Genomic DNA, 143,342 nt, shown 5'->3' with positions numbered 1-143,342 from the left:
AACCGGTTATACAATATATACCATATATTAGCAAGTCAATCACGACCCGCTCCGTAGCCTAGCGGTCTGGGGCGCTCGAAATTCGCCGTAAATGTTTTGCGAGTCACGAGTTCGAATCCCCGCGGGTACGTGCTTTTTTTTTTTGTAAGTTAACTTTTTTGTTTTCCGCCGATGTTTTCTATATTGAGTTCACCTTTTTTGGGGCCGCAACGTTCATGGCTACACGAACTAGTTCACAAAACGCGCGCAGGCTGGCACTGGCGCGCTAGCGAGTTCTCGTTGGCGTGCTGTTGCCATAAGCACCGACTGCTTGCAGGCAGTGGGCACAGGCCAGAATGAACAGACCCTTGGCCTGGTGCGAACACGCTTTTTACGATACAGGCATGAGGGAGGCAAGCTCCAAATATGGGGGAAAAGCGCATGGCATTTGGGCGTCTGCGGGTACGCGGAGGGCGTTCATGCACTGCGTAGGTCTCGGCTAGTGAATGCTACGACTACAAGCCGTCCTGGGAGGCTTATCTTGTGCATTTTACAGCCGACAACATGGCAGAAGCGCGGTACGATGATTACTGAGATATTGAGAATGCCCATCCAACAAAGCCATTGGTTATGTTTTACAGAACCGAAACCGAAACTTGTGTGATTGCTAACCTTGGCCATCGTCCAATCACGGCGCCCCTCCTCTCAACGTCACAGCCTTAGTTGGTGCGGCCGCCGCAAACCGCGCATGGTAGTTTTTCTTCTTTCGCGCTTTGTAAAATAATTACCGATTTGTCAACCGGATAAACGATGAAAAGTGTGCTAATTTGAGCCAGTCTACGCAGTGCAAGCAAAAACGGGAGCTTGACAAATTCACTTCAGTGTCCCTTTAAGTGGATTCAATGTTTGACCCCTGCTAAAGACCGAACGTAAGGAGACGAGACAGGATGCCGTCCTGCATCGTGTTCCTGGGTCTTGTTGCAAAGACTAGACTTTGCCTGTTACATAGAATATGAAGTCGCCTTGGCGATACTATGACGTCGATTCTTTCTTGCTATGAAGTAGATTTGTTAGCCCTTTGGAAACAAAGATCTTGCTGCTTCTTCTTTGCGCCAGCAAAATGGCAGCCTGCCTGGCGCCGGAAGGGTCAACAGTTTGTTGCAGGATTGTCCGCCCTAAAGGACGGCCCCATATTGCACGGAATGAAGGCATGTTGTGATGTCTCCGCCTTCTGCACGTGGAGCGATTCGGAGGTATGCCCTCCCGGCGTCCAGAACCGCTGTAAAGCTTGTGCACAGAATCTGCGCAATGGCAGCGCATGCGACCTCGTTACAGGCGTTGGTTTCTCGGAGAGCTTTTAACGATCTCTTGCGTTCTCACTAAAGGACTTTGCTTGGAGAGTTGGTTCGCGGATACAAGAACAGCAACAAGAAATGCGCGCCAGAAAAGGAGAAGAGAAGGAGTCAAGACAAACGTGTCCAGCTTTCCATAGTTGCAGTTTAGCATGTACAGTTGCTATTCTGGGCTGCCATCGAATTGCTATCTCATCGTTCACGTTTAAGTGTTCATCTTGATTGCTAAACGTATGGCTAGTCCAGTTTACCCAAAAGAAGCGGCTCGGCTTGAAACTCCACTTAACTAGCTATGGCAGACTGACTCGCCTCGACTTGGACAGTCCCGCTCGTGAGTAGAGCTAGAACTGGTTCTCTTGCCAGGTGGCCTCGCCTACTCGTTATGCGCCTGCGCGGACGAAGGCAACGTGCTCTGCGTAGGTTCGGAACTCCACTCCTCTGGCCAGGTGCCCGCCCGAGTTCGAGCTCCGAGAAGAGGTCAAGGTGGCTGGCAAGCGAAATGGTGTCGCCAACTTATGATGCTTCGGTACATACAAAGCTTCATCGTTAGCGTAGATCACCGGTGTTCCGACTGGCTCATTACAAGGGTTCTGGTAGCCCTCGACAGCAGTTCCATTCTGACCATTCTGCGCAGCGGCTCGTAAAGTGTGAACAAGCGGGGTGACACTGGACAGCCTTGGCGCCCAGACCTGTGCACTGCTGTGTTTATTATGAAGATGGTCGCACGATGCCTAAGCTTCAGGACTCGATGCACAGTGGCGGAGCAGGCTTAAAGGGCAAGTTTGGGTATACGTTGACGGAATGGTTTTTCTGCGTGGCGAGCCGCAAATCATGACGTAGTGGTTAGGATATCCGCTTCGAAAACCCGGGCACGTGAGTTGGAATCCTAGTGCTGGCAGCTAGCGAATATTGCTTTTGACATCCGCCCTGAACACGCGGGTGCACATAGATCTGAAAATGTATTGCATTCCAGTAAAAAAAAAAATCGCAAATTCCTCCATGGCGACAGGCAACGCGGATGATGAGCGATGAACCACATCTGTCAAAGTCTTCGCAACCCGGCACTTATACGAGTGTCATTCGCTTGACTAGCATTCTTTTGCGAAATTTCGCCATGCGGCGTGATAAGCGTGCATTCCGTTGCGAGGAGAGTATCCTAAAGTGAAAACCGAACGAATATGTAACTAACCACACCTGTTGCACTGTAAAGGGATCTCGTTAGTTGAATTGTGGATTAACGCCATTAATGTACTTAGGGAATTGGCAATGGTTGCGAGAGAGAGAGAGACAAAACATTTTAATGAGCTCAAATCTGAGAGTGGAACCCTAGTCCGGGAATCCATGCGTTGCCCTCGCCGTCTTGGCCCGTGTCACCAGGAGAGTCTGGTCCTCCCGTTGACAGCTGGTCAACAGTGTTTCCCACAGCTCAGGAAAGGAACAGGTGGAGAGGGGTGGTAGGGCTGGGTTGTGAGCGCATTCCACAATTGCGAAACTCGACTGCATGGTGCTTCGCCAAGAACGCTGCTCACCATGTTTCTTATCGCGGCTTCTACAAGGATTGCATTGTTTAGGTAGCAAAGGGCTCTTCGACTGTTTTGCTGCACGCGGGTTCCCCGGGGCCGGCAGGCCCACAGCCTGGGTCGCTTGTCGGCTTCCCACCTGGGTCTACTTCTGGCGCTCTAGGCTTGACAGCCTGCAGCTGCCAGCAGCCTTGCGGAAGCCTGTGCGACCTCACGTTACTTTTTCTGGAGCTGTTTCTGGTGGGCTGGTCCTTTCGACCACTACCAATCTCGTAATAGGTTACGCGCACAACTACATGTTGGCGCACCGGCTGTAGGCGCCGGATTGCAGACACGGTTCACAATTAACACGGAAAGCTGGGCGAGTTGGTAAAGCTGTATGATGAAACAAAGCGCGAAAGAAACGACGAAACGCGCTGTCCTGTCGCATTTGTTCCTCTTCGTTCTCGTCATTTCTTTCGCGCTTTGTTTCCTCACACATCCCACAGGTGTTCATGACGTCGCATTCAGCGTAGATCCAATGAATGACTCACAGTCGTCTTGCTCTGGCACTTCTGGCAACGTCACTTATTCGCACTCTGACGGCGACACAATGGATACTGGACGGCGATGCCGCAACTTCACTCCCGGAAAGTTAAATGACGTCGGTGGAAATCGGAGCGGTCTCCGATGGGCACAGATACCGGGCCTTGACGCAGTCTCACTGTTGTACTCAAACGCGAAGGTCCTGCAAAGACTGTCGCTTGAACCGACCCGTTCAAGTTGGCTAGCTTCGAACGGCGCAGCCCTTGACGGCGTGTTTTAGCTGCGCTGCTGCGGTCGAACTATAGGCTGAATCTCCTGGCGGTTGACACTAGAAATGTCCACGCTTGCATGTTTGCAGAAGATAGTCTTATAGGCGCGCTTATCGAACCCTATATGAACCGCAACAGGACCATCGCACCGCTGAAGTCACCCGAGGTGCGCTCAGATTTCTGAAGCTATAATAACAACACGTGCTGCAGAAGACGCTGGTTGGGGTGGTGTAAACATTTATTGAGCGGTTTTGCGAGTGTCCCTTTCGTTCAGGGGTCCATACGGGTATCGGGCCGTTTTCACTGGACGCCAAGAAAGCTATCAGTTGACCTCTTGTCGTAAGGTTCTTGTCGACAAGAGAAATTGTGGAGGCTGCGGAAATCGGAAGGCTAGGCGAAGATTGTGTCAGCGCTCCTTCCATAGCCTTGTCCCCAAAGGAACTTGATTATCTACACGTGTCAAACGACGCAACATATCTAACCATCTCAATGCACACGCACGTGCTTAGTGCGAGGCGGGTGGAAATCATTTTTGGGGCTTGTTTTGCATCTCCTCTTATCGGCACAGTTGATATAGATCACTTATCGGGTCGAATGTTTTATCCTAGGTGTGTGCATGCGTGTTTACAAATATGACATGTTTCTGTAATAAAAGTTCAGTTGGAAGTTAGCGCCTGTCCTGTGTGCCTCAGCTTAAAGGGTCCATGAAGAGAAAATACAACTTTGTTTAACTTTAAAGAGTTAGACTTCAGTACCTCACTCAGCTTCATTCTGTCCACGAAAGACGTTTTTTAACCGATGAAAACGCAAGAAATACTTAAAGACTTTCAAATTTCGCGCCACAGTGACGTGTTATCGGCGCGAGTGACGTCATATGGGCCAGCACTAAAAGCATAATTTTCAGTGGGTTAGGTGCACGTTAGCTTTCAAGTGATTCGATCAAACGGAACTAGCGGCCCCTCTACAATCGTCCAGTCATGTGTCCTGGCGATTGATTAGTTCGACCGCCGTCAATCGCCCAAACAAGATTATGTGACGTCATAGAAAAGTTGCCGAAAACTGGCTAGCGAGTCGCCACAGCTCCACACGTTTTCTTTAACAATTCCGTTATGTTTTTGGAAGTTTGCGATGAAATCGGTATCATTTTTACCAGGGCAAAGCAGCCTTTCTAATGAACCAAACTTGTATTTTGTCTTCATGGCTCCTTTAAGTCTTCGTTTCTGTGGCGCTGTATTGTTATGACGTCAGGTTCTCCCACAGCTTAGACAGAGCGAAGGAAAAGAAAGGAGAGGGAAAGTTTGGGTTTTGTGCACACTCTGGGATGACGTGAGGTCGGGCTCCTGGTTGGTAGCTATATTGTCATTCTGCAGAGCATTGCTCAGGCTACATAAAATGGAGCCCAGTTGGATGATAGAAAGTGTTGGTTTGAAGCAGGCGGAGCGTTGTTTCGTCTTTCTTTGTAAGTTTTGGATGTATAGTGGGATCATTTTGCCGTGTCAATCTATAACACTGCGTGATTTCTTGAAAAGTGACCAATGAGGAGAACGCCGGTAAATACTGTGTGGCCTGGGAGCTAAGAGTGCAAGCTTGCTGATGGGCAAACGTGTTGCCCGTCTATGAAGTGGGGGCCGGTGTCCAATCAAGGTTAACAACTTTTTCGGGTTGGTGTAGCACGAGGAGCTTTTGAGTAGAGAGAGCCACCTTTCCCACCATAAGGTTCGACATGCAGCTGGGAAAGTCAGCACGTTGTTCGGGAAAAACACCGAAGACCATGCTTGTGGTTTTGGACACCAACACAAAGCCTGAGCACGTAATTCTGGGCCATACTCTGCACACAGTTTGTGACCATACGGAGGAGCTAAAGAATATTCTAAGTACCAGAGGTTCGGGCCCATAGCTGGCGCATACAATCTGAAAGCCAGCTGAGTAAAAAGAAAGAAGAACTGAAAAGGGAAAAGAAGTGACTGGATGAAAAGCTTCCAAAATTTTCTAACTTTCCTTGAATCATCCACCTAGGCAGCAATCTCATTCGAATTAGCAACTGATGTTTGGCCGATCCCCTGATTGGGTATGTGCCATTTTGTGAAGGAACAACAACAACAACAACAACAACAACAGGCGGGCTCAAGCACTGCTGTGTAGGCCAATCTCAGCAACGAAGTACAAACTCTGCTTGTACAGGGGACCATGCGTGCACCGGTGAATATCGGGGGGACGGCCCGGGCCGGGAGATGTCCTGTGGCTACCATGCTCAGGTTGGGGCTAGTTGGAGTCCTGTCGCCAGGATGTGGTCCAATGCCGCTTCCGCAACGGAATATAGGTGCAGGTTGAAGCTGTTATTGGCGCTTTCATTTTATCCGCTACGCAAACATACATCGCCGTCTTTTTTAGACGTACTGATTGAGTGAGATATACGCCCCAACTGGAGGGAAGACGAGAAATAACTTTATTGAGCTTTTAACTGGTTTAGGGAAGCAATGTGGCAGCCGACTACGGGGACGACTACCCAACTGAGCGTTCGTTTGCAATGCCATCCAATTCGCTGCCATTGCCCACCAGGCTGTCATAGGCCGGCGTTACAGCGGGCCATCCATCCATCCGCCTGGCTTTTCTGGCGTGCTCGACGCGGGTTAATCTCGATCGCCAGTGAAGCGAATAACCGCTCATTTTCCACGGGTCAACAGTCGCTGATGCGTGCAGCCCTCTACCGCATCTTTCCGTTGTTGGTCACATGTTTATTTCAGGTCATATCCCAGGGGCGTATGGACTGCTCTATGGGCCGGGTAAGAGTACAAACATCACCGGCCGTGGGGAAAAATAGAGAGGACACTGTTAATTCATTCGTTTAGAGGGCCCTTGGGACGTTTCAATCAAATCGTATGGCCCCTCGAAGCAGCCTGGGTCGTTGCCTTCTTACCTGTCACTTCATCTACTCGATGTAGTTCACGTGCTTCAATGACGTCACGTGCAAGCTTTGACGTATGTTAGTGGGAAGAGTAGCATTAAGTTATATTTATTTCTGGTTCGGAAATGTTTCTAGTGTTTTACGCCGTGCCCTCTTTTTTCCGTGTCGCACTGTACAAATTTGCTGAGATAGGTTGAAGAGAGTAATGTGACCTGCGGTATTGTTTGTGGGCATAATTCAGTTATCTGTGTTATTGTAGTCGTAACCATTTCCTCCGGTTTCTGAGAGTTCATTGGTTGGGATTATGACATGGTAGGCTGAAACTGTGCAAGGCAGGAGGGAGACCCTGTGAGGTCTCTTTGCCGCTTGAGTTCATACCTGATTTTATTTTTAGGAATTCCATCAAATTTTTCTTTAATACCGACGTTGAAGAACAACAGACTGCAGTGTGGAACTTCGTGCGTTTATTTAATTAAATGCTGCTTTGTATCGATTGACATGAACCCTCGCAGCATGCAGCAACGCTGAAATGACCTTGCTTGTTCCAGCGCACATCAAGTGAAGTCAAAACTGCCGTCCACAAATGGCCTCTCCTGAGAGAGAGAGAGAGAGAGAGAGAGAGAGAGAGAGAGAGAGAGAGAGAGAGAGAGCTCTTTAATGTTGATTGTTGACTGGAGAGGCCAGCTCTGCTAGCGGCAGTTCTTGCTACGCCAAATGGGGATTATTAAAGTGCAGGGAAGTGGATGTGGGAGATTGGGAAGACAACAATAAAAGAGGAAACAAAAATTAAATATGAAGGGGTAGACAGATATAAAGTGATAAGATATGAAGTGGAAGATAAATTAGGTATAAAGTGGAAGATAAATTAGGTATAAAGTGGAAGATAAATTAGATATAAAGTGAAAGATAAAAAAAAAGCTAGCGGAGGAGTTTTGTGCGTAGCCTGTTTGCAAAAGACGGCTTATAAAGATTCCTCTGGAACTTAAGTCTGCTTGGGCGCTTTCAGGGCGAAAGCCTAGGGATCATCAAAGACGTCTCTAGTGCTACATCGCGTTTGCGTCTGTTTTTCTTTTTTTTTCGCTTTGGTTTCTTCGTATTTCGGTGCGAATTACTCCTACAGGCAAACTGGCCGCAATTCACGTGCGGCTTACCAACAGTCTGAGCGTGTTGGGCACCTGTTCTACTCACGAGCCGTCGCGTTCACTGTCATGCGGCACACACCAGGCTACATCTTGTTCCCCCTACTGGCAGGGTGCCAAGTTATCGCAGTGGTAACGCACTTGACTTCTGCCGCTGTAGGAACCCGGGTTCAAATCTCACACTAAAGCAGATATGTCTTTATTTATTGATTTCCTCTTTACAGCGGCGGCCATTTTGGTACCATTCGTGTTGACACTGCCGACCATTCGTGTTGACATTGCCTTGGGGGGCACGGCTATAGGCAAACCAGTTGCATGACGGAGGCCATGCAACCTTTAGCAGCAGGCGGTTGCGGCAGAACAATGCAAGCACAAGGGAAGAAGAAGAAGCAATACGAAGTTTATTCAAGTGCGCTAGAAAAGTACATAAGTAAAAACACTACAGAAAACGGTCCCAAATTCAGTGTCTGTACAATGATAACACAAGGAAGAAAAGCATACGCATTTGTAAACCCTCATGCGCCAAGTCATGATTACAATTTTCCGCGAAGCTGTTTACAATCATAAGACAAAATGAAAACAAAAACTGCGAAGAGAGAGATAAATTCAAATTACAAACATTTTAGCAGCGCGTTCTATTACAACAAAGTAACAGATTTGTGTGTTTTAACAGTTTTAACAAAATGTTGACATCAAGCCGACTGAAAATTGGAGATATTTCGACTGCGTTCTTCCACAAATTAAAATTCCTAATACCACGGGGTGTTCGTTCAATACATCAGGTATTTTTTAGGGTAATTTTTGATCAGCGTAAGTTTTTCGGAATCTTAGCTCGGTAAATTTGTTTCGTAACTATATGGGCTCCCTTTTGTTCGGTTCTTAAACAGAAATAACCTGTCGTGAGAACAGTCTGCCCAGCGTTCGTGGCGTGATCTCTCGCGTGCTGTTTTCCTCGCCAATTTACGTGCGTTCGCGCCTGATGTCGGAAGCACAGACACCGAGTGCATTGCATCGTCTCAAATTTTCAAGGAATAATTGATACGACTGGGATATTTTTATATTAAGAATTCGGAATTCCGTGTAGTACGGTGTAATGTCCGCATTACCCCTACACGCATCGCTATTTTAGCAGATGAACCCATGTTTCCCACGAATCGATTTTTAACTTACATTCAAGCCTTATTGGATTTTTAAAACTTATTACCTACCGCACCTAATTCCAAGATGGTATACGCCAGGATATTTACAATTTTGGATATCGTCTTAGACTGAGGGCCTTTTGCACCCCCATACCAATGATTTATTTTTAGCTTCCTCGCATCCTTTCCTATTGTATTTTACTGACTGAAAGACCACTTACTCTGACATGGCGCTCTTTGGCCTCGATGCCCTTGTGCCTCAAACACATACATACGTACGTACGTACATACATGCGTACATGCATACGTACATGCGTACATGCATATGTACATACATACATACATGCATACATACACATATACATACATGCATACATGCATGCATACATGCATACACATACACACACATAAATACATACATACATTCGCACATACGTACATACGTACGTACGTACATACATACACACATACATACATACATACATACATACATACATACATACATGCATACATGCATGCATGCATGCATACATACGTACGTACATACATACATACATACATATACATGCATGCATACATACGTACATACATGCGTACATACATACATGCATACATACATACATACATACATACATACATACATACATACATACATACATACATACATACATACATACATACATATATTGAATTTAATGTTTCCTGTAGCACGATTTTGAAGTGCCTCTATGGAATCTAGATTTGTTTATGTTGTAGTTAACCACACTAGTGAACAGTAATTAAGACGGGAGTGTATGAGAGCGTGATGTGTAAGAAATACTAATACCCAAGTCTATTTTGGCACGAGAAATGTCTATTTTAAGAGCATCAGTATGTGTTGACCGGTATAGGTTTTCCTGAAGTATAACCCCCAGATATGTAATTTTTGATGTACGTTGTATCTGGGGGGACAAACATAAGCGAGGCCGATGTAGCTTTCTATCACTGGTTCGAAACGCTGTCAGAGAAATCCATATATGGCGTCCCGCACTGAGCTACTATCCGAGGTTGAGGAGCTATGAAAGCAGAAGCGAGAGACAAGTCAAGGGCGTGTAACATTTGATGTGTACAGTCAGTTGGACGGTTGACTCGACCTAAAGCAGCTGTTATCTGTGTCATTTGTTTTATACATTGCCCTCCGGCCCATGAGTCACGCATTTGTTCTCGCGATGACCGATCATCCTGATGTCCAGCTTTCTCTAGGGTGTTGGTGTGCAAAGAGATTTTCGAAGTTCCAGGTCGGATTTTTCTGCGTTAGCGGAAACGGTATCAACAGTGTTGGGTAGCAGTGTGATCTGACAAACCGTGCGCTGACTGGCTGCGTGCAAACTTTCCTCGGTTTAGAAATTGTCCTTTGTTGTGTTAATGTAAATAAGCTGGAGTTTTTGTAATGATGGTGATTGAAACATCAAGGTGCGAAAAAATAACTTGTCATTCCACGAATCGGAACAGTTACGCGAGTCACATAGTTTTAAAAACGTAATTACTCAACTCACCCACAGTAACTTACAATCTGAGACGCTTTTATGAGTGCAGTCAGGTCTTGTGAACATTTTAAGTACCCGTTTATATTAGAGTATACATATGGCCTAACATAATTAGGATTGAGTTGAACGAAGACAGAAAGAGAAGCTGGCAGTCAAGAACGCGAAGGAGCTGTAGGCATCGGGGAAGTAGCCCTACATTTTGTTTCAGTTGGAAATGGAAATTTTCGAGCTGTTCAAAAGCGGAGAAAAACATGCGTACAGAGTTGAGACAGAACAGCCATGAACCCATGACCTTCGGAGTACGCGTCCGACGCGTCATAGTCATGCGTTAGCAGCTCAGCTGTGTGGTATCTGGTATATATATATATATATATATATATATATATATATATATATATATATATATATATATATATATATATATATATATATATATATATATATATATATATATATATATATATATATATGCGTGCGCTATTACGTCCATACATATGAACACACACACGAGAACTTCTCCTGAACCAATGGTATGACGTAAACTATCCGCTCATTTTTTTTTCGACACGTCATCCACCAGCTCATTCTCTCAACGTTCATACTCAAGGTTCCTTCAAGGCTAAAAACGGCGCGCCCACCGTGTAGGCCGGGGCTACGTGTAAAGAGGCGGTGACGCACAGGTTCTCTGAAGTGCATACCAAATAGTTGCTTTAGATTATTAGTTCCCAAATAGAAACACGTTGCACGAAGTTGCTTTTCATTCATTCTCATATAAATAGTCACAAATGTAACTGGTGTAGCCCTTTATACGATTCGTTTGTGCATACACAAGTTGGACGGCAATCTGCTGCTCTTGAAGGGCCTAGACATTCGAGTCACGAGCGCAGGGAAACAGGACCCTTCAGACCGAAGTTGTCGAAGCCCCGCCTCCCTTCCCCGGGCAGTGGAAGGAGTGGATTTAAATACGCTGCTGCAGCTGATGATGATGATGAGGAGGAGAGCGGAGGAGGAATACAAAGTAAATCATTGATCCTTTCAGTGATATGGTACGTAGGTTAACTTGTTCAGATTCAGTGGAGAGGTTGCAAGCCAGTAGGCCCTCGTCGGCTCCATTGCAATTAATGAAGGATCATGAACCCATTGAAAAGTCAAAATTCCACAACAAAAATGTTTCTTGCTAAACCTGTGTTTCTGTTTGCTTAGGAATTACAGGAGGTCCCCACTTCAGTCTTTGACTGAGAGACTTCTTTCTAAGATCTTGTGTACTGTAAACATTTTTGGCTAACACCAAAGGAAACAAATTCAAAATGAAATCACTGGAATTTTTTATTCGAGCAAAACATTTTTTGTGTTTTGTTATATTTTGGAACCCGATGAGCTTAAAAACGAAGAATTCAGCTTTTAGTTCGAATATTTTACATTTACACACATGGCGTCTATAGTTGCTTTTTCGAGCGGAAAAAACGTTTTTATGCGTGTTCGCCTAAATTTTAAGAAAGCATAGAGCTGCAAACTCAAAATAGAACCAGTTGTGCAACAATCGGCCGATTCACAGACATTTCGTCAAACGAGGACCCCGGTGTTTTTACCCGTCCAGTTGTCAGCCGTGTCTTCACTGGAGCTGCTACTGCTTCCTTGCATCGAACTCCGCGCAAACGCAATAATCGCGATGTCTAACGCCAGAGGCGTGCTTGAAGAACTGTTCGCCGGAAGCGAGATTCCGTTCCCTAGTGTGTACAACCCCGGCGCTTCCTCTGCGCATCAGCGCCATCTACTGGTTCGTTTGGACAACTATTTATGTTGTTTTGCTCCTGATAATCTTTTATGAAAGTACTGAAAAAGCTCCGCTGTTCTGCCTGAGTAGCCTAGAGGTAAAATCGTGGGTTATAGAACGAACGCCCTCTGCTCTAGCCGTAACAACGCCAGTATTTTTCCCCAAGACCTTCTACAGTCGAACCTCCTTATAATAAAGTACTATCGGGGCAGTAAATTAGTTCGTTATATCTGATATTCGTTGTAACTTAGAGGTAAAAATCGGCTCTAATAAATCGGCAGTCTGGTTTGAGCAAGAATTCTAGATGAAAAAGCGCATTGTTCTAGCGAACCCGCTATTAATGAGGTAACCCTGATCCGTCTCGTTGTGGCATTTCACACTAAACAGACAGGACCGGGAGAACGAGAAATTACAACAGAACAACGTTCGTTCGCCAAAACAGGTCTGCATTCTTATTTACTTGAAGGAGGATGAGGCCTTCGCCTTGTGGCTTTTCACAGCGTGAGCGGAATGAAGTTTTTTACAGTGTCCGCGCAATAAAGGGCCTTTTCTGCTTCTGCAGTTTTTCAAGGTACGAAAAAATGGTTGTTTTGTCCCACCTTTTTTTTTAATTTTGCTTTCATTATGCTAGCAGTCGAGCTTTGAGCCTCGCAAGAACCAAATATTCTTCGTTATAGGCGATATCGTTCGGCTCTCGAGGTTTCGGTTTCGTTAGAAAAAGAATAAGAGTCATTTAAAAGAAGCGTGACCAAACAAACTTCGTATTTATTCCACTATATCCGGTGATTCGCTATATCAGTGTTCACTATAATGAGGTTCGACTGTATTTTGTTTATTGCAAAATGCCGTCTTAGCTCAATTCTGGGCATTATTTTCATTAATAGAAGTGGGTTGGCATCTTTAAAGACAGTTTAGAGACGAGGTGCACCATATCAACACGTTTAATTAACGTTTAATTAACGGTAGTGTCGGTCTTGTACCTATCTTGAAACGGAATATCTCTCCCCAGAAAACTGGCAGTTTTGGTTTCGCTCTTAAGGCGCTATAGCGGAAATATAGTGCGGTGTCTTCAATCGGGGACGCGAGGGTCCTGTTGGTTCAGACCCAGTTCAATAGCCGTGCTCTGCGCCAAAAGGCATGTTTCCAGCAGAAATATTGGCCGCGCATCTGCTCCTTTTGTTGCAAATCTCGACAAAAGAGAATAATCTTTCGTCGACCTTTGCCAAGTAAATGCCTCCTTTCGCTTTCCCGTTCACTTCTCTTTCTATCCCTCTCGCGTTGCGTTCCTACCGAATAAACACGCTAGAGGTTTGCTCAAATCAATTTTAATTTACCGCGTTCCACTCCTCCAGGAAGGAAGGAAGGAAGGAAGGAAGGGAGAACGTTATTTATATTTTTTAGTGGTTGGGCGGCACTCCACCGTGGGCTCGTGCCACGTGCAGGGCCGGGTGCCTCGATGCCAGCGCTGTAGTACGGCGGAAACGCGTGTGAATCGAGGCACCCTACTTCAACGTTTTTAGAACCACGTTGCCCTTCTCCACATGCGTTCCAAGCGGAACGTGGAACCAGTAGAACCTTTCGTAAGTGCTGCAGTTTGAAGTCTTAAAATGCCGCCAGAAGCTATAGTGGCTCTGGCGACAGGAGGCAAGAGTGATTTTTCTGCAGTGGATGTAGTATTTCATTTCATCAAGTATACATAAATTTTTATAAAGGAATACTGCAAATATCACTTATGTATTAATCTGCTGCCTCATATTTGCGTAAGGTCTTGTTCTTGTTCAACAGTGTTGGCAAGTATGAACATTGCCACCAGACTTAGACGTTTAGACTTGGCTGTGGGTATATAAACCTATTGTGCAGCTTGTTTCACTTTGGCCGGGGGACTGAATCGAGTTACAGACAGAACAAAATTTTCTCGTTTAAATAGCCCAAGGAAGACCATCGTCGTTAATAAGCAGTCGCTTATATGTAATATGTACGGTAGGGGCAACGAAAAACACCGTCTGTATTGCTACGACCGCCGAGGTCAGGCCATGAAAGATTGAGTCACGGTCTATAGGCGACAGCGACCATTCATTGAGCGGGCCTGTCACGTCGGCTGTCAGTAGACCAAGCCATGGCCGAGTTCGTCGCACCCATGGCACAGCGGGTCACCGAGAGCTGACCTGGCAAACCACATCTGTGACCCATTGTCATTTCGAGCGAGCCAAATATTAACCTTTATTTGGTTGCTGCATTGCATCTTTCAAAAGCGGTGCCTGCACTCGTGACACCAGAATTAATGTGTTATGTTGTATTCGGCGAAAATCTGCGTACAATAAATGGGTTTTACGGGGTTTAGGCGTTCCCCTACTACGTGTAGAATAAACGTATGAATAGTACATGAACTGAAGACGAAAAATGTGCACGTAAATGGTCTCCTGGAATGAGGGACCATTTCTCGCATTACCAGACTCAAATTCCTTTTTTCAACTTAGGACAGGACATGAATTCAGGAGAGTGTAACGCTACTTTAATGCGCAGAGAACGACAAACACTGCGCACAAAACAAGTGTTGCCACAAAACAAGTGTTGCCAGTGGCCCGCCGGCATGCCTTCCACAAACCGCACACTGAGGGACCATCAGGATGTCGTGCCAAGTAGCTGGCGCCTCAAGTCCGTTAGGTTCATGCTCGGGCAATAACAATAATAAAACAACAAAAATAAAGGTGTTGCAGCAGGAGAATGAAAGTTCAAAAAAGGCACTCGTCGCGTAACACGGGACGGGAACTTTGGACAGTTCACCAGATCGTGCATTTACGAGTGGGGTTCATGCTAGTGCCCGGCGCGCAGCTGAAAGCATCGGAGAACTTGGCGAAGTTCATGAGCGGGATGTTGACCCTGAGCCTTCCGGGAATCTCGCCAAAATTCAGTTTCCGTATCCACGCGTCGCGGTTCGGGTTGTCGCACAGTCCGACGGCGTACAGAATGAAGAACAGCTGTCGCATGTTCAGCTGGCTCTCGTCCACGGACACCGTAAGTCGGTCGGCGCCGTCCTGAGACCTGAGCGTCTTCATGTACATGTCGTACAGCGGGCCTAGGATTGCGTTGTCCGCCAAGTTCTCCTCAAGCCTCATTCGCGCCTCGAAGTTGTCGCCGATGAGGTCGCGTATCTCGACGTAGTACTGGTCCTGGAAGCAGAGTTCCAGCTGCGAGTACTTGCTCATCTCCTCCGTGTTCCACCAGGTGGCGACGGCGAGGTTGTGATCTACGGAGGCGCCGCGCTTGTCGATGGCCCCAAACATGCCTCGAAGGACCTCAGCCAGGATCAGCGGGTAGAGGACCGGGTCGATGGTCTTGGTGATGTCGTTGAGGAAGGCGATGTTCGAATGAGGCAGGAAAAGCACGTTCCGGCCAAAGAAGTACTCGTGGCCAGGCGTCAAAGCCGTGTGATCAAACCTCGCGTCAAAGTCGTCCCTCGGGGGCTTTGTCTCCCAGTACAGGTTCATCGTTGCCGCTTGGAGCTCGCGGAAGCTCTCGACCAGGTGGCTCGGGTCTAGTGGCTGGGAGTTGAAGTTGTAGTAGTTGGCGACGACGTTGATGTCGTCGGTGCTTCCCAGGAAGACGAAACGCATGTTCTCCAGCTTGTCGACGCCGATCCCGATCGCCGAGCGGTCAAGCCACGACTTCGACGAGAGGAGGCGATCAGTCATGGCGCTTTTGAGCTGTACCTCCAGGCTGGACATGCTGTAGTCGTAGTGCTTGAGCAGCAGCGTGGAGTTGCTTTTGCTGAACGTCATCCTGCCGAAGAAGCGCATACCGTGCTTGTAGAGGCGTTCCAGCATGTGCATGCAAGCTTGCAGTCGGTCTGGGACATGCTCAAGGTAATGGTCGTGGCTGAGAGGGAGCAACGGACTGGCGACTTTGGCGAGCAGTGGCGACATGTGCACTACGAGGCGATAGCCCACGTAATTTATCAAGGTAACGGTGTCCGTCTCATCTAGAATGGCGGACAATTTGCTGACGTAGCCCTGGTCCATAATTGCCACAGGCTTGTCGTTGCCGAATGTCTCAATGTCTTGAAAGAGAATGCTCAGGTATCCTTTCCAGTCCCACTTTCCTTTGCGGTCCAGGTGTCCTACTCTCTTGATCCTGTCCGGGAACTCAACGAAATTAGGCACGGCCATGGCGCTGTGCAGCTTCTTTTCGAGAAGTACGATCGTCTGCGCTTGCTCATGCGCGTCCTGCTTGCTGTCTAAGAGCGACAACGCGAGCATCACTTTCTGCGTGAAGTTCTCCGGGGATTCGTCGAGGTAGGCCAAGTTGTACCTTTTCATGGTCAAACTCGGCGCATCGATGTGGACAGTGTAGCCTCGATCGTCTTCGAAAGGCTTCCGGAGAAACACCCTCGCGAAAGAGAACACGCCCAGGTCTCGGTCCACGAAGGCTGACACGCTGACGATGCTGGTTCCCGCCGGAGCCTTCACGTAGGGCCAGCCGCCGAAGCCGTACTCTTCGAGCAGGGCGCGCACAGCCGCGAGGTCCTTGTCGTTCTTTTCCTCGGACTGACACTTGGGCAGGAGGGAGATAGCCTGGTGCAAGAACACTCCTGGGTATTTGTGGTAGCGTTCCTCGTTCTCCTTCAGGTAGTCGCGGAAGAACTTCTCCACGTCCATCATCATCATTCCGGAGGCGCGCTCCTGGTACGCCCTCGAGCGCACGTCCAGGTCGCGAGCCGTCCAGTGCCGCGAGCAGACGTGGCCGTAGAAGTCGCTGCACGGATTCACGGTCGAGTTGAGCCGCCCGCGCAGGTAGGTCTCGCTCCAGGAGCACACGTCAGTGTAGCACCTCGAGTCGGTGCGGGGCGGCTTGACCTGCCGGCTCAGGTAGCGGCTGTCCGCTCGGTCGTCGACGGGCGAGCCGTTGGCCTGTCGCAGCAGCGCCATGGAGCTGTTGAAGAGCGTCATGATGGCCCCGCCCGTGTGCAGCTTGTAGGCGGTGACGACGGCGCCGACGATGACCATCAGGGCGCCCACGCTGCACACGGCGAGGTACGGCAGCCGGCTGGGCATGCGCGCCACCACGACCTGCGACCGAGGACGTGGCTGGACCGTGGTGCACTGGAGGTTTTCCGGCGACGAGGCGGACCTCCGGCGGCAGACGCCGATCTCGTTGTTGGACCGAGACGCGGCCGCGGGGCTGTCCTCGCGGTAGTCCTCCTCGATGTCGGCACTTCGGGACATTCCGGCGGAGCTATGGCGGCACCCTGCAGGGGCTGGTGGTTCGATTCTTCTTCTGGCACGGACGGGGCCTCGCGCTTGTCTCGAGCCGCGCGTGGGAACTGCAAATGATGATTAGTTATATGCGCACGTTTCTGAAAGAAGAAAAAAAAAATTAAATGTTGAGGGTTTAACGCTCCGAAGCTGCACTTGGGATGTATGAGGCACGCCATAGTGGAGGGCATCGGGTCAAAGTTGACAACCTAGGTATCTTCAACGTATTTAGACAAAAAAGGGCGTTTTCTCTCTCGCCGGCATCTGAAAAGAAGCGAGCACGTTTCTGAGAGAAGTACAAAAGATAGCACTTGCAGCCACTTATCGAAAAATGGAATTAAGTAATACTTACAGATTAATGTCTTTCCTAAATTTTAAATGGACAATTACCTGGAAGTAATCGGTTGTTTTCGCTATTTCCCTCTTTTTTTTTTCCTAACAGGGGAATTGTGCATACAAGGTGCTGCTATCCTGTTTTTATATTAAATGCCTTCGTCTCTGTCACACTGTAAATGTTCCACAGCCGTCAATTGTCGAATTTGAAGCTGCTCTTAATGCGTGAGAATTTCTCGCCGGGAGATTCGACGACGATGACGACAACGGCAATGAGGATGATGATGATGACAACATCGATGATATATTTTTGCCGTAAATGTCGACTCCGGCTTTTAGAACTATTTTTTTTAAATCATACGACATTTATTTTAATTAAGCAACAGCTATTTTTCTATCCCCTTCAATCATCCTACATAATGTAATTCTTCTTCTTCTTCTTCTTCTTCTTCTTCTTCTTCTTCTTCTTATTATTATTATTATTATTACATTTATATTTATAATGAAATAGTAATTATAATCAATAATAGTTCTTTAATTACCGAAGAAGACCAGTGACAATAGAACTGCACTTGCACGCGTCCACGTGTGATACAATCGACATCGTGAGTAAAATTAAAGAAATGATATAAGTTCTTCATTCTTACACGAACGGCAGAACTCCATTGAATGTAATGTGTCAGTATGAAATTATAAAAGAGAGAACAAGGAAAATTGGTAATCTAGTTGCGAGTAGAGAGAGAGAGAGTAAATGTTTATTGAAAAGGAGAAGAGGTCGGCCTGAGAAATCGATCTTGGGCCTGCTACTTCCCTCTGGGGGGAGGGTACTGAGGACAAGAAAGAGAAATGAATGAATATGGAAGGTATGGGAAATGACACTGAAAGCAAAAAATGAACTATGTATAAGCAGTAAAACCAATAAACGTCTCACGTACAACGGGGCGCTGAATCAGATGACTACAGTTCACTTTTTAGCACATGACTATCATCCATGAAAAAAAAAAAAAAAAGAACTGCTCAGACATTATTTCGCAGTCTGTTCAATTTTGTCGCAACCTAGAGGCGAGAATCCAAAAAATAGTCACCAAGAAATGTAAGTTGCGAGTAGCCTTAGCGGATGGGTGTATGTTCTGGCTTATTCGCATTGAGGCTCCCTCTTTGGACCAGTTCAGCCAGTTTTTTTTAGAGTCATAATTTGTCTAGTTGTGTAAAACGAGAGGGGGGGGGGGGGAGGGGGCTCGGGCCCCCTCCTCCCGACCCTCCTGCTTATACAATCGGAATGTATAATTGGCACAAAATACATATTGGCGAATTTAAGCCATTCATTCGCTGTAGTAATGTATCATTGAAGGGAACGAAAAAATGTAACCAAACGAAAGACGAAGTTTCCCAGTATAACCCAATGCGCGAACTAAAAAGATAAAAAGTAGCCCAAGTTGCGCACACATGGCCAAACCCGTGGTATAGAAGAAAAAAACAATCAAAGTCACGATAAAGTGAGGCGGCGTATACGCTTACGCAATAGTATACACGATTCTCTGAAATGCTGCGCAATCTTGTATTTCGCATTTGTGCGCAGTGGTGGCGCTGCATAGCCAATGCTGCGCAAAAAATACTATCCTGCAACTTTTGCATAATCACCGTCGTACGTCATGTGTGACGCTAGTACTGACACATCGCCCGATCAGGACTGCGCGAAATAAACCCCGTGTCACAGGGTTGATGTGACCGTTCGGCTTTCCTACGGTTTCAACCTGTCGACAGTTTCTTATAATTGAGGATAAAATTAAGAAACTAAAAGTACTTAGTTATCACTACTGACGTACGGAAAGATGCGTGGGAACGCACAAAAATAAATGATATAAGCAAATCAATCAATCAATCAATCAATCAATCAATCAATCAATCAATCAATCAATCAATCAATCAATCAATCAATCAATCAATCAATCAATCAATCAATCAATCAATTGATACTGGAAGGGTCAGGCTTCTCATAAGGAGATCGAGGGTCTTTAGGGTGAGAAAGTGAGGGTTATAGTTTTAATTAGAATGTCACTTCCCGTCTTCGTGTGGGCTGGTCTCTCTCGCGCATCGTTTGGTTGAGCAATTCTTTTCTTTTCAATTTTTATTCTTTTCTTCTTGTCTCCTACTCTTCTTCTTCCATCTACTTCCTTTGTTTCCTTCTCCCCCCTTCCCCGCAGAGTAGCATGTTGGCGAATTCATGCTGGCAAACCTTTCTGCTTTCTCTGTAATAAAGAGTCTCTCTCTCTCTCTATCTCTCTCTCTATCTCTCTCTATCTCTATCTCTCTCTCTCTCTCTCTCTCTTCTGTGTTCCGCACACGATGGATCAATGGTCGCTTTGGCTCAAGCTGTAGTGCGAACCACTTCTGTCTCACCCGTGACAACGTGCCTTGTTTCGCAATCCTGTCTGCATCGGGGTACAAGTAATTGAGACGAGTATACAGGCTAATCACAATGAAAACAAGACGCCAAAGGATGGGCCCCGCCGTGTGAAACTTACACGCACCCGGTTTGTACGAGACACGAGAGTAGCGTTTTGTAAGATGACTTTTTTTCAGTATCGAAACTGCCGTCGTTATCAGCAGGGGATGATGGAACAGCGACCGGGAGAGCAATCTATTACAGCTGGACACTGCTTAGAACAGTGTGTGCAAAACAGGAAGTGGCACGTCTGAAGCGAACACCCGAAAGGTATAAGATGACTCTGCTGCTTCAAAGTCACCTACATGTAATGGAACGTCGTACTGAAGGCAGACCACAAGGCGGTATTTACGCCCTACTGTTCACCCGAACGCTGTAGTTTTTACTAACTTTCTCTGGGGCACCCAAACATTCACTGTCCAATGTGATTCTCTAAGGGATTCTTTTTTCCGTATATATTCGTTTTTGACACTATATAGTCAAAGATGTTAACGCTTTAACTTTCTTAGAGAAAGCACATGTACTGAGAGCAAACGTGAATTCGACAACATCGACAAGTTCACTGTGAACTGTATACCTGTTTATGCAAAGTAAATGAAACTTGCCGTAATTATAAAGTCGTCTTGCCAGCCAACTGTCATATCACTGTTTTTGAAAAAGGTTCTGATAAGACAAGAGTTGCAGTCGTTTTCTTCTGAGGGTTCTCGACAAAGTTGGCTCTTCCGTAAGGCGTTTTTTGCATGCGCCGAACAAAAATGCGCGCAACTCTAAACTATGTCCGCTCCGAACTTGGGCCACTTCATCAAGTGTTAGTTAAGTAGTATCACTGAAACAAATGCTTTCTCGACACGTTCTTGAGATTCCTGTATGCGCTAGTGCGATAAACCGCTCTCGCCACTATCAGTAGAGAGAGAGAGAGAGAGAGAGAGAGAGAGAGAGAGAGAGAGAGAGAGAGAGAGAGAGAGAGAGAGAGAGAGAGAGAGAGAGAGAGAGAGATAGAGAGAGAGAGAGAGAGAGAGAGAGAGAGAAATAACATTTATTCAAAAAACTTTATGGGGCAGGGGCGGTTGCCCACAGGGCCGCCGCGACCTGGAGGCATCGGGAGGCGTGCGCCCCGATTGAGCCAAAGTCTTGAGCTTCTAACACCGTGGTCTTGAGCTCCTCCCGTAAGGAAAACGAACATACCGGTGCGTGCTGCAACTGCGTGGTCATCATTGAAATCACGCCGTTTAGAAGATGATACGGAGCCCCGAAATCCGGAGCCCTCCACTACGACGCGCCTCCTCCCCTGCGTTGCGTCGGCGCATTAAACTAAACCCTGCAACCAGGCAATCAATCCATTTCACACAAGCGCGGTTTTTTTGACGCGTTCGCGAAAAGAGCGGCGCATGGTGCAGGCGGCACTCAAATTGAGATTTTTTTTACCGCGATAAATTTGCATTGTTCTATTTGCAAACGACCGCCAATCCCGGACAAGCGTTTGCGAAACGGAGCCTGCACGTTTGTTTGTAAGCTTGCGCCTGCACTGTCGAGAGAACGAGCAGATTGAGACGCACAAAGAACGGAAGACAGCTACTAGGGAGCACGCAATCTACCTCTCCTTTCATTGCATCTCACGAAGTTCGCGCGTTGCGTGACGAAAGAAAGAAAACTACGCAGTCGATTTCACCAGGGCTCGCAAGCTTGGACGTTCCCTGTCTTCCCTATAGGCGGCGTAAAAATCGACGCCCCACGTGACCAACCTTGACCAACCTAAAGCGCTGTTTTCGACCATCAAGCCCACCAGACGGCGCAGGCAAAATGTTACTTTTGGTATAGAATACAAAACATTCATTCCGTGACTCAAAGAGCCCACACAGTTCGCTTACAATGTGTTATTTAAAAATACTATTAACAAGTTCCGCATCAAACATCCGTTGAGCAAAAATGTACGCAACTTTTTACGAACAGCCGACTGGTGCACCACCTTGTTTCTGAATTCGCAACCACAAAGCCGCCAATTCAAATTGAAACCGCTGCAACGGCCGACCGTTTCAATGTGCGCGGAGCACCGGTTTCGTGACTGTTATTGCTGTTATGTGCTTTTGCGTCCATCAGTTGTTGAGAGGACTGGCAAAACACGAGAATTGAGTGCTTGTGGAATGACAAATGTGGGAAATTCCGCATCGGAAGGCAGCTGTCGAGGCCAGAATATTCGATTCTTCAAACAGAAGGTGAGTGTTATGCACTCCGCTAGAAAGACGGTGCAAAGGAAACCGTTGTCGCCGTCAATACTTCATTTGTGCCCTTCGTTCGAAATCTTAGTGCAAGTGAACGAGTTGTTATGGCAAAAAAAAAAAAATGTTGTCACGAAAGCGACGTACAATTGCAGCGATCGAAATGAAATGATGTCCTGGCCTCTGTAAACTTGCGGATGTCAATAAACGATTTGTTCTCACTTGCTGCTCACTGTGGTCTGTGCCAGTCGAGGCCATCTGGTCACCTGGCGTAACATCACTTCACTAGCGCGGCGCAAGTAAACACGCGACCAGCGTGCCAGCCAGGAGCCAGCAGGAGCAGCCACGGCCGGACTCGACGCCCCTTTCGCGCGCGGGAGGAGGAGAGTCGAGTCCGGCCGTGGAGCAGCGAGCCGGCGGCCGCCGTGCGAGGGCAGCCATGTTATTAAGGAGCTCAAGCGGCCTGTGCAAAAAGCATCCGCCATGTTTACAAAGCCGTGTTTACAGCGCCATCAAGCGGGCGTACTGGGTAGTTCACGACGCCGCCACTACGCTTTTTCTGGCACTACAGGCAAAGCTAGACCTTTGCTTCTCTAAAATCCTCCCTGTTCTGTGATTTCACCGAGCAAGAGCGCGCGTACGCGTAATATCAGATTGCATGTCACATTTCGCAGGCCTCGGTGTTGTTTGAGGCCACTTCTCGCTGTGAATGTGCCAAAATAATTCCATACAGCACGCGTCACCATGCCATAGTGGCACATCCTGGGGACCCTTTGTCTCATCGCCTAAAACGATATCGAAATCCTTGTTAGTGCTAAAGAAATGAAAACCTTGGAACTGGTCTAGCGAATGTAGTTTAAAAAAATGGTTTACTACATCTTCCCGCACAAATAATCCAACCTAGCGATTAGCCCGAACAACGGCCATGGCTACTGTTAAATGCAGAGGAGAGTCTGTGATGCCACGAGGACGCGTTCTGTAAGATTGTAAACGTGCCTGTCGAAACGCAAACATCTATTGCTGTTGTGCCCTACATTTCGAGGGTGGCTTGTCTGTTCCAAGCAGTATTTTGATGCAGATATAATACCATGAACGATGACCATTTTTATTAGCATAGCACCAATTATTGTGACCATTAATTAGGCCAGTAGGACTTTAATTAATGCCCAATTGACGTAAAGAAAATCAGCTCGCAACGCACGCCGTATTTTTTTATCTCCGCGAACATACTCGAACGTAAAATCAAACAACAAAGAAGAAAAAATAAAGTGCCTAGCTCTTTTTCCCGTCCCCGTTGTTTCAATAAACGTTTTCTCTCTCTCACTCTCTCGCGGTGAAATATTGCGTTACACCAGACGGACCAGCCGGTTAGAATCCCCTGCAGTCCAATATTAAGGTCATGACGACGCAGTTGTTCCGCGTCTGCATCGATCGCCGTCCGCCCAGCGACAAATTTCGTCACGGCGCCCTCGAAACAGGCTGGCTGCCAAAATGCGCCCGCATCAGTACAGCGGTTTGAGTACAGCCGCTCGAGTACAGCGGTACAGCGAGCGTGGGGGGCAAAATTTCGCCCCGTACCACGCGCCAGACCAAACTCGACTCTCTGATTGGTCCATTCGGAGACATCACGTGATCGTTACGCCGCGCCACTTTCCGCTAGAGTTGGGAGAGGGCGTGCTTTTTCTTCCTCCCTCGAGCAGACGAGTCGGTTGTTATGGTGGCGTGCGTGTAGTGAGCGGCTGCAGCTGGCCGAACCACGAGCGTGCTCGCGCCGGCGACGGCGTTACGGATATGGCAGCGGTCACCAGCCGCCGGGTGCGAACGCTAAAGGCCGTGGGCTACGTGTTCTACCCGGTGTTTGTGGTGTTTTGCATGCTTCGATGGCTCCTCTCCAAGGTGGTGCTCGTGTTGTGGTTTGTGTTCCGCGGCGTCTGGCGAAGCCACACCGAGAGCCATCTGACGGCGGCGCAGGACACCAGTATCATGGCGGCCGCCAGTGGTGAGCCCGACGCCAACTTGCTCATCCGCCAAAAGCAACACCACAAGAAGGCCTTCGACTTCATTTCCAAGGCCCTCAAGTACGACGAAGAGAATGACGGTGAGTGTGGCGACCTCTAAAGCAGGCCTTAATGGGCGTGGGGCTTCAATCGGGGGGCGGGACGGGGTCCGTCTGCTCACGGACGCCTAGGGTTAAAAGGCCCCCCCCGTCAAGCATCGACGTGTTGCCGTGCACGTCTTGTTAATTCTGCAGAGCGTCAACCCGTCGGCGAACGCGCGTGGCTTCAAACGAGTGCACGTCAGAGCAAAGCGCTGAAGTACAAGCCCGGCTGGGTCGAGTTTGATAACTTTGACGGGGGCTGGCTGCGCCGACCGCGCTGAATCGTGCGGACGCCGTTGACGTCTGTCGCCAGTTCAAAGTTCCCCGTTACGTCCGTCCGTTTCGGAAACTTGCCACTCCTTTGCTCGTCAAAGCGGAACGTTGCGTCTGAGAGGGGAAAAAAAAGAAAGGAAAGGGGAATGGGAAAGTAATGCAGCTGGGAGAGCGACTTGAATAAAAAAAACAACAAAATAAGGTACGACGGAGACAGTCTCTTCTGTCGGGGACGTTTTTTTCACTGCGTCCGCCCTGTCGTTGCAGTGAATGCCCGCTGCCGGGACAAGTTTCCTGCCTCCTTTTGTTCTTTTTTCGGTCCCTCACGTCTCGCTTCTTCACTCTGGGCGTCCTTCAGGGTAGCCCGTGCGAGTGCATGGGCTACCCCGACAGGCTACTCCGGAGGACGCGTTCTAATGGTTCTTCTGCTCTCGGCCTTTTTTCATTCGTACGAGTAGTTCGAAATCACTTTGGCGTCAGGCGTGTTCAGCCTTTTGTGCCGACGCCCCAGCTTTCTTCGTTTTTCTACGCGCTCGGATATAGACGGACGCGCGCCCAGCTCGCGAACGGGTTCAGACGATTCTTCAAACCCCGTTTGTTTCATCCCATCCATGGCGTTGCTGTTTTCTGATAGAACAATTCCCGATGTATAAACAAACGGACATTTATATTGTCCACCGCGGCGACTCCTACATGAAATCTGTGCCAACGACCTTGTAGTAAACACGAGGATTGATTGTTTCTCCTCTCTCGCGCCGCGAGCTCGTCGTAGCAGACTAGCAGACGACTTTTGTTTCTTTCGTACACGTGGTCCCATCTGTCGGCGCCCCCATAAACGGTTCGTGGCGGTGTTTTTGTTGTTGGATTGGAATCGGGCGCGAGATCTTCGATTTAGTCGCGTGTCTACAACGTTACGTGTACTTCGTGTCTTGCCTTATTTTTAGTTTATTGTCCCCGCCTCCTCCGCCAGACTCCGTTGTTGGTCGCGCCTGTTTGAGGGTCGTTCACGGCGAAGCGCATTTGCCGCACGAAGTTTCACTGTCTGGCGGCTGCGTTGGGGGGATTGTGAGCTTCGTGCGTCGATCTCGACGTCGTGACCGTCCCGTTGGCCACACGCTACGCGCAACTTTTCCTCGCCCTTTTCTTCAGGGTCGTCGTGGGAGATGGGAGCTGCGTACGTTGTAGTGTCCGCGCGCTCCTTTCGGTTTGGCAGCCTTTGTGGTGCATAAACATCGTGCTTGTGGGTTGTTTTGGGGGTTCTTATCGGTCCTGTGAGTGGCTTCAGTAATCCTTCGAAGGGCCGCAGACTGTAGTGGATGGAGGGGCGATACAGGTGAAACGAAGTTTACCTCATTAAAAAGAAACAACAAATACAGGTGTGGTAAAGTAGCCCTCTCCAATTGTATGTCCGGTGTCAATAGATCACTAGATTGCGTGCTCGTGATTATAACGGCTGTATTCGACCCCTCTCGTCCTAAGCTCCGGAAGGCAGTTATGAGTGTGTGGCCATGGTTGTGCGATGTCGATAGTTTGTATTAAAGAAGAATGCGTGCAGTGGTGTGGTTGAACGACGGGTTGTCACTATTATGCTGCGTGGCTGGTGCATCCAACAAGTGGGCGTTCTCATTTTTTTCATTTCAATGTGGTGAGTGCAGGGTTAAAGCTCGAAGTCATGTCATTTTGCTTTGACGGTAGTTTGTGTTGCGTGTGGTGGTGACTTTACGTTCGTAGTTCTGTTATGTTGTTGTATGTCCACACAGTTGTCGACCTGCCCACCGCATTCCTTTAACCAAAGGAACCCATCCTGGCCTTGCTACTCAGTTGTGTGTGGGAACAGTTTTTGATTGCACTGCCCGCACCGTGGAATGTGTCAATCCAACAGGGCTTCCGAACTTCTCTCTAAATTCTTCATACCCCGAAACACGGTTCTGGCATCTTGTGCGGGACGTTTGTTCATGCGGTATCTCTAGCATTTTTATTACTGGAGTATGTTTAATGCTACCCTGCGATGTTCTAATCCAAAATCAGGTAGGATACAAAACGTAAAGCGTCATACAGAAGGGCATTGCTAGTGCCGTCACTATTTGAGCCTATCCACTTGTTTCACTTCACAGTGACAGCAGAGTGCATTGGTTGTCTTGCCCATGAGAGTGGAAATGAACTGCAAATCAACCACCACCAGTGATACCCCACGGAGTCACTTTATTTTACGCAAGGCAAATCAGCGATTCCCCTCAGAAAACTTTATCCGGTTAAGTGATTGCCTGCTTTGCATTCTTCAAAAAACCCTGAGAGGAGTCTCTTGAGAATTCTTTTTGTACAAGCATACCTGAAGCTACTGGGGAAGGTGGGAGGCATAGACAGTTTTTCTCCCCTCTGGCGTTGCTAAAAGGTAGAGAAAGAGTTTGTTGTAGCTGCGTCTGTCAGTGGTTAGTGAAACTGCAGGGGCAATGTTAGGGCAACACTTTTGTTGTGCACTAGGTTGCTGGTAGCTCTGAGTGTGGTAAAGTAGTACAGGCGGGCCCGCTTATAAGGAACACAACGGGAAACCGAAATCACTTCGTTATATCCGCTTTTCGCTATATCTGGACAGAAAATCTATGTATACCAATGGTAACGGGAAACGAACGTTTGTTCGTTATAGCCACTATATCGTTAAAACCGGGCTCGCTATAAGTGGGCTATACTGTAGTCGTTAGAGGGAATGCAGTGGTTAAGTTTAAAGGCAGTGACAACTGGAATTGTTGCCTGTGTTTGTACGGAGGGCACTGGTCGAATTTTCCCAGTGGTTACGATATGCCCTTTGGCGGACCTCTCCTAGCACTGACAACAACCCGAAATGTTGTGCACACGGTGTGGGGAGGCTGTTCTAAACTTCTGGCTGACCAGAGTATCGCCAATTCTATTGGCATCAAAATTTTACGAGGCGCGGGGAGGCAACCAGAAAAGTTTTTCTGCGTTACACGTCAAGCCAGCAGTGTTCGCCTCAAATGCGCACAAAGGATGCCTCACTTGCCGCATCAATTAAAGTGAAGGTGATGTAGCAGTGTCAAGAATCTGGTTACAGAGTTGCTGGTCAGAGTTGATTTTCAGCCTCATTCTCTGTGTTAGTTAAAAAGTGCTGGAGATTTGCTTTGGCTATGTGTAAGCTTCTGTGTTCATTTTTCATTAACTTGAGGGGCGTTTCTTTGTGTGTGTTTTCTCCTGCTTATATTAGGTGCTTTTTGGTGTGTGAAAGAAATCAATGTGGGCTAGTGTTTTATGGCTACTGCTTTCCCATAAGGCTGTGAATCGTGTAACTTGCCTCTCAATCCTAAGCTTTCCAAACACGTTCAACACCACATTACGTGTAAAAGATTAAAGAACAGCCCTCTTTTGAAAGCATGCAAATATGGATTGAACTGAATAATAAAAAAAAACAATGTAAAGGGCATATGCTTTAAGCGTTTTGTCTGTCATTGTAGGTATGCGCTTCGCACAGCCAGTAAATCAGGAAAAGCTTTCGACCAGACTGGTCATTCCTAGTGCTTAGAAAGTGCTCTCCAAGCTGCGAAAGCCAAACTTCAGTGGAAGTACCTTCATATAGTTAGTGTTCTCATATTTTTTTTTTTTAACAATAAGTCTGCCGAGCTTGTGATTGGTGAAAAGTACTACTGAATTTTTTTTCGCTTTTGTTCAGGTTTTGCGGCAAAATGTCCTCAGTAAAATGGGTCTTTTTTTGTGTATGTGTGAAGCTCTGGGTTTTGCTTTGCAAGGACGGCTCAGAGTTCCTTGGTTTTTACTGATTCCTAGGAAACTGCCTCAGGGGCTACTTTTTAGTGCTAGTAGTAAAACACCAAAAATACGGAACCCCCAACTAGGTGGGCTTTAGGGGGAGGGTTATTTATAAGTGTATCTAGCCATGGTGTAATCCAAAACCTCGTGCGAGACATCTATATGTACGTACATACATCCCTCAAGTCCCTTCAGCAGAATTCTATTGTTCGATGTATTCCGTGGGAAATGCATTGCAGCCAGGACTTGAAGAGCATTAAAGGCTGTTTCGGCATTTGCTGCTATTGACATGTCGAATGATCATTGCTGGTGTAGTATACAGTCGGGAAGAGAGGCTTTTACATTAGTCTCATCTCCGGTGAGACGATCAACTTTGGTGGTTGAGGGCTGGTATTATTGGCTTTCGTGCCACGAACTGGTGGGGTAGTAGCAGAGCGTTCGTGCTTGTTGAGACTGAGCGGTGGTGTCGTCCTCCGAACTTCAGTTGATAACGGTTGCTGAGGATGATCTGATGATGATAATCAAGAGCTGAGCTCCATAGCAGCTGGTAGTGGTGGTTGACGATTCGCAGAGTGCCGCCGTGAATACTACAATGTGTGCGGTAATATATGATGACGTGGCTTCATTGGAAGACTTTTGCGTTCAAATTTACAGTCGTGCATTGTCGTGGCCATTGTTACCGCTTTTTGTCACTTCTGTCACTGTGTGAAATAAGCGGAATCAAGATTGCGCTGAGAATTGGCAGTGGTCAAGCTGCTCCTCATTAGCAGTTCAAATCTACCCGTCATGGGTGATTTCCACTTCTCAGCACAAATGGCATCATCCTACACCTCAGAGACGTGAAAACGACCAGAGCATCATCTGGCTTACAGTAACAGCCAATGCGACGCGTGCAGACAGACACCGAACATCCTTTTAGAAGTGCCGCAACACTTAGCAGTTTTAAAACACCCAAACAACACTGACATACTGTGATCTACAGCAGTCCTCGCAACAGAAAAGACGAACTGTTTGCTGTTTTTGCTCGAGAAAAATAGCTGCCATGGCTTGAAGTTTAATGCACAGGCTTGTGTGCAGTGATGCAGTGCCTTGTACACCTGCAGGGTGTTTGGCTGAATGCTGAAGACGTTTTCTGTCACCTGTTCAAGAAAATGTTGAAGCTGCTGCTCGTTTTACTTCAGGTCTCAAAGGTGACAAAGTGGTCTCAAAAAGCCAGCCTGTCGAAAACTGGACGTTTGCCTTTCTTTCTATGACGGCACCTTTAACAATGCAGAAAATTTAGAGCAGAAAAGCTTAATGCGGAACTGGTAGTTGTGCTAGGCCAGTGGTGGTCCTGGAAACCTTCCTCAAACTCTTGCCCCCTCTCCACAAGTCTTTTCTCCTTTTTGCCAAACCTTGGTGCCAATGCAAAATTGAGCCTTCGGTGCATGACACCGACGGTTATTTTTTTTCTGTGCGTTGCACATCCTTTACCGTCTCCTTTTTGCACAACACTCCAGCCATGCGGAATAGCCAGACAAACAAAAAGAAGCGTAAATGTGTTTGGGTGATTTAGCTGCAGGAGCAAAACTTTTCACAATATGATATGTGTTAGCATAAGTCAGCTCAATAGGGGGTTGTTGAACATATGCGGGCGGCTTCAGCTGCATGTGCAAATCGCTTGGTGTTATTACATAGATGATTATCGTAACGTCGTCAGTCTCGTTTGCAAGGGCAAAACGGGTCCCCTGGCACACTATGTTGAGACCACCGTGCTAGGTCGCTGTGCCGGCCACTGGACAGCAATACATGGGGAAAGGGTTTTCTCTTCGTTTTTTCTGTATATTAAAATAGAAATCTTGAAATGGTATGAAGTAAATTGGCGACAAATATGCACCGTGACTGGAGTTAGGACCAGCATCCACATGACGTAGCTGCTCAAGTAAACGCCACGGAGCGTAAAAAAGGTCCCCTTCAACCAAAGTTTTGTCGGATTTGAACGGTGTGTACCACGCTTAAAAGCAAAATGCATCTACATGTGCATAAATAATCCAGAAAATCGAACTAAACGCAGCTGCCCTTGAAGCTAGGTTGGCAGAGCGTCGGACGCACCATCTGAGGGTTGGGCTTTCGAGTCCCGCCTGGGGGCCAGAGTGGCGTAGCCAGGAATATTTTTCAAGTGGTGTTTAACGACCCCGGTAGAAAAGGGAGAGAGATCGTGGTCCCCAACAAAATTTTAGTCATTTTTCGGTTTTAATAAACCAACATCCTTCTTACTCTTGTTTTTGCATTATAGTACATCGATTCGGTGTGTAAATACCATAGCCAAAAGAATTGGCGAACGGAAGTGGGAGGGAGGAATGCAGCCCTCAGAAAATTTCAGGGGGGGAGGGGTTCTGACCCCTTGGCTACATCCCTGCCCGGGGGCCACATATCCCCCTTGCCGACTGGCTGTAAATCCTCCCCCCCCCCCTTCTTTTTTTCTTTTTTTGCACAAAAATGACAATAGCAACTTCCCCTGAACTGTTCTTGGCGCTCCTGACTGTTGGAATTTTTTCTGTTAATTCAACGACCACCTCGTTCCAGTTAAAAAGTATAAATATATCCGGCGCTTTTTAAAATTTGAACCCGGAATTTGGGGCATCTGGGCCGTGAAGTGCGCCGTAGCTGTAGGTTACCGATAAATATTGACCACTTTGAGATGCTTAGTTCGCTGCCAAACCTGTGTAAACGGGCATTTTTTTGTTTGTTGCATCCAACTGCCTTCGCGACCATGATTTGAACCTGCGACCGTGCGAGGGGACGACCTGAAGAAGCGGGTGCCAGTGTGATGTGCGTGCACCCGTCATGTATTTCTACATCTTGCGTTTTTGCCAATTTCTTCCAGGGAGGAATGACAACCGCGGAAATTAGAAACTGAAGTCACGCGACGGCAACGGCCGGTTTCTCGCAGTACGGGCGCGACTGGTAAAACGGCGCGGGGCTTATCGCCAGCCGAGATATCACCGCAATCGGGCCCCAGCGAAAGTGCCTAACGGCCTGAATGTTTGACGACAGAGGCAGTGTCGTCTGCAGAGTCAAAGTTCGCGTTTTCGGGGAGGCTCAGCTGACACCTCATATCTATGGTCCTGTAGACATGTCCAGACTGCGGCGCTGTGGCCTATGACCGTGGCATCGCGAGTGAAAATGTGTTGAAACCGTTTCTTTCGGAAGCTAGGCTAACCACCATTGCACCATACCGGAATATGTGTATAGTAACAAAGAAAGCTGGGCGAGTTGGTTTGTATTTGTTTCTCCTATTTGTTCTTCGCGCTTCCGTTCACCGGAATATGCGTGTTCATGTCTCTCTCGCTGTCTGTGTCCCTCTGCCTGCCTGTCTGTGCTTCGCCTGCAGCGTTTGACAGCATGCACTGCACGGCTCGTAGCAGTTAAAAGAGGCCGTGAAGACAAAATGCGGCTTTGTTCAGTTTGAAAGAACCAGCCTTTGGTAACTCACTCAGCGTCATTCCAGCCACGAAAGACGCGTTTTAGAGACGAAGCACCTTAGGACCTCGCTCTGTCCGGGGCCAAATCCTTTCCACCCACCCACGCAAGCGCGACAAGCCCGTCTTCATCGACGCCAGACTGTGCAACAGTTAATCAGGGATAGGCAGACTCTTCCGTCTCCCTCTCACCTGTTACCCCGGGCAGATGCTTGTCTTATCCGGCAAGCGCAAACGGACAGCCTTCCAACTCCGCACATACTGCATCGACTACAAGGCCATCGCAGCCCTGCGCGGTGCTCCAAGTGCTCTGGCTTTCCCAATACGCCGCATGTTCTTTGGGACTGTTCTGGTTCGCAACCATCACTCGCAATTCATCTTAAATCCCTTACACATCCTCCCTCTTCTCTCCAAGACTGGCTCGCGCCACCGGAGGGAACAGACCGAGTGGCCTGGTGGCAAGCTTTGGTGGCTCACGTTCGTCAGGTTCTCCCGTCTGTATAGATAATTTTGTTCCTTTCAGAACCCCGGACTTTGGGGGTCTTTTTCTTTGTTTTTTTGTGTGTCAGTAAAGTTTACCTACAACAACTGTCCGGGGCTGTAGCTTGGCGTCCGTGTACAGTGTTGCGCATGCGCGAGGAGCATTGGATTGAAGTGGATTGAATTGGAACTGTATATACTGTACACACGCGTTGTCGTTCATTTACATGCGCGAGTAGGAAATGTCACGGGTGATTTACGGTACGAACGATACCCAGTGCTTCGTCCACTCGTCATGATTCACTTCGTGGAGATGCGTGAATTTTTTTAACCATATATACATAAGAAACTTTATTTGCACCAGTCAAAAGCACAGAGTAACGCTGGTTCGATCCCAGCCACGGAAGCCGCTTTTCTTATGGAGGCGAAAAGCAGAAGCGCCCCGGCGCCCGTGTGTCGAGATGTGGGCGCACGATTCCGGGGTGGTGAAAATTAATCGGGACCCCTCCACTATCGCGAGCCCCAATAGTACTCCAGGCGTAGCTTCGGCGCATTAAACATCGATTCGAAGAGACCGCTCCGCGCGATAATGTTGAAAGTAGCAACGGAGGTTTTTTTAGATGCGACTGCATCTCATTCACTCGCCTTGTCCCTGCATCCGGCGTCGTCGCCGTCCGCCCCTCCCCCATTCTCCTCGCCGCGCGAGCTGCGCTCTCCGCCGCTCACCCCCTCTCCTCTCCGATAGCGAACACTCTCTCGCGAGGGGCATTGGATTGGATTCGATTGGCTTGGCTTGGATTTGGATTGGATTAAAGTGGATTGTGTTTCGTCATAGCCGCGGCAGGCGCACTGACGCCGGCGCGTCCCCTCACCGTTATGCGCGCTATAAAACGCGGTGCCTGCGCCGCTCTGCTCCATCGTTCCAGCGCTGTTGCTCCGCTGTCCAACGCTGCAACGTGAACCCCCTATGCGTCGCATCTACACAGGGGTTCCCGCGAGGGTAGGTGGGAGTTTTACTTTATTGTAGAGTCAGCTACACTGGCCGAGGTTGAGCAGTTTCGCGTGGCTCCTGGAGAGGCGTGCTGCGCATGCGCGGCACGTGGCGGCCCGGTCCACTTGATCATGCGAGGGGTGGCCGGGTGTGGAACCGATGGCTCGTGCGTCGCAGCAACACGGGCGTGCGCCTGTGGAACCAGCTTAGCTCTGGGCCGATTGGTGACGCTGCGCCGGAGCCTCTTGATAAATATACACGCGTCACATAATGCGCATACCTTGTGTGTGTCATTGAAGCAGCAGTAAGCATGATAATCAAGCTAATCCTAGACAACCAGTGCGCTCCAGTTGTAATTCGTCGTCCTTGTCCCGCCTAGCGCCAGCAATGTTCCGAGTAAAAAACCAACTAGCCCCATTTCAAGCTATGGTTAACCAGGAAAGCTAAGAATAACCAGCTGAACCTTAGCTCACGCTGCGTATATCCTGGCATATCCGAGCTAAGCCACTGCTGATTTTTTTTCTGACTACAGGGAGCAGAGATAACGCGTAGTTTTTCTTTTTCGTTTCAAAGGCTTTCCCGCGTTTATCATCGCGACGTGTTGTTCGGGCTGACCTCGTTGAGGACGGTTGGTATTAGCGTCAATAAATAAAGCTTAGCTTACTTAGTGACGCTTGTTGGTATTTATGACAGACGCGCTGCCCCTTCGCGTTAGTGCGCCTAATCGGAGCGTTCCAGCCGAAAATTGAAACAGTGCTTACGTGGGATCGCCAGGAGCACCAAGCGAGCTTGTTCTCCACGCTCACTTGTCTTTTCGAGGTCGCTTGTTCATTGGTCTCCGATTGGGGGCAAAGATGCGTGAAAAGTGGTGCCTCTCCGATGTCATTTTTCACCGATATAGGACGCGGTGCTTACTTGACACGCGATCCTGTTCTCCCCATTTCTGATTGCACGTGTCCTCTTACAGGGTCTTGTTTTGTTCGGATAAACTGTACTGCGAAATACTCATTAATCAGTAAAAAAAAAAAAAAAAATACTCCGAGATGCCAACCCCTGGAAACTTTTTTTTTTCGTGCTGCAGTTTCGCAGCGCGTGGACATTAACAATTCTCATCCATGCGGACGAGGATGAGATGTATACCACTCGTTAACCCGCCGCGGTGACTCAGTGCCTAAGGCGTTGTGCTGCTGCGCCTAAGGACGCGGGTTCGATTCGCGGCCGTGGCCGCTGCTTTTCAAGATGGATGGCGCGCCTCATAGTGTAGCTTTCGGCGCGTAAATCCCCAAAATTTTAGTTTTTGTTCCGCTAGTTTGGTCATGGGTATACAACGCAGCATCGGGCCTTTTGCCAGCAAAGCGCGAACTTGGTCATCTTTCTCTGTTTCGCAATTAGTTCGTAAAATTGTGCGATTTCTTTTAAAAGTTTTAACGCATCAACATACGAACATTATCAAACTGCTATGTCTTTGACAGTGACCTCCGTTTCGTCGTAGCAAACGTATATATAGTTTTTCATATTTATTGCATGACCAATTTAGAATGTGTAACCAGTCAGAATTAGAATGTGGGCAGTTTCTGGTATCTATAACTGATACTGTAGTATATATAGATACTATAGTATCTATAGCTGATACTGTTCAATCCCATCGCAACCGCACGCAGAAAAACTCAGTTAAGCAAATTGTGCGCTCCATGAAAGGCAAATATCTTGCGTATCGTTTGACTTGCGTACCGTAGTAAACTTAGTGTTGATAAAGCTCACGATATGAAGGCCCCTGTTGCTCTACGCTTAAGGCTGGTTGAACGCCATTTGCTCTAGACAGTGTATGCGACCCTATACAGGTGCATTGGATGCGCCGGACGTCCTCGTGTACGCTACGCTGCACTTAGAGTGACATACCGGGCGTACAGTAACGAGAGAAGTCCGGCAGTGCTTGTACGCGGGTTTGGGCATGACAGGTCCCTTAATTGTGTGTCACTTTGCTGCTCTAGTTATATCTACCGCGCGTCGTTGTCCGGGCAACGACACCTCGACGACACAGGTGTGCGCTTGCAGTCACGGCGACCACTTAATTGGTTCGAGCGCGTATGCACGCTATACGCTGCATCGTTTCGGCGGGATCTGTATTTTTTAGTCTCGTTTTTTTTTATTTTTTTAAATCTGGGCTAGAGTGCCTCAATGCGAGCACGCGAGCATCAATTCACCCTAATCTGGGCTAGGGTGCCTTGATGCTCGCGCGCTCCGCTGAGGGTGAGGACAGCCGCGTCGTCTGCTATACGGCATCCGCCATTACACCTCCCGCCGCAGCTGGGTAGCATGCGAAGTGCGCCACCATTTGCGGTGCACGAAAACGTTTTTCCAATCCAATACGTTCAGGAACAAGAGCTCGCGTTCGCAAGCTTTTCTATTTTGCGAAGCTTAGCCAACACTTAGTGCTGTTGTTGCCTAAATGCTGATCAAAGGAACGAAGTATGCCTTTCAAAGTATGCTTGTGCTTATCAAAGGATCGAAGTATCGAGGCACCCTAATCTGGGCTGCCTCTCCCTGTTTTCCGCCTGAGTTTCGCTCGTTTGTAGCGATTAACCTGTTCGCCGAGTGATCGGCCGACGGGTGGCGACAGCGTCTGACTGATGCGTACCAGAGGATGAGGCGTGTGTATGGTGTGGGGGAGATACGGAAGCAACAGGAAACATACTAATGCAACGCCAAAGTGTTCATCCACCTCGAAATGGAGGGGCAAAGTCCACTTTCCTGAAGCACTGGGCTTCACTGTTGTGGTAAGCACCAGAGGGCTACGGCAGAGCGTGGAACCGGATCAGGTACGGTACCCGGTAGGCGACCGACGCTACTGCAAAACACGTGACCGGCGCTACAAAACACGTTTGGCGAGCTGATCCGCGCTTTACGCTTTAAAGGGACACTGAAGTGATTTGTAAACATTGAGGGATTACGAGCGCAAATTGTAGTCTGGAGTCAGTGGGCCATGTTTCCACCACTCTCGCCGCGTTTACGCGACTTTATTAAGTAGAAAAATCAATTTAAAAATGCTCTCCTCCTCTCTGCATTCTCGCCCATTTTCTGTGGCGTTTCGTATCTATGACGTCACAAAAAGGTGGCTTGGCTTGACTGCGCTACTGCACGGCTCGCCGGCCTTTCGACCGCGGCCCCGCGTCCGCCAGCAGCAGACGGGTCGTCTCGTCGCAATTCGTTCGCTCATTTGAAACGAAGCCACGACACGTTTGGGAATGGAAGAATGTGCCTTTCTTTAGTATGTTAGTTTGTACACTGTATCAAGCTCCACGTCCAGGTCGCTCCACACAAGCGCCGCACAAGCGCACATGCGACGCTTCGCTGTCTGGTACGCTAGTAGGAAAATATAAGGCCAATTGAAGGCCGGAAAAGAGTCAGTGAAGTTAATGTAGGTATTACGGAAATAACATCAACTGGTACTTTTACCGTACAGCGTTTAGCTAGGGTGCAGGAAGCACTTTTTTTTGCGCTAGGTGAACAAGCGCACAGCGGTCAGCAGCACGACTACGCATCTGCGAACGCTTTTCCGTCTAAGAAATGCAGTCGCTAGACATGATATTGTGGCAATTTGGGGAACAAATAGTAATATAAGCAGCTTGAAATGCTAAAAATAAAAATGTAAACTGGCTATACATTGTATACTTTACTTCCGGCACTGTTGGCTCGTGGCCGAGTGGTTTGGAGTGCTAGTTACGTTGTTTTTCAAGTCGCAAGTTTGAATACCCGAGAGTGAATGTTTTTTTTTTCTTTTGAAGTTGATTTCTTTGTTTTTGGCCGATGTTTTTTTATACTGCATTCACCATTTTAGCGCTGCAACGTTCACTGCTCCACGACCGAGTTTGCAGAACGCGCGCAGACTGACACTGACGCCCTAGCGAGTACACGTTGGCGTGCTGTTCCCATAAGCACCGGCTGCTTGCGGGCAGTGGGCACAGGCCAGAATCAGCAGACCCTTGGCTTGGTGCGAACACGCTTTTTACGATACAGGCATGAGTGAAGCAAGATCCAAATATGGGGGCAAAGCGCATGGCATTTGAGCGTCTGCGGGGACGCGGAGTGCGTTCATGCACTGCCTCGGCTAGTGATTGCTACTATTCCAAGGCATGTTGGTAGGCTTATCTGGGGCATTTTACAGCCGACAACATGGTAGAAGCGCGGTATGCCGATTACTGAGATATCGAGAATGCCCATCCAACAATAACGTCGGATGTCAAGCATGTTGTTTCACAGAACCGAAACCGAAACTTGTTTGAATGTTAAAGGAGCCATGAAGAGAAAATACAACTTTGTTTCATTTGAAAGAACTAGGATTCAGTATCTCACTCAGCTCCATTACAGCCACAAAAGATGTTTTTTTAGCGAACAAAAAAAGCAAGAAGTATTTAAAAACTTTCAAATTTTGCGCCACAGTGACGTATTCTGAGCCAGAATGACGGGCCAACAATAAAACATGATTTTCAGTGCGTTAACTGCACGTTAGCATTCAAGTGATGCGGTCAAATGGAACTAGAGGCCCCATTACAGACGTCCAGTCATGTTTCGTCGCGACAGGTCAGCTAAGCGGCCGCCAATCGCACAAACAAGGTTACGTGACGTCATAGAAAAGTTGCGGGAAATTGGCTAGGGGGTCGCGACTGCTTCACACGTTTTCTTCAATATATCCGTTATTTGTCGCGAAGATTGCGATGATATTGGTATCATTGTTATCGGGACTAAGCAGTCTTTCCAATAAACCCAACTTGTATTTTGTCTTCATGGCTCCTTTAATCTTGGACATCGGCCATCACGTAGCACCTTTACCTGACGTCACTTCGGTTAGTTGGTGCGGCCGCCGCAAACCGCGCATGGTAGTTTTTTCTTCTTTGAGGAGTTACAAAATAAACGGATAAACGATGAAAGTGTGTTCATTTGAGCCAGTCTACGCAGTGCAAGAAAAAACAAGAGCTTGACAAATTCACTTCGGTGTCCGTTTAATTATACGTTCTACGTAAAAACGGAACAAGAGCACGAGGTGGACGTGTGCTCACAACCGCTTAGTAACTGCAGCAGATGCGTCCGAAGGCGTTAGAGCTGTAAAAAAAAGACGGAATAGTGAAACTTAGAAGCATCGCACAGTTATCAAGGGGCTTCTCCGAAAACGGCATTCATTTTTGCGTCTAACACGCGTCCGTGATTTTACGGTGCACTGCTGCCGTGCGAGTTAATTGCTCAAGAACAACTATCACGCACGGGAGCAGTGCAACACATTAATACTTAATTATTGAGTGCGAACTGGTCCCGTCGTCTGTCTTGCCCATTTTCGTGTAGCCTACATTTGTTCTTCAGTAACTATTATACTCCCCGTTCAACGAATAACCCTGCGTCGTTCCGAACGTAACGGGTGATTGCACTAAAAATACGGTGGGTCTCTTTTTTTTTCTGCCTGCTTAGAGCTGTCCTGAGCAGGTCCAAGCAGCTCCGTATTTTATTGCTCCGAGCAGGCAAAAAAAAAAAAAAAAAGAGACCATGTGTTCACGTGGCAAGCAATGACCCTCGCCACTCCGTTTCCCTGTATAAACCGAGCGCGTTATCCCGTAACTGCCGCTGACTATTATTTGTCTCGACAAAACCCGCGAGGAAAACGTAAGCAGGTCATTGCTTTCCCCCAGACGGGCAGAGTCTTTTCCAGTTTTTGTTTGCTTTATTGTGCTCCGCGTGCGACCTGCTCCGTGCCAACGCGAAGCCATGGCATCGGCATTTACGATGGTTCGTCACTCCGTCGCCAGGGCCCGACTGTGCTCGATGATCTCGGAGCGACTATGAAATGTGTGTGGAGTTTGGGCTTAGCGGTTTTTATCCTGGAAATGCGGCGCTCTGCTGTTGGTAAATTAGTTTTAAAAGTTTCCCGTGAATAGCTTATTTCAGGTATAAGCTTACCTGCCGTTCTCAGGTTGTGCGTTGTATAATACGCACGCACACACACGCATAAACACTCGCACGCGCACGTACATATGCGTACATACACAACGTAAACGCAAGTACTTATATAGAACGAAAGAAAAAAAGGAAATATTTAGTCTTTTCATCCACTCATGCAGATTACGTTAGACTAGCGTGTCTTCACGTCCAGACTAAAGTCGGGATTCAAGGTCTTGTTGCTGAGATTGCTGAATACGGTTCCCGGTATAGTAGCTGCTGCACTATCCTTTTTTTTTTTTTTCATTTCCGCGGTAAATGAAAGAAACAAACATGCGGCTTGTTAATTTCGTTGGGAGATTTCGAAGCTCATCACTTATGCGCCATGACGTCAGAGTTCCCTGCACGGCCAACGCTTGTTTATCTTGCGGTGCGCTTAGCTTTGCTAGTTAACAGAAAGAGAAAACAGCCCACGGTATACTTTTAACTGAGAACTATGACACGCGAAGCTCACGAAAACAGTGTGTGATACAGGGCGTATACGAGGTTTTGTGCATGCTTATTCACGCCGTGACAAGATAACACACCTGCCCCAGAACGTAAGTCGTCCCGGAGAGAGGTTGGCCTCAAATACGAAAGGTTTTGCAGTTGCAACAGAATCTTAAAAATGAGGCATGTCTTCGTTTGTTATTCCCCTTCCTATTTGACTGCTAAAGCCTAACCCCAGCTGTATCGCACGCCGGTGGCGTGTCGTACGACTGATCTGGGCTTGATCCAGCTGGCTGCCCGCCCGTTTTGATGCGTTTCAGATAAGTGTTAAAAATTATGCTTTGTATACGGCGGAGCCAGGCTGAGGCACTGTAGTCGGAATTCCGTTTGCCTGCTCACTCCTGAAAGCGTAGAAATTGCGTGTTTGTCTGACATTCGAGGTCGCCTAACAGCCGAGTTTAGAAAACTTGAATTGTGTGCAGTTCTCCATCCTGTCACCCGCGAGCTTAAAGGGACAGACAACCGATTTTTGTCGCGTATATGTTCTCTAGCTCATATGAAAGCCAGCGTTTTATATAGCCCGATAACCACAAGCAATTTCTAAACAAACTGGCGGAAATAATTTTAATTTGGCAGCAAACTTCCTGAAATCGGAAGGGTGGCGGTTCGTAGTGTCGAAACTTGCCACTACAATATGTGTCCCTGTCACGTGACCTGCAAACCTTGCAGCTACTGAAACGTTTATTTACGTACTGAAAACCTTTTAACACAAGTATTTGTACAAGGTTAAATTGCATATGTATTTCTAAACATTATTCTGAAGGTTAAGTCTCCTGCCACGCGCGTGGCACGAGCTGCGCCCCCCTGGCAACAGCTGCTGCCACGCAGAAGTGACGTCAAGCTAAAGTAATCACGTGACTTCCTGTGACGTCACAAAACAAACGTCATATTTACGTCATTTGACCATGACTCTTTTTTGTGTTAACGACGACGGCAGCCGGGTGTTCGCGTCTTGTGTCCCGATGTTCTCCGCCCGTGGTTCGAATGGCAGGCCTGACGCATCGTTACGTCCTTATCTCCCCGTACAGCGGCTGCCTCGCGGCGCTTTTTTCTTGTTGGGAGGTGTGCTTGTAATTATTTAGATTGGGTATTTTTGCTGTTGCACGTCTTGGTAAGCCTAACGCATTGTTTTCTGCACGCTGCTTTGCCCCGCTTTTTACATGCTCCTAGAACTGTACTGTTGTCGTTTAATATTTTGTAAGCTTCACGTTGTTTTGCAGTTCGCATGCTATCGGCTTTATGCGCCTGCATTTGTTGTCTACTTGTGCCTCGCTTCTTCCATGCCAAGCCTTGTGTTCTGATTCTGGAGTGGTGGCTCAATTATAAAACGTAGGGATCAGTATTTTCCATCGCGTCGCGCCGTGGCTAGCGACGTAGTGTCAGCGTGTGCACGATTCGAGTATCGTCAGGTAGCGCACGGCATCATCGAACGCAATCCGATCTCGCATGTAGCTTCTGCAATTTTTCCCTCGGGGCAGAAGTACTGTCGCCGAGAAATGTATCCTGACTATTCCACAGAAACGATCTGTGCACGTGGCGCTGCAGAATCCGTGCAGGGAGCGCAGTTTCACTTCCGTGGGTGGAGCCCAACTGCCCGTCCAAAGATATATCTATTCAAGATACCACTGAAACCATTCGCACTGGCTGGCTTCTTGTGCAAGGAGGCTCAAGCTCCAACTGTGCAAGCAGGGGAGAAGTGCAGCCGATAAGATCGCCGTGTGAGCCAAGTTTTTGAACTTCTGCTAATAGTCCTTTAAAAGTCTGGTGTGCATAAGGTTAACAAGTGATAATTCAGTTATTGTTCATCTATGCTCAAATTTGTTGCTTAGTACCATTGTGCTTTCAACTTAGTAAGTCTTAATGAAATGATAAGCAAGGCTTAAAATTACTGCTTGGCTTTTATTTCCCTTTCCTTCGCTCCAGTACCTTTCGCCTCCTCTAACCTGGTTAGGCAACAGAACTTCCTCCTGCATCTGCTTTGAGTATGTATTTTGATAGGCTCGTTCCTTCTTTACTCTTGTGTTTGGCTTGGTTGGAATTGAACATAACCAGCCACAATACTTTCATTCACTCTCAGCAGGATGGGCTAATGATGATGAGAGCTTATCTCGGAGGCTTGCAGTCTATGCACAAATTCCAAGTGGCCCATCCCAAGCACTCTGCGGAGTTCAACTTGACACTAATGCTTGTATTCGCAACTGGTGAAGCGTGCTTAAGCGTCTACTGTCAAAGCCTTTGGGGTAGTGAACAGGAAGAGTTTCCAATTGTGAGGGGACGTTTCACATTCTATTGCTTTTTAACTCCGCACTGTGCAAGCTGTTTTGGAAAATTGCTCAAGTGAATTTACTTAGTGGTAAGGGGCATTATAAAATGTCCCACATTTCGTTCACAATGATGCAAGTCTCGTCAGAAGCCAGCTGCTAGAAAACACATTCACGGGTTGTGTGTTGTGTGCCATTCACAAAACGGGCACTTAAGCAATCCTTTAAGCCAACAGGCTTAAAAAATAGTTCATCAAGTACAACTTCGGGGTAATGGTTGGTGTCGAGCGTGACATTGCCCACTACCGAGAGTACTTCTTAATACCTTGTGCAAGAACTGGAGCCAAGGCCACGTGCGTGGATGTGAATGCCTGTCGGTGGTTGTGAAAGTTGCAGTACAGCTGGAAGGTGTATGGATCATGGGTGGCTTTAACAATAAAATGACTGCTGAACGTACTTTTGCTCTGGTATCAATGAGCAACATGTGAGCATTGATAAGTGCTTCACTGTTGACATTTTTGTTACACAAAAGCAGGCCATGTTAAGGCCCCCTGGCAAATATTCATGAAAAACACTGGATGGACCAAAAAGCTGCCAACACATGGAAACCATGTTGATCACGGCACCTTTCCTAGTACTTCAGTACCGTTTATCAGTGCTGTGTTTTTTCCCCCCAACTAGTAAACTATCCCAGCGTTGCACCTTAAGCCAGAAATCAAACACTTGCTTGTCAATGACAAGTGATCTGCCAAACTTCCGTGTCTATGCAAAAAGTGAGTAGCTCTACTTTCTGTGCACTGTTTGTGGTGTGAAGCTCCGTTTCTAAACAAAATGCCAGGGTTCTTCTGGAAGATGCACAGCATTAAAACCTCAACAAAAAAGGAATAAGCAAGCGATACTCTCTTGCACTACACTAGAGTCCTGCGGGAAAGCCAAACCAGCAAGTGATCTTTTTCTACAAAGTGCTGCAGACGAGCCAAGAAAAAGATTCCTTTTTGCGGACACCAAAGCTACGCTGGAAAGCCAAAATGTGTGGTGTCTGTTACTGCAGATTAGCTGCAAGACAAACATGTTCACGCAAAGATTTATGAACCAGGCTGGCGGGGTAACAAAATCATTGAATGAGGTTACAACAAAATGTGTTATGAAAAATGATATAATACTGTTTGCTATAAATAGCAAGTAAAGGTATAAAATGATTTTGACACTAGTTAAGTGGCCTGTTGGAAATCATTGGCAAAACCTAAAGAGCAACATTTCATGCAGCTGCAAAAGTGAAATAGCAAAGCGTGGTTGGGGCCTGAATTCAGCAGACATGCTCCAGCTGAGAATGTATAATTGCAGAGCAAAATAATTATAAAGGCCTAGGGTAAAGGTGAGCTTAGTTGAGTTACCACCACGGTATTTGGTAGAGAGAATAGTTACAAAAATAAAGAAGCAACATGGGAAGCTTTATTTTCCCTGATTAAAGTTTATCAGCACTGAGCTTCATGTTCTGCATGTCCCATTGAAGAATGTTACACCTGCATGCACTCGGCACATCACATTTTACGGTATAACACAGTTTACTTCGAACATAGGTCAATAAGAGAATATTGCATAAACAGTTCATTTATACGTGAAATAGAAACAGCAGGGTTTTTAAAACGAAGCCCGTAAGTGTGCTGAATGAAAGGGGCCAATGATGAGTTTATGTTGTTACTAATAACAAATTTCAACGACCTTGTCTGAAACAAACCCCTTCTATGGAGAGACTGTGTGTAATCATAAGATTTTTTTTTTATAAAAGGTTGTAAATGCCCTGTAAATGTATTTCAAAAGGTATTTTAACGCCCTAGTCGTGGCCTGTGAGTCATCGGCGCTTTTTTATGTGTTTAGATGATCAAGGGCTGTTGTACGGGATCCACCTTCTCTTCTCACTTGGTCACCATCTTTCTTAGTCACTGTATTCATGTGCTTGGTCAGGGAGCTAGCAAGCGAGGACGACAGTCGGCACCAACTATCAGCCGAGTTCCTTCAGGCTGGGACAATTGCTGGAGAGGCTAAACAATGTTTTTAAAATCCCTAACTGAGAGCTTTCACTTTTTGTTTTGTTAAAGAACATTTAGGCAACCCTTCAAGAACTGTCCGAAATAACAAAAATGACTATTGTGCCCATTAAATAGTTAATCTACGCACAGTGAACGATGGCATAAAATCTATCAATGCGAACCTACCCTTTGAACCTGCTTAATATTTAGCAGAGACTCACTCCATTCATTAGCTGTTTTATGGCACTGTGGGTGGGCTACTGGTTTCCACTTATGGAGCGTGTGGGCCGCGCTAGTTTCCAGTCGTCCTGTCTAATGTTTTTGGAGACTAGCACTACCCTGCAGTGTACGAGCCATGGATTCCTTGGGTTGGCCATGTGAAATTCTAGTGAATCGTTACAAGCCACCGAAGAAAGTGAGCATTTGTTTATCGACCACTGTTTTGTGGTCACGAAAAGTTTCGTTCATTAATTAAAAAGACTAACAAATGACATCAATTTTATTGCAAACTTCAAACAAATAACTGGTATTACAGAAAATGTTTAAAGCAGCTAGAACTCCATAGCCACTTTCCAGCTATTTCTCCATGCCATCAGAGAATCTTGTTTGTGCGACTAACAGATACCGACCTATTCCACTGCAAAGAAACATAACTGGGCGATTGTAGTGGGGCCTCTAGTTCCGTTTGATCATATCACTTGAGTGTTTACGTACAGTTAACACACTGATGACTGTGTTTATAGTGCATGCACATATAACATCAATGTAGTTTGAAATTGGGATCTTTTTCACCGTTTCTTTTTGTTAAATTCGCCCCATGACAGCCTTGACGTTTGCCTATCAATTACATTTGCAGCATGCTCGCTGCTTATACCTGTTTACACAAACAATCCGTAGATGCTTTCACGTTCCAGGCACATCTTAAGATTCTCTTTGACGTTGCTTATTGAGCCTGTGCAGAACCCATAGGTTTTCATATGCTGGAGTGCATGTAGGTGTATTAGACATGATGGCCGGCCAAGCGTACAATCTTCCTATTACCGTCTGTACAGCCTCTTCTCTGACCCTATTGTCTGGGTGTGTGTCCTGAATTAACTTCCTTTGCATGAGGGACTCAGTCAAGTCTGGCCAACATAGCGTACACCACGGTACAGTGCGACGTGAAAGTTATACCAGTGCAGTGGCTATGAGATGAAGCGTCTAGCTAGTCTACCTTTTGAAGGTCGCAGGTCCTAAACTGTCGTAGAATCATGTATTCTACTACGAAATCTTTGGTTTCTACTAGGAAATCTTTTTAAGCGCTGAATATCACGCAATATGATCCTTGTGGCGCATGCTCACAAGACTTTTCTGCTCATAAAACGTATCGTGGGTGTAAAACAAATTTTAAGCTACAATTTCGCCCACTAGAAAATAAGAACTTCCCGATTTTCGGAAGTTTTCCTTGCTAATATTTCAGAAGAGGAGATCTACTGTAGTGGTACGTACGTGGTACATGTGTGGGGACACCAAACATTACCTTTCCTATTCTTGGTGCAATTGTCTGTAATTGTAATGCGCACATGTGCCTAGTAAAAAACAGTTGCCGCCACTACCCTTCGTCCTCGGCACTGTACATTCTGATTATCTTTTGGCGCTGCTAAGTTGTCTTCATTTCGAGAACACACACCGCCATTTCAGGTCGCCCATTTAAGCATTCTGGACTTGCCGTGGTGCAAACTGTTGATAGCAGATGCCGCCGCGCCGACATCTGTTGGAAGGTTCACAGAATTACGCTCGGACGGTGTCTTTTCTTGTGTGGAACGTAGCTTGTTCGAACGGGGCCAGTCGGCTGTGCGATGTCGTCTCACGTACGCTGAAACTACGCAGGTAGTACCATCGGCGTACACCAAGCATAACCAAGCGGTCACAGGTCAGCATTACTCGAGAGCGGCTATTTTGCTGCGGTCTGGAAAGGCTGGCTGGGTCCCCACGCAATACATAATCACAAGCAACTTTCTCACGTTTTCAGATAGTGCTTCTAACAATATGAACTCCGGTTTATCTACGTTGTCGGCCCGAGAAAATCGGAGCTTCGTCACGCGTTCGGATACGCGACTCCATTTACGCGATCAGCTGGCAGCAGCAGCAGCATCGCCGGCTGCTCCCGCAAGAACAAAAATTGTTTGTTTAGAAAAGTTTTAGCAGTTCAGTGGTGCGTTATTTTGTACTGCAAATAAAAAAAATGTGTATTTCGGACTACACTACACAAAATAATGACAATTAATAATGTTATGACGTCATTATGACGTCACGCGTGGCAGCAGCCGTTGCCAGGGGGGCGTGGCTGGTGCCACGTGCCTGGCAAAGACACGCCGCCTACCGTCGCTGGGTGCTTCTCAGCATGCCTCTCAGTGTGGCTAACTGAGCCTCCATGCCTGGAATCAACGGCAGCGTTCAATAAACAGACCCAGCGAAGGAGCTTTGACGATTCTGCCTGAGTCAGGGACGTTTGTTGTGCCAAAATATTTGATTTCAGTTTCCAAATACGCCAACGGCAGCTTAAAAAAAAAAAGAAACGTCGCGCCCGGGGAAAATCGAACTTCCCGCCTCCACAACGTCAAGCCAGATTCTACCTATCGTCTATCCCAACAGATGGCGCATTCGTGAAAAATAGACCGTTGCATTAAAAAAAAACACATAAAGGAACAGGGAAGCCTGCGATTCAAACTTTTTTAGCTGGGAACAAGTTTTTAAATATCGTTTTTTATTTCGCATACTGACAAAAGTAGGTTGCCGAGCTCTCCATGTCATGGTTGCCAGCATTAGTTTTGGGAGGGACACATACGACTCGTAGATCAAAAATTCGATTTAAAAAGTTCTAGGGCGTTATCAGCAAAACCGTTTCTCGTCAAGGTGCTTTAAGTGATGCCCTTTCATTTGGGATAGAGAATATATACTTGACAAAAATCGGTTTTCTGTCCCTTTAAATGGGCTCTGCAACACTGCCGATAAGCGATTTCCCTCTTTCCTTGGAGCTTGAAAGCCCCGTGAAAGCTGTAGTCAACGCAAGCGCGGAGCGGCACTGCGCGTTTTTTTCCCTCGCGGCAGATCCCCCTTCTCTTTCTGCTGTTCTTCTGCGGAGATTTTTAAGGCAAAGCTTTCTAGCTCTACCAGCCAACGGTTCTTTCGTGGCGTGCGGGACCACAAACTCCCAACAAAATCCCAACGGAGCACACTAGCGATGGCGCGACGAATTTACCCAGCGTTCCCCGCGCGGAAGTGCCTGCTCGCCGGCGGCGGCGTCGGCGGTACGGCTTTGTCGCCTGCTTTAGCGACGGTTGTTTTGGGCCTGTTTTGGTGCGGCTTCGCGTCCATTGCGCGGCGCCTTCGCACGGCTTGATTAACTTGTTCGACAGCACCTCCAGAGTAACCCGCACCCGACGGAATTAAGTGGTCGTACGGCAAACATACGTTAAGGATTGGTTTGCAGGGCGGGAAAACAAAATGTACTAACCACATACGGACATCTGGCCGCTAGTGAAACGCCACCTTTCGCGCACTGCTTGCCACGAACGGTACTCCGTTTTCTAAAGTGGTGATTACCAATTTGGTTGTGTTCTCAGAGGTATAACAAAAGGCGAAAGGAGCAACTGGTTCTGATAAATAGCGATTATAAAAGTTCCTTCAGCTTTCTCACAATTCTCAAACTTACCAAACTAACTTGGTTTAAATTTTTGTTAATTGGAATCGCTAAGCTCACATGCCGAATCTTTGCGGTGTTTGCGCTTCTATCGCGCTGTGGTTAGCCCCAAGCTAGCACATCAGGATGGCTAGGTTCCGCTGTCTCACCCTTCGAAAGACGCTCCTCCCCGTTTTCTTTCTCCTCGACTCACGGCCGGGCTACACCGGCGGCGTGCGCCGCTCTAGCCTGGCCGTGGCCGACACTGCTGCTGCGTTCTGGACGCCGCCCCCGCGAATTCCAGTTAACGGCTGGCATAATCATTGGTTTCACTCTTTGTAGAGCCACGTGTGTGAATTCAAGTGACGTCTCAGGAGCAATTGTTGTGGGTGTCGTTTACAGCTTTGCTTTCAAAGAACCTTCACAGCGTGGATTGGAGCAACCTTCACAGCGTGGATTGGAGCCAATTTTTTTTCTAAAAGTGGCCATAGAATGTGTGCATTGCTACAACTGAAAGGAATCCGGCCAATGGCCGCTACATTGCATAAAGACGTAATTCGAGCGCTCGAAGAACGCCAGGATTGGGAAATAGCAAGCGTCTAAGTTGTATGATGTGCATAGAGAAGTACTTTTGGACTGAGGTATTTTGCGACCCCCTATTCCGAGGACTAGATGTGTTTGTTGACTACGTTCTGAAAGTATTTAACATTTAGGAAAAAGTGTTGCAGGGTCCCTTTAAATATCCTCCCTTCCCGCCACACTGCATAATCTCATCTGGTGCCGATTAACAGCGCGCAATAAAGACGGAAAAAATTGAGAGTGGGTGGGTAGCAAAACCAGGAGGTTAATTCTTTTCGCAAAAAAAAGGGGGGGGGGAGGCGCAGAACCGATGAAACACAGAAGGGACGTATACGGTACTAGCGCTTTTGCAACTGATTTCATTTCAGCCATATCTTTGTGTGTATCGTTGCATGCGAAAAATATTTCCTAACGTACAATTCACAGAAAAGTCATCCTCAACAAAAATTCGGAGCTTCTTATCGACCGTGCGCTTGGTCTTTTTGATCCCTTGCCTAGGCAGGGGCACGAAAGATGCGACAGAAGCCAACGCGAATACCTAAATTTGTGTCCCCTGCACCTGTCTTTTCGCGACAAATCAAGGCAAAACGAAACGAAAAATTGTGGTTGATTCCTCTGTCATAGTAATCGGTAAAACACGAGAGTGACATGTGCAGCGAAATCTGCAGCTGAGCATGATTTGCGGGTGGCGAGCGACGTCCTGCTGCCGGATCGCTTCTGCAAAGGGGTACTGGCGTCATTTCCGTGACGGATATGACGTCAGTGAAATCTTGGGGTATCGCGGCATAAAACACGTTCGTGTTAAAATTTAAAAACCGAAAACGAACAGCTCTAAGTATAACGTACTCTTTAGTGCTAAAGGTTGCTTCCCCGCAAGAAGACCCTGTTTGCAGGGGTGCACCCTTTACAGGCCGCTTGCTTCGTTTGTACTGGCGTCACTTCCGTGACGGATATGACGTCGGTGAAATCTTCCTGTATCCAGGAATAAAACCTTTTTGTGTTAAAATGAATCGTGCTAGAGCTTGAGGCGCTCGAGCCCCGAGCCCAACAGTAACAAAAGGTACCGACAGATGGCCCGCCAACAGTTCGAACTCGGGAAAATTGAAGTGAATTGAGTGAAATTGCATTGCGTTTATCGTTGGGAACAGTGAGACGGGATGTGATGGGGCAGGGGGGGGGGGGGGGAGGGGGCTGTTCTCACACGTGTCGCTGAGGTGAGGGAGCTTGGTAACATAGGCACCGGCTGAGGGCGAGAGCTGAGACTCCAACGCCTTGGCTGCTGTGCCTCCCGCAAGGGGCTCGACAGAATAAGTTTTTCTCTCTCTCTCTCTCTCTTTCTCGGACAACGTCGTCAGCGTGGTGAAGGCAGGTCCCTCCTTTCTCGAAGGCGGCCCTCTCCGTTCGATTGTTCTGTGCACTTCTGTCGCTCGCTTTGTTGGCACCCCGACGCGGATGGACGCGAAAAATTGGCCGACGTTCCCCATCTACAATTGTTCGCAGAATGAATGATTGAATTTATTATAGAAGGTTTGTGCTCTGGCCTGTTGGGGAAATAGGCGAAGAAATTTTTTTTTGAAGTGGATGAAGTTCAAGTTCTATTGACGAGATAAGCCCGCCCACAGCCACGGAATACAAATCGTTTGGCGGACTGTGATGTCTAAACGTGCAGGAGCATTTAGCGGCGGCATTCCGGTCCCCTCCGGGTACAAGCGGGACACTTGATGATGGTTGATGATGTCTGATGGAGGTTAAAAGCGACAACGCCTATGTGTTCGAGATTTCGGCGCACGTTGAAGATCACCAGGTGGTCGAAATTAATCTCGAGCCCTCGGCTGCGGGGCGCCTCGTGGCTTGTGTAGCGTCGGCGCGTGAAAATTCCCACAATCAACGATAGACAATGATTTCCAATGGTTTCCCCTTTGTAGCGGGGTGATGACGTGTCATCTTACCAAAAAACTAATATATCCACGTTTTATACTCTTCGTTTAATACTAGCGCTGCTTTTAGGGCAGGCACAAAATACTTTTTTTCTTCCCTGTTACATCGAGTAAATGGAGCTTTCAATAGCTCCCCGGTACCACACGAAGTACAACCGGTTATACCCAATTGCAACAGTACAAAAACAGGCCAACCGGCAAAGAGAATTTTGTCCACACGAAGGTGGAGAGAAATTAACGGGAAAGACTTTCTTGCGACCCACCGCCAGGGGGACGAGCCCGGGGGGACCCCTCCTGTCCCCCCTAGGAAAAAGCCCTGTTACGGTGGCAGCTGTCCTATAGGCAATATTCCCTTCTCTACTTTTCGTCCACCAGTATTCTAATCTGAACAAATTATCTAGTACCAGCTAGTACTCACGCGGTGATGTGTGCAAGAATGTTTCGAGGACCTAGCTTAAAAGAGATGCGTGTACGATGTAGCGCGAGTCTCAACTGACCTGCCGCCAGCAAATGCGCACTGGCCCAGTTGCGTTGGCGCTGGCATCAGTGCAAACGTCTGACGCTGTTATAGCGCTTAAAAATTTTTGAATTCTACCGAGAAATTACTGTTACTTCGATGCTTTTTAATCGAAAAAACTTCCAATTAATGGACGTAACGGGTTTTAGCTTTGAATTATGGAGAAATTTCGTTAATTCGATTGCACGTTAATTGCTGGGACCGGCACAGCACTTCTCATCAACCAAAAATTTTAATTAAAAGATTTCCAATTGTCGAGAGTCGACTGTATCTGCATTGAGAGGGTCACCGTCGAGGGTCACGTGGTTTGTAATTGAGGCGTGACTAGAAGATCTTGCGATGCAGCGTATTCGCGTGTCCCGGTAGCCCTTCGGTCCAGATCTTGCGACCGGTGTGCCAAGCTCCATTCTTACGACCCGGCGGGCCATCGCGGCAAGACGCTGTCAGCAGCAGCGAGGGGACTTGTTTTTGGCACGACGCGTCGTGTCGGTGTCACGGCCACCGCTCCGGCGTGCCCAGCCGAGAACGCGTCGAGCGCGGCAACTCCGTGCAGCAGGGGTCCTTCTGAAGAGGGGGTGCTCCGGGAGGGACTGCACACGTCTTCGCCTTGCCGTGTTTGCCACGCGTGCGTGGTGGTGTGTTTGACGAAACGGCGTTCGCTCGCGTACGGGGCGTATGCCCGGTAGTATAGCCGCTTTGCCGGCTGTGTCGTCAAGTCCGACGACGACGCCCGTGTCGGTGCGTGACGATGTATCAAGGCGCCGTTTGACAACGCGGGTCTTGTTTTGTTGACGGCCGGCTTGTCGACCAATTTTATTTGTTTGCAGGTCGGTAAGGTGCTCGTTCCCGCCTTTTATCCGGTGTAATTCTGGCGCTTTGTTCGGCCGTTACGTCACCGTATAGTACACACTGCAAAAAAATTCCGTATTTTTACGGACAAAGGCTACATATACGTAGGCTTTGTCCGTATAAATGTATACATACATAAGAGGGGACACGCGGCCATATATATATATATATATATATATATATATATATATATATATATATATATATATTTACCGTTAGTGAACTTATATATTTTTTAATAATTTATGTAGAAAGAAAGAAAGAAAAACACGCGCCCATAGTAACCCACGCCTTTCGATTAGATCTCGAATGCCTTTCGAAGGCATTCGAGATCTAATCGAAAGGCGTGGGTTCGGTCCCCACTCTGGGCGCGTGTTTTTCTTTCTTTCTTTCTTTCTTTCTACGTAAATTAATAAAAAAATATAACTTCACTAACGGCAAAAAAATAGTCTAACCATTCCCCTATGCCTCCTTTGGCGTTGTAGACTGCCGGCATTTCTTTTTGTGTATATATATATAATGTTTGTGTGTGTGTAAACGGTATACCCTGAGTTATCACCCTTTAGTATTAGTGGAGCCGCGGCATGCCTCTTTGTTGGTATAGGTAGGGCGGGTAAAATATTCGAGAATAACAGCAGAGCGGGGAACCGGTACCTGCACGGTACCCGGTACACCTGCCCATGCCCACAACCAGCTTTTTTCGCCTCCGCGCACGCGCAGTAGGGTTCTCCGCTCTGCCGTAACTCTGTTCTCGCCGTTCGCGGCTCAGAACGGGTTACTGTTCTCACGGTCCAGTAAACACTGACGCCCGGAGCGGCCGAGAGACAGTAATATGCTCTGCATACCCGAAGGCGTGCGTGCTTAGAATGGACAAAGCAAAACAAAAATAACCCTTTGCACCGTGCCAGAGTTATTCCTTTAAGCGAAACTGATTTCATTTTGGTTGAAAGTCCGTGCCGGGGTTATCGCGTCGACCCGGCCGCCGCCGCCGCCGAATGCCGCTCCACACTCGTTGGCCGTGGCAATTCATTCCCGAACCAGAAACGCAGCTCCTATAAGGTACGCTCCTCTCCGGCAGGTCGCGTCCGTTCACCAGCTGGCCATCGAAATCGCTCTGTCGGCCCGCGTGTGTGTGTGCATACACGCGAGAGAGAGAGATCGAGCTCTACTGACCGCGTTTACGTGCTTCGTCGTGTTTTCTCGCACGAGGAAAGGCCGCCAGTCGTTGGCCTCTCTCCGTGCGTGCGTGCGTGCATTTGTACGGGGGAGAAAGGATTGAGCTGGTTATATACGTTCGGACGTTCGCAAACCTCAGTGTCCGCGCGCCTAATATTGCACCCGTTTTTCGTGCGGCCCCCTGTCGTAAACTCTGCTTAGTGCGTGCTGGATTCTATCTGGCGTGGGCATTACTATCGCAGAGGTTAAAAAAACTGCGTTGTTTTTTTTTTTTTTTTTGGAGAAGTCAGTTGCTTCGCGATCTCTTCTTTGTTCTTTTTTTTTCGCTTTATTTTTCTCGGCTGGGGGGGAGGAACTATTTATACGTTTTTCCTGGTACATTTATAACTGGTCTTGTGTGGACCAAAAAAAAAAAAAAAAAACCCCTCTGTGCTCCTTTGGGCACGTGGAGCGAATCTAAATGTGAGGGTGTATAATGCGTGAAACGTTTCGCGCGTTTGTTTTGTGGCGGAACGAGCCTCCTGCGGAGTTTCAGTTAAGGCTGCGGTGAATTGTACTGATCGAAGTGCGTTCGTGGCGAACTCCCTCGGTACGCGGCGGGCGATTAAGTGCGAAGCACTTTTACCCACCGCGGTACCGCAGATCGTGCCGTTGTGGCAGTTGAACCCCGGAAAATTGTACTTTTCTTTGCATTGGCGGGAAACACAAATTAACACGAGGACAGACAAGAGAACAACAACATAGACAAGACGAAGCGCCTTTCTCTTTCAGGAGCAATCACTGTACAGTCGAATTAACACACACACACACACACAAATCCCTTTCTGCAGGGACAGTGACAGGAGACTAGAGTTCTTTGAAATTTTATAGTCGGGACCCAGATAATTTTTAGTTGGTGTGTGGATCTCAAGTGGGCGCGGCGCGGCGGCACCAGCCAGTGAGACCAGCGGATGCACCGACAATCATGTTCCTCCGCGGAAACCGCGCATCAGATAGGAGCAAACGACGCGCCTTGGAGAATTGTCTGCGCACACTTCGCAGCTTGTACAGCGCTGCACGAAAGTTAGTGAAACAATTACCTTCTCAGAGCCCCCAGCTCAATTTTCCAGGGAAGGTTTTTTTTTTTTTTTTTTGTGTGTTCTTAGGCGCGTCTTGGAAGGGGCGTCATTGGCCGAAAGTTTAAAAATGTAGCGTATTCTTGTTTTCGTGGCGTGGTTTTTGTTATGCGGCCGATGATTTGTAGCCAATAACCGGCCCCTCCCCTATATCGTCCAAAGAAAAAAAAAAAAAAGATAGCATGGCTATCTAGCTTAACCCTCCGCTAAAACGGCAGGTGAATAAATGATAAAAGGGGCAGTCACGGCCCAAGCCGGTTTAGTCGTTACTGAGGAACCGGTAGAGTTTCAGGAACTGCATCTGCCCGCCGCACTTCCCGGAAGATGCGTGGGCCCACACGTTCGGAATCGTGCGTTCGGGTTGGGCGTGTGCGCCGTTCGGCCGTTGGCCTCCTTTTGGGGCGGGGTCAAGTCATCCCTTCTGGCGATAGTTCGGTTGCGGTACTATAATTCTTCTCTTGTTAGGCCGTCGCGAAGCGACTTGACCTTGAAGCGGAGTCGGAATGGGCGTTTAATTCCGCCGCCGCTTCTTGTGGCAGACGTTCATAACGGATCGAAATGCATACTTATCGTATGCTTACTTACCGACAATACTTATCGTATTGTCTACTTGATAAGTAGAACGGTCTTGTATGCCATCTTTAAGTATGCACCGACTGTTCAGTGTTTGTATGTAATCAACGCCATTTTTTTCAAAATGTACCTATTGAATTTTGTAAAGGCTTCGAGTCCCCCTTAAGGCATTTCTGCCTTCAGCCTGTGTCCTCTTGGACATTGTCTGACAAATATGCCGCTGTACAAATGTGAAACTGAAAACTGTGTGTTGTGTGTCCAAGAACTGATGCCCTTCTGCTTTGGTCTCGCATGAGACTGGCAGTATTGAAAATAAAATAAAAAAATAAATAAACGCCCGCCAGAAAGAGTTACGACTGCGACCCGCTGACCGCATCGCTGAGGCGTATTGACCCTGGTGTGGGTGCAGCGTAAGGGTGGGGAGATGTGGCCGTAGTACAGGTCATGGCACCGTCTTGAACGCTGAAGCCTTGCTCGCGGTTGTACCAGTGGGACGACGTGGCGGTGTTTGGGACCCTGGAATGCTCTCTGCCGCGAATCTGCAGCACCTCAGGTGTACACGCACAACCACCCAGCAAAGGCAGGAAAAAATCATTGTTGTAGATCTTGCTAAATCACTTTAAATATTACGTCGATGTTGATCGCAAACTTTGCGACGTGACTGCGACAGCGGTAGATCAAATTAACAAAGCAACGTATAATAATGAACGATTCTTCGTTTGAGCGGTCCTGTGATTTTGTATGGGGCTTTGTGAGGGGAAAAAACGTTAAATCTATCGGTACTGTGGAGTCTCTATCGATTTTTTTTTTTTTACTGCAAGAATGTGTCACTCTCTTTTCGGGGGCTTTATATGTACCCATGAGCTACGTTTGCTGTTTTTGAATTGCCGGGTGTGCGAACGGTTGTATGCGCATTTCACTACCCAGTAGAAAAACGTAGAACGGTTTGTGTGCCGGATACAGCTATTTTTGGTGAACGTCTTACCAACTTGGCCTCTAAGTACGAGATTTGGAGCGTCCGTTTCCTAGAGAGCGATGATAGGGGTACATGTAGTGGTCCTAAACGCGCGCTAAAGAGATTTCGTGCGATGCCTTGAAGCGCTGCGAAGTGGTTGATGAGGGCACCGAGCAGCATGCCCCCCTTTTTTTCGCAGGCAAGATTCCAGTTTGGGTGAGCTCTGAAAAAAATAAGTTCGACCGTGTCAGGTTAGCGGATCAGCCTTGCGTGCATACTTCTCGAGGATAACCTCCTCGTGACACTGAATTGTGTCGTGTTCGTTGGTGGTGGTTAGGCGACCCCTGTGGATGTAATTTATACTGCCATGTTTGACACACGTGGAAACACAAGTCAACGGCTGGAAGTGACAGTGACGCTGGGGGGCTGACAACTCTCTCCGTAACTCGAGTGAGCCCTCATTCCGAATGCAGTGCTCGGAGAAAATAGACGGTGCGCATACATTGGCCTTCATGACCCGTCCGTGCATACGTCCTTCGTTTGCGTCGTAACCTATGCGCCGAGGCAAGGGGTGGCGTAAGAGCTCGAGACCGAGATGTGCCCTGGTTTTTAAGATGCTGCGCCAGATTTAAAACGCTCGAACGAAAACGAAATCAGAGCGTCGAACTTGAGAACACCGGCTGGAGATGGTGGCCGTTACTAATAACAGTAGGACAAGATTCCTTATCAAAAAGACAGCGAGGAGCGGTTTTAGGAAGCCCAGATAAGCAAAGTCTCGATGTAGCCAAAGAGGTTGAACGGACCCGCCGCGATGGCTCAGTGGCTAAGACGTTGCGCTGCTGAGCAGGAGGACGCGGGTTCGATTCCCGGCCGCGGCGGCCCCTTTTCTGATGGAGGCGAAAAGCAAAAACGCCCGTGTGTACGAGATTTCGGCGTACGTTGAAGATCCCCAGGTGGTCACAATTATTCCGGAGCCCTCCACTACGGCGCGCCTCATTGCCTGCGTTGCGTCGGCGCGTTAAACCTTACAATCAAAGAGGTAGAACGGGACGTAGCGTTTACTTGAAGGATTTTCTTTTTTTTGACAGTGTTTATCTTCTACCTTGCTCGAGCTATGGCGCACCCAAAGTTGTGGCTTTTTTTGTTGTTGTTGTTCAAATCGGTGCGTAACCGGATTGTGGATGTCGGTGATTTGCGGTCGGAACACACCACCGCGAAAAGCAGCCTAACGGTTTGGAGTTTCTTTTGTATATTTCGGTAAACACACCTTCTCTGCAAAGCAAAAGTATTGTCTACGCCAGCGGCTCACCATTTCTGCCCACACTGACAGCGTGAATCGTCCGGTGCGAGCCCCAGTTCTCTCTCTCTCTCTCTCTCTCTCTCTCTCTCTCTCTCTCTCTCTCTCTCTCTCTCTCTCTCTCTCTCTCTCTCTCTCTCTCTCTCTCTCTCTCTCTCTCTCTCTCTCTCTCTCTCTCTCTCTTTCCGCTCAGCAGGTCGTTGTCACACCTACGCCCTTGTCATGATGACGGATGTTCGGGTGTTGCTTGCTGACCCGCTTTCTTCTGCTGGGAAGTTTCGCGAATTCGACTTCAGGTCAATCAATCGCTCTTGGGAGAGCCGCATTATGAAAGCGCTTTGGCAGTATCTTAGGAAATGACGCCTTGAGAAAGTAGCATTGCCTTCGGATGCGTCAAAACTGATTGGTTACTGCCTTCCGAAATTCTCAGACCTAAAAGGGTTGATTTTTATAATTCTGGGGATGTTAGAGTTCCCTAGGTTCCCTAGGATCATGTCGAAGAGGTCTAGACACTAGCGGGTGGGTGAAGCAATGTCACCTCAATTTGGTGGAGCGCTCTTGCCTCCCCTTCTGTGGTTCACCCTTCGCCAAGGTCCCATCCGCAGCTCCCCCCGCTCGACCAATTTCCTTGGCCCCGTAAAGATCGCGGCGAAGAAAGCGAGCCGTGTGACGGCCGCTGCTTGAAAGCCACTTGAGCTTCCGTTCGCGAGCGCAAGTGGTCCGCATGTCTTCGGGCCGCCGTTTCTTCAGGGCGAGGCGCTTATTAGGCGGTGCGCATGTAGTGGTAAGTAGTCGGCGCGCCCGCAATGTCCACACTTCATGCCACGGCAAGAATCTCATACGTACATCCAAGGACAGACATTTCCCCCCCTTTTTTTTTTTATTGATGCTCTCGCTTTTCACCCGAGCCTTTCGGCACCCACGCTGGAAAAACGTCGGTGGTGAGACGTCGGGAGACCTTTTGATGTGGCGTACGCGAGATGGTGTCGCAATTATATTGTTCGCTCCCCCGACCCGAAACGTCGTTTGGCGCGCGTCGGCTGTGCCGCGAGGGAACGAGAGCGACGCTTGAGCGGGTGCTCGTTTCGCCTTTTGTGCGTGTGGGTAGATAGCGCGGCCGCATCGCCCGTGGACACGCGTGTAGTGTACGGGAAGGTGCCAGGCGAGGGGCAGACTGCGTGGGAGAGCCGGACTTGAAGGATGAGGACTTACTTTCCCTTCTCCGTCTCTTCCGCGAAATCCGTGGCGGCCAAGGCGCGAGGCGGCGCGATCACGGGCCGCGGATATTTTATTCGCGGCCGCCGAAGGCCGAGGTCTTTGCTTCTGTGGTCAAGGTTGGAACTCCGTTTGTGGTAGACAGCGGGGCTGCCTCCGGCGCGCGATGTATGTATTTATTGTACTTAGGAAAAGGAAAAGCCACCAACAGGCGTAAATTGTCTCGCCTAGGGGGCGGACACCGGAACGTCTGCTGGTGTAGGGGGGGAGGGGGAGGATAGGGAGAAAAGAATACATAGGAATAGGAGGATAGGGGAGAAGGTTGACATTACAATGTATGTAACACGCACAAGGGTAAATATAAAACACAAAAGAGAAAAAAGTAAAAAGGGGAATAAGGGTAAATATAAAACACAGAAGAGAAAAAAAAAGGGTTACACACTGGGAAAATTAACATTTCAGAGAAACACTACAGATATAGACAACACATGAATCTACAAAGGACAAAGCACACATGTAAAAGGGGTCACACACGCACACACAAAGTACAGAAGCTGCTTCAGCAGCAGCACTCCACCACAATCTGGGCAGCTAGGCAGAGTTGTAGTGGAGTGCGCTGTGCAGCCCCGTTTTGCCTTCATTGTTCTTGCGTCTTCGCGGGTTTGGTTCTAGAGGTGGTCCACTGTTTGTCGTAACGGTAGCCGTACGGTTGTTTGTGCACTGTTCCTGCTCATGCTATCGCGGAGCCGACCGCCTAACCGAAAATGTAACTATGGTTAAGAGTAGAGCGTGAAAGTGGCCCAGTTTGACGGTCAGGTATTAGAATTTTAGCTGACCGTTTTCGACGGGCCGCTCCGGTACCGGCGGCTCGCTCAGCGCAACCGGAGCCAATGCCGTTCGCCGCCAATTTAAGCGCGCCACGCATGCGCAATGTCGCTCCGGTAGCGGACCGTCAAAAACGGTCTGCTAAAACTCGCTATTAGGCAGTTTTAGCATAATGTTACCGCGTTTACGTTACCATTTACCGTGTTTGCGGGAGTAGACTGCGCAGCACGAGAGTTACCGCGAACGGTAACTTACCGGCACAGGCTTCACCGTCACCAGCGCTTCCGGTAACACGGTAAACGGTAACGCAAACACGGTAACGATATGCTAAAACTGCTATTGACGGTGATGTGCTGGATACGGGGAGGAGAGAGAGAGGGGGGGGGGGGGGGCGTGCAAGCATTTGTTGATTCATCAGGGCTACAGTCCCTTCATACTTTTCTTAGTGCGTTCAAATTAGGCTGTTTCAGGTAAAGTCCCTCCATACTGCTCTCGGCCCTGACCGTGATGGAGGGGCTTTAGTTTCAGGAGCGGCTACTCAACACCCGGTTCTGGTTTTTGTTGGGGTTGCCGTTGGTTTCGGGATGATTTGAAGCCACGTATTAACACGTGAAGTGTAATTTAATTGCGATAAAAGATGTGTAAACAGCTGTGCTCAAAATTCTCATTACAAACAGTAATTTCTTTTCGGCATCACCTTACAGTGCGGGTATTGGCACTGGCCACTCGCCAACTTTGTGGCGTTTATAGAAAAAGTTGGTGTGCCGCACAGTTGGACATTCACACCCTTTTAAGAGGAAATACTTTCAAATAGCTACAACCAGTCAGCTGTTGTCAACAGTAACTTCATGTGACACTGAAATTGGCAGCACGTCTTGTTGCAGTCCCTCAATTTCTTTCCACCAGCAGAGCTGTTTAAGGTTACCAGAAAAAAAAATCACAAGAAAAAATACCGAGCGCACGTGTGCGTGTGCCTCGTGAGGAGCGCCCGGCGTCGGCCAGCGCGACTGTTGAGAACGCTGCCCAGCGTTCGTGGCGCGATCTCTCGCGTGCTCTTCTACTCGCCGCTTCACGTGCATTCGTGCCTGAAGCGGCAAGCACACACCCCGATTTCGCGCTACAGGCGCCGTGTTCGCGAAGCCGGTTGCCGTGGGTTCTAGCGCGTGCTAACGCAGTTTACTTCGGGAGAGATGTGAAAGCCTGCGGACAAAGCGATCTGGGCCTTCCAGCCATGGAGAACTTTCAGCGGCAAGTTCGGAAATCGATGTGCGGTGCAACGGCCTTGTCTCCGACGGAGGGAGAGGTGCCACCAGCTCTCTTGTTTCTCCAGCCTTTCACCAGTAGTGCTAGGTGCGCCGTTTTTTTTCAGATGCGAAGCATCTCATGGTCGCGGCTATGTCCCTCCCTCCGCCGTGCGGCGTCCACACCCCCACTGCGCATGCTCGGTTTGCTGAACGCCCGGTGGTGTCTTACCCTTTAAGGGCTCCTGGAGCGACAGTGTTGCCGGTGTCTTTCTGGGCCGGCACGAGACGAGCACGCTTCACGCGCCGTCGACGTTTCATCGTCGTCGGCGGCAGAGTGCGTCGGCGAGTCTCGGCGGGCCGTGATTACAAGCACCTCACAACCATCCGGGGAACGTGCATCGACCTCATCTTCAGGAACTTTAGGGTCATCCACTACAACAGCCCTTGACTTTACATTTCACAGACCATAAGTCGGTCATAATCAAAGTGGAACGCCAACCACAGCTCGACGTCACCTACGTTGAACATGATGATGATAATGCCTAAATAAAGACAAACTCATACCACGTAAGGTGGCTAGCCGCCTTAACCACGTACGTCTCTCTCTCTCTCTCTCTCTCTCTCTCTCTCTCTCTCTCTCTCTCTCTCTCTCTCTCTCTAATGCCTCTCCACTCTAACACCCCCACCCCCTTCCAATAAAACTACACCAGCTTCCCGTAGGGGAACCCTGGGTATGCGAAGCAGCCATGGGGTCAACGCAATTTCCCATTTCGTAGTTCCGGTAAGTGAAAAGTTTGGTAGTTACCATGGAAACCAAACGGTAAATATAACGGTAGCTACGCACCTCAACCTAACGGAAACTACGAACTGAAAACTAATGGGCACTTGAATCGACCCCATGGCTGCTTCGCATACTACTCAGGGTTCCCCTACGGAAAGATGGTGTAATTTTTTGTATTTTCAGAGTTCTATTATTACTTCTTGTTTTCGAGTTTCTCGTGTGGCTGTGTTGTAACAGCTCCAATCCAGAGTATAAGCAGAGAAAAACTAAATTTGAGTAGCCAAGGGAAGAGAGAGATAGATAGATAGAGATGGGTCAAATGTTGCAGCATAAAAGTCTAATCGTACAAACTGATCTTGAAAATTTATGGGTGCTTTGCCCCCTCTGTTTTCTATTACGAGAGGGACTAGGCAAAGAGGGTAAGAACGTTTTCGCGGTACACATGTACTCACGCATGTAAACATTTAAGGTTCATTTTCGACCTTTCAAAATGTCCATCAGTGGGCCGTGCAGGGTATTTTTTCTCTCTATCAACGTGTTCAAAGTTGACGTCTCCAGTATCTGGACCTACCTTCGAACTCTAGGGTGCTTTGACTCGCTGGTAATTTCGAACAGCTGGCTAAAGCCATACTCGCTGTTTTTCCAGCTTTCCTTCTTTCCAGCTTTCCAGGTTATCCTTCTCCGTGTTTTTCTCCACAACCAGACAGTCGCTGTGTCCTCTTCTTTTTTTATATCGTCTATGATTGCGCTGACATCGCATCGTTACCTCGTCCCCATCCCCCCGACCTTTTTCTTCTGGCGACGTATAATTGCTCCGCTAAATTGCTGTCGTTTCGGTCTGGCCTGGTCGGATCGTTGCATCCCTCATTACCAGCTGTTTTTGCTGCGTGCGTGTAGCGCCAAATGATTCTCGAAGTGGGCGTGCCCCTGTCTCGCTTTCTTGTTAAGCCTTTTTTGCGTGTACACACGTGTAATCGGAATGTGGCATGTTTGGTCTAGGCCTTCGTGCTTATGTCTAATGTCTCTGTGCTACCGTCTCCGCTGCTCGTTTTCCTCTTCAACCCACGCCTCGATTTTCGTTGCTTCGTTTAACGAGTAATGCGTAAGAGTGATTGCGGGCCATTTGTTGTTTTTCTGGACGAATGGTGCGCAACAGTAGTAAAGACTGCTCTTGCTTGCGAGGTCAGATGGGCAGGGGTGTGGAATTGAGTGTAGTTCCACCCCCTATTTTTTAATGGTTTTCTGTTAGCAGCATTATTTCTGAAGTGGTTTTATTGTGTGGTTTTACTCTTCGCTGTTAGTCTGCACTTATGATGTCTCTTGAGGAGGTAGTCTCAGTCACTTGTTCGTCTTCCTCCAGTGAGCAACCGTCACTTCTACGACATCTTCAAAGATGATATTCGCGTTAACGCTCTTGTCTTTCTGGAAGCTACTCGTAAACAAGGCAGTCATTTCTTTTTCTTCTAGGGTGGTGTTGCATATGGGTCCTTTTTTGTGAATTTTGCACGATGAGCGGCTCATCTTCGGTTATCCGTATTTAGTAAAGTCCGCTTCAAATGCCTTACGCCTTGCATTGCACTTATATCGCCAAAGCTTAATTGTACGCGTAGGATCATATCAGCGTTTTTGTTTCTTCTAATTTTGGTGTCCGTAGTTCACACAGACAACTGCAAGTCGCCCTTGGTGAAAGTTTGAATTTGGTTATCCGAGAGCAGTGCGTAGCCAGAAATAAATTACGAGGGGGTGTATACCCCACAAAAAAAAAAAAAAAAAAGAGACCGCGCCGAACGCCCAGGCAATGTCATTTTTCTGGATGCATAAATTTTGGGGGGGAGGGGGCGTCAAAGCAACCCCCCCCCCTCCCTTGCTACGCCCATGTCCGAGAGATGGGGACAAGGCAAGGTTCGCAAATGGATCTTCTTGTATACCCACAGATAAGTTCTAGAATATAGAAACCGGTGTGCTTGTGCTTTGCCAAGCTCGAAGGTGAATCCATTTCGAAAAATTTATTCCCGCATTTGTTTATCATCTGCTTGCGACATTGACCTTTGGGATGAAAGCTCTTACCACAAGTCTAAGGTGTCCTCGTTCAGAATGCAGGGCTTGCGGAGGAATTTTATATGCGCATACCTTGACTTCTGTGATCCCCCCATGAATACCACCTCGTCTCGTCCATCAGCAATGTAAGAAGTGGCATAAGAGCTGGTTGCTGCGATGTGCGCGGTGCTCTGCTGTGCTTTGCCAGATCTGAGAATTTCAGTGCGTTGAACCTAAAACCCGCCTCCCGCGATCTCCATCTCGTTTGTACTCACTTCACCGTTTTCAAGGACGAAAATAAAAAGGGCATCCAAGTCCCCCGACGTTTCTCAAGTTCAGCCACAAGGGCTTCAATATCAAATGAAGGCCCATTGATCGGCTGGAGAAGCGAACGGGGAGGTAAGAAGGTCAACTGCCAGCCCACGCCCACGGCGACCCACATTCGAGGGAGCGGGAGCGCTCTCAAAGACCCTTCTGCTCTCCTTTTCTGTGTTCGCTGCCTCGATTTCGTCTCGACCCCCGCCGTGTTGTCGGTGGTGGTGTCTTGTCTCGGAGGTCGTACGTGGGACGTTCCGTATGCGCTATTGCCGCTTCCTAGGTCAGGGTTGCGCGCTTTCGCCCGATGGAACGATACAGATGTGCAGAAAAGCGGGGTTGGCGGTCGTGGAAAGAGTTGCGTCGCTTGATTCTACCTTTCGGGTGTCCGCATATTTTTACCCTTGATGTATCGCGTGTGTGCTTGAGAGCATGGGGAAAGGTGGTCCACTTTCGCCTAAATTTATTTTTTGTGGGCCTTTTGATTCGGAGAAAGCTGAGTGGCCACTTTTGGGTCGTTTGTGCTTTCGACGGCGAGTTTGCGCTGGATAAATTTTTTGAAGGCGGCTTGCCCCTCACTGTAGAGAATGGGTCAGGGGCAAATTTCGGGCCGATTTTGTTCTTAAAACAGCCATGAAGAGAAAATACAACTTTGTTTAATTTGAAAGAACTAGGATTCAGTATCTCACTCGGCTCCATTAGAACCCCAAAAGATGTTTTTTTTAACGAAAAAAAGCAAAAAAGTATTCAAAAACATTTCAAATTTTGCGCCACAGTGACGTGTTATGAGCAAGAATGACGTCATACGGGCCAACAATAAAACATGAGTTTCAGTGCGTTAACTGCACGTCAGCATTCAAGTGATGCGGTCAAATGGAACTAGAGGCCCAATTACAGACGTCCAGTTATGTGTCGTTGCGACAGGTCAGTTAGGCGGCCGCCAATCGCACAAACAAGGTTCCGTGACGTCATAGAAAAGTTGCGGGAAATTGGCTACGGGGTCGCGACTGCTTCACACGTTTTCTTTAATATCTCCGTTATTTGTTCAAAGATTGCGATGAAATTGGTATCATTGCTATCGGGACTAAGCAGTCTTTCTAATAACCCGAACTTGTATTTTGTCTTCGTGGCTCCTTTAAGTCAGCTTTTCTGAGTAGCTGGATTTTTTTTTTTTTTTGGTACCATGTTTGCTTGTGATTGCAAGCCTTTCGCGGTCGCAATAGCCTTTGTTTAGTAATGCTTACGGTGGACTTTGCACATATTCTCTAAAGATGAATATGTCTGCACATGTGAGAGATGTGTAAACATTGTACACTCGTTTTATTGGGCAGTGTTTTGAATGCGTAGTCTGTGTTTAGTTTTTTTTTTTCCAGCCACTTCTTTTTTGCTATTTTTTTATTGAGAAAACTAAGTTTGAAAACAGCGTTCACTCCAAGTTTTTGTGCCACTTTGCTAATGACTCTTTAAAAAAAAGCCTTAGTTATTTTAGCGTCGCCGTAAAAAACCTTCAATATTACTGCAGCATCCGTGTAATAAACTGCTATTTTTAACTTAATTACTTCAGTGAGAAGGAAGACTTGCTGGTGGTATCACTCAATATTTCCCTATGAATCTCGAGACATTTTTTCCGCAGCTGAGCAAGGTTGAGTTATAGTTCATTTTGTCACATTTTTTTGTATTGCCCTCGTCTGTTCATACGTTTTTTTATTAATGAGTTAATAATAATTAATTAATAATTAATTAATACTTAATAATTAAACAGTAAGTAAACGGAGCACGGGTTGGAAATTTTGAGGGGATTTCTCTGCCATGTGTGTCTAGCCAGCAACCTCAGTAATTTTTCAAGAAAGTCATTCTAAAATAGAATCCGACTCCACGTACTCTATTTATGCTGTCAGCTGCATAAAATAGAAATTATTCTAATACCACTGTCACACGGGCACTTTCAGTCGCGATTGAAGTGAATCGCGATCGAGTTTTCGAGCGCGCTCGACGCACTGCCGCTGCTACACGGCCCGTTTCAATCGCGATCGAGAAGTTGCACCGGTTGCACTCGTGTGCGCCAGATGGCGCTAACAATGTACTTGCGGCCGTCGTCTGGTAACTTCGCGTGGTCTATGTGATACGTAACTATGTAAATGTTACCGCACTCTTATTTGGGTCAAGTTATTTGGCACAATTTGTGGAGTTAGTTGAAGTTGTCACCTTCTGTGTCATTACTGAGCGGGGACGAGAGTATCGCCGCTTTCGTTTGATCGCGCTTGGAAGCCTCGATCGCGCTTGAGAAACCAGGATTGAGTTCGAGTGGGATCGAGCTCGATCGCGATTGAAACTGCCGTGTAGCATGCGCCCGATCCGGATTGAGCTCGATCCGGATCGACTCAATCTCTGAGAGAGCAATTGTGGCCGACTTTATTTTACTTTGCAATGTGCTAGCGGCTCGGAGCCTTGACTTGGTGTGCTTTGTAGGTTTTGAAGTTGTTCAACTATTCAGACTAAGCGAAAGAAGTTGGGTGGAGCAGGTCATGTAATGTGAGAGTGAGGAGCAACTTTATACGGAATGGTTGCGAGCGAATGGTAAACAAAACAGGGGAAAACCAAGAAATCGATAGAGGGATTGACTGAAAGTTTGGGGAAGGAGAGTAGACTTGGTGGTCTTGGGATATAGAATGGGCTGGAAATCTTTGGGAGAGGCATTTGTGATACAGTGGGCAGAAACTGTCTGATGATGATGATGATAAATTGTTAACCACGTGGCTTCCGATACTCTTTCAAATTCTGCAAGTGTGAACTAGAGCTCATTTAAAACGGCTGCAGTTTTTGAAACTAACTGTCTAAACTAACTCTTGTTGGAATGCTGTTGCCGGTTCCACCGTAGACATCAACTTGTTCTAATAGGATTCTCACATGTTGTAGTTTGTAGTCCAGTGAGCTCGTACAGTAGATCTGGGTTGCTTCTTAGGTGGATCATAATTAGTGTTGTGCGTGACGCACATTTTGCTGAATGCTCTTTAGTTGCTAAAACATTGCTATGAGTGTTGACGAGCCTAACTCGATCGCGATTCACTTCAATCGCGATTGAGTCGATCCGGATCGAGCTCAATCCGGATCGGGCCGCTGCTACACGGCAGTTTGAATCGCGATCGAGCTCGATCCCGCTCGAACTCAATCCTTGTTTCTCAAGCGCGATCGAGGCTACCAAGCGCGATCGAACCAAATTTAAGCGGCGATACTCTCGTCCCCGCTGAGTAATGGCACATAATGTGACAACTTCATCTAACGCCACAAATTGTGTCAAATCACTTGACCCAAAAAAGCGCGAGGTAATATTTACATAGTTACGTATACCTACGACCGCGCGAAGTTACCAGACGCCGGCCGCAAGTACATTGTTAGCGCCATCTGCCGTACATAAGTGCAACCGGTGCAACTTCTCGATCGTGATTGAAACGGGCCGTGTAGCAGCGGCAGTATGCCGAGCGCGCTTGAAAACTCGATCGCGATTCACTTCAATCGCGATTGAGTCGATCCGGATCGAGCTTAACCTGGATCGGGCGCATTCTACACGGCAGTTTCAATCGCGATCGAGCTCGATCCCGCTCGAACTCAATCCTGGTTTCCCTGTCACACGGGCACTTTCAATCGCGATTGAAGTGAATCGCGATCGAGTTTTCGAGCGCGCTCGGCGTACTGCCGCTGCTACACGGCACGTTTCAATCGCGATTGAGAAGTTGCACGGGTTGCGCTCGTGTTCGCCAGATGGCGCTAACCAAGTACTTGCGGCCGGTGTCTGGTAACTTCGCGCGGCCGTAGGTATACGTAACTATGTAAATATTACCTCACGCTTATTTGGGTCAAGTTATTTGACACAGTTTGGGGCGTTAGTTGAAGTTTTCACATTCGGTGCCATTACTGAGCGGGGACGAGAGTATCGCCGCTTTCGTTCGATCGCGCTTGGAAGCCTCGATCGCGCTTGAGAAACCAGGATTGAGTTCGAGCGGGATCGAACACGATCGCGATTGAAACTGCCGTGTAGCAGGTGCCCGATCCGGATTGAGGTCGATCCGGATCGACTCAATCGCGATTGAAAGTGCCCGTGTGACAGGGGTATAAAGCGCGATCAAGGCTTCCAAGCGCGATCGAACGAAAGCGGCGATACTCTCGTCCCGCTCAGTAATGACACAGAAGGTGAAAACTTCAACTAATGCCACAAATTGTGTCAAATAACTTGACCCAAACAAGCGTGCGGTAACATTTCCATAGTTAGTATACCTACGACCGCGCGAAGTTACCCGACGCCGGCCGCAAGTACATTGTTAGCGCCATCTGGCGTACACAAGTGCAACCGGTGCAACTTTTCGATCGTGATTGAAACGGGCCGTGCAGCAGCGGCAGTATGTTGAGCGCGCTCGAAAAGTCGATTGCGATTCAGTTCAATCGCGATTGAAAGTGCCCGTGTGACAGGGGTATTAGTGCGCAGAACTTTAGCCGCCACTACTGCGGTTTGACGTCGGCATCAGCGTCGTAACCGAGCGAGCGAAGACAAAGAAAACGGCGGAGGAAGGTGTGGCGGAAGTGTGAAGGGGAGAGCACTATGCTGGGCCCGCACGAGAAGCTGCTTGGCGAAGATGCGCGGCAAAAGTGTAAGGTTGAGATGGTGAGACATGTTGGGCGGTGACGACGCGCTGCGAGATGACGCCATAGCAGCGCGAGCTGTCGTGCACTCTAAAGGAGCACTGACACGAAAATTTTATGTTCCACCTTTATTGCTTTTATCGATGCCTAATGGTCTGGCAAACCCGAAACAGCACTTTAAATACTTCAGCGTCTGATAATTAATTACATTGAACGGCCTGAAAAATCGCTTGGTTCAAACTCGCGCTTTCATCCCGAAAGGCGCATATGAGAGAATCCCAGCGTGACCTCACTGCTTTTTGCGGACATCAAAACACTGGGGAGGTCAATGGGGGTGCTGTTTCGACCCCGCCGTTGCCGGAGTTGAACGGGTGAGCTGCCTGAAGGTGCTAGGCCTACCATTGCGGCGGAAATTCGATGACCGCCTTCAATAAAAGTCATGATGGCGACTTCTATTGTGATTCTGGGCTATATTATCGCTTCCTTTCCCGTGTGTGGAACTTCATTTTTGCCAGCAGTGCCTTTCTGGGCAGCGGTTACGCCTGTAGCTCTGGCTACGTGCACCCGTTTGTGAATGCACCGGCGCCCCTTCGCCGCTCACGGGCTGCCCGCGTGAAGTGACGTCACAAGTTTTTGGCGAGCGCTGTCCGCATCACTTCTTTTGGCTACCACGGGATGATGTCACGCTGATGTCCATTTGCTGAGTGCCGCTCCGCGTGCAGTTCCGTCGGCGCGGTAAATGAGATGCAATTGAAGTAATGTTCTTCGCGTCACAGGCCGCTGATATTTCAGCCAGGGTATTCTGTTGCGTAAAGGAAGCGAACTGTGCAATAAAATTAACGCCGAAAATTGGGGTCAGTACTCTTTTAAGATGACGCGTTCACTTCCTGAGACGCACTTCGCGTTGCCAATGGTTACCAGAGGCTTACCAACGATGACATTTGCACAGGAGGTTCAAACACTCTTTACAGAAACATGCTCAGAGGTGGCGAGGCACTGCGAGTTAACGGCAGAGTAGCACACACCGCCGTGCGTTCTCTGATCACGTGATCACTTCCCGAGTAGCAGCAGCTATGCACCGTGATTGAGAAGACTGAAGTTCACGCTGCACACAAATTTTGCATTAGGGAGCATAGTAATCATCAGCCATTTTTTTTGTGCTACTCTTGCCCCTTGGCACCGTAAATTTTCTGCACTTTCGGTGAAGAAATGCTTGTGCGCTTGAGAACCTGTTGGGGATGTCACTGGCCAAGGGTGTGTTTTGAATAGTGCCTTTCAAGTGTGCTGCCGCTTAACTGATCAGTTTCCAGGTAATGAGCATTTGTGGTACTAATTGTTGCGCTTTCCCTGCAGACTTTAAGGAGCTCGCCATCGACCTTTACAAGAAGGGCATTGAGGAGCTGCAGAAAGGCATCGCCATTGACTTCTCCAAGGGCAAGGGTGAGCCCCTCACCACTAGAAAAATGGAAAAGCTTTTTGGTGGGGTATGTGTGATGGCCTGGTACGATTTGAGGTGCAGTTGAGAGCAGCGAACTGAACAAATCGGCCAAGGCTTATACTTGGGCTATTTGGTGCAAAAAAAAACATGCCCGCAAGTGAGGATAAAGATATAATAGTAGATAAAGCACACTGGAGAGGGGCCCGTGGGCTTCTTTAAGCTCATCTCTTTAATGAGAAGTGGTTGACTAATAACATTAGGTTGAAAGTCTGGCACCGTGGCCGAAAAAGGGCACACAAGCAGCAGACTGCTGAAAGAAAAATAAGAAACACGTCAAGAACGCCGGGATCGACGCCAAACTTCTCAGGGAAGCTCCTGCAGATAGACTTAAAGGAGCCATGAAGACAAAATACAAGTTGGATTTATTAGAAAGACTGCTTAGTCCTGATAACAATGATACCAATATCATCGCAATCTTTGAACAAATAACGGAGATATTAAAGAAATGTGTGAAGCAGTCGTTACCCCCTATCCAATTTCCCGCAACTTTTCTATGACGTCATGGAACCTTGTTTGTGCGATTGGCGGCCGTCTAACTGACCTGTCGCGACGACGCATGACTGGACGTCTGTAATGGGGCCTCTAGTTCCATTTGACCGCATCACTTGAATGCTAACGTGCAGTTAACGCACTGAAAATTATGTTCTATTGTTGGCCCGTGTGACGTCATTGTTGCTCATGACACGTCACTGTGGCGCAAAATTTGAAACTTTTTTAATGCTTCTTGCTTTTTTTCGTTTAAAAAGAAATCTTTCGTGGCTGTAATCTGGAGCTGAGTGAGATACTGAATACTAGTTCTTTCAAATTAAACGACGTTGTATTTTCTCTTCATGGCTCCTTTAAGCAATTGAGTTGAAAAAGGAAATTGGGTGGATATGTATCTTTGCTAGGACTCAAAACCTGGGGCCCCTAAAATTCAAAATGAACATGCATCCGTTACGCAACCTTACAGGTGGGCTTAGTGAACATGTTGTGATCTTCAACTGGGACATGTGTATGCAGGCTTACAGGAGTAATCTGAGAATGCCAACAACAGAAGTAGCAGTTATGCGAGGAGCGAAGTACATTCCCGCCAGATGTCCTCTATTCTTGGCCGCACAAATGCGGGTATGCGCTGAGTCGTGGCAATGGGGAGAATTAAAAAGTGCAAAGGATGGTAATGATGAGGCATGTTTGGCCATTTTTATGCTAATCCTTTCACAATAACTACATCATAAAGGCTGCTTAGGTGTCCCCATACTTCTCTTTTGCCACTTGTAGCCACATTTTCGTGGAAACTATTGTGTGGAAACTTTTGTGACGTCACTTTCGAAGATTGTGGAGGCGCAAAGATTAGTTTGGCCACCATTGCTCAGGCAGCATTGCATTCTGGAATCAACTGCAGCGAAAAATGTTGTGTCAGCCCGCTAAAGTGTGATTGAAGTTGCCCTGAAGTTTCCCGCAGAAATTGACACAGAATTCTAGCTGACCTAATGCATAACCCCCAATACCACCGCAGTCGCACTTCTTGTGTTGCAACAGTGAGGTTGCAGCATCATTTACCTGTTTAAAGGAGCCATGAAGACAAAATACAAGGTGGGTTTATTAGAAAGACTGCTTAGTCCCGATAACAATGATACCAATATCATCGCAATCGTTGAACAAATAACGGAGATATCAAAGAAAACGTTCGAAGCAGTCACGACCCCCCAGCCAATTTCCCGCAACTTCTCTATGATGTCGTGGAACGTTGCTTGTGCGATTGGTGGCTGCCTACCTGACCTGACGCGACGACACGTGACTGGACGTCTGTATTGGGGCCTCTAGTTCCATTTGACCGCATCACTTGAATGCTAACGTGCAGTTAACGCACTAAAAATTGTTTTATTGTTGGCCCGTATGACGTCACTCTTGCTCATAACACGTCACTGTGGGGCAAAATTTGAAAGTTTTTAAATACTTCTGGCTTTTTTTTTCGGTAAAAAAACATCTGGGGCTGTAATGGAGCTGAGTGAGATACTGAATCCTAGTTCTTTCAAATTACTCGAAGTTGTATTTTCTCTTCATGGCTCCTTTAAGGTTGTTTTTTCAAAGGTGATATGTGCTCATATCACGTTGTTTGCACTGCACTTTTCTTAACTGTTTGGTTGTATTTTACCCACCCACCTCATCCATGCGGTTACCTCGAGGGTATTAAAAATAAACAAATAAACTAAACAAATCTGCCTTCCCCTTCCCCCTCTCCCCCTCTTCCTCCTCTTCTGAAGGACCGACGTGGGAGCGGGCACACAGGCTGACAGACAAGATGAAAGGGAACCTGGACATGGCCAGGGACCGGCTGGACTACCTCGGTTGGTCACCAGAACCGGCTCTTTTCTTCCTTCCCTTCGATTCCTTAATTGCCACTTCTTCGGCGGGGCTTCGTTCGGGTGAAGTAGTGGGATGTGTGTCGCTGCATGCTTTTCTTCCGTTGAGGCTTGTATCCTACATCTTCACTGGTTCTCATATGAAGGTCTGACAGGGCATTTTCAGTGTTTCGCGAAGACCTTCCCGAAATTGTTTCTGGCTATTTTTTGCTGCCTTTTGCCAAACCTTGCCGGCAGTGCAAAAATGTGGCTTTGCTGCATGACTCATACGTTTAACTTGTGCACACAGTCCACGTTCTAATGTGGGCTTTTTGCACAACACGACAGCTGCGCGGGAAAGCCAGACACACAAAAGGCAGGCATACAAGTCGGTGCTTGAATGTAAAAACAGGTAAAAAAAGCGCAATTAGAAACATGACACACATGGAGGAAAGACACAGGACGAGCACTGGACAGTTTTCGTAACTGCTGTGTTTTATTAACCCAGTGTTTTATTAACCCTATGTCTTCTTTTCTTTTGCGTCCTGTCGCTAGCTGCGCTGTTTTTGCCATGTTTCAGGCGTATAAGGCATAAAACCATTGTTACGGCGACTTTTAGGAGCAAGAGGGAATTTTTGCTTGGCAATACAGCACATCAGCATAACGGTCAGGCAGTAATGGCAGGCATGGGCAATATTAGTTGCTAGTTGCAAGTGCAAATTGGTTGGCATAACATGGTTCAAAAATATTCATTGTGGGATCCCACATCACTTTTGCAAGCATAAAACAGGTGCCCCACCCACTCATGGTTGAGAAGCACGGCTGTATTTCATTTCGTTTCATTTATTTTACCCTCGGAGTAGGATACGTTATAGAGGGGATGGGCTACAGCAACGAACAGAACGACTACAGGTGTGGTGCTTAGTAAAAACACTCTTGGAAGAAGAATATAGGAATATAATTCAGGCACACAGTGGCAATTATGCCCTTGGTAATTTGGTGTTATCATTTTGTTAGTTGTCAGGGGGGGGGGAAAGCTTTTGCCCTGTAGTTGCCAACTGCAACAGCCGATGAACTGTGCAATTTGACCTGGTTTACAACTCTCCCACAGTAACTTTCAGTCGGTTTTTGTTGGTTTTTGTGACAGCATGCTGGCTGCAGGAAAAAGTGGTCCAACGGTATGTGTGCATGTCACAGTAGATGTTGCAGCAATGTTGGCACCATTAGTAGTTTCTTGGGACTTGCATCCTTCCTGAAGTGCGCATGTGGTTTGAAGCCACAAGCTAAGGGCAATTTTGACAAGTAACAGCGCAACAGTGGGGAGAAAAGGAGCCGGGGAAAAAAGAGCTGAAGTAGCGTGCATGGCTCACTCAATAGTGTAGTAATGTCAGGTTGCTGCGGTGTTGTCGTCATAAACTGTGAGTAAAGCTGCACACCTTCTCCTCCTATTCTGAGTTTGGAAGGGGCTTTTATTGCACTGCAGCCATCAAAGAACATAAAGCTACAGTGTATGTACATTTGAACGACATAGGCAGTGCTTTTTTTGGTTGTGACTATTTCGTAAAGAGCGACTCGTGTCTCAAACATAAAGGGACGGTTCTGCATCAGTCGGGTTAAAGAATCGGGCTGCTTGGTTTTGCATTATATTGTAAACTTTAGTTCGGCTTACGCGGTATACAAAATTAGGAAAGACACATGAGTAAATTGGGCCCGTTTTGTGTGTGTGTCCTCTATAATTTTGTGTAGTGTGCAGTCTGCAATAACTGCGCAACGGACAGGACATGAGAAAAGCTGACAAGGATATGGGCGCTGACTGAGGACTAAATTTCGTTGAAAGAAACAGCTAAATGTCAGCTTTTCTTGTGTCCTCCTGTCCCTTGCTCTGTTTTAATTGATGATCCTTACCGGCTCGCCCAGCTTTGCACTCTTGTTTGCTACAAGAACTGTTCCGTGTGCGTTCGTCGCACGCTTGTTGTCAACATTGCCAATGTATCTCGGTTATCAAGCTTCTTATCTCTTCAAACCCACCCTCCGCTCACATGTCCGCACTTCCTTTGAAAGAAAGGATATGCATGGTGTGGCACTTTTCGTTGGTGTTTGCCATGTGATAGAAAATGTCAGAATCCATGGCACGTGCTGTTGTTACTGCCTGCCCGTGCCCTGCATTGTGCGCCCCGCTTTCCTCCCTCCCACCCCCTCGCATGGAGCGTGCCTGCAGAATGCATGGTGAAGATAGACCACCTGGGAGATGAGCTTCCTTGGCATGAGGGCGTGGCACGACCGCAGAGGCGGCGTGCCTGGCAGAAGGCGGCGCCCGACGCGACCGCCACCAATCGGGACGGCCCCTCGTGGCTCAAGATGGCCGAGAGCAATGGGGGCGGACCCCCACGGTCGGGCGGCAGCGGAGCGAAGCGCTGCACCTCACCCACCCCGCTTGTGCCAAGGGCGGCCCCTGGGGGTCAGTGCTGTGCCCTTTTCTTTTCATTTTGATTTTGCATTCAGAGTGCCGCATTGGCTGATGCTGCCTGTGATCTCTTAGTTTAAGCCATGTTTGGTGCATGGCCACCGAGAAAGGGGTGGGGGGTCCTTGTGAATGTGGAAGGAGCCCGTCAAGACAAAATACAAGCTTGGTTTATTGCAAATACTGCATTGGCTCAGGAAGGCGGATGATGTAGTCGCCCACCCCCGCTTGCACCAGGGGCGTCCCCCAGGGGTCAGTGCTGTGTTCTTTTGTATTCGTTTTTCTTTTGTTTTTACATTCAAAGTGTTTGCGCGGCTGAGTCTTCCCGTGATCTTTTACTTCGCCCATGTTGTGTGTGGGCATGCTGAGGAAAGGGTTCCTGTAATGTCACTAGATAAGATGCAGAGTACCGTCACTGAGGCACGCAAGTGTGCAACGGCGGCCATTTTGGTGTTTAATTCAGTGTTGCCAGATTGCTGGTTCTGCGGCATCACCGCTGACTTGGACGAGGTCATTTGTAAACAACACTGCCGAAGATGCAGCAACACGGCATCTTCGGATGCACTTCTGCAGCTGAAATGCTGCGAAGCACGTTCCTTGATTCCTTGATATCCTTGATTCCTTGATATCCTTGATTCACGTTTGGAATGTCACGCAGAGCAGCAGAGCAGGGTGGGCAAGCTGAGACTACCACAGCTGACCGACAGAAAACGCATAAACAACAACAAAATGGTGGCGCCCATGAACCGCCGCAGTGTAAACAAGTGTCGCGTAATGTGAACTGGCCAATGATCACGGCGGCGGCCTGGAACAATAGGAGAAAAGAGTGCCGATACTCTGTAACCTTATGTAGTGAGACTAGGTTCCTGTATGGGCCCATACTGTACTTGGGTACAACCTAAGAGCGATCCATGGAACTTGCCTCTCTCCCTCATCACCAGAGTGTGTTACTGCGAGTGTTTTCAATAGGACAGGAGTCATTTCCGTGATTTTTTGAACTTGTTTATAAACTTGTAGATGCGGTCACACATTAAAGTGCAATCTTCTTTCGAAACGTGCCCGCGCAAGGTTTCTCGCTTCGGCAGAGTGATACACTACGTGAACTACTATTACTCTTGTACCCGAATATAGAGGGAAATCTGGCGTGCTGTCGTGGGAGCTGCCGTAGCGGCCGGCAACATTCCTTTCTTTCTAAGCCTGGCTTGCAACGTTCTTTTTTGTGGCCGCTGCTGAAGGCAAAAACAACAGGAGCAACATTTTTCCTCTTGTTCAGGTTGCATTAGTCCTTTAAAAAGTTCGGACAGTGTTGCTTATTAGTTGTACTTTTATACTGATGAAAAACCTTTAGTCTTTTGAGAAGAACAATTGCAATTTGTGCCTCCACAGACAGCTTTCAAGCTTCTAAGTAAGCCATGCCAAGTAAACATGGAATGGTTATCTAGGGTAGACCATGGCGTGCTAATGCGTAGTTTACCGAGACACGGGCGCCAAATTTCACTCTACCATATGTTAGTAGGAAACCCTTGAGGTCCTTGTAGCTGTGAAGGGAGTTTAGGAACCATTTTTAGGGAAAGTCATCGAAGTGTTGGGTCAGGCATCAACTTTCTTCCCATTGGAGGAGTCGCTGCATTCGGGAATGCATTGTGCTTTCCAGGCAATCAGCGCTTTGACTTTTCTTTGTGTTGTTCTGCTTGCAGTGCTCTGTCAAGCTGCATGTGGTCTGTATTTTGTTCTTGAGCTTGCACCGTGTTGCAGCGCTAGCATTGTTTGTTCGCTTTTATGCGTCGCGCAGTTAACGCTGACCCAGAATTGAGAAACGTTGGGCGCAGCAGAGGTGGTGCCGCCACCATTCTGATTGAGAATTGCGTACCGGAATATGTATTATCAGGTGTTTGGTTGCAGGTTGAATCAACTTCGTGTGTAGCTTTCACTGTGTTAGTGATGCAGTGCAATCAGATAAGATAGGGAGGGGGAAAGAGAAAAAGGTAAGTGGTCTTTTGATGTGCGATAGCTGTTTCATTACTCATTTCTTGAACAAAGCTCTCGTTGAAGGCGCTGCGGAGCCCAAGGACCTTGGTTCAATCTCAGCCGCAGTGGCTGCTTTTGCGGCGATGAACGCGAAAAGCGAGAACATCCGTGTGTTTGAGAGATTTCGGCGCACGTTTAGGATCCCCAAATGGTGAAAATTAATCCGGAGCTCTCCTCTTCATATAACATTATAGTCCAGGTGTATCTTGGCACGTGAAACCCCCGAAACTGGAAAAAATTTGAGAAGGTGCAACCAACTTTGTGCATTGCATGTCCACCTTGTTTATACTCTATACAAGAAAGATTGGAAGAGTGGTGGCATTTGACGACACAAAAAGCTTCAAAAAGGAGACAATAACGGTGCTACCTTCTCTTTTTGGCTCTGTTTGGCAGTGCTGCTGGGTTCGCTTGGTCACTGTGTCTCGATATGCGTTGTAGCGGTCACCGCTTGAGAGACAAGTCTGGCACTCCAGTGCCTGTTAGTTTTGCAAAGTGTGCTCTCACGAGAGATGTTTGTTTGTTAGTCCTGAGAGAGGCCCAGTGAAAACTCTTGTCGATGGAGAACTACCGTATTTTCGTGCATATAATCTGCACCTCCCCTTTCAGCCCTTCAGAAGAGAAAAAAAAACTCGTATTTCCCGCTCATTTGATACAGGAAAGGCTGCAGCAAAGCTACTGCTCAAGCAACACATCACATACCTACTATGTAGACATAAAAAGCGTACCTATATTTAGCAAGTAGAATACACTGACTGCAAGGCAAAAGTCACAATTCACTCAGTGTCACTGCTCTCACTAGAGCATTCACTTGAGCCGCAGTCCTCACTGTTGTACACAAGGTCATCTTCACGGCACGACGCACATTGCTGTGAAGCTGCACTAAAGGAAAAATCTTGTGTATTATCCCTACCCATACTTCGGCGCTGAAATTTTCATATTTTTGGTGCGGGTTATACGTGCGAAAATACGGTATTGTCTGCGAGACACTACACACTTCATGGGCCTGGCTGATGCTCCTAAAGGCTGCAATTTTTTTTTGCATGAAGGTACCAGACGAGTGTTGTCACCCCGTTGTGGTTACAACCTGCAGTGACCCTGAGGAGTCAGGGGAACACCACGTGTGCGCGGGGTGGTCCCGCATCGCAAACGGGTGTGGCCGCACGAGCTCAGACGCTGCCACGCAACACGACCGTCGCCAGGACGACCGCCAAGTCTCCGTCCAGGGTGCCGCCCACATCCAGACCGGCGGCAGGCTCCAGCAACGCCCCCAATCCGACTCCGACGGCACGGCGGAGGGCCACGCAGCAACCACCGCAGCAGCCGCCCCGAGTGAGCGTTCCGTCCACTCGTGGTAGTGAAACAACAATTTTGAACTTGTGGAAGTACTGTATCTGCACAATTCGAACGCGCACCTTTTTGCGCTAAATGTAGGTCTAAAATTTGTGTGCGCGTTACGATCGCACACAAAAGTGAAATCGGATTCACAGCGAAATCTAACTCAATCTAATCGCAAACAATCCGCCAATATCACGCGCATGGATTTTGGCATACTTATTAAAACGCCTTCTACCAGGTACATGGCTTAACGTGGTGTCATGTTTTACGTCTGTGTGGTAAAATAAGCGGCAAGCTATATTTTTGAATTTCCCCAATGTAAACTAACCTGCGCATTATAATCAAGGGGGCGCGTTAAAATCTTGCAAATACAGTGCTGTATTGTCCTCTAGCCAAGGAGAGCGCAGGTTTTCTTTAAGGAACAGAAGTTTATTGGAGTGAACTTGTGGTTCAGAAAAGCTCAAAGAAAATACAAGCTGCATGGAAGTAGTCAACGAAGTGATGTGTGCAGGCTGGTGTCAACAAATCGAATGCTGCCGTGCTTGCCTTGTGAGCATTTACCTTTCGGTGTTAATCCTTCCAGAACCATTCAATCAAGCCTAGAACATTAGTGACCAAAGAACATTCAATTCCAAGGACGGCATGGTCATACTCTTTCTATCAAATAAAATAGCCGGTGTGGCATGCAAAGGAGGAGACTGAAACGCACACTTCACGTTTAACTTGGATAAGACAGCTGGTTGTGGCCAGATGTCTGTCTGTCTGTCTCTGTCCGTCTGTCTGTGCCTTGGCTTTCTCCAAGTGAGGAAAAATACTTTTTTGATTAGTTTCCGCACATCCTTGAAGTTTGTCATAGGCTGAAAGTGGTTTTGTTGGGTTCACTTGAGTTTTCATTGTGGTCGTCTCCTAGTAACCGTTAATAATGGAAAAAAAAAGGGAGTTTACGATTGTTTAAATGAGTTGAAGGGACATTGTGTGCTTTCAGTGATTGGCCACTACCTAGCAACTGTGTGAAGAACAGTGCCAACTTTCTTGCGGTGACTTTAACCCTCTCACTGCCACGCCTGAGATAACTCTGGCAACCACACACACTCACTCCGTGCTTCTCCCGAGCCAACTCTTATAAAAAGAAATATTGGGGACTGGTCATGACATCTGTTGAAAAGTCGCGTAAATGCATAGAGTGTGTCAGGTAAATTTGATCCCACAGATAGAGCTCATGCTTCTTCAACCGCACCACTCCAGCTTATCTCAGCAGCACGGCTCTGTTGGTTATGGCGAGTCAGATGTGACCAAAGCAGCAAAGGAGGTCTCGCGGTCTGTGTCTTAGCTGCAAGATGTCACCTTGTGGGGGCCATATTGTTTTGAAGAGTATGATACCAGAAAGTTTTTCAAACATTTAGACATCCTTTTCAGTAGGTAACTTTTTGTGTAAATATTTGTGTTATTTTTTTTGTTGTTGTATATTAAAATTGGGAATAAGGTGTTGCACGTCATAGTGCATTATGAGACTGAAATTTCGACCGAATGTTGCTGGAAAAATAAAAGTTCAGGGAGTGAGGATCAGTTGTTAAAAAAAAACAAAAACAAAAAAAACGGCCACCTTTGCAATGGAGATGTGAAGACTACGGAAACAGTGGAGGTGGTGGTCTTCACTATAGCTTTAACTTGGCTTTTCTTAGTCCTGCCCCTTTTTTAAAAGACGAAGAAGATGTTTAAACAGCGAAGCTTTGTCTCTTTGCAAACTGAGTCAAATCATAGTCCACAATCCACGCTTGTAAAGTCCAAAATCCAAACTGCCAGAGTGCAAAGTCCACTTCAACCACGACAAACTCCTAAACCAACACCCGTGCTATGCATTCCAAAATGCTGTACTTCCCGAATGCAATGATAGTGCAGTCGGATAGACGCTGGTTTCATAGCGCGAGGGACCAAGGTCCGATTCCGGCTGTGGGAAGCGTTTTTTTTTCTTCTTGAGGCGTGCGCTCCCAACATCTGCGCGTGGGGTACTTTCCCGTACACTTCTAGGCCTAGCATTTTCCTCCTCTCCACTTTGTTAAGCAGAGTTTTCTGTTTACAGAGTTTTCTGTTGAGAGAGTTCCGCTGTTAGAACTCAGCAGTGAAAGGGCTAATCAATAGTGATCTTCATACGGCTAGTGGATATTGGTGGTTGAGCAGTTCAGTCGTTTGATGGGTGCCTTATCGTCCATAATGCGGTTTCAATGCTTGTTTTGTGGTTTCTTTAAACAAATTTTGAAGTCCAAGCTGTATGCCTTATTAGCCCGACGCATGCGCTTGGCGTCTTTGGCCTTGGTGCCTTGGAGTTCTTGCCTACAAAGATATGGTTTTTGCCCACGGAGACCGTTTTTGCCCACAGCGGTGAAACTGCTGGGGGGTAGAGGTATACAGCTTTGCTGTAAAACAGAGCTTTGTCTCCTGTTTTTCTATGTCCCCATCTTTTTTGTGCTCTGTTGTGATTTCTTTCTTCTTACCGGCCTCTTCTTCCTTTTTGTGTTTCCCTCGCCAGGGTCGGCAGCCTCCGGCATCCGCACAGCGGCCAAACCACGGCCGTGGTGGCGGCGGCCAACAGCAGCAGCAGCGCAGTAGCCGGTCAGTGGTGTCTTGCCTGAAGGGGGTGGAGCCGCGGCTGGCGCACATGATCCTGGATGAGGTGGTGGACGGTGGCCCCATGGTGCTGTTCAGCGACATTGCCGGCCAAGATGTGGCCAAGCAGGCCCTCTCCGAGATGGTCATCCTGCCCACCGACCGGCCAGAGGTGGGTGGGTGGGGTTTGGCCATAGGGCGGAAGGCGGTTGGGAAGAACAGGCGGGGCATGGTGCTGTGGGCTCTTCTCAGCCACTCATCGTTGTACGTTTGAGCTGACCTTACTAATTCAAGCGACAGCAACGCTGTGAAGAGCAGGCTTAGCGCTATGTGGACTAACATTTGCTGTGGTCCTTTGCAGCTCAACATCAGCAACACCATTGTCCCTACAGAAGTCTTGTGGCAGCATTGTGGCAGGCTGCCGTGATGTTTGATGTAGACGTGTTGTTGGATGAGTGTGCTCTTTTTCCACCACTATTTCTTTAAGGGGGCACATGGGTCTTTGATCAGAAAGTTTGTCTTTACAGTGATGGTAAAAATTGAGGGACGTATGTAGTTTTTAATTTTGATTGTAGATGTAAAATTTGTTTTTGTGTAACATGACCATAGTCAAATTTATTACCACTTTTATATTTGATTGTTTGACAGGTTTTGTAAAAAAACTGCTGGAGGGATGCAGCTGAACAAGGTACCAGTGAACTGTGCACAAATCAAGGAGTCCAATAAGACTAACAGTATCATTTTATCTGGTCTGTAGCATAAGTTACGACCGTTTGTTTGAGCTTCAAAGGTGGGAACCAGAAAACCGGTTTTGCCTTCCAGGCCAAAACTTGAGGTTCACTGATGGCGTCATTCGTTTTAGGAAAACTCGCTGCAGGAAAGCTAACTTTGCACGATTGGAGGACATATGATGATAATGATGATGAAACAAGAAAAAATGCTTCCCGGTTGCAGCAGTTTGGATTTCGGACTTTGGTTTAGACCCATCTTTGTCGTTAGACGAACGGGTGTTTGAATGCATTTCCTTTCCCCGTTCATTCCACCGCAGCTGTTCACTGGCCTGCGGGCTCCCCCCAAGGGCCTGTTGCTCTTTGGTCCCCCCGGTAATGGCAAGACCATGCTGGCCAAGGCAGTCGCCCATGAGTCCAACTCCACTTTCCTCAACATCAGCGCCGCCTCGCTCACCTCCAAATACGTACGTGCCCACCTCTCTTTCTCTCTGATCTCCAAGCATGCGGCTCTTTTGAGTGGAGGAGGAGAGGGGTTATTGTGGATGAGGTCTAGATTTTCGATTATGTCTGGTTTATGTCTGGGTGAGGTCTGGATTATGTGAATATGAGTTGTTCACAATCTCTTTATCTTTATCTGTTGCGATGAAATAAACCTTGTTGTTGCTAGTCAGCGCCTTGTCTTGGCAATCTTGCGTCCCGTTTAAGCGCTGTTATTGTCTGTCAAGTTCGGGATACTGTTTCTCTGAGCTTTAAATGCCTGTCAGTTTTGAAGGGGCTTACTTAGTTTGTATCAGTTGGGGAGGAGTTGAAAGTTTTTTGTGACAACCTTTGTCAGAAGTGTATAGGCCATGCCAAAAGGTTATGCTCCTTAGAGAATTCAAAATGCAGGCATTCTTCTTCTGCTTCTTTTTGTTTTTTTAATTGCGATAGTATGCCCGTTGACATAAATAAGCGTTCTTCTTAAGTGATACTTTGTGCCAAAAGGCTGGCGAAAGAACTTTGTTTTATGGATGTTACAGACTAATTTGTCACACCTGGACATTAAGCTCTTGCTTTGAATGCTTTGCTGCCGAGATATACTTTTGGCATGGCCTAGAAACTTTTGACACAGGCTGACACTTTTGACACCTTGTAAATGCTGAAGAACATTCACAGATTCTGTAACTACGAATTCAGCGGATACTAAAGATAAATTTTGGAACTTGTTGTGTGGCCAGTCAGAAAACATTTGGCCATCCGGCCGGACTGGGGTTGAGATAACGAGTCGAACCAGCGTCACAGTCTAGTTCTATCTGAGGCTCAATTTTGAGCTCTGCCCATTTCAAAGAGTCTGTTTCCAGTGAGCCCTGAGACTTGAGGGCGGAAGACACGGCTGTGATGCGAGATGAGCATGCCGGGGATTGGTTTCTTTGTAGTGGTGGTGGTGGCCAAAGGCCTCCCAACCAAAATTTCACCATGTCAAGAGATAGATGTGAAATGGGCATGAGTGAAATGTACACAGCTCTCAGTTCAGCCCCTTGTGCTGTTTTACCAGGAGTTGCGTTTAAATTGCAAAGCAGCCAGCTAGGGGTCGCTGATGCTGACGTTAGTGTTGAGCAACACAGGCTGAAATGTTTCTTGTTTGAGCTGGAGACTCTGCCTTTGCATTTAGGGGGGACACTGCTCTTAAAATAGCTTCCTCTAATTGTTAAGTAAACTCTGTGAAACTTGTCAGTCTTGCTGCTTTCGTTCCACTGATTTCAAATATGGCACTATTTTTTGAGGGGGTCAATCAGTTCCCACGATAATTAGAGGTAATTAGCCACTTTTGGAGGAACAATAGAGAAGCCTGTGCTAGTCACATAACTGTGGTCTTTATATTTTCCGATACTATGAACCCTGGTGAAGGCAATAAGAGAATTTGTTTTCTGATGCACTGCTTGGAACTAATTTTACAGCTCATTAAACTTTGGCGTTTGAAATGGGCACTCAAAATGGTTCCCTGCCACTGGTGCCACCAAAGTTTTAATGAGCTGTAAAATTGCTCCTATGAGGTTCGTCAAAAAAAACAATTCTCTTGTTGCATTCACCAGGGTTCATAGTATTAGAAAATATAAATATTACAGTTATGTGTCTAGCACTGCTTTGTCTATTGTTCCTCCAAAAATGGCTAATTACCTCTAATTATCTCGGGAACTAGTTGACCAACTGAAAAAAAATAGTCGCATATTTGAAACCAGCGGAAAAAGCAGCAACATTGACAAGTTTCACAGAGTTTACTCAACAATTAGAGGAAGCTATTTTAAGAGCAGTGTCTCCCCTTAAGTTCGTCCCAGTCTTGCGCTAAAATTGCATTTCAGAGTGCAACAAAGTGGTACATCGTGCTATGTGTGCCTCGCTACGTGAAGCCACAATTGAGGCATCATGTGTTCTAAAGCAGACCATTTCCTGCTGCTCTTACCTGCCGCAATGGCTCGGTAGCTACGGCCTTACCACCAGTGAGCACGAGACGCAAGATTCAATTCCTGGCCACAGCTGCTGTTTTAAATGCAGAGCATTTCTTTAACTCGCGATGTCACCCGTTCTAGGCGTCCGTAGTAGTCCGCATTGCTCGCCTCGACATGCCCGGCTCACACGTTTCGCTATCGGCGCGATCAACATTCGATAGCGCGCCCAGGCACGTTTCAAGGACACTCTCTCCCCTCTCTCGGACGTAACGTGCGCCGAGGCTGCCAATTTTACTGCTGACGAGCGTTCTCTCGTCAGCAGTTGCCACAAGTGCAACAACATTAACGTAACGCAAACTACTTAACGTCGTGCGCCCCCGGAAATGCTCTGCATTTGATCGTGCCCCTCGCGAGGGGGATGTTTCACTGCGTCGCCATGCGAACAGTTTGCCACGCTTTAGTTTCAGTTCCGTATCTTCCCGCCGCGGCCGTGGAGAGAAGGCGGCCGGCCGCGACTCTCGCCACCGCGGCGCTGCGGTTGCGAGTTGCGCTAGGAAAGCGAGTGTCGTCTGCTAGCGGGGAGCGGAACGCGTTCCGCTCGGCATCTCTGGTCTTCGCCACTTCTGGCTGCGCACTGCAAAATAATTTTTTTCTTTCAGCAGATGTGACACAACCGTCCGTGCGTATGCGATAGGTCCCCAGACGATCCCAGTCTGTCTGCAGTCAACTCCACTATGGGGTACCTTGTAGGCCAGCTGCAGCGTGGGCATGTCAAACGCCATTGTTCTTGTTTTAATGTGCTGCTGTTTTCTTCCTCTCTCTCCCGTGGACCAAGGTGGGCGAGGGAGAGAAACTGGTGCGAGCCTTGTTTGCTGTCGCACGGGAACTCCAGCCGAGCATCATTTTCATTGGTGAGTGTCATGGTTCGCACAGGTCCTTGAAAACCTTGAAAACCCTTGAATTTAGAAGTGTCAATTTCAAGGCCTGGAAAGTTCTGGAATTTTTAAAGGGTCCTTGAATACCCTTGAATTTTCTGGAGATAACCAATGGTCTTTTCACAAGAATTTAAAGTGTTTGTCGTGTATTTTGGGCGCTAACAAATGTAAAGAAACATTGTAACAATCAAGATTAAGTGTATTGCGTGAAATGACAAGTTTGGGGAATTGTTTTTTGTTACAAGGCAACATTGAGAGCAGGCACTTGTCAATCCATTCCATGTCACTATACAATCCAGTGAAAGCCAGCTTCTGTTCTCTATCTTGCATCTTCCATCTAGTCTGTGGACGCTCGCTCCTTGCATGTTTGCTGTGCCTCATACGCTCCATCTGCATTTGCTTTTACGTGCAAATCGTGGACGTGCACATTGTTCATCCTGCCTTGCAGCAACACTTGCGGGTTTAATTTCAACTGATACTTTGCTGACAAAGCAGGAGATGCAGGCAACCTTAACGAAGTTTTGAAATCAAACAGCCTGAGCAAAACAAGGGGAAAAGGAAAAACCTCTAAATACCAACCGTGAAATAAAAAATACAGCTGGGGGAGCATTCACGAACCCGTTTGCGCCTATCTAAATTTTCACTAATGTGCTTAGGTATTGTGCAATAAAAAACTTTTGCATTGTGTTGAAAAAGTTATAAAATAATCCCGGGGACCTTGACAATTTGTTTTCTGGTCCTTGAAAGTACTTGAAAACCCTTGAATTTTTGCTTTTGAAGCCTGTACGAACCCTGAGCACGTGCGCTGCATTTTTAGAGTGGAAACTGCATGCATTTAGATCATTTGTAGAGATGCCTTTACTCGGGGCTGGAAAAGCTGTCGCATGGGTTCATTCTTTGTTCACTATTTAGGTTTTTGAAGGTTTTATGATTTATTGGGTGCACTTTCAGTGAAGGTTGTGGACGCACTTTCGGCTTCCACGCTTCGCTCAACTTTTTTTTAGGAAGGGGGTGGTAAATTTTTAGGGGAGAAACCATTTAGGGGCTGGGGCTGTTGGCATCTCCTGTTGTCGTCGTCGTAATCGTCGTTTGTCTCGTGTAGTCGCGCTACTAAAACAGTGGGAAAGTTGCTAAGGCCTCGCGCTGGAACGTAACGCATACTAAAAAAACCCCGGGACACTCGTTTATGCCTTGCGCTGGAGTGCTTCGTAACACATTCTAAAAAAACACCCGAGACACTAGTTAACGCCTCGCAGTAGAGTCCTTACTTTCCCACCAATGCCCTTACTGACTTATTAGTGTTCAAAACTGATTCGTTACAAGTCCAAACAGCTGCCACTGCTGCTTCTTCCCCTTCCTCTTCTTGTCTTTTTTTTTTAATTAACCAAGGGATCACCTAATACAGTCGAACCCGGCAATAACGAAACCGCCGGGAAAGCCAAAAAATTTGCTTTTGCGGGAACTTCGTTGCTGCGAGAATGAAACATAAATGACAGGAAAATTGGCCACAAGCCGAAAATTTATTTCCGGAAGTCCGTTTTAATTACTTTACGAGCCTTACCTTGCAGCAACTTCACAGCCCAGCTCTCACAACAAGTGCTTCATTGCTAGTCGTCGCGCGTGTCTAAGAACGACGGGATCGTGTCAAACGCATCCAAAACAACCCGCAGGTTCGCCTTCTCTGCACGTTTTTCTCCTTGGCCCTGAGCACCGCGCATGGCTGGGCTCGCAAACTAAGATTGACAGTTGGGCTAGTTGGTTTTGATTCATCGTAAGTAGTGCTCGTGGTGTGTGTCTTCTCTTCTGTGTCCCGTTTAAGCGCTACTTACGATGTCGCAAGCAAAGTCCAGCTTCTTCTGTTGACGAACTTTTTCAGAGTGTGCACCTCGTTACAGTGCTGTTCACAGAACTAAGTGAGCACCGTTTTGTTGACGTCCAGAAAGGCCGCAGCCGTCAATGTTTTTTTTTTTTTTGCACGCGTGCGCCTTCAGAAAGTGGCAGCCTTGCTTTTCAAAATGGTAGAGCTAGGTTCCGGCAGTTCTAAACTCGCCGGCGCTATCCTGCCTTCCTCCACTTGAGCCACTGACTTGAGCCTTCTCTAGTGGCGATAAAAGCTTCCGCTTTTGGGCTAGCGGAGGCATCTTACTGAGAGTAAACCGGCCGATCGCCGCACACACATCAAACGTGCATGAGCTGCTCAGCGGTAGCAAGCTAGCGTAGCCCAAGCCAAAGCTGTGCCATGAGTCACCATGTGTCGCCCCCTGGTGGTGTTGCGGCGAGGTTGCCTCCACGACTGCCTGCTGCACAGCCTTTAGTAAACAAACATGGCGGGGGCCATGCAAGTGTGCTTTGGCAAAAGTTTATGCACTTTGAGTCCGAGGAGAAGGAATTGTACCACTTTTTGGTCAATGTTACCCTCAAATAGGTAGGTAAAATGCCGACGAACTTGCAGCGAATTTCGTTAACGCGGGATTGCTTTCCAGAAACATTTCGTTGCCGTGAGATATGAAATACGTGGGCGTCTATGGACGTTCGCCGGGGATCCGAAAATATTTCGTTGCCGCGGGAATTTCATACTCGTGAGATTTCGTCATCGCGGGGTTTGACTGTAGGGCTTTGTTAGATTTGTGGCAAATTAGGCTCTCGCGAAGTGAATCTGCTGCACTGTGTTGCGCCCAAGCACTAAATATTTTGGCTGTTGTTTCATGAGCTGCATTAAAATTCGCATATTTTTTTTCCTTCTGTTTTTTTTACGTCTTTCTACTGTATTGTCACATTTTTAACGACTTGTCATAATGTACCTACTTTTTGGCATTTGCTTCTGTCCTTGGCTGATTTTGAAAAGCATTAGAGCACGGTAGTTGCGAGTTGCGAGCTCGTTTTGCTGTCTTTGCATTTCGTGAGGTTAGCTCACTTTATTCATATGAGGTAGGGAGTGTTCGCTGTATTTTAGCCTGACCAATATGCAAATAGGAAAAAGCCCGAAGAAAGTGTTCGCATTACACTTAAGTGTTATACTGCTCTCTTTAAGCCTGTTCAACGGGAAAGGAAATGTAAAAGAACAAACTTACACCACAGAAAAAAAAACCTTAAAGTACCGTATTTACCCGATTCTAACGCGCCCCCGATTCTAACGCGCACCCGATTTTCCTGGCAAAAAAAAACGAAAAAACTTGCACCCGTGATTGTAACGCGCACGGGACTTTGTGACCCAGACAAATGAATGCGAGAGAAACGGGCGATTTATTTCCCGAAGTAATCTCACTTGTCTCACTCCTCGTCGCTCTCTGCTGACCACAACATCTCGGCCTCGGTGCCTTCAAGCGCGTTTGTGATGCCACACTTCTGAACCAACTGTCAACCATGGTCGATCTGATTATGGCCCACGCCTCGCACGCCCATCCCGAGAGCTTCTCCAGATGTACATGCTTCATCCGACCGCTCGTTTTGAACGCGTGGAAGCCGCTGCTGCCATTGCTGTCTTCAAACGCGCAAGTGAAACGATTTCACGATTTGTGTGAACGCCGATTGAAAAACCTAGGCGCCTGAACTTGCTGCTATAGAATACTTGCTGCGTCCGAAAAATCGTTACTGAAAGCTTTGGCGCCATTTGAAATGGCGATGGCGATGGGTGGGACGAAATTTCCGCTGTTTTGGCAGTTTCGGTTTTGTATCCGATTCTAACGCGCATGCGATTTTTCGGCCTATTTTTTCGGAAAAAAAGTGCGCGTTAGAATCGGGTAAATACGGTATAAGTTTTTAAGTACAGTTGCCTAAGCACTACAGGTGGTTGCCAACTGAACACTAGAACTTGAAATTGTAATTTGAACTCGTAGGAGTTCCTTTTCTCCGTCAATATGAAAAGTATGCAAAGAGGCGTTTTCCCTCCTCCTGTTAAAAATTGGGGGTCATGAGAGTGCTTTGATAACCTTAAAACATTTTGTGCTGCGGCAGGGATCGGGAGATCATAGAGCATATTGTCATAGACTGCACAGAGATTTGACCACGGCAAGACGATGGGGAAGCGCCATTGACAGAGGCTTTGGGGTTTGGTGTGGGGGGGAGCCTCAACTTCAGGGCCATAGAGGGGATGAAGAGGCGGCTGAAGTGGTGGATTGGATTGGATTGGAAAAATCTTTTATTGGGCCAGCGGTTGTGGAGAGAAAGTAGGGAGGAGAGTGAGATGTAGGAAGAGTACTATACCGAAGTAGAATGTAGGACAGAAGGGTGGGGGGGGGGGGGGGGGGGGAGGTAAACAGGTGTGCAAGGGCAGGAAAGGGGGAAGTGATGGGAGTTTAAAACCAGGGGGGAGTAGGGGAGCTAACCCATTAGGTTACTCAAGGGTAGGGCGAATAAGCAGAATAATGCAGGCAAGTCGGTGTCCCGATACAAAGGGAGGGCCTCAAATCATCATCATCAAACCCTTGTTTTTGAGAAGCTTGTTTTCAGGGTTTTGAATGTCCTGAAATTTTTAGACACTTCAAAATCTTTGAATGTCTAGAGCTTTCTTAACAAAGAATGATGGTAAGTTGTCGAAGGAGCAATTGTCGGTGGAGCCGTCGTTTTGAGAAGGAGACCGGTCTGAGATGAGTGCCCTTTCCGAAAGATTGGCTTCCAGCCACATTGCCATTTTTTTACCATTCCTGACCATTTGAAGCCTCCATCTCCCCCTGGCCATCGGTCATATTTGGATTTTTAACTACATGGTCCCTGAAAATCGGCAGAGCAAGCCTTGAACGTCCTTGGAAGGCTATTAAATCTTCATCATGTAAATGAGCCCGAACTGCCAAAAATATTTTCTCTTGTAATTTGAAACTCAATCAAGTGTTAATCAGCCAGATTTAGGGGAAATCCCCAAGGTGGAGTAAATTTCTGTAAAAAAATGTTTGACATCCACTTCAATGCAGCTGTATGGCTACAAAGGAAAGCTGTACAGCTTTCTCAGAAACTTCGCAGTTGAAGAAACAAAATGGCAGCGTCTCCACTCCATGGATGATGGCGAGGGTGCGGAGTACGGGGACTCGAAATGACATCCAAGTTGCGCCCCTAGTGACATCCCGACCGTCGTTCGATTTTAGTCGTTTTGCCTCCGCTTGCCGCGCTTTTGTATTTGAGGAAGCTTTGTTTACGTTGAGCAGCAGCGTGACGCTTCTTACGTTCGTTTCCCTCCACGGCGGGGAGAGGGTGTGTGATTTCTGGAACCCGTTTATATACGCGGTGCACCGCGGCACCATCTCGTGTTTATGCGTAGCACCATTCAGCGTAGTTCGATGCAGTCACTGTGTATTATAACTTGATCACAAACACACTACACCGGTGTTTTTGCACATTTTCTCATTGCTGCGTTGTGTTTGTGCCTGTTTTCGGGTGTTTCGGAGTGTTTTTGCACCGTTTTAGATAGTTTCCGCATCAATTTTCGCTTGATGGCGGTGTGTGCACGGATGGACGCGGCCAGACATTGGGAGGTCCTAAGGTACTCCGCACCGTTACAGACGAGGGAGTAAGCCGGTTGACTCTCGGGTACTAACTCACGGTTGTAGCCCAGTGGGTAAGACGACTGGCACTAACTCTGTCTACTCTACCAGACACAGGCTCGAATTTTGCCGGTGCATGTGTGAGTTTTTGCGGTTGTAAATGCTATGTGCACGGACGTGGACGGACAAAGTGAGGTCCTAAGGTGCTCTGCACCCAAAATTCGTCCTGGTCCAGGATTCCAGAAAAACTCACCCTGGTGCTTCACTTGAACTCAGTCGTAACTTCGTTCCCGGTGTTCACTGTCCCTGCTGTCCAGATGAGGTGGACTCTCTGCTGAGCGAGAGGAAGGACAACGAGCACGAGGCCACGCGCAGGCTCAAGACCGAGTTCCTCGTCGAGTTCGACGGGGTGAGTGGGCACTGCGCAGGGAGCCCCGGCACCCGCTGTACTTCTTTGCATAGCACCGACTGCGCAAAGCAACGTTGCATTGAGAATGTGTGGCAGAGGGTGCTAAGGTAGAGAAGGGACGCAAAGATGCGACGCGTGATGCTTAGCCTGGTGCTGTCACCAGTTACGTTTATCGTGTCGCAGTACGAGTGAATTTGCAACTCTTGCATGTTTTCAAATGTATTGTTGTACTTAGGAACACTGCCATATTTAAGGGGGGGATGTGGCAAGTAAAACGACGTATTTATTTTATTTATGGACCTCAATGAATCAAATTATGAGCTTTTATGTAACTAACCATTCTAACCAACAAAACTGAAGTTGGTTTAAGGCTACCTTCTATACTTTTGTAAGTTAGAAGACCGATTACTTGAAAGCTGCATTTAGCATAACTAATTAGGCAAGAAGTTGACAAGATTTTGATGTCGGCATAATCAGAAAGGCCTATTCTATGCAAGGAAGCTATCAGATTATTGCATTATATCCTTTAGGCATAACGAAAGAACAAGAAAAGTTTTGCTTTCCTTTCGAAATCACAAAAAGTTTCATGTAGAACAACTGAAACTTCTTTCTTTTTGGACACCTAAAGGAAATAAAGCAAGAATCTAATAGCTTCCTTGCACAGAGCAGACCTTCCTGATCCCACTGATGTAAAAATCTTGCTTAGTTCTAGCCTAATTAGTTAATTAATCTTGGGGAGACTCTGTGAAGGTGATTAGCCTGGTAACTCAAGAAGTATAGGAGATATTTTTAAACTGATTTGAGTTTTGTAATCAGGTTAGTCAACTACATAAATTTTCCTAATTTGACTAAATTGGGCCCATAAATAATGAAAATTTTACTTGTCACGTTCCTGCTCAAGTTGGAAACGTGGCTTCTGGAAGAGGTCATAATATTCCGAGTGGTGCAGCCAGTGCCTCAGAGGCACAGCACTTGCAAAGCTGTGTTGGCATAGAACCTGCATTGTCTGTGAAACTTAGCGAATGCTTCATCTCAATGTGCGTGCTTATGTCATCACACAAATTCTGCATGAAAGAAGAAAGGCTGCCCAGGTGACTACACTCATTTGGTGTCTGGAGAGGTCACACCGCCAAGCACAGCTGGTTTAGGATGACCTTATATGGCATGACTAGTGTAAAGTAGTTCCGAACGTAAGGGTGGTTCCAGTATTGCCACAAACTGTCTCCTTCGATTTGTTTACTTGTGTTTTGTTATGTCGGCACTTGTCTAGATCATCCTCTTTTTAGAGCTGAGCATGCATCGGCTCTTTTTGTTGCGGGCCAGGCCTAGCAATTTTTGTTTGATAGGGAGAGGTTTTCGCCCTGTTTGACAGCAGCCTAGACTGTTTTTGATTGATCGACAATGTTCTCCATCCTGTTCAGCTGTTCCGGAAAGAATAGTACTGAGAGATAAGTGCTTGCAGGGAAAACGCCACAGCATTCGTTTCAGCGACGATCGTCTGTGCACGTCACTTCATTAACTGCTTCAAGACAATTGTGTTTTTTCAATTTAACGAGGGGCACAAGTTTGCTCTGGTAAACTTCATTTTCCTTCACCAACCTGGCATCATCTTTGGGTATGGGACAGTGTGTCACCAAAATGGTCTTGTTCCCAGCTGTAACATGCATCTTTTCTTTTTTTCTCTTCACTGTTTTTTTCTTGTGCACAAGGCATGCCAGTTTGAGTGGGGCATTATTTGTGAGACAGTGTTTTGTCTTTAAAGCTGCGGTGGTGGGATCTTGTGTGGCCCAGGCTTGATTTTGTTTTCTTCCGACGCCTTCCCCTCAAACGCAGCTCCACTCGGGCAGTGAAGAGAGGGTGCTCGTCATGGGGGCAACCAACAGGCCTCAGGAGCTCGATGACGCTGCACTCAGGTGGGCACTCGGTGTACACTGAGGGCGATTCTGAGGCTCTCTGGTCGAGTGTGTGTGTTTGTGCTGCTGTCAGACATTGGGTGCGTTCCAACTTTCCCTTTGGACGACTTCGTTGCCATCTTCGCAGACAGTCCGCCATGTTAAGCCCCGTCCCAATTCAAATCAAAACAGTAACAAAGACTGCTTCACGGAGACAGCATCAAAGTCAGTAACGTTGCAGGCTACCTTCATGCCTAACTAATAAGTTACACCAGCACCACCTTCTTGCGTATTAATCGTGATCGCTGAAAAATGGTCAATTTTGATTGCTTCCAGAAAATGTTTTTTTTTCTCTTGAGCTACTCGACACATTTAGCATTGCTATGCATGAAATTGTAGCTTATAGTTTTCTCTTCCGAACACATAACAGCAGTTTTGTGAAAGATACAATTATTTGCAGTTTGTTGGTCAACATAACAAACGAAATGCACCAAAAAAGCGTACACAAAACACAAATAGGCGGTTTTACGGAACCTAAAAATTGTTTTTGAAATTCTAAGGTATGTGAAATGTTTCTACGTTCCTAAGCTCGGAATCAGTATGTACATTGAGGCTGTACACCAAGTTCTGCATTTTTGCAGGCCCAGATGGCGTCAGTTGTACGAATAGCGCTGTTTTGAGTTTTTGCGGGGATAAATGGATAAATGGATGGATGAATCATCACTTATCCATGAACGATAACCTATGGCAATGGTCACGAAAGAGTTAATGTTGCTACAAACTAATTTGTTCTTTTATTAAAATATTTAGTATAATTAGGTAACTAGTGAGGAAGATGCTTTTTTTTTATGTTAAATCACGTAACGTTTAAATAAATAACGATATTATTTATGAAACCTGCGGCTTGCGTTTGTCAGCATGTCTGCTACGAGGTTGTCGTCTGCATTGGTGACTGCTGTGCCATTCTAGTTCTTCCTTTAGACACCTAATAGTCTGCTTTGTAAGCTTTCTACCAAGCTATGCGCGAATTGGAATACAGCCTTACTCAGCATGGGCTTACCGCGAGTAATTTCTCACTTTAGTAAGAGCTCGTGCCCCTCAAAACTTTATTTTTTGTCAGCAAAGTTATCACGCTGAAGTTTGCACGAATTGTGAAGAATCTGTCCGGTTGCACTGTGCTGTTCATAAAGATTGTCAAAATGCCGGCTAGCCCACCACTAAACACTCATTCCACTTATTATATGTGCAATCATATTTTGAGATAATGCTTTTTTTTGTGTGTGCACTATTATATATAGCAAAATTTTCTACTGGAGATTCCGAAACAGCTTTGGTGGTTCCTTACGAACTGCATAATAGAGAAATTTGCCTGAAGAGGTGTCATCTCCATTTTCTCCAGAAGGAGAAGAAATTGGCTGTAGTGTGTTTATATTTCCAAGTCTTTTTGTGTTTGTTCTGTGACTCACAAATATTTATCTATACAATTACATAATGAGCTTATTTGATCATAGGGAACATCAGTGTAAATTTTTGTTCTAACATTACTTGCAAGTGGGCAAAATAGTGTGCATAAACCCAGAAAATAAACAAAACTCCAACGCACGATGGTGGAGTTCGCCAAATGCCAAGGAGATAACAGGTGCTGCCCCACAGGGCCTTCTACAGTCAAAACCCGCGATAACGAAACCCCGCTGGTACGAAATTCCGTCGGCAACGAAATGTTTTCGCATCCCCGGCAAACGTCCATAGACGCCCATGTATTTTATATCTCGCGGCAACGAAACCTTTTCGGAAACTGATCCCGCGTTAACGAAATTCGGTGCAAGTTTGGTCGGCATTTTACCTACCCGTTGGAGGGTAACTGTATCCAAAAAGTGCTCAAGTGCATTTTTTTTGGACTCAAAGTGCGTAAACTTCAGCCACAGCACGTTTGCATGGCCGCCGCCATATTTGTTTACAAAAGACCGCGCAGCCGGCGGCCGTGGAGGCAGCCTCGCAGCGGCACCACCAGGGGGCGACACATGGTGACTCAAGTCGCGGCTTTGGCTTGAGCTACGCTAGCCCACTACCGCTGAACAGAGCGCGTGCGTTTGTTGTTTGTGTGTGGCGATTGGCATGTTTGCTCTCAGTAAGATGCCTTCGCCAGCCCAAAAGTGGAGGTTTTTATCGCTACGAGATAAGGCAGCCATCATCGCCCAAGTCAGTGGCCCAAGGGAGGATAGCGCCGACGAGTTTGGAAACGCCTGCAACTAGCTCAACCATTTTGAAAACCAAGGATCCCACCAGTTTTCAATGGCGCACGTGCGCAAAACAAAACAGTGACAGCTGTGACCTTTCTGGACGTCTAGAAAGCGGTGCTCACTAAGTTTTGTAAACAGTATTGGTGCAACGAGGTGCCACTCTGTCTGGCAAAGTTCGTAAACAGAAGAAGCTGGACTCTACTTGCATGATCGGATGTACTCGGTGCCGAGGGCCAGGGTGGAAAACGTGCAGAGAAGGTGAACCCACGGAATGTTTTGGATGCGTTTGACACGATCTCGTTCTTGGGCGCGCACGACGACTAGCAATGAACCACATGCACAGTGATAGCTGAACTGTGACGTTTTCTGCAAGGTAAGGCTCACAAAGTAATATAACCGACTTTAGGAAATAAATTTTTGGTTTGTGGCCAATTTTCCGGTCGTTTATGTTTCATTCTCGCGGCAACGAAATTCCCGCAAAAGCGAATTTTCTTGATTTCCCCGGCGGTTTCGTTATTGCGGGTTTCGACTGTATATCGAAATCGTTCTAAATCGTCGTGAAAGAGTTTATTTTGCAGGAGATTTGAGAGGCCGTTTCTCGTCTTGAAGAAGGCATAATTTCATGGATCCCAGTTTATCGAAACAACTGCCAATTTGCATTTTGGAACTTTGAAAATGCTCTGACAAAGTACTCAAAATTTATAAAGTCCTATTTGATTAGAAGCAGAATTGAATATCATGTTATTGGCTGTGATATCACAACAAAGTTTTCAACTATTCGGACACCCTTACTCAAGATAAGTCACCGCGTCAAACGCAACATTCTCAAAGTTCGAAAAAGCTGCATTTCTGATTTTTTTTTCTTTTTCCAAACCACGTTTTATGAAAATTTTTCTGGTGCAAATGTTTTTGCATAAACCATTCTCATACTATGCCTTGCACTGACTTTGGGGTCCAGAGTTGTTGCGTGATATCCCCCCCCCCTTCCCCCCCTTATGCGCAGGCGTTTCACCAAGCGGGTGTACGTGACACTGCCCGACGAGAACACGCGAGTGGTCCTGCTGGAGAAGCTGCTCAAGAAGCAGAACAGCCCGCTGTCCCTAGACAAGCTCAAGTACCTGGCCAGGTGAGTGTTGAAATCTAAGGGTCACACAACACAACAGGGTCACTTGAATGTGCAATTGCGCTCTTCTTCCCCTATAAACATGGCATTTCTGCTCAGTTTGCTGTCTGATAGGCTGGTCTTTAGAGAGATATTATCCTAGAATCACGTAGACACTACCGGCCTTTCCTGTACACTAGACTGTTGTACAAAAGACTCCTTTGGCAATTGGTGAACTCTAATGTCTAGTGACTAATCCTCTCAGTTCAAAGATGCACAGTGGAACCCTAATAACACGACTTCAAAAATGCCTATCTTGTGCCCTCCTCCCTTCCGCGGCATCTCCGCTATACTCGGTGACAACTTAAGAACAGCACCGGAAGTTGCCGCTGTGCCTTACCACCGTAGCCGGATGTTTCTCCGCGCGGCGCAAGTAGGGCGTTACTGGGAATATTTTGAACATGGCGTGAGCCGTTCCCGTGATTTTTGGACTTAATATGCTTATAAACGACTCCAGTGACGACAAAAAAAGCTGCGTGAGACAAGGCAGACGATATCACGCATTCATAGCAAACCCCTTTCAAAACGCGCGCGCACTGACGTCACGGGTCCGGCGCTTTGGCGGAGTGATACACTACATGAGGTGGTGCCGTTCTTGAGTTCTAACCGAGTATGGCCTGGCAGCTGTGCACCGCGAGCCACATCATCCTAATTTATGTTTCCTTATGTGCACACGAGATAAGCTGGGAAGGCTGACGCAGCTGAGCAAATTGGGAGGGGGCAAAGGCAAGGAGGGTGTGAACTGCCAAGGCCACGAGTGAAATGAATGACATTACGAGGTGGCGATCGAAGACGGTGGGAAGATACGGAGTGAAGCAACAATCACTGTGGAGATGTGTATGTCTTTTCACATTCGTTGGCTCTGTGGGAGCTTCAAATGGTGGCCTACCATTCAACTTGACCTGGACTTTTGGCTTTTCACGGTTGGCACATTGGCGCTCTGCTGTTGCGTGGGGCTGCTGAAGGCTCTTGCCCGCCAGTGCCCGCCTGCTCGCTTGCGTCTGTTCAGCAAAAGGTCGCTCCCACCGCTGACTTCGCACATCAAGCAGCGTCAAGCGGGGGTTGAGAATAAAGAAAGGTCAAGACGAGGCGGCGTAAAGGTGGAAAAAACACTGGCTTATGTCCATCAAAGTCCGTCATATGAAGTGGACCATGTGCACCCAAGTGTCGTATAATCGGGTTTTTATTAATGCATTGTTTGTATGGGTAGTTTGCCGGTACCGCGGTGATCTGTCGTAAAAAGCGGGGCGTCGTATAACCAGAGGACGTGTACTCAGGGTTTCACTGTACAGTCTCTAGGTTGCCACCTGCGCAGTTTTGGACCGGCCCGACCAGTTTTTTAAAAACAGCGGGCCGGTTGCCGGTCCATGCTTGAAACCGGCCGTCATTGGCCGGTTTTTTGGCATTTGTGCTGTGATTATGTCCGTTTTGGCGTTTTATAAGCGTCAATTCAACAGCTAAGACGACAAATATGTGTCGACAAGCTGCGCAAAGACACGCGAGCAGAGAAAATACGTGGGTGAGTGCACTGTCTGAGATGGAGGGGCACCTAAGGGAAGAACAAAACGAAATGCTGCCGCCGCGGTCAGCAATTGTGCTTACTTTGCACATACAGAGCAATAACCTAGCTCTCAATCACTTTCAGCACAAACGTTATGTTGATTTCTCTCTAAGAAAACGCTACAATAAATGACACTGCATGTGAAAAACAGTCTTTTTTCAACACAAATTAAACACGCCCCCCCCCCCCCTCCCCTCCCCTGAAGGGCCCGTTTTTTTTTTGGGGGGGGGGGAAAGGTGGCAACCCTATTTAGACTTGACCCTCGAAATTTCGCATTCACACGTCATCTCCTGTTACCCTCCTGTTGTGTTTTAGAAATTTATCCCCGCGGCCCCACTTCGCCCTTCTTTCTCACATTCTGGTTCCATAGGGTTTGCTTTGCTTTTGCAAAGCTGATGCCCCGAACCAATAAAAACAAATGGTTACCAGTCAGCGCAAGTATGCATCTCTTTCTGTTGGCGTCCTGTCTATCGCACTGTTGCTTTCACAGTCACAATTATGTACCAAGCAGCCAATGTTTAGGACCATTTAGGGTTTGAGCCTTGGTTGTTGCGCAGTGCATGCACCAGCCTTGCGGCCTGGCTGCTGCTGCGCGGTCCCAGCAAAAGCTGGGCAAAGTTGGTCTTTCAAGTGCCGAGCACTTTAGGAGCTCGCCTTCTCGTCGTACCTCGCTCGCTGTTACGCTACTCGATGTCGAGCGACTGCTGGAATCGGGTGGCGCAGCGAGATAATGGACCTAAGTAGAGCCCCACAGTGTTCCGTCGTAGTGGCGTAACCAGAGGCTTCGAAAGCCAAGCGGTCTATATAGTCATAAGCGTTCGAAACTCATGAAACGCTGGCGCTTGTCATACATGTTCCCGTTGTTAAACGCAAAGAAAACTACAGGTACATTTGAGGGAAAAAATAAGCAATTAACTGGCAGTGCCCGTATCGCAGACGTTTCAAACAGAGTGCTGCATTCAATCATTCCTCAGAAAAATACACCCGGAAGTGTGGCTTCAAGTGTTGTAGCCAAATGTGATGTCTCCACTTTGATGTGCAGGCTAACCAGTGGCTACTCGGGGAGTGACCTGACTGCACTTGCCAAGGACGCCGCATTGGGGCCAATCAGAGGTGTGTACTTGAAATGTTTTTCTTTTCTTTTCTTTGGGTCCAGTGTTGGTTCACAATCAATGTGGCATTGGTCTGACAAGCAACCTTGCTACCGTGCTTACCCGATTCTAATGCGCACTCGATTTTCCTGGCAAAAAAAACGAAAAAACTTGCACCTCCGATTGTAACGTGCACGGATCTTGAGCAAGAAAAACGAATGCGAGAGAAATGGGCGATTTATTTCCCGAAGTAATCTCGCTCATCTCACTCCTCGTCGCTCTCTGCTGACCACAACATCTTGGCCTCGGTGCCTTCAAGCGCGTTCGCGATGCCACACTTCTGAACGAACGTTCAACCATGGTCTATGGGATCATGGCCCACGCCTCGCACGCGCATCCCGCGAGCTTCTCCAGAGGCGCACGCTTCAGTTGACCGCTCGTTCTGAACGCGTGGGAGCCGCTGCTGCCATTGCTGTTATCAAGTGCGCAAGTGGAACGATTTGACGATTTGTGTGAACGCCAATAGAAAAGCACGTATGCTTCCTGCGTCTGAAAAATGGTTGCTAAAAGCTTTGGCGCCATCTTAAGATGGCGATGGGTGGGACGAAATTTCTTTGCTGTTTCGGCCGTTTCGGTTTCGTATCCGATTCTAATGCGCATGCGATTTCTCGGCCTATTTTTCCGGAAAAAAAGTGAGCATTAGAATCGGGTAAGTACGGTATGTTTTACTAGCACTTAGTGCACTTGTTTTTTTTTTTTCTAAAGCCAATTGCTTTATATGGCTAGGCAAAAGAAAACAGAAAATATGGTGGCCCTGTATACGCAGAAAACCCTCCAGCACAGCCCCGTGCGCATGCACGAAAAAAAAAAAAACAGGTTGCACGAGAGTTGGGGAGAGACTAGCTCAGTTTATGGATGATGTAGCTGCTCTCACATCTGCCGGCACTGTTCAGGGGAAACAGTGCATTGGAGAGAGTGACAGAGAGCCTGGCTTCGTAGCAGAGCATGCAGGCAGCGAGCTTTTGCATGAAGTAAACCTCAAGTGACAGTGGCAGGTAGGGGCGGTGGTACTCTGGGCAGAACGGCGCATTACAGCTTTGCTGGCTCACCATCTGTACGGAGTGCAAGGGCGCACATTTTTTTCTTCCTTGTGTTGTCTGTTAATATCTAGTGTATCCACCATTTTTATGATAACTGATAATGAACTGAACACTAAATCTGCCCCACTTTCACTGTGTTCTCTGCAGAGCTGAATCCAGAGCAGGTTCGATGCGTGGATCCCAAGAAGGTGGGCATGATTTCTGACACATTGACCCCCCCCTTCCCCCTATAAATATGTGTCGACAGTGTTGAGCCTGTTTTGGTGTCTGTGTGTGTAAAGCTAGGGGAAGGAGTGTGCTGTTCACCCAAACTTTCTACAGTATGACCTCATTACAAGAGACTCATTACAAGAGACACTCAAGCCTCAATGGTTGAGTTACAGAAAAACCTTGTACAAAAGACACTCAAGGGACCCGAAAAACGTGTCTCTTGTAACCAAGGTCCCTTGTATGCGGTGTTTCTAACACGGCAAGCGTAGGAAAACCAGCCAAAGCGTTTTCATTCATATGTCTGATAGCCAAGTGTCTCTTGTAACAGTGTCTCTTGTAGCGAGGTTTTACCGCACTTCCCCAATCCCGACCTTAGCAGCCTCTCCCTGGCACTCTGTTCTGTTGTTTGGCAGACAGCACGTGATGGGTCGGACTCTGAGTTGAGCCGGAAGCGATTCCGGAGGTGCGAGATTTGCTTCCTGGAAAAGCAGGCAGGTGGACAAACAACCTCGGCAACGCTAGACTAACCTAACCTGGCTCAAATGACTCGGTCTTCTTGAGTGCTTTTGAAACCATAACAGAACGATATCCTTAATGTAGCCTAAAAAAGCGCTGCTTCGAGGCAGTCTTAGAGGAGCGCTGACACGAAAATTTTATGTTACACTTTTATTGCTTTTATCGATGCTTAATGGTCTGGCGAACCTGAAACAGCACTTCAAATACTTGAGAGCGTGATAGTTAATTACATTGAACGGCCTGAAAATCGTTTGTTTCAAATTCCCGCGCTTTCATCCCGAACGGTGCATATGGCAGACCTCACCGCTTTGTGCGGACGTCACCGGCGCCCGCTTGAGAGGGTGTTGCGCCCGCTCGCCGCTCGTGGGGCTGCGTGCGTAGAGTGACGTCAGGAGTTTTTGACGAGCGTTGTCGCGTCACTTCGTTTGGCTTCACGGGGTGATGTCACGCTGATGTCCATTTGCTGAGGGCCACTCCGCGCGCTGCTCCGTCGGCGCGACGAATGAGATCTAATTGAACTATGTTCTTCGCGTCGCAGGCCGCTCATATTTCAGCCAGGGTATTCTGTTGAGTGAGCGAAGCGAGCTGTATTAACGCCAAAAATTGGTGTCGGTGCTCCTTTGAGCAAGTTTGAACTGCAGGGAATGTGGTTGCTGGTTGGAATCGAGAGCAATACTCCTAGTTTTACAAGGAAAGCATCGAAACACTTGAAGTATAAACAGCTTGGGAGTGTTTTTGCCACTCTCTTTACATCGTGTGTGTGTGTGTTCCCGTACTATTCCCGGTACAAGGGTCAAGGCTTGCCATTTAACTTGATTCCGATAATTGCAACCACAGGCCCTCTAAACCAGGCTGCTTAATCGGTAACAAAATCCGGGCATAGCTTGTTCACGTATTTCTGAGTTAAGAGCTTATAACTTAGCCTGCCGCAAATTAGCACCAACTGATGCTTAGTACAGCAAAAGCAGTATTAGAAATCATGACTTACCCAATGCTTGGACTTACTTATTCTTCTTCTTCATCTTCTTTTTTTTTTGTGTGTGTGGGTACTTTGCTTGCTTACAAGTGCCATGGGGGTGCTGATGTGGGACTGTGTACTTTTCTATGGACAAAAGCGGAGATTTTTGTCAATGTGTTGGTCATTCTTTCACTCCAGTTGTAGACCAAGTGCACAGTCACAACTGAAATGCATTTTTGATTTGTAAGGTTGTGTGAATATTCAGAACTTGTGAATATCAAAAGGAATAATGCAATGGCATTTGGCTTGGAATCGAATAGCACTGTCACAAAACAAATTTCAATGTTTTAGAAGTGTTCTCAAAGGTAAAAAATGCGCGTAGATACTTGTTTCCGTGATTGTGAAAACAGGAAATCGGGGCTTAAAGACGGTGAATACCTCGCTAAAAGCGGGCAAAATATTCTGAACATTTGTGCCCAAAGCTCCTCCCTCACTCTACAACATGCAGTGCATGCAATGTGGTGGTATTTGACAGCACAGTAAAACATCGTTACAAGAGATACTCAAAGAACCCGGCAAACGTGTCTCTTGTGACCAAGGTCTCTTGTATGTGCAGCTGCTAGCATGGCGAGCGTAGGAAAACCAACCAAAGCATTTTCTTTTAAATGTCTCTTATAACCAAGTGTCTCTTGTAACGGTGTCTCTTGTAACGAAGTTTTAGTGTATCATTTCTGCTATTCAGTGTCTGACATTCGAGCTGTAGGGATGTGCGCGCGGTAAAAATAGGACTGTGCTATCAAACTCAACTTTTTTAGCTGGTTTTGGTGGTATGCCCGTAGAACAGAAAAGGGACCCACCGCGGTTGCTCAGTGTCCAAGACATGCTGCTGAGCCCAAGGATATGAGTTCGATTCCAGCTATGGTGGCTGCTTTCTTGTTGGAGGGGACGAGTGAAAATGCCTGTGTGTTCGAAACTTCGGCGCACGTTAATGATCTCCATATCATGTTGGTCCTCATTGTACCTGGAGTCTTATTCCTGTGTGTTTTTGTGCGAGATGACATTCACCGTCTAACCCACTTATTACGACACTGAAAGCAACCAAAACGTCATTGTTTAAAGGCCAACTGCACTCAAAATTTCGACCTCTTAGAAACACTATTTTTGTATAGTCTGCTTAAAAAGCAAGAAACATGCAAAATGCAACAGCTGAAATACGCGCATGGACGCCGCAAGTGGCCAGCAAAAATCGGCGATTTTGAAACCGAAACCGAGGAGAGCGCGGCCATTGCAGTGACGACGTAGCCGTCCAGTGAGCGGCCGAACGGTCACCAGCTCGAGAGAAAGTCTGTGCGCAAGCTCTACGCGTGCACGGGGCAGCACATGGGTGAAGCGTGCGCAGCAGGGCTCGACTGGTTCTCCGGCTGCGTGGCTGGCCACAGGAAGAATCTCCCGTCGACTGGAACGTCACAGGCGCGTCATGGCTGTTTACGCGATCTGCCGGCAGGTGCAGCGTGGTCTGCGGCGGAGCCTTTTTAATAAACGCTTCTGACTGATTAACGAGGCGTTTCACGGGGCTGCCACTTGGGTACCAGCTGATTTGGGGGTACTTACTACGCATTAAAGATAAATTTGGTCGAGGTGAAATTTGAGTGCAGTTGGCCTTTAAGACTGATGATTTCAGCAACCTCGTCAGGCAGAAACTCAATATTTCAAGCACGTGGTGCTATTTATCCAGCGTGTAAAACACCGAAAACGTAACTACGCACGCTGCCCACACTAAGCTATGCATGAGCCATTGACCTTTCGCATCTGCAGGAATGTCTTCCTCCTAGGAGGAACCGTATGCATCACGTCCTTCACTTCTTTTCACTGATTGGCAAGTTTCATATTACTGGGGAAATTTTTTCCTCTTACATCTTTAGAATTAACACCAAACCAGCTTGGGGGTCTAGTACACCGGACTGTAATGGTCCACTTCTGCGGCTTGGATTTTACCTTGAAGGTGTGGAAAAACACTCCCTACCCTTTGTCCAAGCCTTCCCCTTTTATCTCCTGATCCAGCTGGCTATGCAAGATGAGAGGGGCAGTCTCCTTTATGGCTAGCTTTTATGGCTTTATGGCACATAAAAGGCAGTAGTCATGACTTTTTCTTGGGGTGGGAAGGATCGAAGATTCCATGCAAATAATGAGCCAGGTGACTTCTTCCGTGTTTTTAAGCATGTTACACTCTTGTGGCAGCACTCTCTCCTAGATATCTGAACCTGGAGTGTAGATAATATGGTCCTGTTGGGCTTAATTGACTGTTATAGTGGATGATGAGAATAAGTACCATCGCAGTGAGAGGGCTATTCTACCATACAACATTCGGCGAAGTTGCTGGTGCTGCACTTGTCGGTGTTTGTATCCGGGGTATTGTTGTAACCGGTATTGTTACTAGTGGCTCAGACTGCAACACCAAATTTGGCACTGTTACAGAAAAAAAGGTAAGTTTGATTGTGTACCTAGAATTGGTGCTCTTATAACAGTTTTAATCGTGCACATCCCATTGTGGACCCACAATGGTGAAAAGAGATTGAATATTTTTCTCCCTCCCCCCCCCTTTTCCTCTCAATTATTTCTACGTGTTATGTGGGCAAAAATACGGTATTTGCTTTCCCCGTCAGAGTGAGATGCCGTGGATTTTTTATCTTTTTCTTCCCATAAAAAAAGAGAGGAAATTTCACTGATTGGATAGTGGAGTGCTTTGTAGCTGTGACTCGTGCCGTTGCTACCACCACAGTCACGCGGTAGAAAAAGACCCATACAATTTTCTCGCCATTTTTCCCCCGTCGTTTCCGTAGATGCGGAACATCACCGTCGAGGACTTCATCACATCGCTCAAGAAGGTTCGCTGCAGCGTGACGTCCCAAAGCCTCGAGTTCTACGCACGGTGGAACCAGGAGTTTGGCGACATCACCGTCTGACGCCGGCTTTCTCTTTTCTACTTCCTCCCCTTCTTCCGCCTTCGGTGCTGCAGTCAAGTCATCTTCCGGCTGCGACCCAAGACTTACCACAAAGCCTGCCTGTACATAGCTGTGCGAAGACTGTGCTTCGAGGCTGCCATACGGTTTTAGTTCAGTTTCACGCGCTTATCTGCATTGGAACCTCTGCTTGCCAACTCTCGCGGCATCGATTGATGCAAGTGTGATGACATTGGAGCCATCGTCTGATATAATGCAGTGCACTTGAATAGGACTGTGATTGAGAAATTTGTTTAAATCGATTACGAATTAAAATAAAATTGCCGTTTTAATCTTGTGTTTGGTCAGTGTAGCAAATTTACTTGGCCTCTTTATTATATTTTTTTGTCGGTACTGATTGACTTAAGAATTGCCTTGATACGCTACACCTTGTCAACACTTACAGATAGCATAAAACGTAAACGTATCATTATAATTCCGTGCTCATTGACGTAATTTTGTTAATACATCCCGTTTTTTTTAGGAACTTGTATTCGTATTTTTGAGTTATGTAATCTTAACCTGGGGAAATATTCTTGATGCCTTCGACCTGTGCTTGACAACATAGGTTTATTAAAATTACACCCTGTGTTTAATGAGGAATTCGTATATTTTGGGCACTTGAACTTAACTTGAGGAAATATTCTTGGTGCCATTCATTCGTTTTGAACGCGTTCAGACGTTCCACTGCAGAAGCATGGCCTATTGTATATACCAATCATAGCATCGCGCATACGGACAATCTTCCCGGGAAGCGGCGATGATGATTGAAATTTTTATTTGCGAAAATGTCTGTGCCATTCTCAAATGGAAGGCTTTGTGTGTTTTTTCTTTATATTTGAGTAGTAATATAGTAGCATGCATAGATGTAAAAAGCCAACTTCTGTGTGTCATACCTGTATTAGTTTAGGGAGTGGAGAATGCTGTTTTCTCAAACCAGACCACAATTTAGCGTAGATCTCATTACTTTGACCTAGTTGTTGCGACTAAGGGGGGGGATGGTAGGGCAAACGGGTTACCTGAAATCCAGATTTCTTTTAAATACTTCTGAAATTCTGTTTATCAAAAAAGTTCTATTCCTATTTCTTGTCAAAAATGCATCTCGTGATATTTTGGGTCGTAGCTTACAAGTTTGTTCTCAAATGTTAGTTACTTCGAAACATTTTTTTCATTGTTAACCTCTGAGAAGTTTGCGGTTTGTTAGGGCTCCGTAATGCAGGGAAATAGTTTTGGGAAAATTCCAGTCAGTTGGCAAAACCTTGTTCACGTAAAATTGGTTATTAAATTGTAGTGCACTGCGATAGCATCTCTACTGGGAAAATGAGACAAAATATCGACATATCAAGGCGTGTTATTTGTAAAAACACAAGTGAGTATTGTAAATATGTCTGTCATTTTGAAATACCGGGGCAGCGCAGCTTTTTGTTCGTTCGAAAACTGGCAAAAAGCTTTCTTTTTTTTTTTTTTCACACCTGTTTGCCCTATCATCCCCTAACAGTGTGTAAGTCAGCTGTGAGCTAGTTCTTCAGGTGGAGATATTTTGACTTGTCGAAGGCAGGACCTGAATATGTGATTAGTGTTGACACTGCTAACTCTAGACAGTCCATCCAAGCGTTAACCACCAAAGAAGAGGTATTTTTGAAGCATCTAATACAGCTTGGCTGCTTCACGTACAGGCTTGTTTTACATTGCAATATGAGGCTTTACAGCCAACCTTTTAGCCGAACTATAGGTGTGCCTTCGAGTAAAAACGAATTGTCAGATTGGTGCTGCAGTGTTTCGAGTCAGTGGCCAAAGTTTCGCAATGTGTTGAACGTATTTCGCAAATTTTGCTAGAGCCCATTTTCGGAGACTAAAATTCGTATTGTCACCCTGCAGCTCTACAAGATATGGTCTGTGGCTTCTTGTTTACTTTCGTGTGTACACAACATTCGTCAATATTCGCATGATTTCAAGGTATGAAACACATTTTCTCCGAAACGTTCTCGGTGTTTTATATTGTCGAACCATCTTGGGATAACTAATTTCGCATAATTTTCACGTACTAATGGTGAGAAAATTGTTTTTAAGACATTCTTCTGCCTGTGGTGTGTTTTTACAAGGTGCGGTGTGTTTTCGAAGGAAAGTTTTTTTTTGTGCCAAGTTATGTCATGAAATGTGTTCTTAAATTTGTTCATGCCACGTTTAAAGATCTTTAAGCAAGTCGGTTTTTTATTTGGCTCTCAAAGGATTGGTGTTGTACAGGGAACAAGAAAGCATTACGGTTTCCCCAGCATTATTTTGTCAGCACATTTTAGTCAAGTTCATCACCGCAAATTGTTACCATACCAATTTAACACGCCATTCCAGTAGCTTTCTTCGACTTCGCTCTGCTAGTTGAATCCCTGCTCCCCAAGCCATTGTCAGAAACTGATGCAATTGTACAGTTCATTCTCATATAACAGAATTTTTCCGTATCATGCGAGCGATAGTGGTGGGTCGAGAACACCAAATCTTGTTGATGCCGTTCTGCTAAGATTTGCATAGAATAGTGCTGTTATTTTTGCTGCTAGGGCTATTTTGGTTACCGAGTGCCGGAGGTGTTGATATTGTGATATTGGGACCGAAAGTGACGTGTTAATAATATTTTACCGCAAATAACGCTCACAATAATAGTATACGGTCCCTGCTTCATTTCGTCAAAGTTTGTTAGAGGGCTTTATTTCTGAACAAAATTACTCGGACTGCGAAACTTGTTAGTACCTACAGCTTAGTTGTATTGCTTTGGTGAAAAAAAAGTCATTTGGGAACATTGTTGCCGTGAAGTTTGAGATTACACTAGCTAGAAGTTTTGGGTATTCCAATTCGTCGAAGTTGTTCAACGGACCTTGCCCGTACCGCATAATTATGGCTGTATGTTTCAGACTCTCTGTGATGAGCTCGTGCCCTTTGAATTTGCGAACTTGCAAACGAAGCGTGCACTCGAAGCAAGTATGACGTCGACGTGTGCTTGCGTCCGCTCGGTTCTGCATCTCGCGATAAGAGCAGAGTGCGACCTGTGCATATCCAGTCGAAAAAAGTTGAGTGATAGTCACACGAGATTTGCCGGAACTTTTGCGTTGTAATATATTCGACCGGGAAACGTGTACAGGTTGTTTGTTTTGTTATTGCGTCGCGGCGTTTTGGTAGTTTCTGTTCTGCGAGCATGTGTTCTGCAGGTCCAGAGTTTGTTGTTTGCTGCCGTGAGTGCTTGGAATTGCTTTTTGTACAGGCATTGCTTTGTTCACATATTGGCTTGTTGGCATGCTTGTAGTATAGCATGAGAGAAGAATGTTTTTAAAATAAATTCAGATTTTACCACTTGTGGGGGCGTCGGATGTGTTTCGTTTTGGCGCAAACATCTCTTGTGCGACGTGGTGTCCTTTTTTTGTATGTTTGAAGGCCGCCACGATATGGCACTTGGTATCCCTTTGTGCCTTCGACTCAAGGTAAGGATTTGGGAATACCATCCACGGCGGCTCAGTGGCTAAGATGTTGTGCTGCGAAGCCCAAGGTCGTGGGTTCGATCCCAGCCGTGGTGGCTGCTTTTTTGATGGAGGCAGAAAGCAAAAATGCCCGTGTTTCAATATTTCGGCACATGTTAAAGATCCTCAAGTGGCTAAAATCTTCTGGAGCCCTTCGCTACAGTGCGCCTCATGGCCAAGGGGTAGCTTCGGCACATTATACCCCATAATCTGACAGGTACAGTCTAGTCCACTTATAACAATATCCAAGTGCTAAGGAAATCCCATCGTTATAACCGATAATTGTTATAAGCAGGTTGCGAAATAGAAAGAAGTAACAGAGCTCAAAACATTTTGTTCGGATGCCAGCAAGGTCGTACTACTAATAATTTGCAGAAAAGAAGCCACAGTTGGTCACCTTTGTTTGCCATGTGTGAAGCTAGCGCAAATATTTTCCAAGAGTATCTACAGGTGCTTCACCTAGCTGAGGTAAATGTCCTTGGCGGAAACAAAGTCCCCGAGGGACTGTGTCGCGCTTTGGCCCTCCTACGTACAAAGGCACTACCTGAGTAGTACTATAGTGTACTATATGAGTAGGCTGCGCAACCACGTCATTAGAGCCGTCACTGTTGCACTTTTGGTGCACAATATGACCGGATTCAATCGTTGTATCCGATATCATGGCACTGGAGCATTGTAATAAGCGGTTTATTTTACCATAGAAAGAATACAAAAGTTGACGGTGCCATAGCTGTTCATCGATATCAGATTGTTATAAACGGTATCGTTATAAGTGGACTCGACTGCATTAAGAAAGGAATAATTGTGCCAGCACTGGCATTATTGAATGCCGCACTATGCTTTAAATTGGTGGCCTAGGGGGCTAGATGCGCCCCAGAAGGCAGTTGGTGTATGCAACCAGCCCAAAATAGAGGGTATGTTCTTGTTCTTGAAACAGTGGGGATTACAGTTGGTGGATGCGTCTGTTTGTACATGTATTCTGCGGATATTAGCAAAATGTGAAGCAGGGAAGAAATGGTTGCAGGGATGTCACCTTTATAGCTAAACTTTGCACATAATCCAAAAATATAAATATAAGCCTATTCGTTTTTCTATTGCTTTGGTGGCATTTTGTTTCTGTTGGAGCCAGCGACTATAGTACATGATAAATTGGCTATGCATGAAGCTACGACAGTGGCCTGATGAGACTGATATGGAAATTAAACAGTGCTCAAAACAGATCAACAGGAAGTCCAACAAGCTGCCTTTGCCTTCATACAAGAAAATTCCAAGCATCCACCATAATTCTTTTATTTCACTATGTTATCCACATTGAACATGGCACATTTGTATTTTTACTCTCTCTTATCTGCGGATTTGCCGTACACATCTTGGCGTGATACCGGTCGTCCTTCCTTAATAGTTTTTCTAGTGTTGCGCTCCTTCTTTGGAAGTTTATATTGCTGACATAGAACTGCAATTGGGCAACATGTTATGAGGTAATTACCTCATTGTTTTACGCATTGCAAATCTTAGCCTAGTGATGCAGCGCTAATGATCTACTTATTTTTTGCATGTAACCTCCTTTACTAAACTGAGTTTCCGTAAAACTTTTTACACGTAGGTACACAAATAAAGCGGGGTTGGAATGCCAGGCATTTTGCCAGACATTTTATGCCAGGCATTTTGATTTTTCTCTGCAGCTTGTTCCTGCCCATGCCACTTTTAGCTATCATAAGAAACCAGACAGCCCACTCGATCGCCCCTCCCCCACCCATTAACTGGTAAGGTTCTGGCGTTGTCACTTTAGGCCAGTCCCCGGTGTCGATATGCCAGGTGTTGCGAAAGCATAGATCTCTAGCCGCACTGGCATACGTTTCTGGCGTTATCACTTGCAATTGGGGGATGGGTTAGAGAGGGTGACTGACATTGTATAACTCGCTCTCGTAATAATGTACACCCTATGATAAAAAAACCCGCCGCGAAAGCAGTCTTCGCAGACGACAGCGGGCCGAGTGCAAAAATCAGTCACGTGACATGTCAGCTGTGCGTGGCTATCAAAAAGCAATCGTAAAAAAATGTATATACAGTGTAAAAAACGTCTTTTTTAGCGTTTGCCGCTGTTTAAAGTATTATAATTGGAGGAACAATTTGCATTGGCTACGGAGCTGCGGTTACTACTATGGTTTTGTTGTCTTGATATTTTGACCATTTTTGACAGGAGGCCGAAAGGCGCGATTGGCGCGCACGTTGTTTTGATAACGCGTGCGGATCGTGGTCGTTGTCCCGCTTTGAGTGCAAGGTGAGTAGTAAACAGCAGAGTCAACTGACCATGCATGCTTACGATGTTCCATTTTCTTACAATACTTAGATTTGTTCATGTTAACGCGGTCCTCAAAACTTTGTTCGAAATACAAACGCGCATGTTGCCTTGTGCGCTTGCATCGGTCTGGAGTCTCGCCACCGCCACGTTTTGTTATCGCTCTCTCAGCGAAAAACAGCCCCCAATGCGGCATGCTGTCTGGCACGAGCAACTCTGATGACATGACAGCTACTTCTCTTTCGAAGAAACTAAACCAATGAATGTTGCAGCGATGAGGTGTCTCGAAAATGTGGCCACGAAATTTACAGCGCTCCCCACCCTCCTCTTTCCCCCTGGTCGCACTTGAACACTAGCCGTCGCAGCACGAAAACGTCGGAAGAGAGCACCTTTATATCCCTGTGTAACGGAGAAGTTGATTCTGCCACAAAAAAACTGCCAGCAGAAAGTGCCTTCTGAGCTTTTTGTCTGCACACCATACATGCGTAGTGAGTATGGAAAACGGGATGAAGTTCTCGAGAATCTGTCCGGATAATTCGTTGTTACCGTGGTTAGGATGCCTGCTATGTTCATCTGGAAGTTGGCCCGGTAACTATTTTCATCAGTTGCTTCATATTCGAATGTTTACCACGTTGTGTCGCAGTATTGGAAGTGCTTTTGAGCTGTGGCCTCCGTGACATGAGCAGGATTCGGCTCTTTTCGGAACGCCGCTGCACGGACTTTTGTGGCATCTTCGTTGATGTGAGCCTGTAGTCGTGCTTCTTGATGTGTAAGCTTTTTTGTTCGGCATAGTTTGTGCACATGGTTAAAGTCCCGGAAACCCACGACGAAGCTGTCTCGAACGAGTCGTTCTTCCACTTCCGCCGAGGCGTAGTTGCACTTTTTGACAAGTGTACGCAGTGCAGTGTACAACTTGTCTACAGTCTTGCCTTCGCCCTGGATTCGACGGTCGAAGCGGACACTTTCGTGGACCTCGTTAACCCGGTGGATGGAGTGATCGGTGAACTTCTTGACTGCTTCTAGCGAGCTCTAGTTTTCGCTGGACAATGCTAGGGTGTCGAGAACGCGGCGGGCATCTTTGGAGCCCACGGCGTAAAGAAGCATTCTGGCCTGTATCTTTCCCAGCACTTGGTAGAGCCCAGATGCATAGCAATAGTCGTCAAATTGGTAGACCCATTCTTTTCAAGAGCTTGAGTTTGCGGAATCGAACTTTGGTGGTGGTTGAAGCCCTGCTCTGCTGAACCTGGATCCTTTATCTCTTCATCCACCATAGCATTTTGCAGGCTATGCACCTTAGACTGATTGCTAGCAATAACTGATCGATGTGTCGCTCACTTCATCCCACTTCTGACACCAAGTCTCGTCGGTTAATGAGTTGACGAGACGATAAAAGCATGCACACTGATGATCGGGTGCTGGAACTCAACTCCTTTATTAAGCGTAGAGAAATTTCGACACCCTCCCACCGCCCGGTCCCAGATGGTGCGGCAGTGCAGGCGTGGAACACGATAAGTCACGCGTCATACATCTGGTGGCTCCAAGAACTCAAACCACTCAAGCGCAGCGTTGGAAAGGCACCTTTAATGAGCCGTGAATGCGCATCCACCACAGTGGTGACTTCCCAGCCATGTTCTGGGGGGGCCCCCTGTGACGTCGCAGAACTTAGTGCAGTTTGCGGCGGCTGCCCTAAGCCAGCACCAAGAAACATAACTGGGCGATTGTAGTGGGGCCTCTAGTTTCGTTGGATTTTGGGCAGTTGCCACACTGATAAGCATGTAACGTTTCCCTCCTTTGGGTAACCGTTGACATCTATTTGCCGAAAGTTTGAGAGTTCTTTAATATTTCTTCTTTTTTTTTTTTTTTTTCAGTGCAAACTTATCTTTCCTGGCCGTAATAGATCTGAGTCAGTTACCAAGTTCTTTGAAATTTATCAAGACTGTCTTTTGTCTTCATGGCCCTTTTGAAAAAAAAAAAAGAAATCGTCCAGCCTGGCCGGTTGCATGTCTTGTAAGTCATAGTAACCTACCTGACGCAACTTTCCTTGCATTCTTCTTCAGATCGAAATTCCCACCTCACTCAAAGCGATGAACCCCTGATGGTTGTCCACGAGTGATTGAACTGCAATGGAGCCGTCAAAACGTAAGGAGCATGTATCACCTGCCGGCGTGGCTCAGTGGCTAAGGCGTTGTGCTTCTGAGCACGAGGATGCAGGCTCGATTTCCGGCCGCTTTTCTGATGGAGGCGAAAAGCAAAAATGCCCCTGTGTACGAGATTTCAGTGCACGTTTAAGATCCACAGGTGGTCAAAATTAATCCGGAGCCCTCCACTACGGCGCGCCTCACCGCCTGCGTTGCGTCAGTGCCTTAAACCCCACAATCAATCAATCGGTAGCATGTATCGAAGCATTCTCACCACATTATGCCTTCCTGCAGACTGAAGTGCTATCTGCCTATTTACATGGCTGGCTTTCACAGGGCTTAGTTGCATTTAAACAGCTGTGGGAGTCTTGAGGAAAACCTCATGTGTTGCCTCAAGGCAGAACTTTTAAAAAGCCTCCTCATTCTAATCGTTCAAATACAACAAGGAAGTGGTTTTAATAATGCAAAATCATAGCCCTTGAAAGACTTACGGGTCAAGGATTTTTTAAAGCTTCACACCAGGTGAGCAAGGGCGAAAATGGTACTCTTATTGATTTTGGCGTGAACAGCGAAAAGAAGTCATGTTGTAAGCCTGACCAAGTAGAATGGGACTTATGGTGGCCTCCATGGCGGCACGAAGTCTTGGGCAGTAACTAATTACTCGTAATGCATGACCGTCAACTAGTTACTTTTTTATGCTGTAGCTGTAACAGGAAATACCGGTAGAATCACTTTTGTGTTTTTTTTTTTTTTTGCTTTTTAATTTTTAAAGGGCACCACTCGTTAATAGCTGACAAAGTTTGCGCTTTCCACTTATTCAGACTTCCTTCGTTTTGATATCCTCTCCACCTTTTATCTTCCCATAACACGGCTACCCTCATGATTTAGGAGAGGAGGTAGCTAAAATGATTATCTTTCCTGCAGAAAACTGATGTTGGAGGTCGGTGTTAAAGGGGCCCTAAACAGGGTTCCAAAGGTTGAGATTTTACGTGCGCTATTGTTGGAGTACTATACAAAGAAAGTCCTGCCGCAAAAATGGTTTAAAAGCGTTCAGTATTAGCCGAGCTATCGTTCATTAAAAAGGGCCCGCAACACGGACTGGCGCATTGCCTCTTTCACCGCACCTCCAAAGCACTGTGGAAGCGGAGACACCACTGACCCGACGCAAGACGTGGTAGGTGACACCAAGAGAAACAGGGTTGCGTCGAGAAGCGCGCAGCCATTGGCTCCGCTCGGCGGTACGTCACGCTTCTTGTAGCAGACGACGGCCAAGCTCCGCCTATTACATCCGCTACTGCTACCGCTCAGCGGGGTCGGTTGGTGGCCGGCCCAGCCGGCCCGCATCGAACGGCTCCTCGCGCCGGCCGTGGTCGCGTCGGCGGAAACGAGCGTTCAAAGGCAAGATAGGGGGCTTCCAAACTCAACATGCTCGTTTACGATAATAATTGAAGATTGCCACCGACAACTATAGCGGCTCGCTAGCGTTTCGGCATGCGGCGCTGTCGCGGTGATCTCGTCCCACCAAGGTCGGGGAAAAGGCTTGGCATCGCCGCAGTTATCCAGACACTGCTTTGCGAGGCCGCGACGATGACTATCTCCCGCGTAATCTTTCACTGCACTATCGCCCACTTTCACGTATTTGCAAACTGATTTTCAGCAATTGTCCCGCTCTGGCGGGCGGTGACAAGTTTTAGCTGCCGCGGTGTATGCCTATCATGCATACACCGCACAGTGGGCCGCTTGTCTACCGTGCAGGCAGATGCTTGCCGCGGTCGCGCATGTAGCGGGCGTTTGTGCTCGCAGAGATGCTCCGTGTTTTTCAGCGTTATTCATACCTTGTAAACGACGTGCTATATCTACAAACTCGGCTAAGCTCGTGTAACCGATGGCGACGATCTACATTCGTCCGTGCCGTGCCGCCGGTGCATACACCGTGCCACCTGTGCGGGAGCGCCGCGCGACCACGTTTTCTTTTGAGCCAGGTACGCTGATTGGCTACAGCATTTAACGGGGCCCACCAATAGCGCAGCCGTACTGTTGAGAGCTTCGTGCGTCACACGGGTGCATCACAAGCGCTCTGTCGCACGTCAGAGCGGTGCAGTGTGGCGGCAAGGAAGCGGTAGGTGAGCAAGGAAGAAAGAAGGCACCTTTGTTGCGTGTTTGTGCGGCCCCTGCTTTACGCAGAGGTGTAATATTTGGTATACATTGTCGTGAAGGGGTACTCTAGCGATTGCGCGATTAAAATGGCGACCTTCAGAAACCTATTTAGGGCCCCTTTAAAGATAATTTCTTAAAAACCCTTTCTTCGTCTTGAGTGGAGCGGAAATAAGATAAGAAACTAGGAATTGGGCATTTGAAAAGGGGAAACCCCTCGAGTACAAAACTGAGAAATAACTCATCATAAGTTCTAACGAGTTTTGCAACTAAATTCCCCGACACAAAGGGTGTATCAACAAAGTAGTTAGTGCAACAAAGTGAAGCGTACACAAGTATTGTTTGTATTGGCCATTAATCTGCTCCTTTATGGCCATAAATCTGCTTCTTCTATGGTTTTACTATGTGTGATTTTGGCTACTCGCATTAAACAAACTCTATCATTTGGCTTGTGATATTTTACTTGGTGTTATATGAGTTAAAAAAGTAGCGATGTTACTTCTTCACAGTAACTGTAACAAGTTACTTTTAGAAACTCCTTTAACTGTAAGAGTTACTTTTTTGACTCAGGTGGCTGTAACACTGTTACTTTTTACCGGTAACGTGCCCATGACTGGCAGTACAGCACTTATGTGAAACTCTGTTACTTCAGAATTGGAAATGGAAAAGTGGCTTCCTGCAATGCGTATCTTTTCTTTTTGCTCGACAGCGCAATGTAGTGGCCGTAAATGGCCCACGCAAGCTGACGAGCCTTCCACCAGGTAAGGGCTCTGTTCTTCCTTCTTCCCGCTGTTTCTGTGTATCTGGGCCCAGGTCTTGTAAGAAGAAAGTTCAGAAACAGCCAGGGTGCAAAAACCCTGGGTCGTGACTTTTAAACTTTGCTGCGTGTATTGGGCAATTTCCACGAGTGCTTTTGAAGCTACCTTAAGGTTTTGATACGGTAGTGTTAACATTATCAAAAAAATTACGCCCACCTCCCCTCGCGGGAACCTTGGTGTGATGCGACGCTGAGGGGGGTTCAAGCGAAAGTGGAGAGCAACCATCGACCGAAAGGCCGCTGGAGAGCGGCACACCGGTTATATGCGCAGCGCGCCCGAAGGAGAGGAGACCGCAGAGAGAGAGAGTACTGCACATGCGCAGCACCGCATGCAGCGCCGCCCACCGGCAGAGTGAGAGCGCGCTGGGCCGCACACCCGCAGATGTTGCGAGAGAGTGTTCGCTCTCACCTGGGCACGCGCCGGCGCCAATGCGTTTGCCGCGGCTATGACGCAACACAATCCACTTTAATCCAAGTCAAGCCAAGCCAATCGAATCCAATCCAATGCCCCTCGCGAGAGCGTTCGCTATCGGAGAGGAGAGGGGGAGAGTGGAAAGGCTGCGGACAACAATGGATGCACTCAGGAAGGACGGCCGCCGAAGAGATGCTCTCAGCGTCGCATCTAATAAACCAAGATTGTGCGAGGGGAAATTTTGCCTGCTTTCCAAAGTATGGAGTGGTTGCGTGTTTAGAAAGGGGATTTCTGAAATCTCGCCCCCATGCTGCCAGTATAGGAAGGGCAGGAAAACGCTGTTCATGCCATGTTCGCATGATGCAGTTGGCTGGAGTTGACAGCAGTGGTGCAAATACCGTGTGGCAGCAGAAGATTTGCCAAAAAAGTTTTACGGGTTCTGATTGATCATCTGTGGGGTTTAACGCGTCGAAGCTACACGTGGGGGGCAAGGAGCGCCAAAGTGGAGGGTTCTGGGCTAATTTCGACCACCTGGGGATCTTTCACGTGCGCCAAAACCTCAGTACAGAGGTGTTATTGCTTTTTGTGTCCATGTTAAAAGCAGCCACTGGGGCCGGGATCGAATCCACGTAATTGGGCTCAGCAGCCCAATGCCTTAGCACTGAGCCACTGTGGCAGGTTAGGTGATGTGTAGGCCTATCTTTTGCACAGCATCTCTCTGAAGTCATGATATCGCCTCCAGTGTAGACAAAAAATGGCAGCATCTCCACTTTGTGGATGATGGCACGGGTGCGTAGTACGGGGACTCGAAATGACATCCAAGTTACGCCCCGAGTGACATCCTATTTGAGCCGTGAGTCGCACCTTGATTATTTCCATAATGAAACTGCTGCTCACGGCTCAAACCGAATTTCGCTTGATGGTGGTGTGCGCACGGATGGACGCGGACGGACAGTGGGAGGTCCTAAGGTACTCCGCACCATTACAAGTGAGGGAGTAAGCCGGTTGACTCGGGTACTAACTCACGGTCATAGCCCAATGGGTAAGACGACTGACACTAACTTTATCTGGTCTACACACAGGCACAGGCTCGAATCCTGCCGGTGCCTGTCTGATTTTTTGCAATTGTAAATGCTACGCGCACGGATGTGGATGGACATTGTGCGGTCCTAAGGTACTCCGCGCCTAAAAATTGTTGATCTAGTGTATCTTGGAAGAGCTTGGATGTAACTTAACGATAGTTGGTGGTTCTCAGGCTCCTTCCACTTTGAATACAGAGAATGGGCTTTCCTCAGCTTTCCTTGCGTTGATTACAGAGAAGTTTATTGTCATAACTGACCACCGTGTTCTTGTGTGCAGCGCAGATACAGGCCCCTTGGCATCCAAAGCGGGACCGTCTGCGCCACCGTGCCAGGAAAAGCGCAACCCAGCTGTCGTTTCTGGCTCCCTGGAGACAGCCGCAAATTTTGCTGGTGAGTCCTGTTGTGCAATGCACCTGTTTTGCTACTGAGTCTGTTCAAAATCATTCGTATTAAGTCATTATTTCAGTGCCTTTTGCTGTTGCATTGAAGGCATTTCTACTACAAGTAAAGGCATTTGATAATTAGCTTAGAAAATGTGCTTTCAAAATTAGTTTTGTTTGAATTGATGAAAAAAGAATGCGTTTAAGTCGTACATAAGGTGCATTGTCATGTGTTTCTGTTGTCAGGGCACCAGGGGCGATTCGAAAGACGATTGTCAATCATCGGATATGCACTTTGACAGTAATAATCTGGGGAACCGTCCTAAAGATATATATATATATATATATATATATATATATATATATATATATATATATATATATATATATATATATATATATATATGTATGTATGTATGTATGTATGTATGTTTGTAAAGTTAGTTTTGGAGTCCAGGCAGTGGTATTGCCATCGCGAATATTGCTGAAGGTCTCCTTGTCCGAAATCGCACAGGACATGTTTTCATTTCGTTTCTGCATTTTGAAACTCAGATTGGCCGCTCATGTACAGTTGAGCAATTTTGTGCTTGCATTTCGTGGACCCTTCGTCACCCATTACTCATCCTCAAAAAAAAAAATAGCCTGCTGATTGCGATTTCACCGTGCCGGCACATGATTGCTGCTATAAAAGCTTCAACTGGGCCTTGAAAGAAAACACCCAGTTTGTTGCATATCATTAGACAAGGGCAGTACTTTATATACGTGCTGCGTGCTGCCAGCTGTTCGCTGGCCAACTTCCGTTTCATGCGCGGGTGCCTCGAGAGGTCAAGTGTGGGTTCTAAGTATAAATGCCTATACTGACAAAGTTTCCAGTAGGATTGGTTTTCTTTCTTTGCAAAACTGTCAGGTGGTGCTTCAATGCAGGAGGCTATTGGTACTGAAGTCCGGCACCTAACAGCTCATTGGTTAAAGCTAAAGCCCCTCCATCACTGACAAAAGCAGTGTGGAGGGGCTTTAGTGAAAGCTTCCTGGCTACGATTCTAGCATGTTGCGGCTCATTTCAGCAAGAAGGAGGGCTGCGAGAGAGAGCAAGATGGTAAAAAAATCACGAACCCCCTCCGTCCAATGACGACGATGGTTGAACGCAAAGCTTTCTCGTGATGGATTTTTTGGTTGGCCAATCTTACACTGCGAGTATGTGCTGCTCTGGAAGTGCGCACCACTTCCCTAGAATACCCACAGCCTCTCTTGGTTGTGCGCTCCGTAGACATAACGTTTGGGTTTGGGCTGTACAGTGTGAATCCGCCTCTTTCACAACACGACTGCGCATGCGCGTGGCCCTGGTGGAGGTCAGAAACAGGGTGGCAGGGGTCGGCGAGTCTGCTCTGCGGTGATCCGGCTGCTGTAGTGCTAGAGTATACAGTCGAATCCCGCTACAACGAAATTGACGGGACGTGCGAAAAAATTTCGTTGAAGCGAAAATTCGTTGAGGCGAAATCTGCCCCAACACACCACGGAAAGGCCAGAAAAATAGCCCCGTGCGTTTCCGCAACATTGGCAGCATAATACAATGTTTAGAAAAAGGAGTGACGCGCAATAACTCATGTTTATTCGGATAACAAACATACCAATGGTTATTTGTTTTTTCACCACCCAAAGAACGCGTTACGGAGGGGGGTGAAGATATGCAGACGCAAAACGTATCGCTGTACAACAAGGCGTGTCCACCGAGCTGATTACTTGCAGATAGCTGCTAGGCCGTGGGAAGCCCCCCTCTCGCTTGTGGCAGGAGCCCTGCCGTTATCTTATCCTCTGACAGGGCACGGCAGCTACTGACCTTGGCAGGCAAGACGCGCGCGCTTGCATTTAACAGGACCGCGCGCTCGCGACTAAGATAGGATGACTAGGCTTCAAGACCAAACGCGCAAACATGATTTTCGCTCTTGGCTATGAAGAATGGTAGAAGGGAAACGGCAAGGACAGCTGCTCACAACGCATTCATGACGGCACCGCGCCAGCAGCGGAGCACATTCATGCAATTTCAACTGGATACGGATTGGCTGTAGCTCTGGGGCTCCGCCTTGGCGAAGCGGGCCTACCTGTGCCTCGTGTAAAGACGGCCAGCCACATCGTTATCACCATCAAGCAATGGCGTGCGCCTATGAGTTATTTTTTGTTTTGTTTTGGGTGCGGTGTGGTCGCAACGCGCATTTTCGGTGAAACTAAGCGTCCTGAATGTATAAAAAGTTACAGATAGCTGGCGCTATGCTTATTTTATTGTCAAATAATTGTTCAAACCCAGCCCAGATCATCGAAAATTTCGTTGAAGCGAAAGCAAGCCTGACAAATGGTTCGTTGTGGCGAGGACTTTGTTGCATTGACTTCTATGGCTAGCTGACGGGGAATTGGAAATATTTCGTTGAAGCGGAAATTTCGTTGAAGCGGCGTTCGTTGTAGCGGGGTTCGACTGTACTATAATATTCTAGGCACTATACTTCTGCTGTCTGCTGCTGTAACTAAAGCCGTGTAGTGAAAGCATGCGAGCGTGTTCAGCTCCCATTGAGAAAACGGAATGCAGTACGCTTGACGAATGCAACTGTCAGTCAGACCATAACGCGAAGGACGAAATATTTGTTTCTGTCGACACGCGTGTAACCCGAAACGAAAGTAAAAAAATTGGGAGCTGTCCATCATGGCACCATGCATGAACCTCCCGTTCTGCGTCCAGTCTCAGTGACACCAGGCCTTCACAATACTGCGGACAACAATCGAAGCGTACACCAAATCCCGAGATTGCCTTGTCATAAAATAGGCCGACAACGATACGAACACACCGACCGACCGAAAGACGGCATAGTATGACAGGCTTGCCGATCGAAGGTGACCTGTCGGTGCCAACGATATTCGTGCAGCGATTAATGTGCCTGTATTTTGTTAGTTTGTTAGTTTGTAGAGCATAACAAAATTTCGTAAGGTCAACAAAGCAACAGTAACTTCACACTACATGTGCGATACCGTACGTATTTCGTCTACCGATGCTTTGCTTAAGTAAAACTGCATATGCGTGCATGACTGGCACGCCTCTAGAAAAGACGTGCTAAGTCTAGAGGAGGAGTTAGTCGAGCTAATTTAGGAAACGGGTAATAAAAATTAATCCAAGTTGGTATCGTAAAACGTGAAACTTGAGAATGAGAGGCGCGTGATTTTGAAGAGTGGACAAGCGACCTGCTGGCTAGCAAGCTAGGATTTGCGATCGTATCCCTGGCCTAAGCAATGCAGTCTCTGGGTATCAGCTATGCGTGGGGACTCAAGGGAAGCTTAGTGCACAAGCGCTATTTAAAGAATGATCAGCTTGGGTGCCAGCAATATTCTAAACAAACTTTTTTGGAGAGGTGCAACAAAACATAAGGAACTAAGCCTCACCTTTGTGTACGTGGCAGTTGGTCACGGTGCATTGCACCATTGTGGCCAAGCAGTTATGAGCGTTAAGAATGCCGCACCGGTTGGATGTGGAAGTGCAAATTCTGCAGGTTTTTTTTCTTCTTAGACCTGTTTTGTGCTTGAACTTGCCCTGCTCGTTGCGCCACTGTGTACCATGATAAGGTGCTGACCACGATCAACTTAGTGCTAACCGGTCCACGCTCCCTCGATATTGTTGCGTGAAGAAATTTTTGACAGCTGTACACATATATGATTTTTGTGTGGATTACCCACTAACACGCTGGTGTCCTTCCAAGCGTCGTTATGAACAGGTTGCTCGTACCGTTTATCTTGTGCGAAATCCCGAGTTTGTGTCCGTTTTGAGAAATTCCGTAGAACAGTGGTTCTCAGCCATGACTGCCCCGGGGACCCCTTTTGGGCTTGCGATAGTGATGGGGGACCCCACGATGGAGCGTATGTTGATCTGTGCCATAATGTCAAACAATTTGTACTTGAATCTGTAAGTCTTCTAGACACCTATATGCTGCCTTTTGTGGGTTTCTTTTCTTTGTCTTTCATAGCTGGCGTGTTGGACAAAATGCAGATGTCAAAATATGTGCCACGCGGAGAAGCTAAATGTACATTTAATCCGGCGGATCCACCTTTTTGCTTTGCAAGCAAATGCTGGCAAAATTGAGAGAGAAATGGCGGGTGAAACGTTTGGCGGGAAGCTTCGCGGACCCCTGAAATGCTATCGCGGACCCCCTGGGGTCCGCGGAGCCCCATTTGAGAACCACTGCCGTAGAACATGACCAGCACTAGAGTAGAGGCTACACGGCGATGCTACTGCTTTCCGCATCCATTTCATTCCAGCTGAGGGGTATTTGCTCATTGCAGCCACTGGAATCGGGTGCCAACAGCAATTTTGCCTCGGAATGAGCCGTCGGCGCTTTTGTTGCGAAACCGAAACTGATGGCGCAGAAAAATCTGAAGTACATGTAACAACTGCCAAGTCTCAAGTTAAGCCAAGTTGGAAAATCACAGCTCTCCGTCACACAATCAACTCCATGATGGTTGAATGATCGCAGCACCAGTGTCCCCTCTAGTGTTTAGTATGGAACTCTGTGGTCTCAGGCAGCTGGGGTGTTATAAGTTTTTTCTATATTTGACAAACTGTGCCACCAAGCTCATTTTTATTAAGGGCATGCTTCTGAAATGCTTACCAATGAAATACATGGTCTGAAATTTTTTTACTGCTGGCAGATTTTTTTATACACACCTTCTTTATTTTTTTAATGTCTAGGCAGAAATTTTGCTTTTGATGACTATTTTCACGACCATTACTCACGAAAGCATTTTAAAGGCATGTTGTTGGAAAGGGCATTTAGACTACATTTTATATATCTCTAGTAGTACGTGCCTAACCAAAACTTTTATCACAAAAATGTTTTCTTAGACCCCTAAGAATAAGTCAATTTTCCTATGGTAACGAAAAAGTCAAAAAGGCCATGGAGTGTGGGCTAACGTACGGGATAGCAGAGGACCCCGGCTAGCAGCTTCGCTAGAGAATGCTACGCGTCGTACACTAGCCCCTGTGGAATCCGATGACTCACGCACGGGTTTGGGTACTCACGTGCAGTGGACAGACTCTGGCAATCCAAAGTAAGGCTTTATTGCCTGGCAGATACAAGGCACATACCACACAACACGACTACCACTTGCGGGGAGACAGTGGCTCCGTTCGCTCGCTCAAGCAGCAGGGCTCAGACTTTGATATCCATCATCACGGCCGCGGGAGCAGGGGAGGCATCCCGTGCGACTGATCACAGGGCAGAATCTCTGAGCAGAGTCCCCGCGGAACATTCGCGCATCCCGCAGGTTGGCTTGGGGGGCGGAGGAGGTCTTCCTCAGCGGTCGGGGAGAGGGTGACGTGAGAGAAGGCGACAAACTGGTTCTCCTTCCCCGACGCCCTCCACACACATTCACGGCGAGCCGAGTCGGCGCTTCGCGTGGGGTAGCGAGAAGGTCGCGACGCGCCGGCTGCCCAAAACAGTGGCTCCCTGCTCGCCAAAACCTGTACGGCCGAGGCATAAAGACACGAGGATCCCCACAGGAGACAGAATACAACCATGTATAATTTGAAAGAACAAGCCTTTAGTATTCCACGCAGCTCCATTCCAGTTCTGAAAACCATTCTTAACAGCATAGGCGTGCGCAGGGTTCTCGATTAGGGGGAGCTAGGTCTTAACTGAGCGCCCCCCCCCCCCCCCCCCCTTCTGGAACTCCAACCTCCTCCCACTGAAGGCCTAACGGTCAGAACGCAGTGGAAAGGCGAGGAATTGTTGTATAAAATTTTTATTTAAATGAAATGGAATTGCAACACCTACAAAATATTTCTGTGCAGAAGTTTTTACTTTCATGTGTAACATCGGCAAAGGGAGCAGGTCCCATGGCGGATGCGGCATCAATTTCACAACGCGCTGCCGGAAGAACTTCCATTCTCCCTAAAGCACAGAAACATATGACATGTGCACATCTATCTTTTGTAAACTGCAACGTGGTTCTCGTGCGTACCGCTCAAACGCTAGCTTTTGAAATTCGTAAGAATTTAGGAAGGTAATATTGCCTGTTCTGAAACTCTTTTTACGCGGCTATTTTGCTCAGTACTAGGCACATCATTTGCGAGGAAAAGTAGAAGGAGGACAAGCTCTGCAGTAGCTGCAAATATGAAAATTAAGTGGTAATGTGTTTCTCACAGCAAGGCTGCTTTTGGTACCCGCACTTCCGCGGCTGAAAGTAAACAGCCTTTGGAAGGCAACATGAGGCTTCATCGGCTGCCATGATCGTGAAAACACACGCGTGGTCGTAACCCTACGAGACAGGTTCGATTGAGTTAAGGCATGGGGAAAATTTGGCGCCCCCCTCCAGATTATTAGGGGGGGCGGCGGCCCCCCCCTGCCCCCCCTGTGCGCACGCCTATGCTTAACAGCACAAAAATGCAAGGAATGTTAAAAAAAAAACATGTATTTCGCCTTGTACGACGTCAGCTGGGACACAACAGTCAACAGTTAAGGGTTTGTTAACTGCACGTAAGCATTGAAGTGATATAATGAAATAGAACTAGGGGCACGACCACGGCTGCACGGACATGCGTTTTGATGCTGGCTTTGGTTGGCAGGCACAACTCTTATACTTGCGTCACACGGTGAACTTAATGCCATTCAAAGTGAATGACGTTAGCTGTTAATGACATTTGGCTGGGCCGTGCACATCTACAGTGCAAAATGAATATCATTTGGTGATGTAGAAGTGATGGCTAGAAAAATCGCGGAATCGTGACATCATAACCCTATCGCCTGTATAGTCTTTTTATACCCTTTAATGCTTTAAAAACAACCCAAATCACTGCTTCATAGGAAACAAAATTGTACCACTGCTTTCAGTGACACAAGTAGACGTCACAACTGAGACAAATCATCAATGGGTCTGTACTGGGGCAACAGCGGCATGGCAAAGCTTTAACTCTTTCGCTACCGCAGAAAATTGACCAATTTTTAGGGGTCCAAGAAAACATTGTTTTTTCCTGCTAAAAAATTATTTAGGCACTAATTGCAGGAGCAAAAAATGCAGATTATTTAACGGCCTTTCCAATAACACCAGTTTTCTAAAGGTTTTTATATATCATAGTTGTGAAAAAAAAATATCAAAATCAAAAGCTTTGTCAAGTTGTCGGAAAAAATGATAAAAAAGGAGTTGTGTATATCAAACCACCGGTAGTAGAAAAAAATTAGAATATACATTTTGTAGGAAACCATTTCAAAAACAAACCCTAAAAAAAATGTCGACTTGCGCGAAACAGTTTTTCAGATATAAAAAAAGAATGTTAGCAGGCATGGTGCTCGTGTCATGCGGTGAAGCCCAACCTCTAATTCAAAATGTGCAATTTCGGGTGGTTCCCTGGAATAAATCTGGCGGTTTGACGTTATCAGAGGCACCAATTTGCCCCCATATAACGTAAAAACATCTTGTCAATGGCTGACTTTGCATTTACAGCGAGCACAATATTTGGGACAAGCACGCGATGCGGAAAAAAACATGCATGAAGTTGAAAACGGAACGCCGTGGCTGATGCTTGTTGTCGTTCACGGTCAGTTATCTCTCAAAACATAAAGCTGAGCTTTATCATCATCTTCTTACTCGCAATTGTAGCCTTGCTCGCAAAAATTAGGTACGATGAGCTAGAATCGTGCCCTGCAATCTTTGGCCGAGTAGCAGGAGCGCGATGAAAAAGAACAGCACAACGAGCCTCCCCTATTGCAGCGCCACCTAACATTTTTCAAATGAAACAGTACAAAAACTTATCAGAGACTCCGTCCGAATAGACAGTTCAACTAAGCAGCAACATTAGACACCCGGATATATCCTCGCATGGAAACGAAACTGGAAGGCGAACAGCTGGCAGTGTAAGGCCGGTTTGAAGCGCTGTCCTCGGCGGAACAGATATCTGGCGACTGGGTGTGACCTTTTGACTTGCATCTGAAGTTCTTATCGCAGAAATCGGGTTAGGGTGGGGGGAAATCAGGAGCGGCGTGCTTTGTTCGAGGATCAGTCGCGGACGCTTCAGGCGCCATGGCAGGTAGCCTTGAAGTTGGGTAACTGCGTAGTAGCGCTAAATATGAATTTCGCGATGCAGAAACGAAACCGAAACTGTTGTAAACTGTTTGCTAATGGTCCTGGGGTGAGTAGAACTACCACAGTACATAGAACAACTTGCGCAAAGGCAATAAAACTGCCTAAAATCATAAAGTAGCTTTGCATCCAGGCACTGCTTGACATTTTCAGCCGATTTCTGGGATTAGTATTGTCAGAGCGCAAACCTGACGATTGAAAATCGTTTGCTAGTTCCCCATTCACGCCCTGATAGCAAAAAACAAGCGCTGGTGCAGAGTAATTACGAGTTGCACGCATTCTTCGTTGGTAGCCGTGACGCGCGATGACCACGCCCCTTTTCCACACCCAGGTGATTCAAAAGCGTGTCAAAAATCCCGTTTCCGTTGCAAAAATGAAAAAAAAAAACTGATTTTGAAAGGCCATTTTCTGATCTAACTCCGAACAGCTTTACTTGTTCGAGAAACAACTGGAACGCTATGAAAAGGCGCTCGCAAAAGTATCGATCAAATTGATCGATTTTGATAGGCGCGGTAGCGAAAGAGTTAAGTAGGTGTTGTTTGCCTTGCCCTTTTTTGTAAAACAATGTTTTGGAAAGAATATTGATTTGGTGATACAATTGAACCTCGATATAACGAACCTCGATTTAACGAAATTCGCGATATAACGAATTTTTTCAAGTTTTCTATCAAAATTTTGCTAAATCCATGTATTTGTATCTCAATTTTACGAAGTAATTTTGTGCGGTGCTTTCGATTTAACGACGTCACGGCGAGAAAGGACGAATGAAATTCCGGTCGAGGCACATTTTATTTCGCCTCTGAGAGCCTACATTGAAAACTAAGTATTCACATTATCTCTTAAAAGGCTAAAATGAAAGAAAAGCGGTGTATTATGCGGTTGACAACAATTAAAAGCGATGAAAGAAGCTGCTCAAAAACCGCTAGCGGTCATGGACGGTTGAATAGTGCGGCCACCATTTTGACGTCTCCATCGTTGCCTATGCCAGCGCCCTCTATGCTTAGGCTGCCGAAGCCTACTTTAAGTGTTTTTTTCTATGCGTCTTTGCTCACGGTGCTGCTGCTCTAGGTTGTGCTCGCTGATAACCACATTAATATTTTGTTCGTCCATCATTAGATGAGTCTTATCAGCAGCGTGAGCACTCGAAGGGAAAGAAAAGTGTTCCGAACGAGAGCCTGAGGAAGTGTCGTTGAAACCGAAGGCCACTGAAGTGATGGATGCCATCGACGTTCTGCAGAGGCACGCAGGCGCACGCGAATGTTTAAGAGCAAGCCTTGTTAGCGCTGTCAGCATACGAGCGTCACGTAAAGCCCACCCTGGTCAAGAAACGCCAAGCACTACGGACTTCTTCACTACGGCTTGAACATCAAGTGCTGGTGGCAATCAATTGCTCTCCGAACGTGGTCAAAATGTGTTCATTAGACAGCTGTGATGCGGAGAAATCGGTTTCTTTAGGGCTCAGCAGGCATAAAAGTAATTGCTTAATCAAATTTGGCCAGAAGATATTTAATGTAAGCTTTCCGCTTTACCTGGAGCACGTATGCGCTGCTCCACAAAGTGAAGCAGTCCGTGTGTACTCCGCTCAACTCTCAATCATGGCTTTATCTCGGGTGTCATGGTTGCATCACGCACCCGTACTGAGGAGCCTTTGTGCATGAAAAAAGTATTTCGAAAGCTTTATAGCACCCTTCCGCTGTTGGCCCGCTGCACCCCTCAACGTTTAAGCCTACTACTGAACGGATGAAAAGAGGCGTAACTTCGAACCAGCACCTCGCCGGGGTGAAGTTCACGGGGCATGGATGCGGGCTAAATTGACTAACAGCAGCGTTTAGTAGTGACCGAAATGAAAAAAAGAAAAAGTGAAAACCTAGTCTGCTATCATATCGTTGCGGAAAAAGCACCGGTTTTACGATGACACGAACTACTGTCGGCTATCCGAATTCCCTTACCTAAGTGTTCAAGCTCTTAATTCACACAATTTTCGCGGCCAGTTTTAGTACAAATTTCGCTTTAAGTGGAGAGGTTGTTTCTGAGCAGTTGTTTCTGAGCGATGGGCAAAGTTTTGAAACCTTAATAACTGGTTAAATGAACTGTAAAATCGAAACCTCGATTTTACGAAATTCTCGATTTAACAAAATTTTCACCCGCAAGTACGACTTCGTTATATCGAGGTTTAACTGTAATACGATCTGAAGTGCTCTTCGGTTTGTTCTCATACTTCCGTGTTCAGTGACTGGCCGCTGCTGTTGAGGCTATGGAGTCATTTCAGAAGCTGACGCAAATGTGTTCCTGAACTAATTTGATCGTCAAATGCAACTTGTCGTGAATGTCATTCAGTGTTCACGTGTAACACTGAACAAGTGGTAATTACAGCTTTTATCATTCACTGTCGGTGTCATTAGATTTTCCGTGTGCCGGGTATTGCACACAACAAAATAATTCCATGTAGAGGCACCACTGTAGTTGCACAGATGTTTTTTTTTTATGCTGGATTTTGTTGCCAGACGCTACTCTTACAAACAAGAAATTAACCCAGTGTCTATTTCAATTAAAACAATGCTGCAATGCTCATTTCGGTGCTTGTGGCTTGCTTCATGTATGCTGAGTGTTTCTTTTTACGTAACAGCTTTGACTTGTCTGGACGTGCCTGCAGTTTAAGTAGTTTGGAGAGGCCTTGCTTGTATATACATCACAATAAAGCGTTTTTCCAACTTTTTGCCAGTCACCTAAATTGAGTGACAGGCGGGCGACCAAGATTGTCACGTTTAAGTAGCCCAAGAAAGATTATTGTCATTAAAAGCTCAATGGTGCAGTGTCCCATCTGCCTAACGTCCTTGCTGGTTGTATCGCTCAGTGAATGTTTTAATAATTATGTTCATTTGAAGATTGCAAGAGGTTCATGTGCAGTCGAAACCGAAAGCTATCTTTCATTCTCTGCAGGCCAGAAGACAAAAGGTGCAGATCACATGCGGAGCAAGTTGTCGAACGGTCAAGCAAAGCGAGGAGCAGCAGCTAGCATTCCCCCGGCTGATTTGGAGAATGCGAAAGGTGCTTTCACTGGTGCTGCTATCGACTATCGCTTGCCCTGCACAGCATCCAAGAACACGACTTGCCAGATTGTGTGGCAGCTACCGACATGGAACGAGTTCCTCTGCAAGGCACACCTGGAATTGCGAGAGATGCCCGGAACGCGCAGCCAGCTGTCTCTGTCCGAGTGCCTCGGGACAGCCACGTTCGAAGCCACAGAAGAGGAGCTGCACCAAACAGCTACGCTCGTGTATTGGCTTCTCAGGACACATCACTGCGTGGTAGCTGTTCACATGCCTGGAACCCTCTCGGACCCAGTGAACTCACCTCTGTTGTCCAGTGCACTTCGGGACAACTCGTCTGTCAAGTGTCTGACCTTTGGGGAGCTTTACTTCCAATTTCCCAAGAACCTTTGCAAGGTCATTCCTACTTTGGCACAATTAGAAACATTCGAGTTTGTGGGGCTAATCTGCTGGCCTCAGGCTGCTCGCCTCAAAGCCACACTGGCGCTGCTACTTGAAACGACGGAATCACTGACTTGCCTCCGAATTCCGGAAGTGGACTGGAGAGATGGCAGGGGTGTGCGCAAATTCCTTGCCGCACTTGAAGCCAATTACACTTTGGAGGAGCTTTCAGTGCACACTTCCCTTATTGAGGATGTGCCCCGTGCTTTGAAAGAGAAGTTTAGAGACTTTGTGAAGAATAACTTAACCCTAACTACACTCACGGTTCACAGTTCCCACATCCAAGATAAGAACACCTTGTATTGGTTTCTTTCTTGTATAGAAGGGAATAAGACGTTGTCAAAGGTCAACTTCGTAGGATTCCAAACGGGACGTCTTGGGGCCAACATCTTGCCGGTTGTCTTGAAAGAAAACAGATCTCTCCTCAGCTTTAACTTGATTGAAGCCAATCTTCGCTGCAGCATGGACCGTAATCGGTATGATTCCTGGTTTGATGTTTTCGCCCATACTGAAACCCTAGAAGAGCTCACACTGCCCGTGGATATATGGGCGAAGGAGCAGTGGCAGCTGTTCTTCAATGCCCTGGCACAGAACAGGAACCTCAATGATGTCACCATCGAAGTAAATGAATTCAGCAGCATGGATACCTCTGGACTCAGTGCCGCTCTCAAAGTGAGTGGTGCTGCCAGCAAGGTTCTTATCAAACACCCTCATATGTATGGGCCACTGTACTCTCCCATTACATTCACAAGCAAAGGACTTTCTGAGCTGTGCATAGGACCGGGCGAGGAGTCATTCCGAGAACGCCTGTCGAGGATCGTGTGCCAGCTGCCCTCATACACTAATATCACGTCGATAGACTTGGAAATCGACGGGTTCCGCTGGCGCAACACACAGTTCTCGGCCTTCAGCCAGTACATTGAGTCAACGACAACACTCAGAAAGTTACGTGTGACTTCGTGGGCACGAGATCCCATGACCATGAAGTTCTGGATGATCTTTGTCTGCTCGCTGGGCAAAAACGTAAGTGTGAGAGAACTTTCTGCAGAGATGTGTCGTGATGAAGAAGTTGCGAAGGCCCTGGCGGACGTGATCAAGGCCAGCCAGAACATCTGCAGAGTCCACTTAGGCTCCGATTCGCGTAGTATGTTGGCCGCTTTCATTCAACGCTTGTCTCTCACCATCACAGACAACTACACACTCACCCGCGTGACAGTGGAAGACATTCAGAGGATCCTAGAAGAAGCCTGGTTTGCCATCAGGTCTGTGGCTGCACGCAACTCCAGTCTGGTGACACGTGCTGCCCAGTACGTGTCCGGTGCAGCATGCGACAGGTTTGTGTTTTCTGTCGGTATAACTTGCATTGATAGCAAGAGGGTGTTGATCTTATAAGTGTAAACACTCAGCTTGCCCAACTCTGCGACCTTATCTTGTTTGGCAGAAGAATTGGACTTTACATGTGTGTGTTCATGCTGCAAAAGTGAAGGCCCGAATATTACAAAAATTTCGATAACTCGAAGTTGTAAAAACCGCTTAAAATTTTGAGATCAGCGGAGTTTCGAGGTTAACCGAAATGTGGAAAATTTCTGGCAGGGTCACTGAAATGATTTAATGCCGGTAATAAAAGGTCTACTGAAAAAGGGGGCTTTCATAATAAAGGCAAAAATGTTCACAGGAAAAACGAATTTTAATTATTGTGAAAGAAACCACTGCGTGATGCTCGCCTGTTCTGTGTTTGCATCTGGTCACAGAAAAGCGTTCTTGAGCTGCTCAATGCATCACATCCATTCTTGGTCACCACTGCTATATTCTTTGTTGCGAAGCAGGCGCAGCATCTACATTGTTTCTGTCAGGAACTTCCCAAAACTCTTTGTCCTCAAAATCAGCTGCATCGTCCATAGCTCTCTCAAAGATGTATACCGTACGTGTCGGACAGAATTCTCGTCATGCGAATATCAGCTTCGTACAGCTTATATTTGCCGTTCACAGCCGTGTTTGGCGTGTACGGGGAGCTAAAACGGAGACCTTATCAGCTGTTTGTAGCAGACTTTGCCTTGTGTCCTCTCTGCCAACATTTCGAGATATCCTCGGTCTGCCGAAAAAGAAAAGCTTCTTGAGATGGGGGGGGGGGCAAATACATGGCGCCTAGGGGGTGCAGTATGGGAAAACAAGTATCGACTTAACTGATCATTCAAGATATTTGTGTTCGAGTTGTCGAAGCATTATTGTACTGTCACGACTTCATATGCCAGTAAGGTAGAGGAGAGGGCTCAACTGTTGCCGAGGCACAAGTAAGGTTACCCCATCAAAACATTTAGTAGAGGAAGTATGGATGTCCAAAAGAGTGCAGCCAGTCAATTGCAGAGAAGAGCTGTACAGATTTCTCGAGTAGGTTCTTATAAAGTGCGAGTGCATTACTAGATCAAAATGAGGGGTCACAAGTTTTCACAGTGACACCTCTGAAGTAAAATGGTTACAAGAGACACTCAAAGAACCTGAGAGACATGTCTCGTGCAAGCAAAGCTGCTCGTACCAAAAATTTAAAAAACCCTGATAGGTCAGACTAGGCCACTTTGTTATGCATTAGCATCAAAGCGTGCTTAAAGGCTAACTGCACTCCAATTTCACCTCTGGTAAATGTATTTTGATAGAACAGTGCATAACATAAACCTGCTGCGACAAGATTGGTAGCCCCGTGAAGTGTGCTGTTAATTAGCCATAAGCACCTAAAATACCTTTGTTGCAGACGGAGCTTCACTTGCTGGCTGATCGCACCAACGGTCAGAAAGCGAAGTGACATTGTGGCCAGAATTTAAAGTCATTTGATCGACTGTAGGTTGTATAAGCCTCTCTTTAAACTTCTGGAGGTTTAGTAAATGCACTTTACAAGCCTTCCTGTTGCTCGCAATGCTGTTCCAAAGTTCTCTGAGGTGTTGGTCAGCCTCGACTGCCTACCCTTCCTGGCCTGCAATATCATCTTCCTCTGGTTTATATCCCCTAAAACACTATTCACATGCGTGATGATCACATCATCTGTAAACTCCTTGGAGAACATGAGGTTGACATCTCCAGACATGCTCTTCAATATGTTCTTGAACCTGTGGGGTCTCTTGGATGCATGCCGAAGCTTCATCTTCAGGGCAGTTTTCTGTAAGGTCTTCCGTATAAGGCCCTTGGGCATTATGTCTCTTCAGAATAGTGAAGTATTTATTCTAGGGAGCCAAAGAAGTTGCCTTTAGCAGCAGTGTCTCTTGTAACCTTGTCTCTTGTATGTGGCATTGCTGGCATGGAAAACAGGAAAGGCCACCAAACCATTTTCAAATGTCTTATAACGACGTGTATTTTGCAAGTGTCGCTTGTAATGAGGTTTTACTGTAGTGCGGAACACCCACTTTACGGGAAGATAACATTTTAAGAAGATAACGGGAAGATAACATTTTGGGAGGTGCGATGTGTCTTTGAGCAGAACTTAGTTTCAAAAGGCCATTTGAATTGGAAGATGTGCGATATGCTTAAAAAGGCTGTGGTATCATGAAGTCATTCATCCATCTAGTGCTTTGCTTTAAGTGCCCTGAAGGAATAAGATGCGATATATTTTCAATCCCTTGAACAGTGACCGGCAGCTTTGACCAGCACGTTTGGTGCCCCATGGAGAACTCTTCCTCGATGTTTCACATCCAAGGCTGGTGCCATCGTTGTGTGATGTGCAGTTTTGTTTCAGTAGCTTTTACTTGTTGAGTTTACGGGAAATGCCCAAGGTGGAACAAATTGTTGCAGAGGAAATTTGACATCCACGTGTAATGCAGCCACACAGCTATAAAGAAATGCTGTACAGCTTTTTCAGAAAATTTGCAGTTGAATCCTGGCCCAGGATGAATTTTTCTTCAACTGCGAAGTTTCTGAAAAGCTGTGGCTTTCTTCGGCTGTATTTCAGGCAGAAGTAAAATTTGTCACTGTAGTGGCCTTTTAAATCAAGCCACTTTAGTTATAGAAAAATGTAACGAACTGCTATTTGCTTTGCAGATTTAGCAAACGAGTTTTTGTCTTTTTAAGAAGGGGCACATATGTCAAGGCTTTGTACAATCACAAGTACAGTTAGTACCTAGGACGAGCTAAGTCTCAAAACCGTTACCATTGATTTCAATGCACAGAATGCTGTAGCAAGCAATTGTTACGAGGGAAAGGTCAGTCGATAGCTAATGAATCAACTTGGCGAGGAACCTTTTCTCATTTTGTATGACAGTGTCACAGCCATTCCGCTTGTGACGTGTCACTCGTAGCGTGTGTTGAATTGCTTTTACTGGTATTTAGTGTGAATGGGGCTTCTAGCCAGTGTGTAGGCTGAGTTTGCCTGTGGTATTTGAAAAGTGTGAAACTGTGGCAAGTCTACATATATTTGTTTTTTGATGGAGTGAAGTGCTTTGCTTGCAAAGTCAGTGTTTATTGTTTGTTTTCATTTCTCCAATCTTGTGGCAGGTACCGTGCACAAGCACTGGAAAGGGTCTCCCTGTCTCCCTCGCTAATGGAAGAGGTTGCAGAAGTAACATTCATCAGCAGCTCCGAGATCGTCTCCCGGGTTCGAGAAGGGCTCAAGTGCTTTGAAGAGTTGCACGATTTTATGCGTCTCTGCGGAGTCGTGGAGGAAACGGTCACGTGCCACCCGCGCAAAGATGGGCGCACTCAGTTGGACCAACTCAATGCGGACTGTTGGAGGCACATCAGGCGCTACCTCTTGGTTGAGGACATCAAGATGCCCACTCAGTCTGCCAACACTGGATTCTGCAGTAGCGTCCAGTGCAGCCGCTGACTGTTCAGATACACCTTTTGTGGTAGTAGGAAGTTTTCTGTGGTAGTAGGAAGTGTTAATGCCTTCTGGACATAGGCAAGAAGTGAGGGATTGAACAGCCTGTGGCGTAAGACGTTGACACCTTTTCCACCCCATCCAGGACTTGAACCGTAGGTGTTGAACCGTAGGTGTGCTGTGCATCCAGACCCCCACTGCCCTAAGTTGATTACTCGAAGAGACATTAAAATGCTTCGGTGTTTTCAACCTCATCTGTTGCATGTGTGAGACATTGTTGGACCATAGTGTGGTTGCTTTGAGCCAGAGTGTTTGCACGCTATAGGCAGAAAACACCCTGTGTGGCTACATGTCAGTCTGTTCAGTGGTCAAAGTTTTTGTAATGTAATGGAGGAGGGCACAATATTTTTGGTCAGTTTCAATAAATCTTGTTTTCTGGAAGATGGGATTGTATTGCTTTGTCGGTATAATCAAGCTGCAGAAGACAGTCTGTGGCTACCTGTATCCTTCCATTTTGCATACAACCTCGACCCTCGTATATTTCGTGTAGATTTCACTTAAATCATCTGTGCATATCATGTGATAGGCATGTAATTTCAGGGTAATGAGTGCGTTTTTCCCAAAACGTTTGCTATTGAAAAAATTGTTTTTGATACATTTTTATGTGTTCAGTTCGTTTTATAATGTGCCATGCATTTTGTTAAAGTTTTCTGCTATGATATATTGTTGAATGTGTTCAAGCTGTATTTAAAAAAAAACTTGTTATTTTGGTTAAAGGGAAGCTGAAGCGCTTTCCAAAAAATTTGAGTTAGATTAACAGTTCTATAGTTTCTTGCGCGCTGATTCCGAATATCACATTGAAATTTATCGTACATGAGTCCAAGTGGCATTTATCTTGCAAAAAGCGCGGCCCCGTTTGAAAGAGGCGCGCTTTTCGTCTTTTGACGCCCCTGATTGGTTGCGCCCGTCATGACGTCAAAGGAGGACACCCTTCGGCCGCACGGGTTGTCGGAAGCATTGCGAACGATCGCACGGTTGCCTTTGCGGCAATTTAGCTTGCAGTTTAATTTTCGCACATGACTGGAAGTTTGTTTTATAATTTCCCGTGCTGTTGGTTCAATTATCTTGGAGCTTAAATTTGCTTTACACGACAGAGAACCCCAAAGCAGTAACTGTGACGTCGACTAGTGGGTTCCATCAAAATATTTTTGAATTAGGCAACCAGCATAGGGGGATTTTATAACTTCTGTTAATATTAGGTACTGCCTTAAATGTTTCTTATTATACACAAAACCAGTTATGCCGAAGATTAATGGGCGTTTCATAAACAATCTACCAGCGAAAAGCACGTACGTGCACTACGCGAAAAAATAGCGTTCATGCGCTGTAAACGTATATGCGAGACACACCTTCCCGGTACATGCATAAACCAACAAGCAGACTCTGCTTCCGCATTTCCTTTGTTCGTTGTCGCCGACCCCAGCCCCGTTACTCATCCCCGTACACTGACCCACACGTGCGCGCCATTTCGGCAGCGGCGCTACGGCACCTCCGCGATTGCTAGCTGCACTTCGATGAGCGAGTCTTACTGTTTCACATGCATTTATTCTGAACACACTGCAGCATACTAGTGCCTCAGCATTATTGGCTGTAGTAGGGCTTGATTTTCGCTTGTGCGTTGCGCATTCTGCTACAATATTACGGCCACCTGGTTATAATTAACAGACCAGTCGGACAAGGCAGTTACGTTGTAGTTACGTTACTTTAGGTAACAATCACCAAACGTTTGTGATAATGAATCGTTGGCCTGTTTCAGCATTTCTAGATTTAAGCATTTAGCGCGCTAGTCGGACAGAGGCCGTATATTTACTCTTCGCTCCTAATTTTTTTAGTATCCTCACTATATATATCACCGACTATCACTGGAGCACACTTGAGGTTCAGTGACAACAAGTGCTTGCCAGGTTATAATATGCAGCCACACGGAATCTTGGGCAAAAAATAAGGCCCCTGCAGTCAACACAAATTATGGCACGGTGATGGTTCGGAGTGGTGTTTTTTTTAATTCCAAAACAAACATCACCTTATCGTGACATGTATACTTGCAAAATAAGTAATCTGGTTGTCTTGGTTCTTTTACTTTGTAGGAATACTGTTTACCTCTTAGCCGGGAGGGAACTTCTATAAGGATTGGCCCCTTGTTTTAGTTTCGCCAAAAAATTGTTTTTTTGAACACTGTCCTGAGCCCACAGGGAAAGAAAACTGACGCGTTTAACGAAATAAGTATGTCCTGAACAAATGTGACTTCGTTTCTAGAATTGAACGAAACATCCCCGGCAAAAGTACAGCAGTATTCCCCATCCTTCCTAAATCTAGAATCTAATGTGAACATTCACGTCCGTCGCATAAAAAAAAAAACGCATTGGAGCGGTTTAAGTATTTAACGTAGTGTAGTATATTCTCTGCCATCAAGCACAGCCACCTCGGCTGTCGCTTCCGTATATTATCAAGCATCCCGGCGTGGCATTATTCTGCATAGGAATACAGCATGATAACGTATGCCTCGTTTGGCGTTCGTGCATACTTTTTGAACACGAAAATTGTACAAATGAGTGCTATCAACCACAACAAGTATCATTCACAAGGAAACGAGCATGGCCGAGGCGGCCGATCCGGCCGGAAGCCCAGGTATGACGTTTTTCAGCCGGTTTTCGCCCGCGCTCTTCGGTCTTCCGGCATCGCGCGGCGAGATGGGGGCGGGGCATCGGGCCACTTTTGTTTGCTCATTGCGCCGCTTCTATTGCATGTATTGCGAAAATATTTCGTACACGGGAGCTATTCAATGTGTACTTGCTGCTAGTCGACTTTTCTTTTAATTCTAAAACCGCTTCACCTTCCCTTTAAGACTTTTTTGCCGTTGAGGAAATTGCTTTTTTTGCTCTTTAAAAGGTCTGATAGGTAATACTTTGGTGTTGCATGGTAAACAATAAGCAACATTACATTTCAGTGTATAGTATTGTCATTGTGCTTAGCCAAGCTACGTATGAATTTACTCACGCGCAGTTGAAAAAAACGGGTTATAGCCGGGTAGGACCTGCCGGATAGTTAGTGTTGTAATATCTGTGCTGAAGAACGTGTACAGCTTCTTCTTTTTCTTATTCTTTTGCAGTGGTTTGGTAGTTTTTGTTCTGCAAGAATGTGTTCTGCTGGTTTGTGTGTGGCTGCTGTGAGTGCTTGTACTTGCTTTTGTTCAGGCGTTGCTTGTTTTAATGGTTGATCAAGCACGGTAGGAAGAGTGTTCTTAAAATAAATTACATATTTCCACTTGTGTGTTTTTGCTTTGGCCTGAACATTAAGAGGAATTTGAAAATGCCTAATGGTGCCCGCGATGATGTTTTGGGGTGCTATGCTATGTTTGAAATGGAAGAACCTGTTGCGGCTTGAAGTGAACCAGAAGGGAGTCGTCTGGTTGGACGAAGCAGTCATGACTTCCCTAAGAAAAGAGCAATGTTGAGGTGGTGTTGGCTTCCTTGATGTATTGGAAACAGAGTGTTTCTAGGAGAGGCTTAGAAACTTGGATAACAAATGTGGTGGGAGAGGGCACGGGTACTTGCATCTTAAAGAGACACTGAAGTGAATTTGTAAAGCTCCTGTTTTTGCTTGCATGCGCAGACTGGCCCAAATTACCACACTTTTGATTGTTTATCCGGTTGGTAAGGCAGTAATTATTTTATAAAGCCCGAAAGAAGACAAACTACCATGCGAGGTCTGCGGCGGCCGCACCAACTAAAGGCTCTGACGTCGGGAAGAGGTGCACAGTGATTGGATGATGTCCAAGATTAGAATTCAAACAAGTTTCGGTTCTGTAAAACAACATGCTTGACATACGACGTTATTGTTCGACGGGCATTTTCGATATCTCAATAATCGCCATACCGCGCTTCTGCCTTGTCAGCTGTAAAATGGCCAAGATAAGCCTTGGATGGCTTGGAATTGTAGCAATCACTAGCCGAGGCCTACGCAGTGGATGACCGCCCTCCGCGTTACCGCAGATGCTCAAATGCCATGTGCCTTTTCCCCATCCTTGGAGCTTGCCTCACTCATGCCTGTAGCGTAAAAAGCGTGTTCGCACCAGGCGAAGGGTCTGCTGATTCTGTCCTGGGCCCACTGCCCGCAAGCAGTCGGTTCTTATGGCAACAGCATGCCAACGAGAACCAGGGGCGGATCCAGGATTTTTCTGAGGGGGTCAGCTCCTATCAGTGATGATGAGGAGGAGGACGAGGATAGTAACCTTTTCTGTTCACCGCAATTTCATAAAAAAAATGAAAAAAAAAACATCAACTAGACGTTTCCTAGACATCTTCATAACTAGACATCATCTTGGGAGTATAAATTCAAATTTAATAAGGGGGGGTCAGGACATCTGGACCCCCCCTCTGGATCCGCCAATGACGAGAACTCTAGCAAGTCAGTACGTGTCAGTCTGCACGCGTTCTGCGAACTCGCTCGTGAAGCAGTGAACGTTATGGCCCAAAAACGGTGAACTCAGTATTGAAAACAGGTCAAAAACGACAAAAATCAACTTACCAAAAAAAAAAGAATGTACCCTCGTGGATTCGAACTTGCGACTTGCAAAATAACGTGCCTAGCACTCCAAATTACCAGTTTACACTTTTATTTAATTTTAGCATTTCAAGCAGCTTAGGTGACATAGCGCTCGTGCAGTAAGCGTACCCCAAATTTCCACAATATATCGTCTAGAAATTGCATTTCTAAGACGGAAAAGTGTTCACAGAAGTGTGGTCATGCTGGCAGCTGCTGACTGTTGTGCTTGTTCACCAAGCGCAAAAACGTGCTTCCTGCTCTGTAGTTTTACGCTGTACGGTAAATGCCTTCAATTGGCCTTAGATTTTCCTGCTAGCGTACCAGTCAGCGAAGCGTCGCATGTGCGCTTGTGTGGAGCGACCTTGACTTGGAGCTAGATAAGTGTACAAACTAACAAAGTAGACGATCTTCCGTTCACAAACATGTGGCTTCGTTTCAACTGAGCGAACGAATTGCGAGCGACGGCCCGTCGGCGGCAGGCTTACTAAACGCTGGCCCGACTGACTGTCTCAGAAGGTCGGCGAGCCGTGCAGTAGCGCAGTCAAGCCAAGTCATTTCCTCCTGACGTAACACTAAAAGGCCACAGAAAATGTGTGGGAATGCAGAGAGAACAGCATTTTCGAATAGATATTTCTATATACGCGTAAACGCACTCAAAGTGGTCGAAACATGGCCTATGGACTCCGGACTACAATTTGCGCTAGTAATCCCGCAGTGTTTAGAAATCCCTTCAGTGTCCCTTGTATAACCCGGTGGAGGAGGATAGGAGAACTGACAACAAAACATAAAATTGGAGGGGGAAACGGATTGTTGAAAGCCACCAAAGGAAATTAAAGAAACAAACAGTTGGGTTGGCAGAAGGGATGAAAATTGAAAACAGAGTATTCGAGGGAGCAGACAAGAAAGAAAATTTCAGTGATTATGTTTCGGCAGTAATGTAGTATTTTTAAGGTGGAATCGAATTCACCTGTTCTCAAATTTTTTCATCTCCCTCAATAGGCTCCATGGCTCGCATCATGCCTCACTACGTCAACCTGGGTAGCCTGCTCCAAAGACAGCAGTTTAGTACGCAAGCCGTGTGCGTGCAATTTCGGAATCTGAATTGGCAAGGCTAAATGGCAGTGAAAGCACATGACCTCCGTGATCGGCTGCCGGCGGCGCGCCGCCGGAAGCCGATCGCGGAGGCCGTGGAAAGCACTATCTAGTTCATGTCTAGCCCAGCAGGTCATGTACAAATGTTTGAGGACAGCAGCTACCAATGTCTGTCTTCGTTCTGTGCCACAAATAATTACCGGGTGGGGTTGGCTTGACCTTGCTAGAAGTCTGGAAAACTTAAATTGTTTTAAGGGAATTTGGATAATGAATATGTGGAGAGAAGGCAAAGGTACCTGCATCTTAAAATTCTATGCATGGCTTCTATCACCCGTTACTGCAATTTTTCGCCCACCACCAATGATCGTGTGTAGCACATCAACCCTTTGTCACTTGACGCTGACCTCCTTGAACCATTCAATCTCTGGAGCAGCCGTGCACTGAAGTTCGTTGATCGGCGTTTACGAGACTTTACCTAGCACAAGTTCTCAGTGATTGGTTGGCTCCCAATGAAGATCTAGACAACTTCTCTAAGAAGACTTGTGACAGTAGCAACCCTATTCCTTCAAGAGGAAGGGACAACTCTTTCCCACATTCAACTGCACTCGAGAGAGAGAGAGAACAACATCTTTATTGGCCGGCTAGAAGTTAATCAGGGGTACCAGCCTCCTGAAGGGGAGGCAGCGCCCTCGATTGCTGGCGTTGGAGGGCCTCCAGAGCAAACTGGACGGCCCTTCGTTGGGAGTCAAAGTCTTCCTTGCACACCGCACGAGCAAGGTGAGGAGGAAGCACATCCGTGGGTTCCGGGGTCACTGAGCATGTCCATAGCATGTGCGCCATAGTAGCGCGAGTAACACCACATAGCACACACACGTCACTTGGTTGTAGTTCGGGATGCACGTGTTTGGCCCATACCGGGGTCCACGTCGCGCGCACTTGTAGCTGTCTGATGATCACTGCCTCTTGCCTAGAGAGGTTGGAGTGGGGACCTGGGTACTGTCTTCTGGTTTCTCTGAACCATCTCAGCACCTTTCCGTATGTGTTAATCGGGGTGAAGTCTTCACCGTCGCTGTCGTAGTTTTCCGCAGGAGGGGGAGCAGGACAGGCGTTGCGTCTAGTGAGCGCACGCGCCATCCGGTCCGCGTCCTCATTGCGGTTCGCTTCGGGTCCTACCATACCCATGTGGGCTGGGAACCATTTGATGCACACGCCCGTCGATGATGGTCTTAGGGCCCCGCACACCCTCACTACACTCGGATGTACTTTGTTCTCGGCGAAGCGCAGGACTGCAGTCCGCGAGTCACTAAGGATGGTAGTGCAGTTGCCGTCATCGCCGCCACCACTGGCGAGCTCTATACGGCCGGCAGCATCGTGGCATCTACCACCGAGCAAGCAGAGGAGTTAGCCATAGCGCTGGCCCTCTCCAACTGCACTCGATAAACGCTCTTTGTGGCCCACGCTGGCTGGTTGAGAACAAGGGCATATATACGGGCAGATTCCTTGAATACTGTTCTGGGACCGAACTCTACTGTGTGCCGAAAGGGTCCGGAAGATAGCCGGCGGGGTATTTCTAGCGGGGTCTTCCTCAATATTGAACGCATGCTTGCCGATATATTTAATATCAGGAAGTCTGCGGCAATAACGCAGCCATGTCTGATTTGAAAGGGAAGGAAACAGAGGTAAGCACCATCATCATCACCTAGACTTGGCACACATATGACCTTTTTTCTCTTTCTTTCTCTAATCTCCTTACTTTTATTTCTCTACTCATATACTGCTAATCCATTCTAATAATTAAATTTTTTTCTTTCCCTTCAAAAATTACCTAATTTCTTTCGGTGAGGCGCCCATTTCCTGGCCAATCCCCCTGAGTGGGTACGCGCCATTTCTTTGGAACCACCACCACCACCACATACTGCTGTAGCAAGTTCAGGGTGCGCTCATTGCGCGGGAAATTAAAAAAAAAATCGAATTTTGACAACAAACTTTAAGGGTGCGATCATCACGCGAGTGCGATCATTATGCGAGTAAATACGGTAATGCCTCTGACATCAAAAGGCAAACACAAAATAATATGAACCCCGGCCCATCGGGGACTGGAAGGAAACGAAAAAGCGGACTCCCTCGCGAGGCAAATCATGCACCGCGAAGACTGGAGGTTTCGCAAAGTTTTTATAACGTATTAGGCATAAAATGGCGGCGGCTGCTCAACAGAAGGGCCGCGGCGATGTGTACGTCATAAAATATTGAGCGGGAAGTTCCCAGAAAGTACTGTAGCAACGCCTTGCCTGGGTATACTTGTCCGAGTCTACAAGATCGATCACTGCGCGTACCGCCAGCACGCTACACACGGTTTGCAAGCAAGGCAGGCTAAAACCACCCATTGACTTGGGCAGCCTCAGCAGCGCTCGCGACACTGTTTCTGTCAATTGCCCGGCCAAAAGAACGGTCCAAACTTCGTGGCTAGAGCCACTAAATAAGCTCTAGTGGCCCTATTCGTGGCGAGCTGCCGGGTGAAATGGCGCGGCGGTTTTGCTATGCGTTCTACATAAAAACAGCGCCGCCGAGACGGACAACTCAATTCTGTAGCTTCGCTCTGCGGGGGAAAGCGGAAAGCCTGAGCTTTCCTGCTACTGCAAGACGCTGCTGCAGATAAGGGCGGAAGGGGGGGGGGGGGGGGGGAGGAGGAATAAACATTTATTCAACAGTAAGAGTTCCGTTGGGAGGTCTCAGTCCAGGAAGCCTTGGTCCTTGGCTGCCCGGCGGGCCGTGTCCACCAGTTGTTGCTGGTCTTGAGGGTGTGAGCTGGTCAGCTGGTCCTCCCACTGCACCTGACGTTCAGGAACGGTGGACGAGCATTACTGCGCATGCGCCGACTAGGCATCAAAAAACAAAAAAGCGACTTTTTTTTTTGCCGGATGTGACGTCATGGTTTTAAAAAAAATGGCAGCTGTTGCGCGGTCATTTCGCTGCGCTCTTCTCGTCGTGATTTTTGCCTGCCGTTGCAGCAGAGCATAGGTGTTTGGCTTACGATTGTGATTGTAAGGCGCTCTCGAAGAACTTCTGGAGAGCACTTACGGTGGTGTGCAGCGTGTGTGTGTGTGCGACTGCCTTATTTTCGCGTAGTACATTGCGACGGTGACCACGGGCGCTCTGAATCAGTTCTGCCGCCTCGATTTACGACAGTGATGAGTGCGTTCCCGTCGAACTTCTGCACTGTGTTTTATTAGAGCGCCGTGTTGAGGCCGCTGGGCGTTTCGCCGCCTACGTGCCGTGGCGAGAGGCAGCAACGCCGGTCAGGCGAGGGCACTGGGATGCCGCATGACCACTCCCATCGTAACCAAGCTAGCCACTGCAAACGTATACCACTTCTACGTAGACCACAGGGCTGTGTTTTTGTCCCAGTACAACGGAGTTAACCTGTGCGAAGGTATAATTGTGTGTTCGGAGTCGTGAGGCAGGCAGGTAATGTTCACCATTGCGAAGGTGTAGTAACTACCATAATCTGTCTGCTAATCACTTTGTTGGTCTGAAACCTGAAGCCAGCTGATAATAGGACATGCAGCCCGGTGGGAGGTAGGGCTGCGCACAGGACAAAGGCTTTTTTTGTTTTTGTTACCAGCTGTAGGAACCAAGCCTTAATAATACACATCCAGCAGGCCTCAAGTAGTGAATGAGAAAATATTAACTAGTTGCACTTAGCCCTGGTGCCAAGCATTTTTTTTTTCGTGGGCCCTCTCAAGTTACCGTTTTTAAAATTATTCCTTCTAAGGCACGTGTAATGCCATGCATTGTAATGCCATGCAAGGTGTAATGCCATGCATTGAACAGATGCTGGACAGTTCACCCAATATGTCCTTGATGTGTGCTGTCACATGCCGAAGAACAATATTGTACTTCAGTTGGTACTTTAGGAACAGATCTTATGATGTGCAATGCTTTCAAGTTCATTTCTTCTGTGTTTAGCGTGACTGAGGACTTGTCTGCAGCAATCTTACCGCAAATATGTTATTGCTTGTCGAACAGCACAAAAGTACCACTACAACTTAAAACTGAAATTAGTCAGGGATGAGGTTTGCTTGTCATTTTTCTCTCTCCAGCAGTGATGGCAGCTGAGCAGTGGCGTTGCTGGGTAAACTTGCACCCGGGGCCCAGAAAATTTGTCTCCCCCTCACATATACAAAACAGTTATTAATAATAAAAGTAGTGTTATTGTTATTATTGATAATATTAATGTCTTCTATTGTTAGCATATGAAGGCTGGTTCACACTTGCGACTGGAGCTACCAAAGGCGATTTCTGTCACTCTTGTCACTCGGCATTGCCCTCATCGCGCGACAAGAGCGATTGGTCTCGACAAATTTTGTGTCTTTCATTTAAATACCAATGTAAACAAAACTTTTTACAGCTACTGAATGCATGGGCTTCGAAACGTCAATGCAAGCATGCATAATATGCGATGCGAAATGAAGCCACAGGATACTTGATCTGTAGTTATTTATAATGAACTGGCAATATATTAGAAAAGTAAGCAGCAAGATAAGAAGCCGTGTGTTATTTAGGCAATAATAGCTACA

The 143,342-nt window shown here is 47.1% G+C and overlaps 3 protein-coding genes across 7 annotated transcripts; 2 read left to right on the top strand and 1 right to left on the bottom strand.

Annotated features, from left to right (window-relative positions):
- Nucleotides 1–14,908: 14,908 nt before the first annotated feature.
- Nucleotides 14,909–17,350, bottom strand: LOC144143159 (neprilysin-2-like). Its single transcript, XM_077674961.1, has one exon. The coding sequence runs from the start codon at nucleotides 17,348–17,350 to the stop codon at nucleotides 14,909–14,911; it is 2,442 nt and encodes an 813-aa protein (XP_077531087.1).
- A 6,708-nt stretch (nucleotides 17,351–24,058) lies between these two features.
- On the top strand, nucleotides 24,059–107,225 carry Spas (spastin). Of its 2 annotated transcripts, XM_077672596.1 has the most exons (14): nucleotides 24,060–24,473; nucleotides 69,282–69,368; nucleotides 71,673–71,756; nucleotides 73,969–74,208; nucleotides 77,330–77,568; nucleotides 80,102–80,350; nucleotides 81,227–81,373; nucleotides 84,171–84,246; nucleotides 90,062–90,153; nucleotides 91,987–92,066; nucleotides 95,289–95,411; nucleotides 98,051–98,121; nucleotides 99,347–99,387; nucleotides 103,724–107,225. In XM_077672596.1, exons 1-14 carry the CDS (start codon nucleotides 24,167–24,169, stop codon nucleotides 103,844–103,846), a joined length of 1,959 nt encoding a protein of 652 aa, XP_077528722.1. In that variant the 5' UTR covers nucleotides 24,060–24,166; the 3' UTR covers nucleotides 103,847–107,225. The 2 variants fall into 2 exon arrangements, with proteins under 2 accessions (XP_077528723.1, XP_077528722.1); XM_077672597.1 differs by lacking the exon at nucleotides 73,969–74,208 and having other exon boundaries at nucleotides 24,059–24,473.
- Nucleotides 107,226–109,452: 2,227 nt separating this feature from the next.
- Nucleotides 109,453–133,511, top strand: LOC144141076 (uncharacterized). 4 transcript variants are annotated; one of them, XM_077672592.1, is made up of 6 exons: nucleotides 109,454–109,666; nucleotides 111,742–111,823; nucleotides 114,686–114,737; nucleotides 116,565–116,677; nucleotides 127,717–129,601; nucleotides 132,744–133,511. In XM_077672592.1, the coding sequence occupies exons 2-6, from the start codon at nucleotides 111,808–111,810 to the stop codon at nucleotides 133,072–133,074; spliced, it is 2,397 nt and encodes a 798-aa protein (XP_077528718.1). In that variant the 5' UTR covers nucleotides 109,454–109,666; nucleotides 111,742–111,807; the 3' UTR covers nucleotides 133,075–133,511. The 4 variants fall into 4 exon arrangements, with proteins under 4 accessions (XP_077528721.1, XP_077528718.1, XP_077528719.1 ...); XM_077672593.1 differs by lacking the exon at nucleotides 109,454–109,666 and adding an exon at nucleotides 109,788–110,172; XM_077672594.1 differs by lacking the exon at nucleotides 109,454–109,666 and adding an exon at nucleotides 110,251–110,272.
- Nucleotides 133,512–143,342: the final 9,831 nt, after the last annotated feature.

This window comes from Haemaphysalis longicornis, unplaced genomic scaffold (genome assembly GCF_048455015.1).
Source record: "Haemaphysalis longicornis isolate Haplotype H1 unplaced genomic scaffold, Haemaphysalis longicornis Haplotype H1 scaffold_6, whole genome shotgun sequence".
Lineage (NCBI taxonomy): Eukaryota > Metazoa > Arthropoda > Arachnida > Ixodida > Ixodidae > Haemaphysalis > Haemaphysalis longicornis.
The sequence above is the reverse complement of the archived record's forward strand: the minus strand, read 5'-3'. Positions and strand labels throughout refer to the sequence as shown.

Coding starts and splice junctions, on each gene's coding strand:
- LOC144143159 (XM_077674961.1), bottom strand. CDS start 17,350: ATGTCCCGAAGTGCCGACATCGAGGAGGACTACCGCGAGGACAGCCCC.
- LOC144141076 (XM_077672592.1), top strand. Junction 114,738..116,564: donor GCTGACGAGCCTTCCACCAG/GTAAGGGCTCTG, acceptor TCTTGTGTGCAG/CGCAGATACAGGCCCCTTGG. Junction 129,602..132,743: donor TCCGGTGCAGCATGCGACAG/GTTTGTGTTTTC, acceptor ATCTTGTGGCAG/GTACCGTGCACAAGCACTGG.
- Spas (XM_077672596.1), top strand. CDS start 24,167: ATGGCAGCGGTCACCAGCCGCCGGGTGCGAACGCTAAAGGCCGTGGGC. Junction 74,209..77,329: donor GCCAAGGGCGGCCCCTGGGG/GTCAGTGCTGTG, acceptor TACAACCTGCAG/TGACCCTGAGGAGTCAGGGG. Junction 81,374..84,170: donor CCTCGCTCACCTCCAAATAC/GTACGTGCCCAC, acceptor CCGTGGACCAAG/GTGGGCGAGGGAGAGAAACT.